The sequence below is a fragment of the Megascapheus bottae genome, chromosome 21, assembly GCF_031878675.1.
Source record: "Megascapheus bottae isolate mThoBot1 chromosome 21, mThoBot2.hap1, whole genome shotgun sequence".
Lineage (NCBI taxonomy): Eukaryota > Metazoa > Chordata > Mammalia > Rodentia > Geomyidae > Megascapheus > Megascapheus bottae.
Window position 1 is genome coordinate 38,956,942 of NC_143529.1, and position 141,559 is coordinate 39,098,500.

The window sequence follows — 141,559 nt, forward strand, 5'->3', positions numbered from 1 at the left end:
CAACCAGGCCCTGGGAAAGAAAGACTGGCCCTGGAGGAGGAGGGGGAGGAGGAGGGAGAGGAGGAGAAGGAGGAGGAGGAGGAGGGGAGGAGGAGGGGAGGAGGAGGAGGAGGAGGAGGGGAAGAGGAGGAGGGGAGGAGAAGGAGGAGGAGAGGGAGGAGGAAGAGTTCCTGACTCAGGGAGAGCCTGCCCTGAAATCAGGCAGACGGGGACAGCCTTGCTGGCCTTGGTGGTCAACCATCAGCAGAGAAGCTGTGCAGGGCAGCCAGGACATCTGCCCAGCGCAGAGCCCGCCCTGTCCACTCACTCCAGGAGTGCAGAACAGCACAGAGGGCTGGGTGCTCTCGGAAAGTCCAGCCCGTGGGAAAGGCCTTGCACGGGGTGGGGGTGGGGTTAGGAAATGAGGAGCGCAAGTCCCAGCTCTGCCCTGCTCTGCCTGGCAGGGCCACGGAGCTCTGCACTGCCAGCCTCACCCCTGCACCGCCTGTTGCTGTTTTGCTAATCCCCACCTCTGCAGGGCAGGCTCTCCCTGAGTCAGGAAGAGGCGGCATGTGGAGCCACACCTCTGGAGAGGCCAGCCACGCTGTGCCATGTGCCTGTGCCTGTGGCCTGAGCCTGGAAACTTCTGGGAGGGTGAGGCCATGCTGAGGCCTGGGCTGGCACCTGAGCTGCGGCCTGGAGTCTGAAACGAGAGAAAAACTCTGAAGGCTGTGTGGGCAGCCACCTGGGGACTTTCTCCTCAGCTGTAAACTGGAACCAGAAGGTCTTCCTAAGTAGAAGCTGTGTTTGCCAAAGTTGAGTCTCCTAACTTTCTCCAAGGCTACACTGGGTTTCGGGAAGAAGCAGTTGTGCAGTGACAGGGACAAGGCTCTGGGAACACCTGTGCACGCCCCCAGCTCACTGGAGCCTCTGATGCAGTCGGTGCAAGTCTTCCTGGTGAGAGTGGACATTCTTAGAGAGAAGCAGTGCTGTAAATCGCAGGCGGCGCCTCACACGTCATGGTGAAGGGCAGCATGTTCCACAGACGTCGGCCATCCCACATGCAGTGAGTGGAGAAAACCCCTCGGGGAGAAGCACACATGCAGAGCTGCTCCCAGGCAGCTAAATGAAAGGATTTTTTGCCAGCAAAAGCTCTTAGCAAATCTCTAAAGGAAATTCCCCACCCTGGAAAGAAATGCTAACCAATTCCAAAAGGAGGCAGGACCAACGAGAACAGAAATGGGGGACAGGCCGGGCGTGGCGGCCTGCTGGTAGAGGGCTTGGCTAGCATGCTCCAAGACCCGGGTTCAATTCCTCCCCACCACATACGAAGAGAAAAGCCGGACCCTCCCCCACACCCCCGATCATCACCTCCACAACCCTCCCTCCTCTCCCCATCATCACCTCCAGGACCCTCCCTCCACTCCCCATCATCACCTCCGGGACCCTCCCTCCACTCCCCATCATCACTTCCAGAACCCTCCCTCCACTCCCCATCATCACCTCCAGGACCCTCCCCCACACCCCCGATCATCACCTCCCACAACCCTCCCTTCACTCCCCATCATCCTCTCCCAGAACCCTCCCTCCACTCCCCATCATCACCTCCAGGACCCTCCCTCCACTCCCCATCATCACCTCCAGGACCCTCCCTCCACTCCCCATCATCAGCTCCAGAACCCTCCCTCCACTCACGATCATCAGCTCCAGAACCCTCCCTCCACTCCCCATCATCACCTCCGGGATCCTCCCTCCACTCCCCATCATCAGCTCCAGAACCCTCCCTCCACTCCCCATCGTCACCTCCGGGACCCTCCCTCCACTCCCCATCGTCACCTCCGGGACCCTCCCTCCACTCCCCATCGTCACCTCCGGGACCCTCCCTCCACTCCCCATCGTCACCTCCGGGACCCTCCCTCCACTCCCCATCGTCACCTCCGGGACCCTCCCTCCACTCCCCATCGTCACCTCCGGGACCCTCCCTCCACTCCCCATCGTCACCTCCAGAACCCTCAGTCCAAATCCTCCCTCCCTCCCTCTGTCCCATCTGCACAGTTCTGTCACTGTGCAGGATTTGGCCTCTTTCTTGAACCCAGTCCTTCATGCAGTGCCCATCATTTTCTGAAGGACACACTAGCCAGGTCCCCCGACAATGGCTCCTGGCCCCGTGTTGTTTGTTGGGCACAGCCCCTCGGGGCTGATGTGTGTCGTGTGCTAATGGAAGGTTACCCTGGCTGCCACCCTCTGGGCCAGGTTGTCCCGGCCCCCATGGAAGGAGGGCGACCTGGCCTCTGCTCCTCCATGGCCAGCTGGCCCGGCCCTCACGTACTCAAGGGAGGGACCTCAGGACTTCTTCCTGGTAGATCCCCCTCCATCATCCACCACTTTTCTGGATCTGGGCCTGTGGAGCTCAGCACCGATAGCCTTCCTCCCCTGGGAGCTGTGTGCACGGCCCGTTCCCAGACGCCCGGGACTGGGCTCCCTCAAGACCCTCACCCCCGGGTCATGGTGATGGCCCCGCCTTCGGCGCAGCACTGCTCCCTGGCTTCCCTGTGCCTTCTGGAGCCCTGATGCAGAACTGTGCAAGAAGATGGAGGCCAGGTGTGCAAGGTCTGGGCATGGTAACACGATGGCCTGTGCACAGGGTAGTGTTTGGGCACCGTGACATGGGGGGAAATGTGCACAGGCATAGCATTGGCATGGCAACAGGACAGGACACGAGCACAAGGTGTGGTGTTGGCATGGCGACAGGACAGGCGTGTGCACAGGGCATGGTGACAGGACAGGGCTTGGGCTCAGGGCATGGTGACAGGACAGGGCTTGGGCACAGGGCATGGTGACAGGACAGGGCTTGGGCACAGGGCATGGTGACAGGACAGGGCTTGGGCACAGGGCATGGTGACAGGACAGGGCTTGGTGGCAGGACAAGGCTTGGTGGCAGGACAGGGCTTGGGCTCAGGGCATGGTGGCAGGACAGGGCGTGTGCTCAGGGCATGGTGACAGGACAGGGCTTGGGCACAGGGCATGGTGACAGGACAGGGCTTGGGCTCAGGGCATGGTGACAGGACAGGGCTTGGGCACAGGGCATGGTGACAGGACAGGGCTTGGGCTCAGGGCATGGTGACAGGACAGGGCTTGGGCACAGGGCATGGTGACAGGACAGGGCTTGGTGGCAGGACAAGGCTTGGTGGCAGGACAGGGCTTGGGCTCAGGGCATGGTGACAGGACAGGGCTTGTGCACAAGGCATGGTGGCAGGACAGGGCGTGTGCACAGGGCATGGTGACAGGACAGGGCTTGGGCACAGGGCATGGTGACAGGACAGGGCTTGGGCACAGGGCATGGTGACAGGACAGGGCTTGGGCACAGGGCATGGTGACAGGACAGGGCTTGGGCACAGGGCATGGTGACAGGACAGGGCGTGTGCACAGGGCATGGTGACAGGACAGGGCTTGGTGGCAGGACAAGGCTTGGTGGCAGGACAGGGCATGTGCACAGGGCATGGTGACAGGACAGGGCGTGTGCACAGGGTATGGTGGCAGGACAGGGCATGTGCACAGGGCATGGTGACAGGACAGGGCGTGTGCACAGGGTATGGTGACAGGACAGGGCGTGTGCACAGGGTATGGTGACAGGACAGGGTGTGAGCACAAGGCATGGTGCTGGCATGGTGGCCTTATGGAGACACAGAATTTCCAGAGAAGACTTTATTTCTTGAAGTTGGGAGAAAAGCACACACAGCCCTGTGACACAGCAGAATTCTCTTTTCCAGTAACACGTCTGGGAATTTTCCACAATAAAGCTATAGGGTTCTGCAGCCTTTCAAAGGGAAGCTGATTCTTTTCATTCCACCAGCTTCACCCAGGGCGGCTGGCTTCTGCCAGCTGGCTCCGGCTCCAGTTCTCCAGCATTTGCTCCCTCCTTGCAGTGAGGCTCGCTGGCCCTGGCGTCAGGAGAAGCACCGGTCACTTCAGCCAGATCCACTTGTCACCCACGTCGGCATTGTACCCAGGTGCGTACTTGTGGCCAGGCAGCTGCGGGAAGGATGGTGTTGGCACGCTGCTTAGGGAGGGAGGGCAGAGCTTCCACGTCCCCCCATCACCTGAGCAAGCACCTGCTCTGGGCAGGTCCTCTGCCAGAGAGCAGGAATCTCAGCAAGCCCAGATTCTCACCCCCAGCACTGCTCGGCCTGCAGCAGCACCTGGAGGACCTCGCGACCCTGGGAACAGCCAGCCAGCCAGGGTTCACTGAGGTCACAGCCAGACCCAGGAGGCAGGGGCTGTGCGGGGCAGAGCTGGAGGTGTAGACTCAGGGCCTGGGAGTTCACTGCCACACCCCAACCATGACCCTGGAGGGAGAAAGCCCCGAGGGAAGAGGCATCTGCCAGGGGAGCTGGGGACGGCCCCGGGGGAGCACTGGCCAGGGCTGATGGTGTCAGGACCAGGAGGAGGGGGCAGCGGCTGGGGGCACACGTCGTGAGAGCAAGGCTGCCAGCTTTCATCCCACCCACCCAGTCAAGATACCCTATCTGGGTCACAAAGACAAACGAGGAGGCCGGCAGCAGAGCTGCTTCTTGTAGGCCTACTGTGTGCAAGTCTCGCCCTGGATTTGATCTCCAGTACCACCACAAACACACACACAAAAGCCTCACGCCTTCAAACCCTCTACTTCCCAAACTCACCTCCTCACAAGAAACCCCTAAGGAGGCTTACAGGGGAGGCCATTACAGAGGAGCCTCTGCCCCAAGGGCATCGAGAGAGAAGTCTCTCTGCCACACTTGCCCCTCCCCGCCCAGGGCTTCAAGAGCAGAGACTCTTCCAGGGAGGGGAGGGAAGGGCCTGCCCCCCACCATGGGAGGAGCTTCTGTCCCAAGGGCATCACAGGAGGGGCCTCTGTCCCCAAGGGCATCAGAGGAGGAGCCTTGGCCCCAGAGGGCATCAGGGGAGGAGTCTCTGCCCCACCACAGGCAAGTGCTTGCAAGTGTGCAGTAGTAACACAGGGTGCTTCCCCCAAGAACTCAAAGCTCTTCAACTATGCCAGCCTAGAATGGAATTACAGACATAGAGCAGCCCCGGGGCTGGGGCTGCAGACCCCACTCCGCCTGACTCTGGAAAGCTGGAACTGGCCACTGTGGGCCCGGGAGCCCCGGCTGGAGGGCAGCCTGGTGGTGGGCCTGGGCAGGGCTGGCCTGCAGTCTTCCCTCTGGGCAAAACTAAGGAACTCCCTACCAGATGTGCACCCCTTTGCAGAAGAGCCCCAAACTTCCCTCAACTCAGTGGTGTGCAGATCTGAGAGTCAGAGCTACGTGTACGGTGGACACGGTCACAACGTGTGGGCAAGGGGCAGCCCTGCCTGCCCTCCCCCAGGAGACGTGGACGTGGGGGGAGCACAGGCCAGGCTGCCCAGGACAGGGGGCCCACGGACGGGACTGACTCTCATCTACCCACGCTCCTGCCGGTGCAGATACTTCTGTTGGCCAGACTCATGCCTCACCTAGTCTGTCACAGGTAGAGACCCTGAGTCCTTGTCCACCGCCTCGTTCATGTCACCTGCCTTATTTAGCCCACGGTGGGCCTCGTGGAGGAACACACACACGTGTGCACCATGCCACATGGAGAAAACTACCCACCACAGGAAGAAAACCACACACACACACACACAGAACCCCCCTCCACATCCACCCTGTGCCACACAGGGCAAACCACACACACCATACACACACCATGTCACACATCCCATGCTGCACGGAGGAAACCACACATATCCTGTGTTGCAGATAGAAAACCACACAAACACACCCCGTGCCCCATGGAGGAAACTACACACCCTGCGCAGTGGGGGAAACCATGCGCATGCACATGCACGCACGCGCGCGCACGCACACACACACACACACACGCACGCACGCACACACACAGACTCATCAAAGCGGAGCGTGAAGGTGGGGAGGAACACAAAAGATGAAGACTCGTAGCCCATCAACACGGATAGAGCCCTGGTGGACAGACGAATGCGGACACAGAGCAGCTCATGACCGCAGAGCAGCTGGGACACACCACCTTAACTCAGAGAAGCCCAGCCACGGAAAACACCCCTCACACACACCAGGCTGCGGTCGGCCTCCTCTATGTGGGCCCACTGACCACAGCACCAGAGCTAACTTCAAGAAAGAGTCCAGACTAACCAGTCAGGCAGCAGCTCCCTGCCCTGTCCTCTTTTCCTGACCAGGTGCAGTTAGATGCGAGACAGTCTGGTCCCACTTGACCCTGAATGGCCTAGGTGGCTAATGTCCAAGGGGTTCTGGCCAGGCAGAAACTTTGGCCGAGGGTCTATTCATACTGCACTGGCAAAGGCCTGTGGGGCTGGGCCCAGATGGCTTCTAGGAGCCAAAGAGGTGCAGCCGGGACTGTGGGAGAAAGGTTCTTATCAGACTCCCGGAGTCCCCTAGCTACAGCATCCCTGATACAGGTTACTCCAGACTCATTGAAAAGCAGGCTTCATGCTGATGTACAGAAGTGTCACTGCTGCCAGAAAAATCCCAACATTTGACACAGAAATACAACTCAATCCAGCACTCAAACACATAAAACTCACTCCCTCTGTACTGCAGCCAATGAAACGTTTCTACACATGTGAAAATGGCAATGTGACCTACGAGCAGAGGGAAAATCAGGCTGATTCAGAAATGACAGAGACGGATGAGTTAGGGAATTAGAACACTGAACGGCTGCTACAAACGCATGCAGTCTGCTCTAGAAACGAAGGGAGGATGAGTCATGAGAGAGCTGGAGAGCAGAGGCCCAGGAGAATGCCTGCAGCCGAGGAGCAGGACTCTTTTGGCGGGGTGTGCCCATACACAGGCGCATGTGCGCAGGGGCATAAAGGTCTGGCCCTGGGATTCAATGCCCTACTCAGCACAGGGACCCCTCCCAGCACACCTGTCCAGTGACCGCTGCAGCCCAGCTCCTGCGGGCACAGGCTCTGCCAAGAGGCGAGCACAGGACAAACACAGGACATGTCCTGCCTGTCTCCTGTCACAGACAGACAGAGGCAAGGCCTTCTGCCCAGACTCCTTCCCACTGAGCAGAACACACTCGGGCAGGAAGTGCCCCATACACACCCCTGCTTGATGACCCCAGCCAGGAAGTGCTCCATACACACCCCTGCCTGATGACCCCAGCCAGGAAGTGCCCTGATACACACCCCTGCCTGATGACCCCAGACAGGAAGTGCCCGATACACACCCCTGCCTGATGACCCCAGCCAGGAAGTGCCCTGATACACACCCCTGCCTGATGACCCAGCCAGGAAGTGCCCCATACACACCCCTGCCTGATGACCCCAGACAGGAAGTGCCCGATACACACCCCTGCCTGATGACCCCAGACAGGAAGTGCCCGATACACACCCCTGCCTGATGACCCCGGGCAGGAAATGCCCCATACACACCCCTGCCTGATGACCCCAGACAGGAAGTGCCCCATACACACCCCTGCCTGATGACCCCGGGCAGGAAGTGCCCCATACACACCCCTGCCTGATGACCCCAGACAGGAAGTGCCCGATACACACCCCTGCCTGATGACCCCGGGCAGGAAGTGCCCCATACACACCCCTGCCTGATGACCCCGGGCAGGAAGTGCCTGGAAGATCCAATGGATGAGAAATCTTCTGGTCCACTGGATTTGATGCTTTTAGAAGCCTGGTTCTGATTTGAGGTCCGATGAAAAGTGTAACTTAAAGGACAGAGCTGGAACGACCACTGCCCTTCCCCACTCATGAACGTGTCTGAGTGGTGGGCAGCCCTCCCATGTAGTCCTGCTCCTGGGAGGGCTCTGCGGAGCCCCACCTGGGCTCTTTTAATTCACCCCACACAGAGCCAAATACAAGTCACCAAGACTCCTGAGCAAGTGTGCCTGGGGCCCCAGACCAAAGCCCTTACCTGAACATGAAGTCTACCTTGTACAAAAAGCCACCCAATCTCTGAACCCCAGGGTCCAGGCCACCCCTGCCACTTGTGGTGACCTCAGCTGCCACCCAGCACATTGTCTGGGCCTCTGCCTCTCTTCCCAGCATATCACCACCTGAAAAGAGGAAAATGGGTCACCCTTTCCTCTGTGGCTTTCTACCAGTGGCTGGCTCTGAGGCAAGAACAAGCAAATAGGCCTTAGGAAGAGGGAAAATAGCTAATAGGGGACCATTGTCTCATCCAGGTATGGCCTCTGCCCTGGCCCTCCCCTCTACCCAGCAGGCTGGGACAACTGCCCTTTCAACACACCCCTCAGATGTGCCGCACTCAGGGCTCTCCAGTGTGCCACCCTGTGGAGAGCTCAGCAGAGGCTCCACCTCCAGTTCTGTCCACCTGCAGACCCCAGCCTGAAGGCCCACGAGCTCCCTGCCTGAGGTGAGGTGAGGCAAGCCCCTCCCCGACCCCGGGTGCTGCCTTCCTCCTGCACAGCAGCCTTGGCCTTATTCTGCTTGGTCTCCCTGCATTTCCTGCTGCAGGTCTGTTTACTGTCTGCCTCACAAGAAGCCAGCAGAACCCCGCCAGGCCTGCTGGCCTATTGATGTCACCACTGCTCAGAGCAGCACTGGGCACAAGTGACAACAGAGTCGATGCAAACCACTTTGGGGCTTGGCAGCAAGTATCAGAGAGAGAGCTGCCATTCCTAACACCTGTCCAGCTTCCCAGACAACAGGACAGTGACTCCACTACCAGCCAAAACTTACTGATGCAACTGCTCGGGTGGGAGTAGCCTGAGGCTGCTTCAGCAGGCTGTGGTTGTTTCTGTATGCTGTAAGTGGAGCTGTGCAAGTATGTAGTTTCTAGTCCCATCCATTTTCTGTTGGGAGGCGGGGGGCTTGTGAGTCCCCCACTCTGGGGCACTGCTCACTGGGAAAGCACCACTGAGCAAGTGAGACACGGAGTTTCCAGCACAAAAAGGTCTCTACGAAGACACTCAAGGACTTCTCAGCTCACAAAAGAAAGCGAGGCGCCTCCATTTCTAATGCACACATGGAGGCCTCTGCTGGGAGACCCAGGTAAGAATGAAGTGTGCACTAATGGGCCTGCCACAAGCGCTGGGAGGCAGGAGGGAAGCAGGGTGGGGAGGCAGAGCCCGCGCTCACAGAGACGTGACGCACACTGCCTGCCTGCAGGGCCGCAGAGCACGAGCAGCCAAGGGGTGCTATCCCCGCGCTGCAGCAGTTGGGCACAGCAGCCAGCATTAGCTGGTGACATGGGACCATCCATCATGCTGCAATCCTATGCATCCACTCACAACTGTGGGGCACTCTACGTTACACCTGGTGGCTCACACCTGAGGGGGCGTTCCACCTCACACTCAGCAGCTCTCCTTCACCCTGGGGTGACGTCCACAAAGCCAGAGAAATCGAGTCTCTAGTGGGGACAGTAAGCCTGCCAAGAATGAGAACAAGAAACAAAAAATGGCAAAGCCCAAGAGCCTCCAAACATAGGATGTGGAATGACCATGAAAGAGAAGCCATAAAAAACATCAGGAAGGAGTAAGATCTGCTAGCAACATTTACCAAGTGACGGCACCCCATATGCAGATTTGAACCCGGACCTAGTTCATTCAACTATGAAGCTCCACACATGGAAAAGATGGAATCATACTTAAAAACAAACAAAAACGAAATCAGAGCAGTGTTCCTTTTACTAAGAACTAAACAGAAACTATAATTCCCAGCCAGAGAGAGCTAACAAACTCAGTCCCCACTGTAAAGAAGGCCTGCCCAGGAAGGGTGCAGGACGATGCAGAAACGCTTCCTTTGTTTTTCAGGAACTATAGAAAAGCACAGGACACTACATTTTAAAATTTCTCATGAAATGATGAGCTATGTTTCTGATCTCTTCATTACCTTCTTAACATTTATTAGTACTATATCAACTTCTTGTATTGTTTTATGGTGAAATCTGACTAAAATACAAAAGTATTTTCAACTCACAAAAATATTCTGGCTGGGAGTTTGGCTTAGCGGTAGAGTGCTTGCTTAGCATGGAAGAGCCGAGTTAGATTCCTCGGTACCACATATACAGAAAAAGTCAGAAGTGGTGCTGTGGCTCAAGTGGTAGAGCTCTAGCCTTGAGAACCTAAGGATAGTGACTAGGCCCTGAATTCAAACCACAGGACTGGCAAAACAAAACAACAACAACAAAGATATTCTAGTCAGGTGCTAGTGCTGGTGGCGGTGGCTCAAATCCTATAATTTTACCTATTGAGGAGACTAAGATCTGAGTATCATGCATGGTTCAGTCAGCCCAGGTAAGAAAGTTTGTGAAAATTTTATCTCCAATTAAGCAACAAAAAAGCCAGAAGTGGAGCTGTGGCTAGACTGCTAGCCTTGGGCAAAAAAGCTCTGAGACAGCATCCATGTCCTGTGTTCCCAGGACTGGCACACAAAAAATGTGTATTCTATCCAGGAACTGGTGGCTTATGCCTGTAATTCTACTCAGGAGACGGAGACATGAAGGTCTTGTTTGAAGCCAGCCTGAAAAGGAAAGTCCATGAGACTCCTATCTCTTACTAATCACCATGAAGCCAGAAGTGGATCTGGGGTTCAAGTGGAAGAGTGCTGGCCTTGAGCAGATAATCTCAGGGACAGCTCCCAGGCCCCGAGTTTAAGCCCTGGGATCAGCACAAAAGAAAACTTAAAACAATTTAGAAACCTAGCAACCTCTTACCTGCTGCAGGCAACAGCCAGCCCAAAGAACATTTTTGTAGTAATTCTGAAACGCTTCCTCCCCTGAGCCCGCCTGCACGGGCTCCTGCTGGAGGCCCTCCAATGGGTCTACATGAACCACACAATGCGGCAGCCATCACACAGGGCTTCCTGTGCACACTGCCTTCTGGGCCGGGCTGGTGCAGAGGGGCCCTTGCCTTACCTGACCCTTATGAATAGCTTTACCTCTGATAAGTCATTGTTTTGTTTCTTTTATAGCGTAATAAAGCAAAATCTGAATTCTTTTTTTTTGAAAAGCTCTATGCTCTTCGGATCTTTATTTACTACTTCTTGTAACATGCAATTCTTAAAAACAGTATTTAACCTGGTTAGCAATTCAATTAGTACTTCTTACTAAACCTCAGAACCTCAAGCTGACCGAACACCACTTCAACAGCTGATTGTCCTGCCCTGTGGCCTTGAGTGAAGGATTCCAGAAATGTTTGGGCCTGCACTGTGCGTTCCCTGTCCATCCGAGGGACCCTGACTTACTGCCTCATTCAGGGGCTCAGTGTCCAGACCCTTCTCTCCTACCCACTCCTCTCTCTTCCCTATAGCCCTAGTGGGCCCAGCTGAGCTGCAGGCAGAGGATATGAATGCAATAGTAAGGACAGACGATAAAGCACCAACTATGTTCTCCTAACAACCACCATAGCCTTGGGACCTCAGGTGCATGGCTCCAGGGAGAGGCTGGCGCAGCTAGCCACCAATGCTCCCTAGGCAGGGCTCAGGAACCTGGCTCATTCTGCCCAGTCGGTGGTCCAATTGCTACCTTTTAACAAATTTGAGGCTTTTACTTTCTCACTTCAATGAAGCACATGGAAGATTAAGGACAGCAAATCACAGACAGTTCAACACAACTGACAATGAGGTGGGACTGACCAAGAGTCTCCATGTAACAGTTGTGCAACGGGCACGTGGAAGTTTACATTGTTTTTGAAATTGGTTTTAATTAAGTTATTCTTTTTTTAACCTCTTTTATTAAGTTATTCTTTTTTTTTAACCTCACTTGAGTCAAAACTGCATATAAAAAATTGTGAATGAGTTTACTGTATTTGGCTTTAAGTTGATTCCGGGGAAAGTAAGAAAAATGGGTTTGTTTTAGAGCTGGAGTATTATTTTCAATGTGTTTACAGCAGTGAGTGCTATTTCCCTCAGTATCTGACAGACACTGTTGCCGGCACAGCCTGTCTTTCCAGACGGCCACACAGAGAGATCTAGTGCCTGCTCTGACTCTGCCTTCCAGCACAGGGTAGGCTCTAGAGATCCTGTTCAGGGTCTCTCTCTGAGGCTGACTGGAGGAGAAATACAGACTCAGCACGAAAGCAGCTCACAGAAGTGCAGCTAGAAAATGCTTTGCAGCCTGTCCAGAGAACCTGCTTTGCAAAACCACAAATCTTCCCAGGCCTTAAATGGTAATGTGTCAAAGCGATAGAGGAACACCATTTCTTTATTCCTGCATCTCCTACAGTGGCACTTCCATAGGAAAGCTTGCTGGCAGCTGTTGCTAATTTAACCTTTAATGTCTAAAGGAAACTCTGCTAATGAATAGAGAGCCACCATTACTTCGGTAGTGTGTTTTACTTTCACCCTTCATTTTAATGTATCAAGCCACTGACTTTCCTTGAAAACACACAAAACAAAGCCAACGACATTCCCCTAAAGAGTCCCACAATCCTCTCTTAGCAGATGACAGGAGGCTGGCGTAGGCCAGGGGTTCTTCAGGGAGGAGAGCCTCCCCAGGTGGAGGCTGCAGACGGCACGGCAGCCAGGCGGTGGAGCTCGAGTCAAGCAGCAGCTGGGCTGACACCGATGAGAACAGAGCTGTGGCTGGTGTCTAGAGAGGACACCCAGACAGGCAGTCCCCAGCCTCGGTGGACAGGGAAGGTGGCTTGCAAACCCCACCCATGGGCTGCTGGCTGAGGCAGCAGGCCTGGCTTTCACACCTGCACATGCTTCCTGGTGCACACACTGACCCACTTCTGTGGGAGAGTCAGGGAGCACAGGCTTCACGCTGACAACCTGACAGCCTACTCTCCATGGCTCAGGACAAGCTGCACACTTACTACTCTTACCCTTTTGTAAAGTTCGAAGTTAAAAAAAAAATTAGCTAAACATCTAACAAAGACCATTTTAATTTGTTGCCTGCAAGGAAGTCTTCAGGTAGAAGACAATGATTCTAACCAGAAGCAGAGCTGCAGGAAGGCCCACACCAGGGGTCAGCTGTTGGAATGGCGCCTGACCACCACGCCGTAACGCCTGCGTCATCTACAACTGGAGGACCACCACTTGATGTAAGACTTCAGTGAGCTAAAGATGAGCATTCTCACTAGCAAGTTAATTCCTAAAGCCTACTACAAAGTGATAACTAGTAAGCAAAGAAAAGGCATCAAAAAAAACAAGGAAAAAAAAAGCAAGAAACAGATAAAAGACAAGATAGGTAGAAAACTGTAAGACAGGTTATTTTAATACAACATATCATGAACTACATTAAATGTGAAGAGTTATTCTAAATTTTCAGTCTGTTAATTTAAAAAAGCATCTGCAGGTTATAAGGAAAGCAATTTCCTTACACTGTAAAGTGATTTCCTTATAAATGCGAATATATAAAGGTTAAAGTATGTAGAAAAAGCAACCCTCATGCAAATACTATCTAAAGAAACTTAAACAGTGAGTGAGGTATGCTTTGAGGAACCATTACTTAAGAGAAACATTTCATAAAGCACAAACAATCCTAATTATACAGCCTCCAAACACAAAGAAAGCAAAATCTAACTGAGCTGAAAGGAGGGAGGGTGTTAGCCTCTCCTTCCAGCAGAAGGCAGAGGACAAAGGCCGGTGAGGGGCCTTCATTGCCCCTAGGAGACTGTCTACAAACAGCAGTGTCACCAATTTGGATGGCACAGGCCAAATAAGGGCTTCATGGTTTTACTCTCCAACATCTACACTGAACAAAACTCACATTTGGAACAACACAGATTTCCCTTCAACAGGGATGGATGCCAAGTGTCTGGAGCAGAGGAGAGAGCAATGTGCCTACAAGGCCTCTGGGCGCTCTCTGGCACTGTGCAGGCTCAGCTGGAACAGCAGGACTGCGAACACTGAGCCATCCCCGCACCCCCATCACGTGCCTCAAGCAAGCAGAGTCGGGAAAGGCCACAGGCCAGAACTCTCCTGCCTGCCACACTCCTGCTCCCTCACCTCAGTCTGGCTGGAGGTGATTCTCTAAACCAACAGAATAAATGACTCTGGCCAGAGTAGAAATGAGAGCAGAAGATCAGTGCCTGGATGACGCTGCCAGCTGCTGTGCTCACACTGCTGCACCCTTCTAAAGGCTCCCACTTGGTTAGAGGCTTCCTGTGGAAACCCAGGGCTCCTACTCAAAGGTCACTGCAGAGGGGGGACACCCCGCCTCCTATTCATACACAGCACTGCAGAGGAGGGGGCACCCAGCCCTATTCACACAGCACTGCAGAGGAGAGAACACCCAGCCCTATTCACACAGCACTGCAGAGGAGAGGACACCCAGCCCTATTCACACAGCACTGCAGAGGATCGGACACCAGAACTTCAATGTGCTGGTAGGGAAGTAAAGAATGCAAAGCACTGAGTGCCTCGTAGGTGGCGTGGCTGTGACTCAAGACATCTGGGAGCATATTCCCATCCGGAACCCTACCCCAACCACAGGACTTACCTCTCTGAATTTCTGCAAGATCCGGGCATTCTGGTATGGTCCAATGGTAATTTCTGGGAGATAAACAGGGATGGCTGTGTAGTGTATTATCTCATACTTATTCCGGAGCCTAAAAGATAAACAAACACCAATTGTACCAAGCCATAGACACAGGTATCACAAAATAAGCATCTACTTGCATAAATGCTGTTTGTTCCTACAGCAGGCACAACCTCCATCCCAAAGACCAAGGGGACAGTGCCAGCTGCTCTGCTGAATGGCTCCTGAGGCTGAGGGCATCCTCTGAAACCCGGGGTGCCTCGGTGAGGGGCTCCGGAGAGTGAGTGAGGAGCCAAGTGTGAATGCTTCACACCCAGAGACAGAGAGGTTACCAGCAATGGCTGTGTCTCTGCACTGTGCACGGACAAGCCCTCCACAGAAGTGTAACGTGACTGCACTGTGGGAAGGGACCTCGCTGGGCTACAAACAAGGACTCAAGTGCCCCGTGGGTGCCAACCTGCGAGAAGACAAGTGCCGGCGCCCCACGGAACTCACACAGGGCACGGGGCCCATAGAGGGTAGTCCACGACACCACCATTTCAGAAGGTCTACCTAGGTATTTCCTTCACACCAATAAACTAACACCACAGGATGGTCTCCTGGCTTTACCATTTTACGTTGTTCCTGAATGCTAAGGTATTTATATATACCGTCATAACCCTAAGATTTTAGACTTCATTCCTTTTGTATTACAATATTTTGTCTTAATTTAGTCTGAATATAATCTCTACATTTAAAGACAAAAAATCATTTTTTGGGCTTTAGAAAGAAGTATAAAAATAGTCTTTCTTCAGGCTCAAAACATAGACCATAGTTTCCGTAGCTACTATAGAGGAGGGCTAGTGTGGAAATCTATCAATAATCCTGGCTCTCAGGCCTGCCTTAGGAGGAGGAGCCCAGCCCACGCTGCAAACCCCAGGCCTGGGCTGACAGCAGGGGACAGACAATGCGATGGGAGTGAGCAAGCTCAGGGGTCCACAAGTCCAGCCAGGGACCCCGGGAGGCGAGAGCAGAGTGGCACACAGCAGGCAAAGCCTGTCCCAGGCCCGCCGCTACAAATGGCGGCCACCAGAGCCACGTGGAGAGCTGCTGTGGGGGCCCAGCCTGCTGCATGGCTAGACAAACGGCTGCACTGCACATACCCAGACAGCAGCCTGCTGCATGGCTAGACAAACAGCTGCACTGCACATACCCAGACAGCAGCCTGCTGCATGGCTAGACAAACGGCTGTACTGCACATACCCAGACAGCAGCCTGCCGCATGGCTAGACAAACGGCTGCACTGCACATACCCAGACAGCAGCCTGCTGCATGGCTAGACAAACGGCTGCACTGCACATACCCAGACAGCAGCCTGCCGCATGGCTAGACAAACGGCTGCACTGCACATACCCAGACAGCAGCCTGCTGCATGGCTAGACAAACGGCTGCACTGCACATACCCAGACAATGTTGTTTTCTTAGTTTCCACATCAAGGTAGTTCTACCCACCAAAAATTATTCAAATATTCTAAAAGACTGAGGCACATAGGAAAGTTTGTAAAGGGCACAAAGTGGCTGCATTGTGCAGGACCGTGGGGTGCAGTGATTAGAAATGCAGTCTGGCTCCGATGGACGAGCTGAGTGCTGGCAGCACTGCTCACGCTGGCACAGCACGCACACTGTGAGCTCATTCTATGCACACACACAGCTTCTTTGGTGAATAAACACCATCCTCTCAGCTGTTAGGAGTAATTCTTTGATATCTAAATTAAAATGTTCAACCAAAATTAAAGTTCATGCATTGTTAATAAATATAAAGGTGGTTGGGAGAAGCTCCCTCCCCCCAACCCCTACCTCAGGTTGAAAACCTGAAGAAAATACTGGAAAATCTGCTCTCTGTAGGAGCAGGGAACATACCCAGGGCAACATTGCCACCTATGGGTGTTTGGGCAGAATTACAACTCATATAAAGCCCTAGAAAAATCTTGGAAAAAACTCAACAGTATTTTTGAAGATTAAAAAACGAATCTGCCCCTATCCTACACTCTATTAATTTTAACTAAGTTCGGCCTCAGTGCATCAATCTTACAGTGTGTCACTATGAGGAAGTGTCTCTGATAAATCTCTATCTACTCCAGATTGGAGATACACAAGGGACAGAGACACTGAGAAGACACCTGTAGCTCAGGAAGCAAAGAGCAGTAAAAGAAAAACAGCCAGTCCACAGTCCACCTTGTTCGCAAATCTGAAAACATACATGTAATCCTATCTAATCAGGACTGGCATCTGAGGAATGTGATTCAAAGCCAGCCTAGAGCTGGAAGTCTGTGAAACTCTTATCTCCAGTTAGGAACCAAAAGCTGGAAGTGGAGCTGTGGCTCAAGAAATGGTAGAGTTCTAGCCTCAAGCAAAAAAGCTGAGGGACAGAGTCTAAGCCCTGGGTTCAAACACACACACACACACACTCTCTCTCTCTCTCTCTCTCTCTCTCTTTCTCTCTCTCTCTCTCTCTCTCTCTCCATGCGATTTAAAACAGAATTCTATCCTCAAGGCCAAAGAGTACAAGTAAGAAGAAAAAATACACTGAAGTCCAGCTTATGGTACCACCATGTATCTTAAACGAGAGTAAGGTGGGAAGACAGAAAATCAAATAGGAAATTAGGTTTTACAACAACTCAAACTGTTTCACAATGAACAGAATCTACACTTTCTCTTAGAATGCTCTTGTGGTCTGCTGTCCACTTCTTCCTAAAGTGTCACGCTCTGTGTGAGGCCCAGAGTAGATGGCAGGCTAGGGTCCGGGCCCCTGACCCTACACTGGAGAGGTGGGGTCTGGGCCCCTGACCTCAAGTCTGAGAGCTGCTCTCCACTGTCCAAGACACTCTGGGAGGAGGGAGGACAGGTTCTGGTGACCCATGACCCAGTCAGGTAGCAGCACCCAGTCATGGGCACAATGTTTGCCTGAGTGCAAGCATACACATGACTACACACCAACACAGGAACCTAAGGCAGCACATGGACGTCAAACCCCGTACAAAATGACTAGAAATGGTAAACCGCCTACCTACAATCATTATCTCAGAAAACTGGTCATAACCGTCATCTCAGAAATGTTACTAAAATGGAAATAAACAAAATTACACTCCATGTTATGAGACATGGGGGGAAGTTACAAATTAAGAGGAAAAGGACAGAGCCATAGGAAACTAAAGTAAAACAATGAATTGGATGCTGTAATTTGAAATCTGGGAAAAATTACAGGATCCTTCTCTATGCCATATAATCATATACCTAAGCAATTTACTGCAATTATGACTTTATATGAGTTTTGGACAGGGTGCAGAGTCAAATCAATGCACATTTCACATGTTTAGAAAATGCAGGGTGTTGGTGTTACTAGAGTGAGGTCAAGGGTCCAGCCTCACAAGTCCGGAGGACCTTGGGACCGCCGTCATCTCTCCTTACCTGACAGCTCACACCTCCTATGCCAGCTATAAATAACCTAACAAACAAGTCTCCCCTAAGAAACAGCTTGTGAGAGTTCACAAAGAGTTCAGAAATGGCGGGTCCCAGCAGGCCTAAAGAATGCCAGGTTCACAGTCACCAGGCAGACGAGCAGGGACCAGGCTTTGCAGACAATTGCTGGGTAGAGGGGCAAGGCGCAAGAGGGGGGGTAATGGCAGACACAGGGTGGAAGCTGAAATTCTGAGTTCAATCCAAGAAATGAAACTGGAATCTAAGACTAGACAACTAAGCCACTGAAGGGGTGTGCCTCCAGAGGAGACAAGCCCTGTGAGAGTGGCTGAGAGGCACTGGGGGTGGGGGGCTGGGTTGAAGCCATAGCCAACAGGAGGCAGAGATCCAGAATGAGTACATCAGGGTGCCACCATGGAAGCAGCAGAGAGAAAAGCACAAATGGAGCATGTCAACCTGCAAAGGTTGGCTCAAGGGACAGTGAGGGGTCAATGTGTGAGGAGATGAGAAGGGGAGAGCTTGAGCTAGGACTACTGCTGGTGGAAATCAGGGCTCCTACAGGACTCAAGCTTGAGCAGACGGCCAAGGAGGACAAGATGGCCCTGGCTGAGTGCCAGCAACTCCCCTTCCTGCAGCCCGAGACGCTGCCCTGCACACAACCCTACCTCCAGTGTGGGTCCCGAGCCACGGACTCCTCATTGTACAAGAGTGCAGCAGAGCAGAGAGAGCACTCGTGCAGGCTCAGACACAGACAGCTACTGGACAAGGGAGGACGTTGATCGCGGAGTGGGATAACAAAGTAGAGGAGGACCACTTAAAAAGTGGGGGCAGAGTTCCAGCATCAACAGTAAGGAGCGATAAGCTGTCACTCCATCCTCACAGTAAGAAAAAGCTGTGAGACATCTCTTGGTACCACAGAGGACGAGTTCCAGGACCCAGAGGAGTCCAGCTGACCGGGAGATCATTACAACCTAGAATGTCCCCTCATGTGCTTTAACAGTCCAGAACACCAGGAAAATGCCTCCTACAAGGCTGTGATGCGGCTTTAGGAGTAACAGCCAAAGTACACACATTAAGTGTAATTGCATTTTTAATTTTTTTTTTTTTTTTTTTTTGCCAGTCCTGGGCTTGAGCTCAGGGCCTGAGCACTGTCCTTGGACTTTCTCAAGGCTAGAGCTCTACCACTTGAGCCTCAGCACCACTTCTGGCTTTTGTCTATGTATGTGGCACCGAGGAATCGAACCCGGGTCTTCACGCATGCTAGGCAAACACTTTAACCACTAGGCCAAACTTCCGGCCCCTTAAATTTATTTATTTATTTCCCCAGTCTTGGGGCTGTACTCAGGGCCTGGGCACCGCATGGGTTTTCTCAAGGCTAGCTCTCTAACTTGAGCCACAGCACCCCTTCCAGCTTTTTCTGTGTATATAAACCCAGGGCTTCATGCATGCTAGGCAAGCACTCTACTACTAGGCCGCACTCCAGCCACTGCATTTTTTTTTTCTTTTTTTGCCAGTCCTGGGCTTGAGCTCAGGGCCTGGGCACTGTCCTTAGGCTTTCTCAAGGTTAGAGCTCTTCCACTTGAGCCACAGCACCACTTGTGGGTTTTTCTTTTTTTTTTTTTGGTGGGTCATGGGGCTTGAACTTTGGGCCTGGGTGCCATCCCTGAGCTCTTCAGCTCAAGGCTACCACCCTATCTTTGAGCCACAGCCCTACTACCCATTTTTCTAGTGATTAATTGGAGGTGAGCGTCTCACCATTTTGTAGTGCTCAGGCTGGCTTTGAACAGCAATCCTCAGATCTCAGCCTCCTGGGTAGCTAGGTTTACAGGCGTGAGCCACTGCACCCGGCCTTCTGGCTTTTTCTGTGTACGTGGCACTGAGGACTTGAACCCAGGACTTCATGCATGCTAGGCAAGCACTCTACCACTACACCACACTCTAAGCCCTAACTGCAATTTTTAATAGACTTTATCCAAGGCTGAAATCTATGAATGTGGAACCCTAGGTGTGATGAGTTAACTATGCTAAACACACACACACACACTGCACAGTAGCAATAAAGGAGTGATTCCAGCATGGGGGGAAGGGGACCCACACCAGTCGTGGATGTGTGTGACCAAGGGAGCAGTCAGGGGCAGGGCTGGCAGCACGGCAGGCCCAGGGCATAGCCTGGGCAGATATTAGAAGCTCCACAGCAACTGTAAAAACATGGAGGTCTGTCCATCCCCTTTGTAATAACAATAAAACACACACTGCTGAAGTTGGAGGTATGACATAAGCTAGAATCCCACGAAACACTCAACTAAGTGCAGAGGAGGTGGGAGAGAACAGACCAACAAGGAGAAAGTGGGAACCTCACTGTGCGTGCGTCCAGGCCAGCAGTGCTCCCTTCCACGTGAGTGCTCCGAGCAGTGAGAGGCAGGAAGGGCCAGAGTGCCTGCCTACCTGCCCTTCACAAGAAAACAGACTGCGGAGCAACACCGCCCTTCATCAAAAGCACAAGTCGCGGTACTAACCTCTGAGGGAGGACAAGGAAAGGATCAGCACGCACAGGGCAACACGTAAGGCCAAGGAAATGCCTCTCAGAAGTCACCCACCAACGCACAGAGAGCCCGGAACAGGCTGAGAGAATTCACAGGGGAATCTGTGGTTGAGACGCTGACCCTGTCTTTCAGAACCTGGCAGGTCCAGCCACCGGGTCAGCGAGGACAGAATCTCCCAGTCACCATGTCCACCGGCTCTGTCTCCAGAGCAGCACCGGTACCAGGCTCACATGCAGCTGACGCTCAGCTTGCTTGCTTGGCTGGTAACCTAGCACTTGAGCCACACCACCACCCTATCATTTTGCTTGTTAACTGGATATGAAGCCTCATGGACATTTTAAGCCAGACTGGCATCACACGGTGACCTTCCAGGTCTCAGCCTCCTGAGTATCTGGGATTCCAGGCATGAGTCCACGGAGCATTAATGGAGACAGAAGGCATGTGTGGTCTGGACACCTGACCATAGGTCAGAGAGAAAAACACGCAAGTCCAGCGGGCATGAGGCCTTGGATTCAAAAAACTAAATAAAATAAAAGGGAACTATGATTCTAAAAGAAATGCAAACGACTTTCTCCAGATCTCGCTCCTAGGCACACATGGGAAGCAAGGGTATCAGACAGCTGCACGTTCCCATGCAGGAGTCCACGCTCCTGCCCCACCCCACAGCTGCCCCACCATCAAACACCACCACCACCCCACCCCACAGCTGCACCACCATCAAACACCACCCCCCACCCCACAGCTCCCCCCTCCCCCCACCACTGTCAAAAACCATGACTCACCGCATCCGCAGAACATGGAAAAAGGTATCATCCACTTTCAGCCAAGGGCCTTTGTTGTAGGTGAGGTACTCAATGTCATTCACCACCTAGGAGAGAGAGAAGAAAATCCCAGCTGAAGGGCACTTAGGAGACTTAAATGAGGAAGCATTACACACGGCCAGCACCTGGCAGGAAGAAGCACACCGCCAAAGTACACAACAACGTGACAGTACTACCTCCTAATGAAAGGAGGAGCTGAGTGCTTCCTTCACATGGCTCTGCCTGGCCAACACTGGACTGCACGGTGCCAACCATACTAGCAGCTTGGGAGAACAAGAATCAAGGCTAGAGGGCCGGGAGTTTGGCCTAGTGGTTAAAGTGCTTGCCTAGCATGCATGAAGACCCGGGTTCGATTCCTCGGTACCACATACATAGAAAAAAGCCAGAAGTGGTGCTGAGGCTCAAGGGGTAGAGCTCTAGCCTTGAGAAAGTCCAAGGACAGTGCTCAGACCCTGAGCTCAAGCCCAGGACTGGCAAAAAAAAAAAAAAAAAAAAAAAAAAAAGAATCAAGGCTAGAGGGGAAAGCCAGCATTTACAGACTACTGACATTCTCCCAGTTTACCCTAAAAAGAAGACAGCCATGGAAACAGACTGGGGAACCCAATCAACAACTCCCAGAGAGACCCAGGACCCAGAGTGACCTCCCCAGAGAGACCCGGCACCCTGAGTGACCTCCCAGAAAGACCTGGCACCCTGAGTGTCCACCCTGAGTGACCTCCCAGAGAGACCCGGCACCCTGAGTGACCTCCCAGAGAGACCTGGCACCCTGAGTGTCCACCCTGAGTGCCCACCCTGAGTGACCTCCCAGAGAGACCCGGCACCCTGAGTGCCCACCCTGAGTGACCTCCCAGAGAGACCCGGCACCCTGAGTGCCCACCCTGAGTGACCTCCCAGAGCGACCTCCCAGTGAGCAGTCTTTTCAGTGCAACCTCATTCTCATGCTCTCTGAATAAGTCCTAGCTCCACCCTCTGAATACAGCTCAAGAATCTGAGTCTACTCAATGAATTGATAACAATCTGCCTTATGACTACTTACTATATAAGCCACATAAACATTCTGCCATAAACGTAAAACAAATAATCTAAAAATAAACCTATCAGCTCCATAGCAACCAAGTAGGTAAGGAGGTAAAATACAACCCACTGAACCAAGCAGAGCGAACCAGAATGGCAAAGGACTCATAGAGCCAGAGGCAGCAGAGCCGCCTGCCCCCTGCCCTTCACTCTGCTGGTCATGCGGTCAGCACTGGACAGGCCTGCGGCCAGCTCCGCCCACAACTAGCATGGACTGTGGGGCCCTGATGTCTTTCACCACTTTGTTAGTGGTTTATTCTAATTCATAATACACACGAGTTCTGCTTTTTATCAAGCAGGTAACTTCAACTTCTTCCAAGCCATTTTCTTCTTGAAGGAACCGATTTTGTCACATTGAGACACATACCTCCCTATTTCTGGACTCTGAGTGTTGAGAGGTTTTTGGTTTGGGGTAGTTTTTGTTTGTTTGTTTGTTTTTGTGGTACTGGTCCTAACAAGGTAATCATACCACAAGGTTGGACTTTGTCTTATTCAATTATGCTATTTGTTAATTCTTTTCTTTCTTTTCTTTTTGTTGCCAGTCCTGGGGCTTTCAACTCAGGGCCTGGGCACTGTTCTTGGACACTTTTTTCTCAAGTCTAGTGCTCTACCACTTGAGACACAGCACCACTTCTCGTTTTCTCTGTACATATGGTACCAAGGAATCGAAACCAGGACTTTGTGCGTGCTACGCAAACACTTTATCACTAGGCTATGCTCCTGGCCCTGCTATTTGTTAATTCTTATATTATTTTATGGTATGGGAAAGCATCACAACTTACTTATTTTTCCCCTTGGCTACTACATTTGAAGTTTCCTCAAAACTCCAGAGATGTACTAGAAATTTACAGTATGGACAGACATGGAAAAAGTGGCTATCTTTAAATGATGAATTTTTCCCACAAACTAATCAATTTTCAGTTTAACACAAATACTGAAGCAAAATATACAGCATTTTTTGCATCATTACCACCTATAATTTTAACATCATTGATACAATGTTACTTATTTTCAAAGAATCAGAACTTCATGGGAAAGTAATGGGTTGGGGACAGGAACAAAGTGATTTGCCTGGTTTCTGAGCATCCTGTACAGGAATCCAACATGAGAAGAACGATCACTGTCAACAAATGGTGCTGGGAAAACGGAGCATCCATCTGTAAAGACGGAAACTGGATCCCGGCTGTACCTTGCACAATGATTGACTGAAACTGGATCAAAGACCTCTATATCAGACCTGAAACCTTGAAATGAACACAAGGAGTAGTACCAGCATTAAAACTTCCTGCATAGGTAGAAACTTTCTGAAGAGAGTTTGAGGAGCTCCACACATGAGAGAGAGAAAGAGACTCAAAAATGGGATTGCATCAAACTAAAAAGTTTCTGTACAGCAAAGGACATAATTTCTAAGTAGAACGACAGCCAACAGACTGGGAGATCTTTACTAGCAACACATCTGACAAGGGTCTAGTATTAGAATAGAGCTCAAAAAAACTAAATCCCTCCCCCAATTAATAACCCAATTAATAAATCAGCAGAGGAGCTGAACAGAAGACTTCTCAGAACTAAAAGTGGTCAATAAACACATGAGGAAATGCTCCACATCCCTGGCCATAAAGCACATGCAAATCAAAACCACACTGAGATTCTAGTTCATCCCAGTAAGAATGGCCAGCATTGAGGAAAATTCCCACTGTTGGTGGCAACGTAAATGAGTACAATCACTCTGGAAGGTGGTTTGAAGATTTCTTAAGAAACTAAACAGAGAACTTCCTTATGACCAAGTGAACCACTCCTAGCATCTGCCTAGAACACAAGCTGGGATATAGTAACGACACCTGCACATCCATGTTCATTGCTCCACTATTACAGTGGCCAAGATATGGAAACAGCCCAGATAATAGTATTTTATTCAGTAGTAGCATTTTACTCATCCATTAGAAAGAATATTATGCCATTTGCAGGAAATACGGCCTGTTTTCTCTCCTACGTGAAAGCTAGCATACATGTTAACATGCAGGGCCTTATGAGCCTATGCACAGACAGACTGACAAAAGGGTAGCATACTTCGTATGCTCAGGGGAGGAGTCCGCAGGTGTAAACCCTCTGAACGAAGGAAGTGACTGAAACAATGTGTTTTGAAGGAAAGCCGAGGGACACAAAAGGAAGAAGAGTGAGCAGTCGTACACCGTTGTTCATCCGGTAGAACGTGAGCTACGTAGTGTGAGGGTGCGCATGGAAGTGGGAAAACGGGGACAAACGATGGAAGGGGTGACAGCAACAGAGATGCACAGTACTCACAACTGACAAACTGCACAACTACTTACTAAGAATGCCCACTCTCCCAACCACTTTCTTACCTTCTGTGAGATTTCAACTTCCCTTGGGCTGTACTGTAAAACCTCACATTGCCCACTGTAGGAAAAAGCAAGACAGGTTCAGTGTCAACATGAGAAACATGTAGCAATGAACAGATGTCGGAGTCACCTGCTCCCAGCCTGACGCAGCAGCCGGTGAGGGGAGCAGAGCACGGAGGCCAGGGTGCTGCTGAGCCTGGGGCGGGGCATGCCACAGCAGTGCCAGCAAGGACAACAGCAGGTCTGCTTCCTGGCTTGACTCTCCTGTCTTCACTACCTCCTGCTTCACAGTGAGCCGCCCTGGCCACCACTGTGGAGAGGTCCCTGGTGCTACACCTGTACTCCACTGCATCACAGGCAGAGCAGCTAGCTTCCCCAGACTCTGCAGTGGGCATGGCAGGTGCGGCAGCCATCGACTAGAACCAAACCTCTCCCCAGTAACCTGTCTCAACCCAACCATGCCACAGGGTAGCACTAGCTCAGTCCCCTGAGCCATTGGTCCTTTGTCTAGGCACTGGTAAATCACCATGAAGTCTCCAGAAGAAGGGGAGAGCAGTTCACTGTTTCCCGTTGTCCAACCAGGTGATGATTGAAAACCAGCAGGCTGGTAAGCGTGCACCTCCCGAGATAGAGGAGCCACCTCAGCCATCTCCCAGATACCACAGGACCTGCGCAGACGAGCCATCAAGAGGCCAGACCAGGAGCCTGCACAACCTGAAACCCAGAATTACCCCTTGCTAGAAAACACCTTCTGATGCTAAAACACCAATGACTTAGGTTACATTATAACTTATTTATAATGGCTATTATATATTTTCTGAAAGTTTTAAATGAATGAGTCAAGTTTCATAATGAATTTCTAGGAGAAAACTAAAGACCACAGAGTATAGTCAGGGGTCTATACAATTCACGTAAAACCCTGCATGAAATACTTCTGGCACTTGCTCTTCTAAATATAGCAAGTGACCCATAATTTGCATGGCTACTGTAAATCTAGACAGCTTGTGCTGTCAGAGTGCACTTCACAATGAAAAGAGACTTACTGAATCTACACTAACAAGAGGGGTCACAATGAGTATGCACCTGGAAAGCTAACCAACACAATATATGTGCCAGCACTCACAGGTACATCCATCAAATACCAACTTCCTGAGAATACAGCTCAGCGGTGAGCTAGGTACACACAAAACACTCTGCCCAAGGGCAGCCAGTGACACAGCACCCAACACAAGCAGGACCTTAAACTTTACAGTGACTACGCTGCGAGGATACCAGCAGACACTGGCTGAGCTTGGCCTGAGACACCATTACCTGGAAGTAGTCAGTGTGTAAACCAAGTGAAAGCACAGTGCACCAGACCAGGCATCCCTGGACATGGCTCCTAGCTCAGCGTGGACCTCACCCATTCCACAGACTAGCCAGAGGGTCTACTGTGTACTTTTCCCTCTGTGAGACTGAAGCAGGGGTAAATAGACTACACAGACCAAACCGACCAACCTAGACATTAGCTACCATTCAACAGTCTAACACTCCCTGGGCACAGACGACCTGAGCTCTTCTGTACTAGAAACCTCAGACTCAAGTTTACTCCGAGGAATCAGGGATGCCTCTCTCCCCAGGTCAAGTATGGTCCTCTCCTTCATGAGTGGATTATGGCACTGGACAACCAGAAAATTGGCAATGATCATGAAGGTCCCCTGAGAAAGGACTTTAAGTCACAGAGCACAGCACCCCTGGAGTGCTATGTATACAATGGCCAGCCTCTCTGCGCCACACAGCATGCACTCATCGTTCCAGGAAGCACACGTGGTGACGAGGAAGCTGTCCTAACTTCCTTGAGCCTCTGAGACATAGCTGGACTCCAGAATGAACTGGACTGACAAAATACTGATGCAGTTTGAGTGTGCCAAGCCCAGTGAAGCAAGATACTTAACCGGCTGCTAGACACACATCATCAGGAAGGCCTGACGGGCAGGCTCCTGAAAGCAACTGCCAGGAAAGAGGCAATCTTGCTATCTGTGGGCAGGGGAGACTCCACACTCCCGAGGCTGGGACCAAGCAGTCCATGGAAGACTGGGGAGGAAATACCTCTCAGCTGTATTTCTATACCTAAAAGACCCTTAGAGGGATTTCTGGAACTGGAATTCAAGGGTTAGCCACCTCTGCTTATGCTGTGCATTTACCTCTCTATATTAAGTCGGGCCTAGATTTTAGAGACAGCTTCTTCTCCTGTACTCAAGCACATCTTAACAATAGAGCAGAACAGGGGAGAGGAGCCCACAGGCCACCGTCTTCCCAGTGGAAAACAAGCTTACTATGGGAAGTGGCAACATCAGCTGCAGCGTTTATGGTGAAAAAGTAAAAATAAACACATGAATTAAGGGCGGCAGCAGCATGGCCTCATGGGAGAGTGCTTGCCTAGCATGCACCTACGCCCGAATTCGATTCCTCAGTACCACAAACACAGAACAAGTGGAAAGTGGAGCGCTAGCCTCGAGAAAGCCCAAGGTCGACTAGGGGCATGTACATAGACCAAGGCAGCAGCAAGAACTTCCCTGCACAGCACACACAGACCTGCAGAGGAACCAGCCAAAGCCTGGAGGAAAACGCACTTCCTCTGTGCTCCAACAAGGCAAGAAGTGCACAGGGAGGAAGACAAAGGGGTGGTGTCCTCTCTTCCTCTAGCCCACTCCAAGCACCTATGGAAACGAACTCTCATCCACATCACAGGCACTGAGGACTTCAAGGAATCCTGGGCTACTGACTCAAAATGACCCGTGTCCTCCAGTGCTGAAACACGATATGGACCAGCACCTGAGACGTCCAGGGACATAACAAATCAGGAAAAACACTGGGAAAATAAGCCAACCTAAACCCCACAAAATCAACCCAAACCGTCGGCTGCTATCCTGGTTCCCGGGACAGCACCTAGCCCAGGAGAGGAGAGACAACTGTGTGTGAGGGAGGCTCTGTCCCACAGCGCAGTAGGCGCTCGGCTCACCTCATCTCAGGCAGAAAGGTATTCTTATAGGCATCCTCGATGTCCTGGAGATACGAAGCAGTGACCTTCACTTCATGTGGCTAAACAAAAGCAGAAAATGCAGAGCAGGTAACAGACATCTTTTTTTTTTGGTTGGTTGTGGGGCTTAAACTCAGGGTTTGGGTGCCGTCTTGAGCCTCTTTTTGTTCAAGCTAGCACTCTATCACTTGAGCCACAGCACCATAGCCAGTTTTTGAGCGGTTAATTAGAGACGGGTCTCACGGGGACTTTTCTGCCCTGGCTGCTCTGAACTGTGATCCTCAGATCTCAGCCTCCTGAGTGACTAGGCTGACCGGTGTGAGCCACCAGCACAGAGCTAACCAGACATCTCTTTTATTTATCTGTACATACGTAAAATGCAAAGACAACCCACAGCACTGCTTTCTACCATCAAGCCAAGCACTACAGGAACTGTGGGGTGTCGGGAAGGGGTCTCAGCACAAGGAAAATTATTCTCAACAACAGTGAAGATGTACCCTGGCTCAGTGAGCGCAAAGACCCTCCATAAAGACCCACTACTTGCTTTCCACAGCACTTGGAGACCAATGCAGAGATGAGGACAGACCAAAGGCCTCTCCCAACTGTCCACAGCCATCTCCAGTCAGAATGTCTACTTCTCTGCCTCTTCCTCCCTGTCAATGCCTTCACTCTCTCTCTTACCTCCCTTGCTGTCTGACGTGTGCTAAGTCAAATTCCATTCTTAGTAGCAGGTTTTAGCATTTAAAACTTCCTAAAAGTTTAACAAAGCCAAGGCAGCTTTGCTTTCTCCCTTCACCCTGCTTCATTTCCATGGCCTTTACCGAGCTTACTTCCTTGTTGCCACAAGTCTGTCTCACAGAACACAAGCTCCTGCAGAGAGACAGTGGCCTCGCACAGCAGGGAGGGACAGGAAGAAAGACAGGGCAGCCTACAGGTTTGAGCCACAAAATAATGGAAATACTCTAAAAATGATTGTGGTGGCTACCTAGTTTGGTAAATATGCCAAAGATCGTTGAGTTATATACTTCAACTAGGTGAATTTAATGGAGTATAGATTATGCCTGATGAAGAGAAGAGGGGACAAGACCACCCGTTCAAGAGCATTTCCTGCTTGCCGTGAAGGAGGCCGGGGAAAACCTGGCAGGGCAGAGGCAACTGCATTCCCATGTCCACCACCAAAAGGGCCTCGTTTCCAGAGGAAAGCTGCTGGGGCTGGGCGCTGTCCTACCCTGAGCATCATAAACCAGGATAAGACAAGCACACCTGCTCAGCCATGTTCATCACTGCACTATTCACAATAGCCAAGGCAGATGCCCCACTGCAGATGAACGGGAACAAAAACTGTGGTACATATATGCAATGGAATTCCACATGGCCAACGGACAAGATAAAATAATGGCATTCGAGGGGAAGTGTATGAAACTAGAGAAAATCATGTTGAGTGAGGTAAATCAAGACCAAAGGAACAAAAGGCGCATGGTCTCCTTGATATGTGGATATTAGATCCAAACAGTGCAAGAGTGAGGACTCAATGGTCGGGTATCCAAGGTTATTGTCACAGTCCTGGAGATAAAAATTTAAGTACATAGACATAAAAAAATCTTTGATGGGATATATACTCTATTGACAATGTTATATAGATCGATATGAATCTATGACATACAAAGCCTCAGCTTAATTATGTTCTAAAATTTATGTGTCAGTGACTGTATACAGAGATTCCCTTCTTGAATACTTGTTAAACATGGCATCTGAAATATGATGTAAAATATCAATATTAGGGGCTGGGAGTACGGCCTAGTGGTAGAGTGCTTGCCTAGCATGCACGAAGACCCGGGTTTGATTCCTTGGTACCACATACATGGAAAAAAGAAGCCAGAAGTAGTGTTGTGGCTCAAGTGGAAGAGCTCTAGCCTTGAGAAAACCCAGGGACAGTGCCCAGGCTCTGAACCCAAGCCCAGGTCTGGCAAAGAAAAAAAAAAATCAGTGCTAATAAAAATCTTTTAATTAAATAAAAAAAAGGATATCTAAGAAAGCAAGGGAAGGCCTGACACTACCCAAAAAGAAATGTGCTCTTTATCTAACTTAAATGTCACCCCCTTGTACATCACCTTTATGATTAAGAAAAGCATGACATCTTATTTTTGCCACTCAGCTACAGTAGGGAGGAACAATTAAGATGCTGGTGACCAGCCCAGCCTGGCAAACAGCAAGCTCCCACGCTGAAAACGACTAGCAGTCAATACGGACCAGAGGCACGGCTCAAGTGGGAGGGGTCTGAGGACAAGCCCCCGCGAGGCGGACTCACATTCCCCTTCTCCTGGATTCGCCTCTGGATCTCGGGCACAGGCACGTCGATGTAGATCACCAGGTGGGGAGGGAGGAGCTTGTACGTGGTAAGGCGCTTTACCTCGTAGTAGTGGTCCACACCTGAAAGGAAAGGGGCCAATCCGCTTCAGACAGCCACACGCCAACCTGCTGCACATCATCTCACAGAGCAGAAACCGCCTGGCACCCATGGGAGGCAGGGGCCCTGGGGAGGGGCCTGGCGTTAGCCCTGCCTCACAACCGACAGTGTGAGCACCAGACAGCTTGCCAGAGGCCACAGGACCTGTTTCTGAGGACACCAGATGCATAGGGACAAGAGGGTCAGAAAGAGGCCCTTCTACAATGTCTCCCTGCCTGTCTTCTGCAGCACTTGGAGACCAGTGCAGACAGAGATGAAAGCCCAGGGCCTCTCCCCACTGCCCTCTGCCACCTCTTGTCAGAGGAGGATGACATTGGCAACACTGCAGAGCTGGCACAGAGGAAGTAAGACATCACAATTCCATCCTGCCAGACAACCCCAAGGCCTAGGGAGAGGGACTGGTTCCTAGGGAATGGCTGTAGGAGGGGTGGGTATCTGTGCTGTCCAGCACCTGGGTTTCTATCCACAGGGAGAGGGCAGACAAGAGCTCAGTCTTCCTTGCAGGAATGCGGTAAGTCATGGCGTTCAGTCTCCAGGTAACAATCCCGCCTACAACACTCAGAGAACAGTGCCCCCACCCCCACAACCCCTAGAGAAGCTGGTGCACATGCTCATGCGCCCATCAGGGAGAATGCCTGCATCAGGGAGCCCGTGTCTGCACATGGAGCTGTTCACACAACAGGGACAACAGGGAGCTGGTCTGCACAGAACTCACACTGCTTTCGGATGAAACCCTGCTTGTACATAGCCTCCAGGAAGACAAAGTCGCTGTAGATAGAGCGTTCCAAGACTACACCTTGTCCTATTGAAATCATGAAAACAAACATTAAAACCCAGAGAGATAAAAAGCAATATGAACTAGAAATTTCAATTTACAAACAGAAAAAGATCAGGGGCCAGGAGCTTGGCCTAGTGGTAGAGTGCTTGCCTAGCATGCACAAAGCCCTGGGTTCAATTCCTTAGTGGTGCTGTGGCTCAAGTGCAGAGTGCTAGCCTTGAGCAAAGAGAAGCTGAAAGACAGTGACTAGGCCCTGAGTTCAAGCCCCAGGACTGGTTTAAAAAAATCATTTACTCCATTACAAACCAAATACCTTAAAGCAAAACAAAACAAAAAAACCGAAGCTCTTTAGAAGTGAGAAACTGTTTCTGAAAACTATTACTGTTTTGGTTTTTGGTAGTCCTGTGTCTGTGTGTGCATACATGCCTGTGTTCACTAAGTACTGGCGATCAAAACCAAGGTGTAGCTTGTGTGTGTGCTACACCTCCAGGCCTTTTGTCTGTACTTCTGTTTTTGAGATAGATTTTTGCTGCTAACGTTGCTCAGGCTCGCTTCAAACTCAGGGTTCTCCTTTTTCTGCCTTCCAAGAGGACAGAATCACAGTCAAGTGCCAGCGCGCCTGTTTTAAAACAAGAGATTTCGCTTTCACTGCCCCATCTCAGTGCTGTTTCTGCCCGACCACCTGGGTCGGATTCCAGATCTTTGACTCCTTGTATACCACGTCCCACTCCTCGCAAACCATCTGTGTGTCGCTCCAAACAGCCCCACATCCCGTCTACCCCTTCCCTAGCTCTAGTTCCTTGAGGAGCACTTCCCTACGGAGCTGAGCACGGAAGCTGCTGTGCTCAAGCCTCCCAAAGACTTCCTCTGTTCCTCAGAGAAAAACCCACCTGTTAGGCTCTCCAGGCCAAGTCTCACCTGGCTTCTTCTCCACCTCCTTCCAGCCCTGCTCTTCCCCATACATCAAAGTACAAGTCACGACCATAAGCCCTGACAGGGCTAGGCAAGGTCTCCCCGCTCAGCCCACAGCTCTGCCACGGCCCAGTCCCAACTATCTCTTCTCAGACTTGAGTTCTGTCCTATACACCTCCTTCTTGCAGGCCCTCAAAAAGCCTGACACCAGAAGGGCACTCATTAAATAGCTAATGAATAGATTTGTGCAGCACAGAAGGAAACAAATTAGTGTGCATTTAACAAATTAAAGTGTGTGTGCATGCCCAGTATGTGGCTTGAACAGGAGGCCAGAACACTCTCCCTTAGCTTTTCTTGCTCAAGTCTGGTGCTCTACCACTTGAACCACAGCTCCAGTTCTGGCGTTTCTGGTGGTCAACTGAAGGTAAGAGTTTCATGGACTTTCCTGTCCAGGCTGGCTTTGAACTGCAAACCTCAGATCTCAGCCTCCTGAGTAGCTAGAATGACAGGTGTGAGCCGCTGACAGGTGTGGGCTGTGAGAAAATAAAGTCTGGAGTATGTTTCAAAAAGATATTTCAATGATCCAAAAGCCATTATGTTCATGCTACTAAATGGACCCCAAAGTTGGGGCCTGGTGCAAAAATCCAAAGCATATAACACATGTTGTCAGAGCACCACTAACCACAATCAGCACTACTCTCAGGAAGGAAGTCATTAAACCTACAAGATGAGGGGCTGGGGTGGCGGGAGGGAATGGGGACCAAGACATGAGAAAGGCTATCAATGTATGTGAAGTAAGGCACCTTCTATTAACTACAATAAAAAATATACATATAAAAAAGTCATTACACCTGTTGGAAAGGCAAGACAGCAGCTGGACTTGTACAACAGTCTCATACAGTGGCATGTCCACACTGCATGGACACGTACTCATGTGTCGGAAGTAAATGGAGGAGGCTGACAGCCTGCTCCTCTGTCATCCAGTTTCGACTCCATGAAACTGTTCTCAAAGGCTGCCAGCCATGAGTAACCACAAAGACACATGGCATCTCCCTCTAGTACACCACCGGCCAGCAGCACATGCACACCACAGCTCCTCACCATCCACCAGCAGCATATATACACCAGTTTCTACCTGTGACTCCACCACCACTGCTCAGCAGCTCTCATCCAGAACTAGCCACAGTCTTACCAGAGACAGAATTTACCTCCAGTAAAACTTACAGAAAAATTCTGCTTATTGGCTATCTGGAGGGGCTGAATTCTACAAGAGTTCAAGGACCTGCTCACTGACCTGTGCTCAGCACGTGTTCCAGAGCATATAAGTACTGCAGGAGGCGGTTGCTGTACAGCCAGGACTGCAGGCGGTAGCTGTTGCCATCAGTGCTTCTGGGGTCATCATAAAATTTCTCCAGGCTACAGCTGCCACTTATCTCCATTTCCAGGGGTCTTCCATCGCCCGTGATGCTGTCCACGTAATGTATCCCTGCTTCGGGAAAGTGCTTCATGCCTGACGTGAGAGATACTGGGATGAAACAGGAGCTATCCCTTGCTCCCACTCTTGAGCAGAACAGACTAACCAAAACACAAAGCCCACCTGGATGCCACTATGAGGGCTGAGAAACCATCCCCCCCCCCACCCACACTTCATCGCATGCATGGAAAGGGAGAACATGAGGCACCTAAAACATGGCTGAGGCACATGGACACTGCAGACCACACTGTGCTACAGTTTAACTGCTCCCAGACCTCTCCGGGAAGCTGCCGTGTAAGTGCACAGCTGCTATCAAATGCCAGGGAGAAGGCCTGGTGGGCAAACACTGGCACAGAAGTCAGAAGCAGCTCTAGGTTTACAGCTCTGCAGTGTGGCAGGGTGGAGGCCGCCACAAACCCCACCTCAGATGGTACTCACAAGGGGTCTCAGAAGAAGTCTGCTCTCACTGCCTACCAAACTGACAATGCGCAGAGATTTAAAAAAAACAGCTTTTAAGCATTTAAAAGATGTGAAATGTCTGTTTTAGACTTGTTCCACCTAGTCACTACTAAGTAAATTCAAAGCAGGACCAGCAAGCAAGCATGTGAAGAACGGGTGACTCTCTGCCTGACACGGATTCAGACCTAGAAGATCTGCGATGTCCTTTGCAAGCTTGCTTTTCCCCGAGCATATGTTGCCATCTACAGTGATCAGTTTGCTGTATTCTGTCAGTTTTTTGCTGGTCCTGTCACCAAGTAAGAAGGCCAAATGTCCATACTGAAGCTTGCACTGTACGCTGGTATGAATCTGCCTCTGAAAGACACAACACAGCACAACCATGCTGGTAAATGCAGATATTAGCAACTACAGGTAAAATACCAAGAGACCCCCCCCAAAATTAAAAAGAAAACAAAATCTTAAAAATACATCTTTTGGGGCCGGGAGTTTGGCCTAGTGGTAGAGTGCTTGCCTAGCATGCACGAAGACCCGCGTTGAACTCCTCAGTACCACATACATGGAAAAAAAAAAAAGCCAGAAATGGTGCTGAGGCTCAAGTGGTAGAGCTCTAACCTTGAGAAAGTCCAAGGACAGTGCTCAGGCTCTGAGCTCAAGCCCATGACTGGCAAAAAAAAAGGGGGGGGGGGAATACATCTTTTTTTGGGGGGGCACAAGGCTCTATCACTTGAGCCACAGCTACACTTCCAGCTTTTTTGGGGGGGGGTGCTTAACTGGAGGTAAGAGTCTCATGGCCTTTTTCTGCCATGGCTAGCTTTGAACTTCAACCTCTCAACTCAGGATTGCAGGCATGACCCATTGAGGCCTGGCTAAACTTCAATATCTTTTTACCTGCTAGTATGTTTATAATGAGCTGACTCCTTCCTACCCTATGCTAGCTCCCTACAAGCCAGCATGGCATCTCTCTTTATGCACTGCTAAATCCTCAGGGCTAAACAACTGTGCTATGTTCAATGAAAATTGGATGGATAGGCAGATACACAAGTGGGTTAAATGAATGGAAAGGGTGGATGGAGTGTGGTGCACAAATGAGTGGATAGATGGATAATGGATAGTGGATGGATGGATGGATGCCAGAAAAGAGAGGAAGACACATAGGGTGAACATAAGCATTTCTCTGGCCTCATCTCCTGAGCTAAGCCCCTGCTCTATACATCAGGTGGATGCTGTAAAGGCAGCTGAAAGCTAGAAGACCTACAACAAAAGTCTAACACTCCCATCCGCACATATGGAACACCTACTACCAACCAAACACTACAAACACAAGTACTACCTTTTCCTTCTTCCTCCTTCCTGAAACTTCACACTCACAGACTCTAACTTCCCACATCTCTGGACAGGGCATCTGTTCCCTCTCTGGTTCAATCACATCCTCACACCTCTCACCCACATGTGAGACACCTCCTCCTGGCCTGTCCTACCACCCCCATCTATTTTCCACACTGAAGCCAAAATCACCTCCTCCAAAATAAGAATTACCGAGAGAGGATAGAGGGACTTTTAAAAAGTTCAACATATTTGACTTTTTTATACAACCTGTACAGATTAATGACAGTAACCACATGAAAAGTGTTATCCACAGCTATAAAACACAAAAGACTATTCACATTCAAATTGAGAAACAGTTGACATTCAGTGTTATTACAAAACAGGTACTCACCCTTAGGAACTGCTAATGGGGATTAAAGCTAAGGGACACAGGGCCTAGCATCACAGACGAATCCTAAGAGAACAGATGGACATGCAACAACTTACTTACAAGGATGCTCAATGAAACACAATTTTTAGTATCAAGAAACTCTTCATTTAAAAACATGAGCCAGGCATGGTGGCTCATGTCTGCAATATCAGCTACATAGGTGGGAGGGACCAGGAAGATCATGGCTCTAGGCCTCTCTGGGGAAAAAGGTTATCAAGATTCAACAGAACATCATGCTTCACACCTCTAATCCCAGCGAGGCATAGGCAGGAGACTCACAGACTTAGGCTAGCCCTGAGCAAAAACTATAAAACCATATCTAAAATTTACCTGCCGGTAAAAAGGGCTGAGGGAATGATTCAAGTAGTAAACTACACCCTAGGAAGTTCTAGGCCTTGAGTTCAAACCTCAGGAAACCACAGACACACAGACAAAGGACCAACTTCTTGTTACGGAACAGTAAATGTTCATGAAAGTAATATTACGTGTGTGTACTCTACGCACCTAGAACAATTCACATGGTGCAACGAAATAAGTAGATAATACACCATGTGTAGAAAGTGTTGTGGAAAGTAAGCATGGCAGGGCACACAAACAGAGGTTTAATACCAAAAGAGGCAGTGACATCTAAACAACTGTGGAGATCATAAGGAACTGGCCAGGTGAGCAGCAGGGGAGGACTTTCAGGCAGCAGGAAGATAAGAACAAATGTCCTGGGGCAAGGGCATTACACTGGTCATCAAAACCAGCTGATTCCCGTGGGGGGGGGGTTGTTACACATGAGGAGTGTGTCTTACAGGTACTCATGCCCCAGAAGTTAACCACCATCTCTGCTGGGACACGCTGGGTGATGCACTGACTGCTTCCCCAACCTGCTCTGACCACATATTGGCACAAAGCAGGTGGGCAGGAAGGCTGACATCAGCAGCCAAGTGCTTCCTGACTTCCCCATTCATTAGCAAGCAATTCCTGAAAGTGAGAGTCTCAGGCCAGGTGCCAGTGTTCACATCTGTAATCCTAGCTACTCTGAGGGCTGTTGATTGAAACCAGCCAAGGCAGGAAGACCTGTGAGACACCTATCTATGTCCACTCTACCAAAAAAAAAAAAAAAACAAAACAAAACTGGAAGTGGAGCTGTGGCTCAAATGGTAGAGTGCTGGGATTCCTCCTGTAATTTCCTATCCTCCATGCTATCCTTTTGCTCTCTGAAATGTCCGTGAAATTGATCTTTCATGACGCATTTCCTTCAGGTGTTTCAAATCCCAGACCCGCTGAAGTGATTCTGTACTTCTGATAGTTGGCAGTGCCCGGGAGGGAATCCGTCAGTGCAAGGGTGTGCAGAGCCCAGACTGCATAACCATCTTCCTTCTCTTCTGCAGCTGAACCCCTAGATACATTCGTGTGTGTTCGGGTCCTGAGTGTTCGCCTGCCCAGCGCTAGCGCTCCACCACCTGAGTCACAGCAACACTTCTTTTTGCCAAGGCTAGGTTTTTTTTTTTTTCCCCCCAGTCCCGGGCTTGGGCTCAGGGCCCGAGCGCCGTCCTTGCACTTTCTCAAGGCCAGAGCTCCACACTTGGGCCTCAGCAGCTCTTCCGCTGTTGTCGGTGTACGCGGTCTTCGTGCTCCAGCGCTGGGCCCCGCCGCGGCTCCGCCATGTCCTTCAGTGCGGTTCTCCACGCTTCCCCGGCCGCAGGGCGAGCCCTCGGCGGCTGGACGGGTCGCTCGGCTCCAGCCCTCGGCGGCTGGACGGGTCTGCGTCCCCGCCGCCCGCTGCGGCCCCCAGGCCGTTCCGCCTCCTTCCGCCTGGGGTCTGCGCGTCCCCCGCGGCGGCCGCTCTGAGAACTCCCGGTCCACCACCCCGCGGCCCCGCCGCGACCTCCCCGGCGCCGCGGAGGGAAGGGCCGGGCGAAGCCGGGGCTCGGGGTCGGCCCGCCGCGCAGGCCCCGCCGCCGGGCAGCGGCGCTCTCCAGAGAGCGGACGCCGGGGGAGGAGGCCGCCCGCCCCCCGCCGCCCCCGCCGCCCCTCTCTCACCACGCACGGGCCGGGAGCGGCGGCCCCGCGTGCCGGCGCCCACGCCGGGACGAGCCTCAGGAGCCTCAAGGCCATGGCTGCGCGTCCGCTGGGCTCCGGCTCAAGGACCCGAGGGGACGCGGTCGCGTCGAGGTCCTAGCCTGCATCCGGCGCGCCGCGGTGACGTCACGGCCCGGGTGTCCGCGGCGCCTGTTCAGAACCTTCCGAGGTGAGGCTAGGCGGGCGGGGCGGGGCGGGTGAGGGCGGGGCGGGTGAGGGGCGGGGCGAGTGAGAGCGGGGCGAGCGAGGGGCGGGGCGGGCGAGGGGCGGGGCGAGCGGGGGCGGGCGAGGGGGCGGGGCGAGCGAGGGGCGGGGCGAGCGAGGGGCGGGGCGAGTGGGGGCGGGTGAGGGGCGGAGCGGGCGAGGGCGGAGCGGGTGAGGGGCGGGTTCTTGCGCGCTCCCCAGGACCATACTACTAGAGAACACCGGGACCCTGGACCCAGACAGCACCCCAGGCCCCAGACCCCCGACAGCACCCCAGACAGCACCCCAGACCCCAGACCCCAGACAGCACCCCAGACCCAGACCCCAGACCCCCGACAGCACCCCCAGACAGCACCCCAGACATCACCCCAGACAGCACCCCAGACCCCAGACCCCAGACAGCCCCTCAGACCCCAGACCCCCGACAGCACCCCCAGACAGCACCCCAGACATCACCCCAGACAGCACCCCCAGACAGCAACCCAGACCCCAGACCCCAGACAGCCCCTCAGACCCCAGACCCCCAACAGCCCCTCAGACCCCAGACCCCCGACAGCACCCCAGACAGCTCCCCAGACCCCAGACCCCAGACAGCACCCCAGACCCCAGACCCCAGACCCCCGACCCCAGACAGCACCCCAGACCCCAGACCCCAGACCCCAGACAGCACCCCAGACCCAGACCCCAGACCCCCGACAGCACCCTAGACCCCCGACAGCACCCCCAGACAGCACCCCAGACCCCAGACCCCAGACAGCCCCTCAGACCCCAGGCCCCCAACAGCCCCTCAGACCCCAGACCCCCGACAGCACCCCAGACAGCACCCCAGACCTCAGACAGCACCCCCGACAGCCCCTCAGACCCCCCAACAGCACCCCAGACAGAAGCCCAGACCCCAAACCCCAAACCCCAGACCCCCAACAGCCTATCAGACCCCAGACAGCCTCTCAGACCCCAGACCCCCGACAGCACCCCAGACAGCACCCCAGACCCCAGACCCCCGACAGCACCCCAGACATCACCCCAGACAGCACCCCAGACCCCCAACAGCACCCCCAGACAGCACCCCAGACCCCAGACCCCAGACAGCCCCTCAGACCCCAGACCCCCAACAGCCCCTCAGACCCCAGACCCCCGACAGCACCCCAGACAGCACCCCAGACCTCAGACAGCACCCCCGACAGCCCCTCAGACCCCCCAACAGCACCCCAGACAGAAGCCCAGACCCCAAACCCCAAACCCCAGACCCCCGACAGCCCCTCAGACCCCAGACAGCCCCTCAGACCCCAGACCCCCGACAGCACCCCAGACAGCACCCCAGACCCCAGACTCCCAACAGCACCCCAGACAGCACCCCAGACCCCAGACCCCAGATCCCCGAGAGCACTGGAGTAGACGGAGATGTTGTTCACAGACGCTTTTTACAAATCTCCCACGATGGGAAACGTCTCATATAACCCTCCAGTGAAGTCCCTGGTGTGGGTCCTTACCATGTCCAGTGTGGAAGTGGGGTGCACACAGCAAGAGGGGGTGCACCTGGGATTCTCATCCAAATGAGTCTCCAATTAGAAACTCCTGTCCCAACATGTGTCATCCTGTCCCATTTCAGCTTGAGCAGTCACTGGACCACAGTAATGAAAACAAATAAGAGATTTCAATCTAGTAAATAAAGGCAAAACGTGATAGTCATCAAAAGAAGCTGTCAGTAGGGACTTAAAAGCTGTCTTCACTAAGATGTGGTATTTACACACAATGGAATCCTATGCTGCCATCAGAAAGAATGACATCACCCCATTTGTAAGGAAATGGAAAGACTTGGAGAAAATCATATTAACTGAAGTAAGCCAGACCCAAAGGAGCATAGGCGCATTGTAATAATTAGTACCACCTAGGACTCTCCTAGCAGAGGATTACAACAGCTCAAAACCTAGGTACATAAGGTCACATAGGATGAGATTAAGTGAAAGGAACTCTGGGATATGGAAACAAGAGCTTTATGTTGTGTGATTGTTGTTCTTAATGTACTGTGTATCTGACTGTTACCTGGCATATTGTTCATATGTTTATGTGTTTATTTGAAATAGGAAAGGGAAGAGGGGAAGACAAGATGACTGGGAGGGGTAGAGGGAGGAAAACGGGCACAAAAACATGAGAAGGGGCATCAATGTGTGAGAAGTAATGCACCTACTACCTGGTGAATGTAACGGTAACCCCTCTATACAGTACCCCGACAATAAAAAAAAGCAGCTGTCTTTACTGGGCCTATGATCTAAGCTACCCCCCCACACACACACTTTAATTCTTGTCCTTTGATCTGAGCTATTTCTTCCAGAGGTCACTTTACAATTACCTTGTACTCCAGGAAAGACAGGATTTGCCAAGATGCCCTCTGACAATTCCATCTCCTGGGATTGTGGCAAAAGGCAAATCTGGAACAAAGCAGCCTAAAAGCTCAGGAAGCCACCTGCCCTCAGATGGAAGAGCTAACAACTGCTCAGGAGCTCTTCAAGGACAAAGACGGCTCAAGGTCAACTACGCCACGCCTGTGGCTTATGACGGCTCTAACTGTGCGTGCCATCTTCACCTCATACTCAGTTCTCTGGTTTAACCTGAGGACAATGCCTGAACCCCTGAAAATGGCCAAAGGTGTGCTGAAATGCTGTCTTCTTCCTCTGTCTGTCAGGTAATAAATAATTCTGTTTGTTTTTTGTGGGGCATGGGGCTTGAACTGTGGGCCTGGGCGCTGTCCCTGAGCTCTTCAGCTCCAGGCTACCACCCTACCCCTGCGCCACAACCCCACTTCTCATTTTCTAGTGATTAATTGGAGATAAGAGTCGCGGGTTCTTTAGTACCTGGGATGGCCTTGCACTGAGATCCTCAGATCTCGGCCTTCTGGGAAGCTGGGATGATAGGTGTAAGAGCACGCCCAGCTTGTAATAAGTATTTCTCTGTCCTTCATGTCTATTTATTTGGCCTGTGAGGCTGACTTACCAGCATGAGTCCCCTGGAGTTTCGGCCTGGATCTAAAAACACAGCCTCAACACCTCCTTAATTACAGTGACAGACCTTCTGGTTGCACATATAATCACTAGCACGCAGAATCACAGCATGTGAATCACAATTTACTAGTAGTATCCATTCTTATATAATGAACTTTCATAAAGCACTAAACCCACATCACATTCCTCTCACGTCTCCATTTGCGATACTTACTATATAATAGCTGAGGTGTGAGGCATGGTTAGCAAGGAAAAGGAAACAACACAAACCTCACCGTAACAGAAGTCGACTGGTAGAGCATGATCTACACGATCCACTCCTCACTTCTGGTCCCTTGAAACGCATGTCCTTTGTTCCCTTTGGCTGCATGCGGGCCCCACACGAGGGTGGCTGTGCCTCCTCAGTCAGTCCTCTCAGGAAGCTCCCAGGGGTGGATTTCACTGATGGATCTCCACAGGTCTCTATCCACTCTAGTTGACAAGATCATCCATCACAGGGCATCATTTGAGCAAGACGTTGAGGCAAGAGGATCACAGTTTCAAAACCACAAAAGAAAGAGCAACCATCACAACTAAGACTCGAGTTAAGATCAGTTGGTTAAGCCAGCTGCAATACATGCACAGGCCAGTGTGTCACCTGGCAGTTCAAAAGAACCCCGTCATCAACCCCGTGACGTCAATGGCTATGGCACGAGCAGAGCCATCCCCAAAAGGCAGCCCTGGCATTGCATGAGGTTTTGAAATGACCGTATTTTAGAGGTGGAGCTCAGTAGCTCATGATGGGAGTTGGGCTTGGAGGGGAGTGGGTGATTATGAAAGGAAAGGGATGCTTGCGTGGGGACTGCCCAGTCCTTCGTGTTGAGGGTCCCAGGACCTGCGCAGATGACAGATTTTGGTAAAACTAACATACACAGAGACACAAGTAAGACTTAGACTATCCAGTCACGGGCGATGATTTTGCGCATTATCATAGAAGTAGCTGGGCATGTAACCTTTGTGTTCTTTCTGACTACTGTATATGAGCCGGCAAAAACAGGTGGTTGTGTTTACGTGAAGCTTTTCTCCATTGACTTGTGTGTCTGCCATTCCAGAATAGCCCACAGCCATCATTTCTGTACCTATACAATAAGCTGTGAAGTTAAGCAGACTGAGGACCCCAACCTTATCCCTCTTGCTAAAAACTGTTTTAGTTGTCACATGCTATTTGCTATTTCATAGGAACTTTAGAATTATCTTCTATACAGAAGATACCTAAAAGAATTCTTGTGGGGCTTCGAGTTTGGCCAAGTGGTAAGAGTGCTTGCCTACCATGCACAAAGACCCGGATTCGATCTACACAGGAAAAGCCAGAAGTGGTGCTGTGATTCAAGTGGTAGAGCTCTAGCCTTGGAAAAAACCTATGACAGTGCTCAGGCCCTGAGTTCAAACCCCAGGACTGGCAAAAAAAAATCTCTTGTGATTTTGGGAGCAATTGCTTTAAATCTGTGTATCCATTTGGAGAGAATTAACCTCCACTTTGTTCTTGTTCAATCCAGGAGCATAGTATGTCTCTTCCATGTATTTAGATCTTTTCTAATTCCTTCCAGCTGCATCACCTGACTTTTAGCATAGAGGTCTGTCTACATTTGGTTAGATTCACAGCTAAGTATTTCAAAATTTCTGAGTGTTTTTAAGTGGGAGTATGTGTGCGTGCGTGTGTGTGTGTGTGTGTGTGTGTACATGTGTGCGTGTGTGAGCACATGCCCATTCTGGAGCCTGAACTCAGGACTTGGATACTGTCCCTGAGTTTTGCTTTTTGGGGTTGCCTCCATCCTGGTTTAGTCCTCTAGTTTAAGTGGCGTTTGAAATGCAGCTTCCTTGTGTTCTTCCAGTACGTAAAAACACAGTGACTTTTGTCCACCGAGTCTGTTTCCTGGGATCTCACTGAGCTTACTGTTTAGTTACAGGAGTTCCTGCATAGACGGCTGTCCCTGACCGCACGAGTGACCCAACTCCTTTAGTGGTCAAGGAAAATGGGCACATGAATGCAGAACCAACATGCACACAGGAAACCCTGAAGACAATCCTATTTAGAAAATGAGGAGTCAGCAGAGTGCTGGTGGCTCACGCCTATAACCCTAGCTACTCAGGAGGCTGAGATCGAGGATCATGACTCAAAACCAGCAGGGGCACTAACATCTGTGCGACTCTTATCTCCAATGAACCACCAGAAAACCAGAAGTGGCGCTGTGGTTCAAGTGGCAGAGCATTAGCCTTGAGCTGAAGAGCTCAGGGACAACCCCCAGGCCCAGAGTTCAAGCCCCATGACACACACACCCTAAAAAAGAAAATGAGGAATTAAAAAAAAACTGCGGTGAATGTGATATTTTATTCCAGCACCTGAAGACATGCCATAGCTGCAGAGTGGTTGTTCTGAATTTAATCTACATGTTGTGATAATGGCAGCTACCCAAACAATGAAAAAATTCATGATGGAATTCTAAAAAAAAAAAAAAAACAGCAGGGAGAGGCTGCGGTAGTGCTTGCCCAGCATGCACAAAGCCATAGGTTTGATTCCTCGGTACCACACACACAGAAAAAGCTGGAAGTGGTGCTGTAGTTCAAGTGGTTTTTACCGAATGTTAGCCTTGAGAAAGCTCAAGGATAATGCCCAAGCCCAGAGTTCAAGGCCCAGGACTGGCCCAACAATGGCAAAAAAAAGTACAAACCAACCATAACAAAGAAAGAGGAAAAAGCAGAGGAGACAGCAACAAGCAAAGCTGCAGATTTAAGCTTTTGTATATTAATTATACCTAATTATTCCAAACTGATCCATAGCCTTCAGGAAATTCCTATCAATCTCACCAATGTTTCCTTTTTCAGACATAGATCAAGTGTGTAAGATGGTGGTGGAAATGTAAAAACCATAGGGTAACTACAATCATTATAAAGACAATAACGTCCCAGGACTCATTCTTCCAAGGTGAGGGTTTATTAAGATGAAAGGAGCCCACGAGCAGTACGTGGTCAGCAGGAAAGACCGTGGCTCTCGTGAAGAGCAGCGCAGCGCTCTTCTCATGTCTGACGGCAGTGCCAGTGTGAAATAGTGAAGGCCCGGGAGCTACCGCTCAGCCCCAGGACACGGACCCAGTGAAACCGCACCCATAAAACGAACTCTCAGCTTACTGTAGACTTAAATTTAAAAGGCGAATAGGATGCAAACATTGGGCTTAGGGAAAACCTTGCTAGACCTGACATTGAGAGCCCAGTTCATTCATACAAGGAACTATTGGACCTCATTTTAAAAACAGCTGGGAGGGATCTTCACAGACACGCTACAAACAGTTGCCTCTAGAACCCATAATGCCTAAAGAACTTCAAAAACCCAGCACTAAGAAACAGTCCAAGCAGGAGATGGGTCAAATACATGTGCACACATTTCACTGAAGAAGTTCTATCTGCCTGTAAGAACACAGCCAGCTCCATTAGTTGCAAGAGAAATGAAATGAAATCCAAAATGAGATAGTGCTACACACTTGTGAGAAAGGCCAGATGGAATGAAAGGTAAGAGTCAAATGCAGAAAGGGACGACCAGAGGCCAGGTGATTTGCCGTGTCTAGTGAGAACCCAGAAGGGCACAGGCATTCTGATAAAGAATTCAGCAGTTCCCCTTAACACCGAACATGGACTTATCCTACAACTTGTCCTAGAGAAAGGAAAGCTTAGGCTCTCTAAGAAACGTGTACAGGATGGGTCCCGGACCCACCAGCAGCAGTTGGAGTGTGGATTCACCCACCTGACCTCTAGCAGGTGAAGAGCTCGGCAGCCCGTGGCAGCCCCAGGCCACTGGTGGTGGCAGAATGGCACTGGCACAGGAAGGGACAGCCAGGCCCCAGACTCAGATGACCTGTACCGACTCTGTCATTTGGCTTGTGGAAAGGGTGATGCAGCCAAGGGAAGTCTTGCTTTTAAATGACAGATGCTGTGCTGGGTCCAGTTCAGGTGACTTTAAAGAAGAACGAGTCATCCTATACCATACGTGAAAATCAATCAGATGGATTGCACATTCAGACAAGAGAGGTAAAACAATAAAGCCTACAAAATGAAGCAGGAACATCTAACCTAGGGGTGGTGAACATTCCCTAAGTGGAAAATTAACTGCAAGAGGGAGAAGCACAAACATTGGACTAAAAACATGAGCTTTTCTTTATCAAAACATTAATGGCTGGGCACTGGTAGCTCACACCTGTAATCCTAGCTACTCAGAGGGCTGAGAACTGAAGATCATGATTCACAGCACAGTAGTCCAGGAGACTCTTGTCTATCACTAACCAGCAATAAACCAGAAGTGGAGGCGTGGCTCAAGTGGTAAGCACCAGGCTTGAGCAAAAACGCCCTGAGTTCAAGCACCAGTACTGACACAAAAACAGAGACACCATTGATGACACAGAAGAAGACTTTGCAAACCTTCTTCTCTGGATCCAGACTGTAGAAGAAGCTGTGTATGTGAAAGGTATCCTCTGTGCAGACATGCATGAGCAGGCGCTGGAGAAAGGGTGTGTTTGGAATGACAGTGGGCCCACACTGTGAGAAGAGGCTGGACACTGCTTCTCTACATCCAGGAGAAGTGTGAAGCAGAGTCCCAACGGGCACCGTTAGCACCCCAGAAGAACGTCAGCCTTGAAATGTGCATGTCATAGATGTGCAACGAGGCTGTGCCACCCCTGGAATTCTCCTGTATGGCCGGTGGGAGGGACAGCTGGTGACTCCTTATGGGGAGAGCTAGGCAGGTCCTTCGAGACCTGACCACACACATTCCCAGTGCAGTGATTGCAGACACAACCTCCTATGGACCTGGATCTCATTTAGATAGAGTTCCAGATAGCCTAAAACAGACTAGATACTAATTTTAAAAATTAACCAGAATTCTTATAGCAGCATTGTACCCAGAGGCGTCAATTAACAGTCATGTGCAAGCATAATATATGTAGGTATGTGTTATGTAAGTATCTATGCATGTAAAATGTTGAACCACAGAAGCTGAACAGAAGAGTGTACATGTTTTATGATTCACTCAGAGCTCCCAAGCTTCTTTCCGGCATTGGATATCAGGTTGGGGTTCTTCTGGGGTGGAGAGGAGGGTGGGGTCAGGGCAGGAAGGGAGCCTCACATCCCAGCCCATCCTACAGCTGCTTCCCTGCAGGGTGCTGCTTTTCTGAAAAAGGCACCTCATTGCAAGTTCACTTTTGGGGAAGGCTCTATAGGCTTTGTTCAATTGCAGGTTTTGTCAACAACTGCAGTGTCAGGTGCTCTATGAGATGTTAGATATTACAAATGAGATCCTCCGGCCCTTACTGATCCTAGTGTGAAGAGGCACCCAAGCCCAGAACCTTGCGCAAGGCTTCCTTGAACTCTGCGTTCCTCAGGCAGTAGATCAGGGGGTTGAGGATGGGCGTGAGGACCGTGTACACCGCAGAGATGAGCTTGTTGGAGCTGCGTGAGTCGATGGCCTGGGGACGGACGTACATGAAGATCATGGCCGTGTAGAAGATGGTGACGACGGTGAGGTGGGAGGCGCAGGTGGAGAAGGCTCTCCAGCGGCCCGTGGCCGAGGGGATTCGCAGCACCGCCAGCGTGATGTGGCCATAGGACAGGACGGTGGCCACGAGCGGGAACACGAGGATCACGAAGGCCAGGACAAAGTCCACCAGCTCGGCCGTGGAGAAGGCCATGCAGGCCAGCTTAAGGATGGGGGAGATGTCACAGAAGAAGTGGTTCAGGACATTGGAGCCACAGAACGTGGCGCTGGAAATGAAGTAGACCTTGACCGCGGAGATGCTGAAGCCGCTGGCAAAGGAGAAGGCCACCAGCCGGACACACTGCCCCATGGTGATGATGATCTGGTAGCGCAGGGGGTGGCAGATGGCCACGTAGCGGTCATAGGCCATGGAGGCCAGGAGCACACACTCGGTGCACACCAGGGAGCTGAAGAAGTAGAGCTGGGTCATGCAGCCGACAAAAGAAATGTGTCTGTGCTGCAGGAGGAAGCCGTCCAGCATCTTGGGGAGGATGTCTGACACATACCAGACCTCCAGGAAGGACAGGGAGCCCAGGAAGCAGTACATGGGCCTGTGCAGGGAGGCGCTGCCCCACACAGTGAGGATGATGGTCAGGTTCTCCACCAGCACGAAGAGGTAGGCCAGCAGGAAGAGGAGGAAGAGCAGGAGCTGCAGCCCGGGGCCCGTGGGGAAGCCCAGCAGGACGAAGGCGCTGACCTGGGTGGCGTTCTCCCCCCTCATCCCTCCGTGCCTGCAGACGGCTCACAGGAAAGGGCAGAAAGCTGGAGGGCAGGCAACAAAGGGGACGGAAACACATTGCATAGAATTCTAGCAGAGAACTTTCCCATTATCCTAAAGTAAAGGCCTATTCAGGTGCAAGAAGCCTTCGGGACACCCAACAGACCACACCAGAAGAGAGCCCCCCCACTGCCACACCCTAACAGGCACGGAATCGTGGGAGACCAAGGAGAGGATTCGTAAAACCTTCCGAGAGAAAAGATTGGCTACTTCCAAAGGAAAATCAGTCAGAATAGCAACAGATTTTTCAGCTGAAATTCTAAAAGCACAATGTATTACAAGTACTAAAAGCAAGTAACTGTCAACCCAGAATACTGTATCTAGCCAAGCTCTCCTTCATAACCAAAGGACATTTCACAAAAAAAAACAATTAAAAAAATATCTCCATCAAATCAGTACCACAGAACATAGTCAAACATGTCTTACATAATAAAAATGAACAAGAATACGAAACCAACAGAGAAAGTGTTGCTCGCCGCAGCACGTCTGCCTCGATATGGTAAGTTCAGAGGAGGAATTGCCCCTGGGAAGACAGACAGCATGGCAGGAGCCAGCACATTCCTCTCAGCCCCTGCTGTCCACATCAACTTAAGGCGCCAATCAAACACACAGTGGCAGGCTGGGTCAGAAAGGAAGACCCACCAACAAGAACAAAACTCTACCCAGGTGAAAGGTTGGAGTAATGGTTCTTATAAAGAGGCCAGAGTAGCAATACTAAGATAAGATAGATTTCAAATTAAATTAGTGAGAAGAGACGGAGATGGGCGTTTCATTCCGACAGAGTCCAGGCCACCAGAAGGGTCTCACAATCCTAAAGGTCCCACATGGAGGGTAGTGCTCAGGGCACTCCCTGGTTCATCCCGCAGGAAATGACCTGAAACCACACAGAGACCCAGGAACAAGACATTAGATCAGACGTAAGTGAATTAAAGAGTAAAAAATATGCAGAATTAGCAAAATCAAAAGTTGGTTCTTTGAAATGATTGACAGGCCACTGGCAAACTTAACTAAGTGAAAAAGAGAAATAATATTTCAAGTAATGAAATAGAAATGGCGATAGGAGACCTCCCATCCCAGAAAAGCCCCAGGACCTGATAGATTCACAGCTGAACTCTATAAGGCCTTCAAAGAAGAGCTCACACCAATACTCCTGAAACTCTCAATGAAATTGAAAGTGAAGGCTCCTTGCCAAACTCATTCTATGAAGCCAGCAAAACCCTCATCCCAAAACCAGACAGAGATTCATCAAAGAAAGAGAACATTTCTTTGATGAACACTGATGCAAGACTTCTCAATAAAATACTGGCGAATCATCTTCAACAACTCATCAAAAAATTATACACTATGACCAAACAGGATTCGTTACAGTGATGCAAAGCTGGTTCAATATACACAAGTCAATTAATATAATTCATCACATCAACAGGAGCAAAACTAAGAATCACATGACTATCTCAATAGATGCAGAAAAAGCATTTCACAAGATTCAACACCCCTTTATGCTAAAAGCTCTGGAGAAACTAGGAATCCACAGAATATTCCTCAGTATAATAAAGGCTGTGTATGACAAACCCATAGCTAGCATTATACTTTAATGGTGAAAAGCTAAAGCCATTCCCTCTAAAATCAGGAATGGGACAAGGATGCCCACTCTCTCCACTCCTCTCTAACATAGTGTTAGAATTCCTAGCCAGAGCAATAAGGCAAGAAGCAAGCATAAAGGGGATCCACATAAGGAAAGAGGAAGTGAAACTTTCCCTCTTTGCAGATGACATGATTCTGTATTTAAAGAACCCTATAGACTCCACTTCCAAGCTCCTTGAGTTGATTCAAAACTTTGGCAAGGTAGCAGGGTATAAAATTAGCCCTCACAACCCAATGGCTTTCCTGTCAGCCAACAAGAAGAGTGAATCAGGAAATCAGAAAAGCACTTCCTTTCAAAATAGCCTCAAAGAAAATAAAATAGTTAGGAATTAACTTAACTAAGAATGCAAAGGACCTTTATGATAAAAACCTGAAAAAAGAAATTAAAGCAGAACTGAGGAAGTGGAAAAACCTCCCATGCTCCTGGATTGGAAGAATTAGCATTGTGAAAATAGCAATCCTGCCAAAGGCTGTCTACAAATTCAATGCAATACTCACCAATATCCCAATGTCATTCCTATTTTTTGTGGGTCATGGGCTTGAACTCAGCCTGGGCACTGTCCCTGAGCTCTTCAGCTCAAGCCTGCCACCCTACCCATGAGCCAGGCCCCACTTCCCATTTTCTAGAGGTTAATTGGAGATAAGAGTCTCAGGTCCTTTTGTGCCTGGGCTGGCTCTGAACCTTGATCCTCAGATCTCAGCCTCCTGAGTAGCTAGGATTACAGGAGTGAGCCACTGCACCCAGCCCTATGTCATTCTTTAAGGAAATAGAGGCAGCAATCCAAAAATTCATATGGAATAATAAAAGACCAAGTACAGCAAAAACAATTCTTAGCAGAAAGAACAGCGCAGGAGGAATATCAATACCAAACTTTCGACCTGTTACAGAGCTATAGTGACCAAAATGGCTTGGTACTGGCACAAGAACAAGCCTGAAGACCAATGAAACAGAACTGAAGACCCAGAAATCCACCCTCAGTCCTATGGCCACCTAATCTTTGATAAAGTAGCAACAAAACAGGATGGAAGAAAGACAGCCTCTTCAAAAAATGGTGCTGGCAGAATTGGTTAAGCACCTGAAGAAAGCTAGTTGGATCCTTCTATGTCACCCTGCACCAGAATTAATCCAAATAGACCAAAGATCTTGAAGTAAAAGCAGATACCCTGAAAACTTTACAAGAAGGATTAGGAGATACACTAGGTCTCCTTGGCACAGGTTGAAACTTTCTTAATAAAGACCCAGAAACACAACAAATTAAAGCAAGTTTGGACAAATGGGGCTGCATTAAACTGTAGAACTTCTGTATGGCAAAGGACATAGCTAGCAAGTTAAATAGAAAGGACACAGAATGGGAGGAGATCTTCACCAGCCATACAACAGACAAGGGGCTCATATCCAAAATATACCTACAGCTAAAAAAAAACGAATCTCTCAAAAAAATCCTCAAAGAAATAATCATCCTATTAAACGGTAGACTAAAGACTTAAAGAGAGGCTTCTCTGAAGAAGAAATAAGAATGGCCTATAGACACATGAAGAACTGCTCGACTGTAATAAATAAAATTAGAGATGAATGACACATCACCACAGACTCAAGAAAAATTCAAAATATGATAAGGGAATAGGTCATCAGTGCCAACAAATATGAGAATCTGGCTGAAAATGACACATTCCTAGACAAGATAAATATACCCAAATTGAGTCAGGAAGATATAAATCAAACAGACCCATCACAAGTAATCAGATCAATCTGGCAATAAAAGATCTCTCTTCTAGGAAAAGCCCAAGACTTGATGGCTTTACGGCCTGATTCTACATGACTTTTAAATTAGAGTTATCATCAGTACTCCTCAAACTCCTCTAACAGAAAGGGAGGGAATACCACAAAACCCAATCCGTGACGCCAGCATTACCTTCATCCCCAAAGCAGATAATAACATATCAAGAAAACAGAACTCATATCGATCTCCATGATGAACACCGATGCAAAATACTGACCACTGACCCCAAAAGCTGATCAAGAAATCATACACTATAATCAAATGGGATTTATTCCAGGGATACAAAGCAGGCTCAATATACATAAGTCAAATAATATAACTCATCAGCAGGTGCAAGGAGCAAGAATCAAATGATTATCTGTATAGATGCAGAAAAAAAGCCTTTGACAAGATCCAACACCCGTTTATGATAAAAGCTCTGGAGAAGCTAGGAATACATATGACATTCCTCAATAAAATAAGGGTTATATATGACAAATGTACAGCCAGCATTATACTTAATGGAGAAAAACTCAAGCCATTCCCCCCAAAATCTGGAACCAGACAAGAATGTCCAATCTCTCCACTCCTCTTAAACATAGTATTGGAATTCCTAGCAAGAGCAAGGCAAGAGAAAACATAAAGGGGATCCAAAGAGGAAATGAAGAACTAAAACTACCCCGCTTTTGCCGATGACATGATTCTGTACTTAAAGGAGCCCCCAAATCTTCCCTAAGCTCTACAGCTGATTCAAAACTTAGGCAAAACAGCAGGTATAAAATCAGCCCATAAAAATCAGTAGCTTTTCTGTATGCCAACAGTGAGAAGATCAAGACTGAAACCAGAAAAGCAACCCCACAAAAATATAGGCCTGGGGGCAAATAGAATAGAAGACCTAGAAATGACCCCACAGACCTATGGCTACCTAATATTCAATAAGAGAGCCAAAAGTATAGGTTGGAAGAAAGAATAAGAGAGCCAGAAGTATAGGTTGGAAGAAAGACAGTCTCTTACACAAATGGTGCTGCCACAACTGGATGCCCACATGCAGAAAACTGATACTAGATCCCTGCACCTGTATCCATTCAAAATGGATCAAAGACCTCCTTGTAAGGCTGGAAACCATGAAACTTTTACAGGAAAGGGTAAAGGATACTCGAGGCCTTCTGAGCCCAGGTCAAAACTTTCTCAGTAAAAATTCAGAAACACAAAAAAAATCAAAGAAAGAACTGATAACTGGGATTGCATCAAACTTGAAGTTTCTGTAAAGGATATAGTAAGCAGGATAAATAAAAAGATCACAGAATGGAAGGTTTTTTTATTAAAGAATTTATTAACATTGATTTTTATATCATATTTTAAATGACAAGTTTAACACACAAGTGATTTTTTAAAAATCAGCTATCTATCAGACAAGGGAGGGCCTAATATACAAAATATACTTAACAGTTCAAAAAATTGAACCCTCAAAAAATAAAGCCTCAAAGAAACAACCCAATTAATCAATGGGATAATGATTTAAAGAGAGACTTCTCAGAGGAAGTAATATGGCCAATAGAAACATGAAGAAATGGGGCTGGGAGTTTGGCCTAGTGGTAGAGTGCTTGCCTAGCATGCATGAAGACCCGGGTTCGATTCCTCGGTACCACATACATAGAAAAAAGCCAGAAGTGGTGCTGAGGCTCAAGGGGTAGAGCTCTAGCCTTGAGAAAGTCCAAGGACAGTGCTCAGGCCCTGAGCTCAAGCCCAGGACTGGCAAAAAAAAAAGGAAACATGAAGAAATGCTTACCACCTCTGGTCATAAAGGGAATGCGAGTCAAAACTACACTGGGATTGCACATCACCCCAACTAGGTTGACCAGTATCAAGCAAACTAACAATAACAAATGTGGACGGGAATGTGGCCAAAAGGGAGTGTTACTACGCTGGTAGAATGTAAACTTATTCAACAATGCTGGAAAGCAGTATGAAAGTTCCTCATGAAACTAAGCAGAGGACTACCTGCAACCCAGCAATTTCACTCCCACAGAGCGCAGACCAGGATACAGCAAAGCCACCACCACAGCCATGTCTATTGCTGCATTATGTAGCATAGCCACGATGTGGAATCAACCTAGATGTCCCTGAATGGATGGATGGATAAAGAAAATGTGGTGTATATACACAATGGAATTCTACTCATCCATCAGAAAGAATGACATGGTACTATTCATAAGGAAATGGAAAGACTGTGGAAAATCATATGAAGTGAACTAAGCAAGACCCCGAGAAACAGGTTGCATGGTGTCTCTATGAGACGCTTGTGAGAGCTAGAATGTGCCTGTAATTCCAGAAATAGACACACCATGTGGTACCCAAAGTGGTTATACAAACAAGTATTGAAATAAAACAGAACCTATGGAGAATGCATATGGTATAATTCATCAGAAGGACTAAGTTGAAGCCCCCAAAATAAGTACTGGGATATGGACATTTACAAGAGGAAAGGACCAGGGGGGAGGGGCCGCAGAATGGACTGGGAAATGAGTAGGATGTAGGCAAGAATGCATTGCATAGACCACAGACCTGAGGAGATAAGGGAAGGGGTGGGAGGGCAGAATGGACTGGGAAATGAGTAGGATGTAGGCAAGAATGCATTGCATAGACCACAGACCTGAGGAGACAAGGGAAGGGGTGGGAGGAGGGGTGAAGAGGTTGAAGGGAAAACCCAGCTCAAGATGCACTGTGTACATGAATTGCTTTGTTAAATGGCAAAAGATTGAATACATAACCTAAACATTAAGAAAAGTGAGGGAAGGACGGGGGGTGGGAGGGACGGGTGAGAGAGTTACAGGGGTGACCGGAATCAAGAGGCACTGTCTTCACAAGCTGCGCTGTTGAATGGTGGCTCCTCTGTACAATGATGTAAAGAAAATACAAATGTAGAGGGTTTTTTTTGCCAGTCTTGGACTTGAACTCAGGGACTGAGCACTGACCTTGGACTTTTCTCAAGGTTACAGCTCTACCACTTGAGCCTCAGCACCACTTCTGGCTTTTTTCTATGCATGTGGTACTGAGGGATTGAACCCGGGTCTTCATGCATGCTAGGCAAGCTCTCTACCAGTAGGCCAAACTCCCGGCCTTACAGATGTAGTTTTAACAAGCATTTGCACACCTGGCTGTCAAAGGTGAATGCTGAGACATCAACAAAAGGAAACTAAGGAAAGTCAGGGGTCCAGTACAGCCCAGGAAGGTCCAGTACAGCTGCCCAGTGAGGGTCCAGTATTGCCCTCCAGTAGAGCTGTCCACACAGGGTCCAGTACAGCCCAGGAGGGTCCTGTAGAGCTGTTCATGGAGGGTCCAGTCTAGCCCTGCAGTATAGCTGTCCATAGAGGGTCCAGGACAGCCACCCCGGAGGCTCCCACTCAGAGGAAGCACACAGGACAGGACCGGGCCACTGCTGGAAATGAGGCAGGATGCAGCACAAAGACCAGCTGTGAATTTAGGGACACATGCTGGTCCACAGCCAGCTGGGTGGACTTTGGGATCGCAGTGGGCACAGACGCAGAGGAGGCCACGAGTGCCCATAGCTCAAGCCTGTGGCTGCCTGCAAGTCAGGCAGCCAGCCTCTGCATGAGGTCAGGCTTCCAGCCAGCGGGAGGGGCAGTCCCCAGACCGAAGACTGAGGGGTGGAGAAGGCTGCAGGAAGCCACAGGATGAGAGAAGGGAGGAGCTGCTCCCTTGATCCAGGGCTGCTGGGCACTTTGCCCTGTGCAGTAAACAGCAGACATCTGCCAGCTCACAGCTGGAGGGGGTCCCTGCTGAATCCCGGGTTAGAGGAAGACTTGGGGCCTGTGAGGGCCCCGCCGGCCCTGGAGGACTGCAGGCAGGACAAAGCAGGGGCAGAAAATCTATATGAGTCCTATAAGCTGGCGCACTCTGGCACAGCGACAGAAATTGGCCAGGGGCTTGTCACATAGCCACAGCGGAGTGACACCCTGTGGACAGCCTGGTGGCTGTCCCGACACTGTGTTCAGGCCTCAGGTGCCAGCATCTCTGATCCTTCTCCCTTGCCCTCTGTGTGCCGCCCAGCTGGCTGCCCTCTGTTCAAGCCACACGCCTCTCTGCTTCAGCTGCACACCCTCGGGCCCTGCTCCTGGCCGGGCCTGGACTCGGGGCCCCTGCTGGCCTCCTGCCACTGCTGAGTGACTCCAGCATCTCACCCACTCTCGGGGCCTCTCCCCCACAGTGCAGGCCCCTTTGCCACATGCTGAGGAGGAGAGGGACACGAACGGCTTCCAGCAAGGCCTTCGTGGGTGCTTGCCACCTGAGTGTGTGGTGGCTGGCCAGGGGGAGGGGGAGCTCAGGCGAGAGCGCTGCCTAGAGTTCCACAGGCAGCAGTCTGCTCTGCACGGGGCAGGGACGTTACCCAGAGTGCAAGGGCCCAAGGGCCCGGCAGACAGCAGCAGTCAGGACCTCACTGGAAGGGAAGGATCTAGGGAGAGGCAACACTCTGACATGGGAGCCCCCAGACTCGGGATTTCAGAGCCTGTCCGGAAGGCCTCTCCTCTCCTTGCTGGCTGCCTCAGCCATGGAGCCTGACTTCCTGAGGCCCTCTCCAGTTCCACTAATTTCTATCCTCCTTGTTTGTGCACACCGAATCCAGCAATGGTGTTGTTAAGAAAGACAGTAAAGGTCAAGAGTTTGACCTAGTGGTAGACGCTTGCCTAGCATGCACTAAGCCCTGGGTTCGATTCCCCGGTACCACATACACAGAAAAAGCCAGAGGTGGTGCTGTGGCTCAAATGGTAGAGCACTGGCCTTGAGAAAACCCAAGGACAGTGTTCAGGCCCTGAGCTCAAGCCCAGGACTGGCAAAAAAAAGGCAAGGAAAAGCAGAAGGAAGGAAGGAAAGAAGGAAGGAGGGAGGGAGAGAGGAAGGAAAGACGGCAAAGAGTACAGAGACAGGGGAAGAGAGGCCGGGTCAGCCCCGGGAGAAGCTGGACAGGAGTGCCCCAGCCCCAGAGCCCTCCAGCCCCTGGAGGGTGTGAGCAAGCGGCTCAGCCACTTTGACCTGGAGCCGCTGGCCTCCAAACCATGCAGAGACATTGCTTGTCCTCAGCCCTGAACTGTGGGAACAGCCAAGGACATGGAAGGGGAGGTGGCGGAGAGAGGAGGGAGGCTGACAGCCGGGGGCTCAGGTGTGCGGTCCCTGCACAGTGAGGATCAGAACGGGGACAGTGCTGTGAGGGGCCTGTCCCCTGCCAGCCTGCCGCCATGAGCTCTGATGCCTGCTCTCTACCTGGACTCAGACCTGAGCCTCTCTGGGGAGGCAGCATGCTCTGCTCTGCTGTGTGCAGCGAGCATGCTGGGGGGGGGGGGGGGCGCCGTCAAACGTGCGTGCAGAACGCACCCAGAAGCCCACCCTCAGCGCAGCGCTGCTGGATGCGTGATCTACACAGTGCCACCAGCATGTCTGTGCTCGTACACTACACAAAGACGTGTGAAAGCGCGGCACGTCTAGCCGTGAGGGACGTGTGTGGAGGACCGGTGAGCCGCCCCGGGTCTCCCAGGGCTGTGGTCTCCCCAGCCCGCGGAGAGGCCTGTGGGGTGGGGTCCCTATTGTGACCCACGGACTTAACATGCAAGGTCACAGCAAGGGAAGTCCACTGCCTGGTGGACACTGCTGGCCCTACCTGGGGTCTCGAGGCCTTGCTTCCAGAGCTGCAGCCCCTGTAGACGCGGGGTGACGTGGTGCCTTCTGCCTGTCCGGTGACACCTGGCTGCAGGTTCTTGAGAGGTGGGTTCCCTTGGGCCCTGAAGGGGAAGGGCTGTGGTTCTGCTGCAGCACGGGGTCTCCAGGGCCCAATTACCCCTCCTGCTGCTGAAGCTGCCCATGCTGCAATGCCCAGGGTGAGTTCCTCCAGGGCCTGCTGCCCGCACACAGCTGCCCCAAACAGTAGCTGGCCTGTGGAGCCCGCGGCCCTTGCTGGGGGCTTCCCGCCTGCCTTGATGGCCAGCTGTGGAGATACCCACTGGAGGACAGCTGTCCTCAGTCACCTGGTGACCCCACTCTCAGCAAGGGTCACAGGAGCGCCGGTGCAGGGCCAGGTCAGGTGCCTGCAGGACATGGGAGGGAGGCGGCAGGAGGGGGTCAGGGAAGTACTGGAGTACCCCAGTGAGCCAGGCTGCACCAGTGGAATACTTACTGTGGTGACCCACGTGACACAGAGTCCCTGAGATGACCCACATGGCACAGACTCCCTGAGATGACACAGAGGACACAGAGTCCCTGAGATGACACAGAGGACACAGAGTCCCTGAGATGGCACACATGACACAGAATCCCTGAGATGACACAGAGTCTCTGAGATGACACACAGGACACAGACTCCCTGAGATGCCACAGAATCCCTGAGATGACACAGAGTCCCCATGATGACACACATGACACAGAATCCCTGAGATGACACAGAGTCCCTGAGATGACACAGAATCCCTGTAATGACACAGAGTCCCTGAGATGACACAGAGGACACAGAGTCCCTGCGATGACACAGAGGACACAGAGTCCCTGAGATGACACACATGACACAGAATCCCTGAGATGACACAGAGTCCCTGAGATGACACACATGACACAGAGTCCCTGAGATGACACACATGACACAGAGTCCCTGAGATGACACAGAGTCCCCGAGATGACACACATGACACAGAATCCCTGAGATGACACAGAGTCCCCGTGATGACACACATGACACAGACTCCCTGAGATGACACAGAGTCCCTGAGATGACACACATGACACAGACTCCCTGAGATGACACAGAGTCCCCGAGATGACACACATGACACAGACTCCCTGAGATGACACAGAGTCCCCGAGATGACACACATGACACAGACTCCCTGAGATGACACAGAGTCCCTGAGATGACACACAGGACACAAACTCCCTGAGATGACACAGAGTCCCCGTGATGACACACATGACACAGACTCCCTGAGATGACACGGAGTCCCTGAGATGACACAGAATCCCTGTAATGACACAGAGTCCCTGAGATGACACAGAGGACACAGAGTCCCTGCGATGACACAGAGGACACAGAGTCCCTGAGATGACACACATGACACAGAATCCCTGAGATGACACAGAGTCCCTGAGATGACACACATGACACAGAATCCCTGAGATGACACAGAGTCCCTGAGATGACACACATGACACAGAGTCCCTGAGATGACACACATGACACAGAGTCCCTGAGATGACACAGAGTCCCCGAGATGACACACATGACACAGAATCCCTGAGATGACACAGAGTCCCCGTGATGACACACATGACACAGACTCCCTGAGATGACACAGAGTCCCCGAGATGACACAGAGTCCCTGAGATGACACAGAGGACACAGAGTCCCTGCGATGACACAGAGGACACAGAGTCCCTGAGATGACACACATGACACAGACTCCCTGAGATGACACAGAGTCCCTGAGATGACACACATGACACAGACTCCCTGAGATGACACAGAGTCCCCGAGATGACACACATGACACAGACTCCCTGAGATGACACAGAGTCCCCGAGATGACACACATGACACAGACTCCCTGAGATGACACGGAGTCCCTGAGATGACACAGAATCCCTGTAATGACACAGAGTCCCTGAGATGACACAGAGGACACAGAGTCCCTGCGATGACACAGAGGACACAGAGTCCCTGCGATGACACAGAGGACACAGAGTCCCTGAGATGACACACATGACACAGAATCCCTGAGATGACACAGAGTCCCCGTGATGACACACATGACACAGACTCCCTGAGATGACACAGAGTCCCTGAGATGACACAGAGTCCCCGAGATGACACACATGACACAGAATCCCTGAGATGACACACATGACACAGACTCCCTGAGATGACACAGAGTCCCTGAGATGACACACATGACACAGAGTCCCTGAGATGACACAGAATCCCTGAGATGACACAGAGTCCCTGAGATGACACACATGACACAGAGTCCCTGAGATGACACACATGACACAGACTCCCTGAGATGACACAGAATCCCTGAGATGACACAGAGTCCCCGAGATGACACACATGACACAGAATCCCTGAGATGACACAGAGTCCCTGAGATGACACAGAATCCCTGTAATGACACAGAGTCCCTGAGATGACACAGAGTCCCTGAGATGACACAGAGTCCCCGAGATGACACACATGACACAGAATCCCTGAGATGACACAGAGTCCCTGAGATGACACAGAATCCCTGTAATGACACAGAATCCCTGAGATGACACAGAGTCCCTGAGATGACACAGAATCCCTGTAATGACACAGACTCCCTGAGATGACACAGAGTCCCTGAGATGACACACATGACACAGAGTCCCTGAGATGACACAGAATCCCTGAGATGACACAGAGTCCCCGTGATGACACACATGACACAGACTCCCTGAGATGACACAGAGTCCCCGAGATGACACACATGACACAGACTCCCTGAGATGACACAGAGTCCCTGAGATGACACACATGACACAAACTCCCTGAGATGACACAGAGTCCCCGTGATGACACACATGACACAGACTCCCTGAGATGACACAGAGTCCCTGAGATGACACAGAATCCCTGTAATGACACAGAGTCCCTGAGATGACCCACATGACACAGAGTCCCTGAGATGACACAGAATCCCTGAGATGACACAGAGTCCCTGAGATGACACACATGACACAGAGTCCCCGTGATGACACACATGACACAGACTCCCTGAGATGACACAGAGTCCCTGAGATGACACACATGACACAGACTCCCTGAGATGACACAGAGTCCCCGAGATGACACACATGACACAGACTCCCTGAGATGACACAGAGTCCCCGAGATGACACACATGACACAGACTCCCTGAGATGACACGGAGTCCCTGAGATGACACAGAATCCCTGTAATGACACAGAGTCCCTGAGATGACACAGAGGACACAGAGTCCCTGCGATGACACAGAGGACACAGAGTCCCTGCGATGACACAGAGGACACAGAGTCCCTGAGATGACACACATGACACAGAATCCCTGAGATGACACAGAGTCCCCGTGATGACACACATGACACAGACTCCCTGAGATGACACAGAGTCCCTGAGATGACACAGAGTCCCCGAGATGACACACATGACACAGAATCCCTGAGATGACACACATGACACAGACTCCCTGAGATGACACAGAGTCCCTGAGATGACACACATGACACAGAGTCCCTGAGATGACACAGAATCCCTGAGATGACACAGAGTCCCTGAGATGACACACATGACACAGAGTCCCTGAGATGACACACATGACACAGACTCCCTGAGATGACACAGAATCCCTGAGATGACACAGAGTCCCCGAGATGACACACATGACACAGAATCCCTGAGATGACACAGAGTCCCTGAGATGACACAGAATCCCTGTAATGACACAGAGTCCCTGAGATGACACAGAGTCCCTGAGATGACACAGAGTCCCCGAGATGACACATATGACACAGAATCCCTGAGATGACACAGAGTCCCTGAGATGACACAGAATCCCTGTAATGACACAGAATCCCTGAGATGACACAGAGTCCCTGAGATGACACAGAATCCCTGTAATGACACAGACTCCCTGAGATGACACAGAGTCCCTGAGATGACACACATGACACAGAGTCCCTGAGATGACACAGAATCCCTGAGATGACACAGAGTCCCCGTGATGACACACATGACACAGACTCCCTGAGATGACACAGAGTCCCCGAGATGACACACATGACACAGACTCCCTGAGATGACACAGAGTCCCTGAGATGACACACATGACACAAACTCCCTGAGATGACACAGAGTCCCCGTGATGACACACATGACACAGACTCCCTGAGATGACACAGAGTCCCTGAGATGACACAGAATCCCTGTAATGACACAGAGTCCCTGAGATGACCCACATGACACAGAGTCCCTGAGATGACACAGAATCCCTGAGATGACACAGAGTCCCTGAGATGACACACATGACACAGAGTCCCCGTGATGACACACATGACACAGACTCCCTGAGATGACACAGAGTCCCTGAGATGACACACATGACACAGAGTCCCTGAGATGACACAGAATCCCTGTAATGACACAGAGTCCCTGAGATGACACACATGACACAGAATCCCTGAGATGACACAGAGTCCCCGTGATGACACACATGACACAGACTCCCTGAGATGACACAGAGTCCCCGTGATGACACACATGACACAGACTCCCTGAGATGACACAGAGTCCCTGAGATGACACACATGACACAGAGCCCCTGAGATGACACAGAGTCCCTGAGATGACACACATGACACAGAATCCCTATAATGACACAGAGTCCCTGAGATGACACACATGACACAGACTCCCTGAGATGACACAGAGTCCCTGAGATGACACAGAGTCCCTGAGATGACACAGAGTCCCTGAGATGACACACATGACACAGATTCCCTGAGATGACACAGACTCCCTGCCTGAGATGACACAGAGTCCCTGAGATGACACACATGACACAGAGCCCCTGAGATGACACAGAGTCCCTGAGATGACACACATGACACAGAGTCCCTGAGATGACACACATGACACAAAGTCCCTGAGATGACACAGAGTCCCTGAGATGACACACATGACGCAAAGTCCCTGAGATGACACAGAGTCCCTGAGATGACACACATGACGCAAAGTCCCTGAGATGACACAGAATCCCTGAGATGACACAGAGTCCCTGAGATGACACACATGACGCAAAGTCCCTGAGATGACACACATGACACAGACTCCCTGAGATGACACAGAGTCCCTGAGATGACACACATGGCCAGAGGCCCGCTGGATACACTGGAACCAGTACTGACTATTAAGTAGGAAAGTGAAGACAGCTTCCACTGAGAAAAGACACCCGTACCCTTCTGTGGGGCTCACGGGGACGCGATGGGGATACCGGGGCTTGGAAATCAACTTGAAAATGGGAAGGACCGCTTGACTTTGCAGTCAGCCACATCTCCTCTAGGGACACTCAGACACGCGGAGGGTCCCTCTGAAAGGCGATGCCCGCACACGGCCACAGAATCACAGGATGGATTTCCTCTCTGCTTGTCTCCATCTTGAGTTGGGCACAGAGCAAGCCAAACGTTGCGTGTCTTTCTTCCCTGGTGTTGTTACCATGGGAAGCTCAGTTCGAAAGGTGACAGGTACCCCCAGCTCTCTAGACGGAGCACCAAATATGTGCAGAACACTTCTCACGAGAAAGGAGCCACTGCGTCCACAAGGGGCCAGTCACTGCTGATTTCCACCACCCTTAGTGGCGGCCGGCAAGCGTGGGTTTGGTGAGGGTTTCAAGTCTGTGTGCTGTCTCGTAGGCACCATGCTAACAGCATGGCAGGCTAGCTCGTTGGCCAGGCCCTTTGACAGGGACCTTGACGCCTAGTGGCTGACCCACGCGAGGGAGCCCTGCAGACAGCCAGTGGGCTCACATGCGCTCAACTGCCAGCATTACCAGAACTTGACGCCTCCCGAGTGGCACTGGTGCGGCTGTGTGGGCTCTGGTTAAGGAAGGCGCTCCAGCCCCTGGCCTTATCCTGCCCAGAGTCACCAGGTGCGCTGGCCAGCTTGGACCTAAATGCCGACGTGCGCCAGCGTCCGTCCAACTAGGGGACGGTCTCGGGATCAGAGCAGCAAGAACACAGTCATGCCACTGGCCTGGTATGCAGATGTCCAACTCCACACAGCCCAAATAAACACTGGGACATCACTGCTCAGGCTTCGGCCACTCTGTGAACACGAGAGGCTTGACCCGGGGACAGGGCATTGCTAAGATAAACGTGGCCCAAAGATGCCTCATGTTTGAATACTTGAATTTTCACCCAGTGAACAGAAGCTGAACTTGGTGACAAACTCACAGAAAGACTAACACAGAAGTATATATTGCAGCAACTAGCTGAGTCTCCACCCGTTCCGGCCAGTGCCACACAGCTGAGCATTCAAACCATGTCCAGATGAGGAAACTGTCAAACGGTTCCCAGGGCCTCACTCCCACCCTCTTCCACGGGTTCCACAGATGTCCTCCAATCACATTCTAACTGCAATTTCTCTGGACCTGTTCTGGACCCGAAGGCTACCTCATCTGTAAATGATTTTTTGCTCAATTAAACTCTGATCATCTCAGAGCTGGGTACATGGCCTAGAGGTAAAGTGCTTGCCTAGCATGCACCACACCCTGGGTTCAATTCCTTGGTACCACATACACAGAAAAAGTCAGAAGTGGTGCTGTGGTTCAAGTGGTACAGCGCTAGGTTTGAGAAAGCCCAAGGACAATGCCCAGGCCCTGAGTTCAAGCCCAGGACTAGGAAAATAAAACTGATCATTCTGATTTGTCACATGTGTCTTTTTAATCGATCTGAACCAGTCCTGCTTTTCTCTTCATTAATGCTAAGGCAGATACTAAATTTCTGATCACAGATGTTAATCCAGTGGTCTACATCAAACTCTCGAAACCCCATACTCGGAACCCTGCCCTTTCCCGCAGTGCCATGCAGCTTCCCTGGGGCCTCACTGCAGCTCTTGTGCTGGACAGCATTTCATGATGGGGGTCGTCTCCTGTGGACTTCTCTGTCAAGACCGCTCACTTGGGTCAGGCTGGCGTCTCCATTTTCAGGCCTGCCAGAAAACCATGCAGACCTCCAGGCACCAAGAAAAGCTTATTGCCGGCAAAGGAATGGGCAAGGCCCCTTCTCACAAAAGAGAAGAAGCCCCTGCTTCCTGCCCAGTCAGTGTCTGAGGTGACGTTTGTAGCCTAGAGGGTTTGGCGGGGGGGGAGGGGGGGGGGCTATGGAGGGGGCTATGGCGTGGACGTGCGGCCCAGGCCAGGTTAGGGTTTACAGCAGCCGCCCAGGTAGCAGATAAGGTGTTGCAGCTGCCAGCCTGAAGGTCACCTTCAGGGGTCCTGTTGCCTCACATGGCTGTGACTTCCCCAGTGCAGGGCCATCTTAAGGGGAAGGGGAAGGAGGCCGATTGTTTGGCAGCACCAAATGGGCCTACTGACAAGCTCTCTGGGAAAGGTGCCTGCCAGGTCCTGGGAGAGGACCAAAAGCTGTGGGAAGGAGGCCACTGGCCCCACAGTGGCCCAGACGCGTCAGCCTCCCTTCGCTGGGCTCTTGCTCTTGACAAGGGCTGCCCAGGGTTTGTCCCCATCCGCAGGTCTGGAAGCTCTCCCCAATCCCCTGTCTTCCTCGCCCTGCCCCTAGAGAGTCCTCGAATGGGTCCTAGCGACCCCATCCCATAGCCAGGTACACTGCTCCACCCAGGGCAGCCCGACAGCCTCTCCCGGCTCCCTGCTTCCTACTGGGCATCTGCCCTTCTCCACACACACACCTGTATACTGCGCTGTGGAAGTCAGGGATCCAAGCAGACTCCAGCCTCACCATTACACAGCCTGCCCACCACACTGTGACCTGGGGGCCTCTTCCTGCTGCAGCCAGCGGCCGCTCAGCCTCCAATCTCAGCTGCCCCTTGGAGTCTCCCCCTGGGTGAAACCAGGCTCCATCAGCAACAGCATCTCCAAGCTCTGAGGGATTCATGCTGCCCCTGTGTCTGAGTCAGGGCCTCTGGTTCGGGCCTCTAGTCAGGGACTGTGCAGAGCTTCCTTCTCCATCCTTTACATGAAGAACTCTGGTTTCTGTGTTATGGTGAGAATATCCAGGTATCTCCTCATTGGTATGATTGTTTACCTTCTTTGCCCTTGTCCACCAGCCAGACCTACGAGTTGGTCAGGTCACCACCTTCTAGGGTCCCACAGAGGACAGGACCAATGCGATCCCACCTGTCTGGGCATCTGCGTGCATTACAGGCAAGCAAGGCTACCAGCCCGAACAGTAATAACAGACTTTATTCCTTCTCAGTAGCTGACTGCCTGAGGGCAGGGTGTCATACAGGCTGTGGACCAGGGTGGAGGTACAAGCTGGCTTTCCCCAGGACTGTCACAGATCCTGACGTGTGGATTTAAAAACAAGTCCAGCCAAATGCCAGAGGCTCACGCCTGTCATCCTAGTTATTCAGAAGGCTGAGAGCTCGGGATCTTGGCCAAAGACCAGCCTGAGCGGGAAGGTCTGTAAGACTCATCTCCAGTTAACCTGCAAAAGGCTGGAGGTGGAGCTAGGGTCAAGTGGTGGGGCACTAGCCTTGAGCCGAAATAAAATCACACACTGTCCCAATTCCCAGCACAGCTCGCAGGGGGCCTCTCGGAGCTCATTTCTACCTGTTCTAGTCTTTGAACACACGGGAGCTCACTGCGAATGGTAAGACTCACATAACTGGCACATTACACTCTCCGTAAATGTGCTTGGTCATTACTTTGTTGTTGTTGGTTGTGGGGCTTGAGCTCTGGGCCTGGGCGCTGTCCCTGAGCTCTTCAGCTCAAGGCTACCACCCTACCCCTTGAACCACAGCACCACTTCCTGTGCTTGGTAGTTTTCTTTTGTTTGTTTGTTTGTTTGTTTGCCAGTCCTGGGCTTGAGCTCAGGGCCTGAGCTCTCTACCACTTGAGCCTCAGCACCACTTCCGGCTTTTTTCTATGTATGTGGTACCGAGGAATCGAACCCGGGTCTTCATGCATGCTAGGCAAGCATTTTAACCACTAGGCCAAACTCCTGGACTGTGCTTGGTAGTTTTAAGGGTGAGGAAAATGCAATACACTTTGAGAATCCCTGCTTTACCCAGATGAAAGCAATAAAACAATGTCATGATCAGACCAACCATGCCTGAGACGCCGACCTCCAGGACTGAAGGAGGAAAAGAGATGAGAAAGGAATTTTTTAGTTAAGTTCCACATGCTACAGCAGTGCAAAGAACTCCATGTCCAGCTGCAGGAGTGAAGCTGTGGAATCCCAGACACGTCCAGATGAAGTCGCAGGGCACGCTCCCTATGGCATGGGGTGACTCAGGCCTAGAAACTTCCGCAAGGCTTCCTTGAACTCTGCGTTCCTCAGGCAGTAGATCAGGGGGTTGAGGATGGGCGTGAGGACCGTGTACACCGCAGAGATGAGCTTGTTGGAGCTGCGTGAGTCGATGGCCTGGGGACGGACGTACATGAAGATCATGGCCGTGTAGAAGATGGTGACGACGGTGAGGTGGGAGGCGCAGGTGGAGAAGGCTCTCCAGCGGCCCGTGGCCGAGGGGATTCGCAGCACCGCCAGCGTGATGTGGCCGTAGGACAGGACGGTGGCCACGAGCGAGAACACGAGGATCACGAAGGCCAGGACAAAGTCCACCAGCTCGGCCGTGGAGAAGGCCGTGCAGGCCAGCTTGAGGATGGGGGACACGTCACAGAAGAAGTGGTTCAGGACATTGGAGCCACAGAACGTGGCGCTGGAGATGAAGTAGACCTTGACCGCGGAGATGCTGAAGCCGCTGGCAAAGGAGAAGGCCACCAGCCGGACACACTGCCCCATGGTAATGATGGTCTGGTAGCGCAGGGGGTGGCAGATGGCCACGTAGCGGTCATAGGCCATGGAGGCCAGGAGCACACACTCGGTGCACACCAGGGAGCTGAAGAAGTAGAGCTGGGTCATGCAGCCGACAAAAGAAATGTGTCTGTGCTGCAGGAGGAAGCCGTCCAGCATCTTGGGGAGGATGTCTGACACATACCAGACCTCCAGGAAGGACAGGGAGCCCAGGAAGCAGTACATGGGCCTGTGCAGGGAGGCGCTGCCCCACACAGTGAGGATGATGGTCAGGTTCTCCACCAGCACGAAGAGGTAGGCCAGCAGGAAGAGGAGGAAGAGCAGGAGCTGCAGCCCGGGGCCCGTGGGGAAGCCCAGCAGGACGAAGGCGCTGACCTGGGTGGCGTTCTCCCCCCTCATCCCTCCGTGCCTGCAGACGGCTCACAGGAAAGGGCCGCTGATGGGGAGCAGGCAGAGCCGGGGGCCTGCGGGAGCGCGACGCTCAGATGGCTCCCCTGGCTGTCTCCAAGAGGAGAGGGGAGGTCCCTCTCCACGGTGGCCTCAGGGCTTGGCGTTTGGCATCAGCTGGTGTAGGTTCCTGCTCACTCTGCGATTGGCATCTGTAAGAGGGTGTCCACAGTGAGGGTACGCTGGTTCCTTGTCCCCAGGGACTGCCAGGACGCCCAGGTCTCTGTACACCTGCTCCTCCTGGCGGCAGGACACCCTGGCTCTCTGCACCTCGCTCCTCCTCGCGGCAGGATGTCCGGGCTGGGTGCCTTTTATGCGACCATTCTTTCTACCTTGGTAGGTGACCCACCTCTGGCTTGGCTCCGGAGCTGACTCTCCACGGGAGCCGCAGGGCTCTCGGGAAGTGGGCCAGTTCACTCAGCACGGCAGCCCCAGGGCCAAGCGTTCCAAGCATTAGGAAGGTACCTGTGCTCTGTCTCTCCAGGGGAGAGGAAGCAGCAGTAAACTGGGGGGTCCATACCGTTCTAGATGACAGGATTCTGATGACCACCGTGGGTGAGGAAGCAGTATGGAGAGGATCTAGAACCTTCTCCAGGGTCTGTAGCTGGATGCAAAGCCCCTTCCCTGCTGCCCCCCAGGACGAGGGGTAGAGATGGGATGCAGATAGAAGCCAGGGTTGTTCCCAGCTGATGTCATGAGCTGTCTAGTGCCTGCCCCAGGAGAGCTCCAGGGCCAAGCTCAGCAGGACAGAGAACAGCCAGGCCTTTCTAGGCACCAGGAGTTGAACACCAGTGCCGACCTCACTGTAGCCCAGGGAGGCGGGCTCTCTTGCAGGTTCAGAGACTGATACAAAGGCTGTGCACTGACCTGAGTCCGCGGGTGCCCCGGACACAAGTCCAGGTCCTCTGACGTGGAGACTGGCCCGCCCTTGCCGACTTCCACAGCCTGGAATCATTCCAGTGGACGCTCCCGTGGCTGGTGCTGACCAGCAAGTCTCTTGTGGGCTGGAAAACCAGGGCCCCGAATCAGTATTCAGAAGCACAAGCCCGGAGATCCCACTGAGGGGACATTCGGGGTGGGGGCAGGATCTGACCTGAGGGCCAGCAGGTGCTGTGTCCTGACCTAGAGACACAAACGCTTACAGCGGCCGTAGAAAACCTAGCAGAACCATCTGTCACAGCACAACGACATTCACTGTATCTCCAGAGCAGAACACTGTCACACTCGAGGGCATTCGGAGTGGATATTAACATGTCCGGTGCCCACGCCCCTCAGTTACCAACTGAGGCCCTCTTGGGTGACACTGAAGAACACTGTAGAACCATTGCTGACTCCAAATCCACCTTGAAACTTAACTCCTCACACTCAAGTCGTTCTGTCATAACCATCCAGAAGTAGAGGCAGATGGAGATGGCCAAGAAAATGCAGGAAAAAGAAAGGGTAAGTGAAGATTTTCTATTTTAGACTGGAAAAAATACAATGAAAAGGAAAATGAGGGCTGGCATGGTGGTGTCCTCCTGTAACCCCACTGCAGAGGGGCTCATGGCTCTGATGCCGCAAGCCCAGGGGCAGGATGATGGGGGGGGGCTCAGGACTGGAGAGGGGCCGCTGGACTTGGGAGCAGATGACCCTGCCTCCCCCTGCGAGGAAGCAGCATTTCTGTGGCTAGCAATGGTCAGAATGTAATCAGCTGGGGCTGGCAGGCACAGAATTCTCTTAGGAGAGAGGGAAGCAGTTGTGAATTTGGAACCTTGACCCAATCCCCCCTTTCCAACACAGTGAATCCTTGTATTTTCTGTTATCATAAAGGGTAACTGGGAATCTTATCTGGAGGTTTCACAGGTTTCAGCTGTGCAGCATTCCCAATCACAGCAGAAGGTGCGGGGAGGAAGAACTCCTGAGCTTTACCAAAAGCAGCCACGAGTCTGTGCAGCTGCCCCTCGAGCTGGGAAAGGTCCATTTCCAGGTGAGGCCTGGGAGCCACACACAGCCCGGTCTGAGCTGGGGGACCGGGGCTGTCCAAAGGGGCCTCTACGAGGGAGGGGATGGGGGGTGCAGGGCAGACGAGCTGGCCGGAGCCCAGCCAGAGCCCAGCTTGGACAGTGGAGGAGGAGGAAGGAAGAAGAAGAGGAGGAAGATGAGGAGGAGCAGGCTCTGCCAGGGCTGCCTGGGGCTGGAGTTGGCCTTTGTCTTAGATTAGATCCACCACTGAATTTTCATCACAGGCCAAGCTCAGAGCTAGCTGTGGGGTTGGTACCAGTACTGAACAGGCGGGGTCCGGAGGGGTCAGGATGGGTCAGGACGGGTCAGGACGGGTCAGGACAGCTCAGGACGGGTCAGGACAGCTCAGGACTGGTCAGGACGGGTCAGGACGGGTCAGGACAGGTCAGGACGGGTCAGGACGGGTCAGGACGGGTCAGGACAGCTCAGGACAGCTCAGGACGGGTCAGGACAGCTCAGGACAGGTCAGGACAGCTCAGGACGGGTCAGGACAGCTCAGGACGGGTCAGGACAGCTCAGGACGGGTCAGGACGGGTCAGGACGGGTCAGGACGGGTCAGGACAGCTCAGGACGGGTCAGGACGGGTCAGGACGGGTCAGGACGGGTCAGGACGGGTCAGGACGGGTCAGGACAGCTCAGGACGGGTCAGGACGGGTCAGGACGGGTCAGGACGGGTCAGGACAGCTCAGGACGGGTCAGGACGGGTCAGGACGGGTATGTCCTGCTCCCTGCTGCACCTCTCCCTCCGCCCATATCCAGAACCGTGTTTACAGGACAATGTTCTCGGGGCTTCCTGAATCCTCAAGCTCCCAATTGCAAGGAAGAGGGGTCACCACGGCCTCACCAGGGAAGGCTGGACATGCTCACGGGTGGGGGTGAATGTCAGCCGGAGGAGGGCAGAGCATCCCCACACCGTGCTGGGCTGAGTCCCCAACAAGGCTCCTACAGTGTGTGTGGGGACAGGACTGGGTCACCTCGTAAGGGACAGGTAAACCAGAAGTGGCTCCTGGTGACGATGCCATACTGTGGGGGGAGAGCAGGGAGCCCTGCGGGTCCTGGGGGCAGTCAGAGACCACGGCGGTCAGGTCCAGGGCCAGCCATGACTTTCTCAGGAGGAGGGATACAGTGGGAAAACCTACCTTGGAGAGCCAGGGGTCTCGGTGGCCGTCCTCACCCCAGCCAGCCTCGGACCCAGCCTGGCCAGTCCTGAGCACTGCTGGCCCGGGTCTGAGGGACAACGGGTTTGAGCAGGCCTCGGAGGAGGGCCTCGTGACTGGAGACGGGCTCCAGAGTCCAATTAACCGCTGCGAGCGCAACTGCCCCAAACCACCAATTAGCCCAAGTCTCCCGGAGGGCGTCTGGAGGGCATCGTCTGGCTGAGGGGCGGGTGGGCACCAGACAGCCTGCTGAGCCCTCTGCTGACCATCCCAGCGCCTGTCCGGTGCTCAGGCCCACAGGGAGGCTTCTCACAGGGTCTACCCAGTCTCCCAGCCCACCGGCCTGGCCCGACCCCAACTCCTGTCTTCAGGGCAGGGAGGGCTGGGACGTTTCCAGGTGCAATGGCCGGGCCTAGCCCTGGGGGCAGGCCATGGTGGCCCACTGTGTGGGCCAGAGGGCAGGACTGCTGCCATTCAGAAGAGAGCGGGCACGTCTGGGCTCCAGGCACAGGACAACACCTTGTACCCATAGAGCAGTGCAGCAGCATGGTTTCAATGAAGAGGCTGCCACAGACGGCCCCAAAGTGGGTTCTGCCTGCGGGAGAGATGGAGCCACGGAAACGCTGCCCAGACAGGGGAGGGGAGGCGCGCAGGGGGAATAACATTCCTGGAGAGGAGTGCTCCCATTTCCCAGCGTCTTCCCCCTCTCAGCACGCAATGGCTGAGATGAGAGACAGCTCGGTGGAAGGGCTGGAAGAGCATCAGCTTAGGAAATAGGAGGTCCTGAGCTCAAACCCCTGGACTCTGCCTGTCCAGACAGCCTAGCTGAGACCACTAAGCAGTGTCTCAAAGCAGATAACACCAGCAGAAATGACAACCTTCATCCATCGGGGGCGGGGGCGGATGCACTCACACCTCTCAGCACAGCTAACCAGAGCATGGGGCACCGCGAGCTCTGGGGTGATGCAGTGGGCTGGGCTCTCAAACGCAGCTGGGGGAAAGCAGCCCAGCACTCCTAAGAACTGAGAAGAAAGCCTGCTGTGCCCCAGACCCCATCACGTTCACGCCCTCCATCTGGGAAGAGCCAGCAGAGCGAGTGGAGCTCCCTCTCCTGGTCAATGGCTGAGCAGATCGAAGTCCATCTGTCCAGCTGTTCAGCAGTAGACCTGAGTGAGCCGTCCGGTCACGTGGCTGTCCCGTCACGTGGCTGTCCTGTCACGTGGCTACATACCTGTGTGCATACGGCTCGTCCACTGGGACATCCCCTTAGGTTTTCAGTGAACATTCTCCATACTCCTAATAAAGTTGGTTCTCTGCCTGCACTCTTTTCCACCAAAGGGCTCTCCTCTTTGAGACATGTTCCTCCCCTTTTCATGGGGTTATCAGCACCTCTTTCTCATGTGTGGGAGTTTTGCATTTGTACCACAGATGGGCATTTAGGCATCTGTATGTCTAACAAGTCTCTCTCCCCCAAGACTCTTCATCGAACTCTTCTGAGGACCTGAAGCACCACTTGTCCTCTCAGACTCTGGGGGCACCAGCCGGTCACCTTTTAAAACTCCAGTCACCCCCGGCCATGGAAGGGGGCCTTATGCCGAATGTCACAATAGTTATTTTTTTTTTGCCTCTCCTGGGCTTGAGCTCAGGGCCTGAGCACTGTCCTTGGACTTTCTCAAGGCTAGAGCTCTACCACGTGAGCCTCGGCATCACTTCCAGCTTTTTTCTATGTATGTGGTACTGAGGAATCGAACCTGGGTCTTTGTGCATGTTAGGCAAGCCCTCTACCACTAGGCCACACTCCTGGCCCCCAGAATAGTTATTTACGAAGCACCCACTGGCCTCTCTCAGAGCACTCCCAGTTTCCCTAGCTGAACATCTGACACTGGGTAATGTGTCAAGAAAAGAGGTATCAAGTCATGGCCGGAAGAGCTCAGGTCCTGAGAAGCTGAGGTCCTGAAAACCCAGGCTCTGAGACCCCATGTCCTGAGATCCCCATGTCCTGAAAACCCAGGTGCTGAGAGGTCTGAAGAGCCCAGGTCTCTAGAGCCCAGATCTGAAGAGCCCAGGACCTGAGAACCCTAGGTTCCCAGAGCCCAGGTCCCAAGAGCCCAGTTCCTGACAGCCCAGTTCCTGACACCCAGGTCCTGAGAAGCCAGGTCTTGAGAACCCAGGTACTGAGAGCCCAGGACTTGAGAACCAGGGCCCAAAAGCCCAGGTCTAGAAAACCCAGGTCGAAAATTGCCCAGAACCCAAGAGTCCAGGTCCCGAGAGCCCAGGACATGAGAGTGTCAGGTCCTGAGATTGCCAGATCCTGAGAACCCAGGAACCGAAAGCCCAGGTTCTGAGAGACTCAGGTTCTGAGAGCCCAGGTCCCAAGAGCCTAGGTCCAGAGAGCCCAGGTCTGGAGAACCCAGGACCTGAGAGCCTCAAGTCCAAGATCACAGGTCCAGAGAGTCAGGGTCCTGGAGGCCAGGTCCTGAGAAGCCAAGTCTTCAGAGCCCAGGTCCCGAGAGCCCAGGTCCTGAGAGCCCAGGTCCCGAGAGCCCAGGTCCAGAGAGCCCAGGTCCCGAGAGACCAGGTCCTGAGAGCCCAGGTCTTGAGAGCCCAGGTCCAGAGAGCCCAGGTCCTGAGAGCCCAGGTCCCGAGAGACCAGGTCCAGAGAGCCCAGGTCCTGAGAGCCCAGGTCTTGAGAGCCCAGGTCCAGAGAGCCCAGGTCCTGAGAGCCCAGGTCCCGAGAGACCAGGTCCAGAGAGCCCAGGTCCCGAGAGACCAGGTCCTGAGAGCCCAGGTCCCGAGAGACCAGGTCCTGAGAGCCCAGGTCCTGAGAGCCCAGGTCTTGAGAGACCAGGTCCAGAGAGCCCAGGTCTTGAGAGTCCAGGTCCAGAGAGCCCAGGTCCCGAGAGCCCAGGTCCAGAGAGCCCAGGTCCTGAGAGCCCAGGTCCAGAGAGCCCAGGTCCAGAGAACCCAGGTCCAGAGAGCCCAGGTCCTGAGAGCCCAGATCTTGAGAGCCCAGGTCCCGAGAGACCAGGTCCAGAGAGCCCAGGTCCTGAGAGCCCAGGTCCAGAGAGCCCAGGTCCTGAGAGCCCAGGTCCCGAGAGACCAGGACTTGAGAGCCCAGGTCCAGAGAGCCCAGGTCCCGAGAGACCAGGTCCAGAGAGCCCAGGTCTTGAGAGCCCAGGTCCTGAGAGCCCAGGTCCCGAGAGACCAGGTCCCGAGAGCCCAGGTCCTGAGAGCCCAGGTCCTGAGAGCCCAGGTCCCGAGACACCAGGTCCTGAGAGCCCAGGTCCAGAGAGTCCAGGTCCTGAGAGCCCAGGTCCTGAGAGCCCAGGTCCCGAGACACCAGGTCTTGAGAGCCCAGGTCCAGAGAGTCCAGGTCCTGAGAGCCCAGGTCCTGAGAGACCAGGTCCAGAGAGCCCAGGTCTTGAGAGCCCAGGTCTTGAGAGCCCAGGTCTTGAGAGCCCAGGTCCAGAGAGCCCAGGTCTTGAGAGCCCAGGTCCAGAGAGCCCAGGTCTTGAGAGCCCAGGTCTTGAGAGCCCAGGTCTTGAGAGCCCAGGTCCAGAGAGCCCAGGTCTTGAGAGCCCAGGTCCAGAGAGCCCAGGTCTTGAGAGCCCAGGTCTTCAGAGCCCAGGTCCAGAGAGCCCAGGTCCAGAGAGCCCAGGTCCCGAGAGACCAGGTCCACAGAGTCCAGGTCCAGAGAGTCCAGGTCCTGAGAGCCCAGGTCTTGAGAGCCCAGGTCCAGAGAGCCCAGGTCCCGAGAGACCAGGTCCAGAGAGTCCAGGTCCCGAGAGCCCAGGTCCCGAGAGCCCAGGTCCCGAGAGACCAGGTCCCGAGAGCCCAGGTCCCGAGAGCCCAGGTCCAGAGAGCCCAGGTCCAGAGAGCCCAGGTCCTGAGAGCCCAGGTCCCGAGAGCCCAGGTCCAGAGAGCCCAGGTCCCGAGAGCCCAGGTCCCGAGAGCCCAGGTCCAGAGAGCCCAGGTCTTGTGAGACCAGGTCCCGAGAGCCCAGGTCTTGAGAGCCCAGGTCCTGAGAGCCCAGGTCCCGAGAGACCAGGTCCCGAGAGCCCAGGTCCAGAGAGCCCAGGTCCCGAGAGACCAGGTCCTGAGAGCCCAGGTCCTGAGAGCCCAGGTCTTGAGAGACCAGGTCCAGAGAGCCCAGGTCTTGAGAGTCCAGGTCCAGAGAGCCCAGGTCCCGAGAGCCCAGGTCCAGAGAGCCCAGGTCCTGAGAGCCCAGGTCCAGAGAGCCCAGGTCCAGAGAACCCAGGTCCAGAGAGCCCAGGTCCTGAGAGCCCAGGTCTTGAGAGCCCAGGTCCCGAGAGACCAGGTCCAGAGAGCCCAGGTCCTGAGAGCCCAGGTCCAGAGAGCCCAGGTCTTGAGAGCCCAGGTCCAGAGAGCCCAGGTCCCGAGAGACCAGGTCCAGAGAGCCCAGGTCCTGAGAGACCAGGTCCAGAGAGCCCAGGTCTTGAGAGCCCAGGTCCAGAGATCCCAGGTCCCGAGAGCCCAGGTCCAGAGAGCCCAGGTCCCGAGAGACCAGGTCCTGAGAGACCAGGTCCCGAGAGCCCAGGTCCTGAGAGCCCAGGTCCTGAGAGCCCAGGTCCAGAGACACCAGGTCCTGAGAGCCCAGGTCCAGAGAGCCCAGGTCCCGAGAGCCCAGGTCCCGAGAGACCAGGTCCCGAGAGCCCAGGTCCAGAGAGCCCAGGTCATGAGAGCCCAGGTCTTGAGAGACCAGGTCCAGAGAGCCCAGGTCTTGAGAGTCCAGGTCCAGAGAGCCCAGGTCCCGAGAGCCCAGGTCCAGAGAGCCCAGGTCCTGAGAGCCCAGGTCCAGAGAGCCCAGGTCCCGAGAGACCAGGTCCAGAGAGCCCAGGTCTTGAGAGCCCAGGTCCAGAGAACCCAGGTCCAGAGAGCCCAGGTCCTGAGAGCCCAGGTCTTGAGAGCCCAGGTCCAGAGAGACCAGATCCCGAGAGCCCAGGTCCAGAGAGCCCAGGTCCAGAGAGCCCAGGGCCAGAGAGCCCAGGTCCCGAGAGCCCAGGTCTTGAGAGCCCAGGTCCCGAGAGACCAGGTCCAGAGAGCCCAGGTCCTGAGAGCCCAGGTCCAGAGAGCCCAGGTCCTGAGAGCCCAGGTCCCGAGAGACCAGGACTTGAGAGCCCAGGTCCAGAGAGCCCAGGTCCCGAGAGACCAGGTCCTGAGAGCCCAGGTCCCGAGAGACCAGGTCCCGAGAGCCCAGGTCCTGAGAGCCCAGGTCCAGAGACACCAGGTCCTGAGAGCCCAGGTCCAGAGAGCCCAGGTCCTGAGAGCCCAGGTCCCGAGACACCAGGTCTTGAGAGCCCAAGTCCAGAGAGCCCAGGTCCAGAGAGCCCAGGTCCTGAGAGCCCAGGTCCCGAGAGCCCAGGTCCAGAGAGCCCAGGTCCCGAGAGCCCAGGTCCCGAGAGCCCAGGTCCAGAGAGCCCAGGTCTTGCGAGACCAGGTCCCGAGAGCCCAGGTCTTGAGAGCCCAGGTCCTGAGAGCCCAGGTCCCGAGAGCCCAGGTCCCGAGAGCCCAGGTCCAGAGAGCCCAGGTCCCGAGAGCCCAGGTCCCGAGAGCCCAGGTCCCGAGAGCCCAGGTCCTGAGAGCCCAGGTCCAGAGAGCCCAGGTCCCGAGAGACCAGGTCCAGAGAGCCCAGGTCCAGAGAGCCCAGGTCCTGAGAGCACAGGTCCAGAGAGCCCAGGTCCTGAGAGCCCAGGTCTTGGGAGACCAGGTCCCGAGAGCCCAGGTCCCGAGAGCCTAGGTCCAGAGAGCCCAGGTCCAGAGAGCCCAGGTCTTGAGAGCCCAGGTCCAGAGAGCCCAGGTCTTGAGAGCCCAGGTCTTGAGAGACCAGGTCTTGAGAGCCCAGGTCCTGAGAGCCCAGGTCTTGAGAGACCAGGTCCAGAGAGCCCAGGTCCAGAGAGCCCAGGTCCTGAGAGCCCAGGTCCTGAGAGCCCAGGTCTTGAGAGCCCAGGTCTTGAGAGACCAGGTCTTGAGAGCCCAGGTCCCGAGAGACCAGGTCCAGAGAGCCCAGGTCCAGAGAGCCCAGGTCCAGAGAGCCCAGGTCTTGAGAGACCAGGTCTTGAGAACCCAGGACCCGAGAGCCCAGGTCCAGAGAGCCCAGGTCCCGAGAGCCCAGGTCCCGTGAGCCCAGGTCCAGAGAGCCCAGGTCTTGAGAGACCAGGTCTTGAGAGCCCAGGTCCCGGAGACCAGGTCTTGAGAGCCCAGGTCCCAAGAGACCAGGTCCCGAGAGCCCAGGTCCAGAGAGCCCAGGTCCAGAGAGCCCAGGTCCCGAGAGCCCAGGTCCAGAGAGCCCAGGTCCAGAGAGCCCAGGTCCAGAGAGCCCAGGTCCTGAGAGCCCAGGTCCCGAGAGCCCAGGTCCTGAGAGCCCAGGTCTTGAGAGCCCAGGTCCAGAGAGCCCAGGTCCCGAGAGCCTAGGTCCCGAGAGCCCAGGTCCCGAGAGACCAGGTCCAGAGAGCCCAGGTCCCGAGAGCCCAGGTCCCGAGAGCCCAGGTCCCAAGAGCCCAGGTCCCGAGAGACCAGGTCCTGAGAGCCCAGGTCCAGAGAGCCCAGGTCCTGAGAGCCCAGGTCCCGAGAGCCCAGGTCCCGAGAGCCCAGGTCCCAAGAGCCCAGGTCCCGAGAGACCAGGTCCTGAGAGCCCAGGTCCAGAGAGCCCAGGTCCTGAGAGCCCAGGTCTTGAGAGCCCAGGTCCAGAGAGCCCAGGTCCTGAGAGCCCAGGTCCCGAGAGACCAGATCCCGAGAGCCCAGGTCCTGAGAGCCCAGGTCCTGAGAGCCCAGGTCCCGAGAGACCAGGTCTTGAGAGCCCAGGTCCAGAGAGCCCAGGTCTTGAGAGCCCAGGTCCCGAGAGACCAGGTCTTGAGAGCCCAGGTCCCGAGAGCCCAGGTCCAGGCAGCCCAGGTCCCGAGAGACCAGGTCTTGAGAGTCCAGGTCCAGAGAGCCCAGGTCCAGAGAGCCCAGGTCCTGAGAGCCCAGGTCCCGAGAGACCAGGTCTTGAGAGCCCAGGTCCCGAGAGCCCAGGTCCTGAGTGCCCAGGTCCCGAGAGCCCAGGTCCTGAGAGCCCAGGTCCCGAGAGACCAGGTCTTGAGAGTCCAGGTCCTGAGAGACCAGGTCCCGAGAGCCCAGGTCCCGAGAGCCCAGGTCTCGAGAGCCCAGGTCCAGAGAGCCCAGGTCCTGAGAGCCCAGGTCCCGAGAGCCCAGGTCCTGAGAGCCCAGGTCTTGAGAGCCCAGGTCCAGAGAGCCCAGGTCCAGAGAGCCCAGGTCCAGAGAGCCCAGGTCTTGAGAGCCCAGGTCCAGAGAGCCCAGGTCCAGAGAGCCCAGGTCCAGACAGCCCAGGTCCCGAGAGACCAGGTCTTGAGAGCCCAGGTCCAGAGAGCCCAGGTCCAGAGAGCCCAGGTCCCGAGAGCCCAGGTCTTGAGAGCCCAGGTCCTGAGAGCCCAGGTCCTGAGAGACCAGGTCCTGAGAGCCCAGGTCCAGAGAGCCCAGGTCCAGAGAGCCCAGGTCTTGAGAGCCCAGGTCCTGAGAGCCCAGGTCTTGAGAGACCAGGTCCAGAGAGCCCAGGTCCTGAGAGCCCAGGTCTTGAGAGACCAGGTCCTGAGAGCCCAGGTCCTGAGAGCCCAGGTCCCGAGAGCCCAGGTCCAGAGAGCCCAGGTCCTGAGAGCCCAGGTCCTGAGAGACCAGGTCCTGAGAGCCCAGGTCTTGAGAGCCCAGGTCCAGAGAGCCCAGGTCCAGAGAGCCCAGGTCCTGAGAGACCAGGTCCAGAGAGCCCAGGTCCAGAGAGCCCAGGTCCTGAGAGCCCAGGTCTTGAGAGACCAGGTCCTGAGAGCCCAGGTCCTGATAGCCCAGGTCCAGAGAGCCCAGGTCCAGAGAGCCCAGGTCCTGAGAGACCAGGTCCTGAGAGCCCAGGTCTTGAGAGCCCAGGTCCCGAGAGCCCAGGTCTTGAGAGCCCAGGTCCCGAGAGCCCAGGTCTTGAGAGCCCAGGTCCCGAGAGCCCAGGTCTTGAGAGTCCAGGTCCAGAGAGCCCAGGTCTTGAGAGCCCAGGTCTCGAGAGCCCAGGTCTTGAGAGCCCAGGTCCCGAGAGCCCAGGTCCCGAGAGCCCAGGTCTTGAGAGTCCAGGTCCAGAGAGCCCAGGTCCAGAGAGCCCAGGTCTTGAGAGCCCAGGTCCCGAGAGCCCAGGTCCTGAGAGACCAGGTCCCGAGAGCCCAGGTCCAGAGAGCCCAGGTCCTGAGAGCCCAGGTCCCGAGAGCCCAGGTCTTGAGAGCCCAGGTCCCGAGAGCCCAGGTCCCGAGAGCCCAGGTCTTGAGAGACCAGGTCCCGAGAGCCCAGGTCTTGAGAGCCCAGGTCCCGAGAGCCCAGGTCTTGAGAGGCCAGGTCACGAGAGCCCAGGTCCCGAGAGCCCAGGTCTTGAGAGACCAGGTCCAGAGAGCCCAGGTCCCGAGAGCCCAGGTCTTGAGAGCCCAGGTCCCGAGAGCCCAGGTCCTGAGAGCCCAGGTCCCGAGAGCCCAGGTCCAGAGAGACCAGGTCCTGAGAGCCCAGGTCCCGAGAGCCCAGGTCCCGAGAGCCCAGGTCTTGAGAGTCCAGGTCCAGAGAGCCCAGGTCCAGAGAGCCCAGGTCCCGAGAGCCCAGGTCCCGAGAGCCCAGGTCCCGAGAGCCCAGGTCCCGAGAGACCAGGTCCTGAGAGCCCAGGTCCCGAGAGCCCAGGTCCCGAGAGCCCAGGTCCCGAGAGCCCAGGTCCAGAGAGCCCAGGTCTTGAGAGCCCAGGTCCAGAGAGCCCAGGTCTTGAGAGACCAGGTCCCGAGAGCCCCGGTCCAGAGAGCCCAGGTCTTGAGAGTCCAGGTCCAGAGAGCCCAGGTCCAGAGAGCCCAGGTCTTGAGAGCCCAGGTCCCGAGAGCCCAGGTCCTGAGAGACCAGGTCCCGAGAGCCCAGGTCCAGAGAGCCCAGGTCCCGAGAGCCCAGGTCCCGAGAGACCAGGTCCTGAGAGCCCAGGTCCCGAGAGCCCAGGTCCCGAGAGCCCAGGTCTTGAGAGTCCAGGTCCAGAGAGCCCAGGTCCTGAGAGCCCAGGTCTTGAGAGACCAGGTCCCGAGAGCCCAGGTCCCGAGAGCCCAGGTCCAGAGAGCCCAGGTCCTGAGAGCCCAGGTCTTGAGAGTCCAGGTCCAGAGAGCCCAGGTCCAGAGAGCCCAGGTCCAGAGAGACCAGGTCCAGAGAGCCCAGGTCCAGAGAGCCCAGGTCCTGAGAGCCCAGGTTTTGAGAGACCAGGTCCCGAGAGCCCAGGTCCTGAGAGACCAGGTCCAGAGAGCCCAGGTCCAGAGAGCCCAGGTCCAGAGAGCCCAGGTCCCGAGAGCCCAGGTCCTGAGAGCCCAGGTCTTGAGAGACCAGGTCCAGAGAGCCCAGGTCCAGAGAGCCCAGGTCCAGAGAGCCCAGGTCCTGAGAGCCCAGGTCTTGAGAGCCCAGGTCTTGAGAGCCCAGGTCCCGAGAGCCCAGGTCCAGAGAGCCCAGGTCCCGAGAGCCCAGGTCCAGAGAGCCCAGGTCCAGAGAGCCCAGGTCCTGAGAGCCCAGGTCTTGAGAGACCAGGTCCCGAGAGCCCAGGTCCAGAGAGCCCAGGTCCCGAGAGCCCAGGTCCTGAGAGCCCAGGTCCAGAGAGCCCAGGTCTTGAGAGCCCAGGTCCCGAGAGCCCAGGTCCTGAGAGCCCAGGTCCCGAGAGCCCAGGTCCTGAGAGCCCAGGTCTAGAGAGCCCAGGTCCCGAGAGCCCAGGTCCCGAGAGCCCAGATCCAGAGAGCCCAGGTCCTGAGAGCCCAGGTCTTGAGAGCCCAGGTCTTGAGAGCCCAGGTCCCGAGAGCCCAGGTCCAGAGAGCCCAGGTCCCGAGAGCCCAGGTCCAGAGAGCCCAGGTCCAGAGAGCCCAGGTCCTGAGAGCCCAGGTCTTGAGAGACCAGGTCCTGAGAGCCCAGGTCTTGAGAGACCAGGTCCTGAGAGCCCAGGTCTTGAGAGCCCAGGTCTTGAGAGCCCAGGTCCCGAGAGCCCAGGTCCAGAGAGCCCAGGTCCCGAGAGCCCAGGTCCAGAGAGCCCAGGTCCAGAGAGCCCAGGTCCCGAGAGCCCAGGTCCTGAGAGCCCAGGTCCAGAGAGCCCAGGTCCTGAGAGCCCAGGTCCAGAGAGCCCAGGTCTTGAGAGCTCAGGTCCCGAGAGCCCAGGTCCAGAGAGCCCAGGTCCCGAGAGCCCAGGTACAGAGAGCCCAGGTCCAGAGAGCCCTGGTCCCGAGAGCCCAGGTCCAGAGAGCCCAGGTCCTGAGAGACCAGGTCCAGAGAGCCCAGGTCCAGAGAGCCCAGGTCCAGAGAGCCCAGGTCCCGAGACACCAGGTCCTGAGAGCCCAGGTCCTGAGAGCCCAGGTCCTGAGAGCCCAGGTCCAGAGAGCCCAGGTCCTGAGAGCCCAGGTCTTGAGAGCCCAGGTCCTGAGAGCCCAGGTCCAGAGAGCCCAGGTCCCGAGAGCCCAGGTCTTGAGAGACCAGGTCCAGAGAGCCCAGGTCTTGAGAGCCCAGGTCCTGAGAGCCCAGGTCCCGAGAGCCCAGGTCCAGAGAGCCCAGGTCCTGAGAGCCCAGGTCCCGAGAGACCAGGTCCAGAGAGCCCAGGTCCAGAGAGCCCAGGTCTTGAGAGCCCAGGTCCAGAGAGCCCAGGTCTTGAGAGTCCAGGTCCAGAGAGCCCAGGTCCCGAGAGCCCAGGTCCAGAGAGCCCAGGTCCTGAGAGCCCAGGTCCTGAGAGACCAGGTCCTGAGAGCCCAGGTCTTGAGAGCCCAGGTCCCGAGAGCCCAGGTCCCGAGAGCCCAGGTCCAGAGAGCCCAGGTCCTGAGAGCCCAGGTCCCGAGAGACCAGGTCCAGAGAGCCCAGGTCCAGAGAGCCCAGGTCTTGAGAGCCCAGGTCCAGAGAGCCCAGGTCCCGAGAGCCCAGGTCCAGAGATCCCAGGTCCAGAGAGCCCAGGTCCCGAGAGCCCAGGTCTAGAGATCCCAGGTCCAGAGAGCCCAGGTCCAGAGAGCCCAGGTCTTGAGAGCCCAGGTCCAGAGATCCCAGGTCCCGAGAGCCCAGGTCCAGAGAGCCCAGGTCCTGAGAGACCAGGTCCAGAGAGCCCAGGTCTTGAGAGCCCAGGTCCAGAGATCCCAGGTCCCGAGAGCCCAGGTCCAGAGAGCCCAGGTCCCGAGACACCAGGTCCTGAGAGCCCAGGTCCTGAGAGCCCAGGTCCAGAGAGCCCAGGTCCTGAGAGCCCAGGTCCTGAGAGCCCAGGTCCAGAGAGCCCAGGTCCAGAGAGCCCAGGTCCTGAGTGCCCAGGTCTTGAGAGCCCAGGTCCAGAGAGCCCAGGTCTTGAGAGACCAGGTCCCGAGAGCCCAGGTCCCGAGAGCCCAGGTCCCGAGAGCCCAGGTCCTGAGAGCCCAGGTCTTGAGAGCCCAGGTCCAGAGAGCCCAGGTCCCGAGAGCCCAGGTCCAGAGAGCCCAGGTCCAGAGAGCCCAGGTCCCGAGAGCCCAGGTCCTGAGAGCCCAGGTCTTGAGAGCCCAGGTCCAGAGAGCCCAGGTCCAGAGAGCCCAGGTCCCGAGAGCCCAGGTCCTGAGAGCCCAGGTCTTGAGAGACCAGGTCCCGAGAGCCCACGTCCTGAGAGACCAGGTCCTGAGAGCCCAGGTCTTGAGAGCCCAGGTCCCGAGAGCCCAGGTCCAGAGAGCCCAGGTCCCGAGAGCCCAGGTCCTGAGAGCCCAGGTCCAGAGAGCCCAGGTCTTGAGAGCCCAGGTCCCGAGAGCCCAGGTCCTGAGAGCCCAAGTCCAGAGAGCCCAGGTCTTGAGAGCCCAGGTCCCGAGAGCCCAGGTCCAGAGAGCCCAGGTCCCGAGAGCCCAGGTCCAGAGAGCCCAGGTCCAGAGAGCCCAGGTCCCGAGAGCCCAGGTCCAGAGAGCCCAGGTCCCGAGAGCCCAGGTCCAGAGAGCCCAGGTCCAGAGAGCCCAGGTCCCGAGAGCCCAGGTCCAGAGAGCCCAGGTCCAGAGAGCCCAGGTCTTGAGAGCCCAGGTCCAGAGAGCCCAGGTCCCGAGAGCCCAGGTCCAGAGAGCCCAGGTCCTGAGAGCCCAGGTCCCGAGACACCAGGTCCTGAGAGCCCAGGTCCTGAGAGCCCAGGTACTGAGAGCCCAGGTCCAGAGAGCCCAGGTCCTGAGAGCCCAGGTCTTGAGAGACCAGGTCCCGAGAGCCCAGGTCTTGAGAGCCCAGGTCCCGAGAGCCCAGGTCCTGAGAGACCAGGTCCAGAGAGCCCAGGTCCAGAGAGCCCAGGTCCTGAGAGCCCAGGTCCAGAGAACCCAGGTCCAGAGAGCCCAGGTCCAGAGAGCCCAGGTCCTGAGAGCCCAGGTCTTGAGAGCCCAGGTCCCGAGAGCCCAGGTCCAGATAGCCCAGGTCCCGAGAGCCCAGGTCCTGAGAGCCCAGGTCCCGAGAGCCCAGGTCCAGAGAGCCCAGGTCCCGAGAGACCAGGTCCCCAGAGCCCAGGTCCCGAGAGACCAGGTCCTGAGAGCCCAGGTCCAGAGAGCCCAGGTCCAGAGAGCCCAGGTCTTGAGAGCCCAGGTCCCGAGAGCCCAGGTCCTGAGAGACCAGGTCCCAAGAGCCCAGGTCCAGAGAGCCCAGGTCCCGAGAGCCCAGGTCCCGAGAGCCCAGGTCCAGAGAGCCCAGGTCCCGAGAGCCCAGGTCTTGAGAGCCCAGGTCCCGAGAGACCAGGTCCAGAGAGCCCAGGTCCAGAGAGCCCAGGTCCAGAGAGCCCAGGTCCCGAGAGACCAGGTCTTGAGAGCCCAGGTCCAGAGAGCCCAGGTCCAGAGAGCCCAGGTCCTGAGAGCCCAGGTCCAGAGAGCCCAGGTCCCCAGAGACCAGGTCTTGAGAGTCCAGGTCCAGAGAGCCCAGGTCCTGAGAGCCCAGGTCCAGAGAGACCAGGTCTTGAGAGCCCAGGTCCTGAGAGCCCAGGTCCCGAGAGACCAGGTCCCGAGAGCCCAGGTCCTGAGAGCCCAGGTCTCGAGAGTCCAGGTCCTGAGAGCCCAGGTCCTGAGAGCCCAGGTCCCGAGAGCCCAGGTCCAGAGAGCCCAGGTCCCGAGAGCCCAGGTCCAGAGAGCCCAGGTCTTCAGAGCTCAGGTCCTGAAAGCCCAGGTCATGGGACCCCAGGTCCTGAGAGCCTCAGGTCCTGAGAGCCCAGGTCTTGAGAGCCCAGGTCCTGAGAGCCTCAGGTCCTGAGAGCCCAGGTCCCGAGAGGCCAGGTCTTGAGAGCCCAGGTCCCGAGAGCCAAGGTCTTGAGATCCCAGGTCATGGGAGCCCTGGTCTTGAGAGCCCAGGTCATGGGAGCTCAGGTCCTGAGAGCCCAGGTCTCAAAACCCTTGGTCCTGAGAGCCTCAGTTCCTGAGAGTTCCTGGTCCCTAGAGCCCAGGTCCTGAGAGCCAAGGTCCTGGTGACATCTGCTTGCTTATATCAGGCAAATATTCAAAAGTTTCCAGATGGAAAAGGTGATCATTCATGTTTGGTTCCACTGGATGCTCATGCATGCTGCCTTCTAGGGTGGCTGAGCCTGCTCGGGGCACAAGCTCCTTTCTCCCCTCATCCTCACCAGCATCCGTTGGCTTGTGTTTGGTTTTCCTGTGAAGGGTTCGGACATCCTTGCCCTCCTGGTGTGGGTTCTGGTTCAAATCCCCCCCCCCCCTGCCCATCGGCCCCTTCATGGAGAGGAGGGAGAGGAGAAGATCCAGGGCTGACTGCCCCAGCCCTTGCCGGCCTCACCAGCGGCAGTCTCCTGTCTTTACTAACTGTCGTCTGGCTGCCCTAGCCTTGGTTTTGGACTCTGGCTACTGACTGGCAGTTTTCCAGCATAGTTGCCCTCTGTGAGGGTCACATTTGCAGAAACTCACTTCTGCACGTTGGTTGCCACAGTGGCACTTCTTACAAACTTTATCTCCCCAAACTGATGTGTTCAGTCCTCTAGCTTCTAAGATTTGTAACTTTCTTTTGCTTTTTGTTTTGTTTGATGATCGATTCATTATGCTTGAGTATCAGGGAAAGGAGAGTCTAAAGGCCTATTTTTTCTTGAGCATTTAGATATCGATCACATTTGATTAATTCAATCCCCTTACACAATCTGAACAGCAATTACAAATCTGTGATGACAGTCTTTTGAAAGACTTCAATGCCTTTAGGAACACACAAAACAAACAAAAGTACTATGACCACAAAACTATTTAAAACCACTTCACCAGAAAATGACTCTATAAACACTCACGTCATGCATTTAACCTTTTGAGAAGTGTTCATCATTCTTAGAGATTTCAATTTCAATCCCTCGGTTTCAGTAATTCTACCGGACACTGTTCGTAAACTTTAATTTGTTTATGCGTTTATATTTTCATTCTCAGTTTTGCTGAGGTAGGATTTTCAATGAAATTTATATATATATATATATATTTATTTAAGGTATATAATATGAGTTGATAGATATCCATACTGTGTGGCGATTCCTAAAATAGAGTTAACAGGAGATTTGTAACTTTTCTAGGAAAATACCTTAATTCAAGCTCAGAAAAGATATTCTCCTATTTATCCAAGATCTCTCCTCCCTGACATATGGACTGGGAACATGGCTGCCAGCTTAGCTGCAAGGGAAGCGAGGACTGCTGGGATCTGAAGTCAGCAGTTGCTGTCATGAGCCAGTGGCTCTGTGGCTCTCCAGGGCATTTCCAGGGAGAGGGGGGGAGGGAGGGATGGAGGGAGGGAGGGAGGGCGAGAAAGAATGTTGGTTGGTCTTCTAGAGAGCCAGCAGCTCCTTCCCCATATTATTATATAATAATGACCATCATAGAATATAATATAGGCTATAATAAAAGCTACTCTCTGGCTAAAATTAATCCCTCCGCTTTTTCAAAGTTTTTATTTGATTTCATATCTTTCCTCCTTAAGGTTGATACTGTGATTTTTGTTGTTGTTGTTGTTTTTTTTTTTTTTTGCCAGTCCTGGGCTTGAGCTCAGGGCCTGAGCACTGTCCTTGGACTTTCTCAAGGCTAGAGCTCTACCACTTGAGCCTCAGCACCATTTCTGGCTTTTTTCTATGTATGTGGTACCGAGGAATCGAACCCGGGTCTTCATGCATGCTAGGCAAGCACTTTAACCACTAGGCCACACTCCCGGCCCCATGATACTGTGACTTATATTGTATTAAATTCCTCTTGGTCTCGGATAGGGAAGGGGGGAAAACAAGATGAGGGGCTGGGGTGGGGTAAGGGAAATGGGGACCATGACATGAGAAGGGGTATCAATGTGTGTGAAGTAATGCACCCTCTATCTGGTGAATATAAAGTGACCCTTCTATTAATTACAATAAAAATATATGGAAAAATTCCTCTTTGACTAGATGAACTTCAGGGTGTGTCAGGTTCTGTGAATCCCGTCCCACACAGAGCCCCAGGCACAGAGGAGCCATTTGCCACTTGCAAACTGCGTAGGGCTGCAGGTTGCCAAGCAGGTGCGCAGGGACCGAGGTCGGTGCCCCAGCTCATTACGGTGCCCGTCGCGGGCGCGAGCGCGCCCCAGAGCTGGCCATCAGCCACGGCTCTCTCTCGTTAGGACCTCCACGACATCCCCCAGGCCCTGGAGGCCCCCCGGGAGGAGGGCCAGCTCATTAGGAACGGCAGGAGGCGGACTCTCAGGACGCTTGGCCGCCAGGCTGTGGCAGGCAGAGCCAGGGGAGCTGTTACTTCAGCACCGTGAAAACAAGCTTGGGAGTTTTCAGCCTGGACAAGGCGTGGGGAGGCTGAGCAGAGGGCTGCGCCCAGGGCAGCTCTGGGTGGAGGCCGACGGGACTGGGCCCTGGGCCACCCGCGGGGGCTCTTGGTGGAGAAGACAAGAAGCCTGGCCCTGGTGTGGCAGAGCCGCCTCCGCCCGCAATCAGCGTGGCCGCTGCTCCATGTCTGAAGTGTGAGTTTGACAAACACGCCAACAGGTGCATGGCTAGCAATTTAAACGTCTACGTGTCCTTTGAGTCCTTTAAATTTCAAATACAATGAACGGTGGTGGAAGTCCACACCACGAGGCTGACATGGCCGTCCTTCATGCTCGCTGCGCAGGCGGGAGCGAGGTCCAGCCTGGGCTGTGCCAGCTCGCCCTCAGTCTCACCCCAGACCCACTGGACAGGGCGGAAGGAGGGTGGCACACTGTCCCCAAGCACGGGGACAGAAGAATTCTTCAGGAAGGAAGATTGTGGAGAAATCGCACCTGCACAGGTCTGAGCTGATGTTCAGAGGGCGTCCCTGGAGGAGGCTGGGAGAAGGGGAGGGGGAGGATGGGGGGGGTCAGACGTGGCCAGCTGCATGTGGGCAGTGGGGGTGGATATGTCCCGTGTGGTGCACTCGGGCTCTGTGATCTTAGACCATAGTGCGATGTTTATTTTAAATTTGCTTTTGGCTAGCCTTGCAGCTGACATCCCTGAGCCAGAACGCTGCCACTTGAGCCAAGCCACACCCATTCTCCTTTACTCCTCAGCCAGCGTCTCGCTCTGGTCACTGTGCGCTGTCCAGCTGTATCCGAGGCCACATCTACTAATGATCCCATGGCAAGAGGAAAGGGCACAGATCTGGTGCAGTGGCCAAAGGTGGGCCTGGACCACCTGATCACCCAGTCCCTGACTCAGCCAAGCTGGGACCACAGCAGTGACGGAGGAAAGGAGTCTGAATCACCAGACTCCATCAGCAGAGGCCGGGGCAGCAGCTGGGAAGCCAGCTCATTTACCTAAACAGTACTTTGTTACTAACAACTAAGGACTTTTGTCATAAACTCCGTGTGTATGTACACGTGGATATATTGCTAAACTCAATTCTTTAAACTTGGGCTTTTATCAATTATGAAGTTATTTCATGATAAATATAAAATGTAATAAGTAAAATATACTGAATAAAATTAAATCTAAAAAAAAGAAAGCTTCACCATTTCCTCTCAAGGTAAAAATGCCATTAATTACAATGTTACATTGAAGAGTACTTTCCCATGCAATTTAGAAAGAACGAATTTGTAAATGTTATTGATGAGCAGAAGTGGAGCCTGGTATGTAGAATACACCATGGCTGTGGACAAGAAGGGACGACTTCTTCATTATTTAAGTTAATTTATCAAGCCAGTGCTATCCCACTCGAACAGAACTTTGTAAAACTCAACAAACTGAATCCACAATGAAGGGCACAATCTCAAGAAAACATACACAAAGACATTCTGAAAAAATAAGGACAAGAATAAAGAACACATCTTGAAAAGAAAAAAATCTGCTATGGTTCCTACTGAAAGGTACAATAGGAAGCATTACCATATAACTATAGAAAAGCAGGAGACAGCTCTCAAATGGCTAAAGATACTTTTTAACTCACTGGAACTCATCAGTAAGAAGTAGTGGCTCAAAAACTCCCCAAAATATATGAAGTTCAAATTTGCCAACCATCAAAGACTGAGAGTGAGTCTTGAAAGCAGCTAGAGAAAAGAGACTCCTCACACAGAACAGAATCTCCATAGCATTACCAGTGGATTTCTCAGAACAAACCTTACAGGCTGAAAGACAGTGGATGACATTATAATCTCAGTGCTGAAAGAAAACCTTCCAGCCAACAGTACTTAACCTGGCAGAGGAAGGCAGAAATTGTGGCACAAAACGAATGAAGGAGCTACAAACAACAACATGCAGAAAAACATAAATCAAATGCTGTGGAGTAGTTGGGTGGATAAGATAAACAAGGCCTCTCTATAGTCCATCCAGAGAGACTCACACCGGCTTTAAAGGCCCACACCAGGGAAGCATCAAGGAAGGGAAATGATATTGCATGCTATGGCAAGCAAACGAGATTAGGGATAGTTGGATTTAGGTAAAATAGAATTTGTGCGACAAAACTGGAAGAAGACATGAAGGACATTAAACCCAATGATGGAAGACTGGGTCGTCAAGAGAATGCCTTGGTTACACGTGGGCACATATCCAGGGTCACGCTCCTGTATATTAAGGCAAACACGGACAGCAATGGAGGAAGACACAGAACACAGTGGCTAAGAGCAGTGGTCTGCCTACCCCTCTGCCAACAGTTGACCCTCTCCACAGAAAGCTATTATGAAAGCACTGGTCTGGAAGTACCCTCTGGTTGAACTAGATCTACAAATAATGTGGATCCATCCCACAGCAGCGGACACATTACTTGAAACTCAGAGTGTCCTGCAGGAGAGAGATTGGTAATGTCCCGAAGCAGTGGTTTTACACTAGCAAACTGGGAAATTCACAACTATGGGGAAATTACCCAACACACTCCTGAACCATCGTCGGACCCAAAAAGAAATGCAAAGAAAATTTCAAAAATGCCTTAAGACAAAATGAAAACGAATTATATTGAAACTTGCAGGATGCTACAAAAAGTTACAAGGGACGTTTACAAAAATAAATGCATACATTAAGAAAAAATTCGAGAATCTCCAATAAACAATCTAGTTTGGTTCCACAAAGATCTAAAACAATAAAACCAGTTCAAGCTCAAAGTTCGTGTACAGAAGAAAATAGCAACCTGAAAAAGAAGAGAGAAATGACAGAAAAACATCAACCAAATGAAGGGTTGATTTTGAAAAGGTAAATGAAATAGAAATATCTTCAGCTACACCAAGCCAAAAGGGAAGACAAACAAACACAAAGAACATTAAGAGGACACTGCTTTCGTGTTTGGCCCCTTACGTCTTTTCTATCACAGGTACTTGCAGAGTAGGAACGAAGGCTTCACGGATGCCCCATGACAACAGATTTTACATGTGCATTCTTACTTCCACGTAAAGAGACAGCCTGAGAGACCGAATGCCCTCTCCAGTGCAGACCACAGGTGAGTGTGGGGTCTGGATCCCACACAAGACCTCCTGTCACACACCAGTGGGGAAAGCCGATGAACGTCTACGGACAGAAAGAATGCTGTATGTTAGGACAAACGACAATAACAGAGTCACTTCTTGCTTTAAAAAAATAACTAAAACTAAAGGGATATTTCAACTAACATCATAGAAACACAAGAGATCATTTTCAGAAGAATGTACTGAAAAAGACTGAAGCATGATAAGAAGGAAAATCACAGAACAATAATGAGCTTCGTGGCCAAAACATTTAAGTAGGAAGCTCTGATGGTCCTGCTAAGGAGGCCAGAATCAAATCAGCCACCTTTGTCCAGCCCCGGCCCAGAAAATGAATGAGTCTGGTATGTGATGCAGGAGGAAATGGCATCAATAAGAGCCTGGCCCCGGGCAGAGAGTATTGAGACTACTGCCACCTTACACAGAGACGCCTCCATTAGCCCTCCGACAAGCACCATCCTCGCTATTAATTCTCGTAGCCAAAGCTATGGCTTCAAAGCATCTTACTTAATACCTTTAGGTCACATTGAACAACTTTGTCCTCCAGGAACATACTCTCAGTTTTCTATGCAAACATATTCCAGTGGCAACAATTTTAAAACAAGTATCATTATCCTTTGGAGACTCCAAAGACCCCAAGAAAGCAAAGAGGCAAAGTGACAGTGTTTTTCTTCTGTAATCCTAGATACTCTGGAGGCAGACATCTGAATGGCTGCAGTTCAAAGCCAGGCGAGGCAGAAAAGTCTCCCGGCATCCACCTCCATTTAGCCACAAAAACACGGATCCACTCCATAACAGACAGACAGGAGACAAGAGGAGCACATCCACTCCATAACAGCCAGCAGTTGTCTGGCCATCAACTGAGGACGGAGAATGAGAACCGTTGGTGGTGGAATAAAGTTCACATTGTCACAGTCGTGGGGGAAAAATACTCTGCACGAATCAGAAACGAAGAATACGGTTTTCCACCAAGAAGTGTGCTGGTTCATGATAGTCTCCGGTGCTCCTCGGGACTCTGAGGTGCAGGCCTGCCAGCAGAGTCCCAGTGTCCCCGTGTACCCCAGCTCCACGCAAGCAAGAGTGCCTGGACTGGCAGGTGGCAGTGAGGCGTCGAGGACCTTCACCCGCAGAGGACTCGGTGCCACTGGGCTGGACACACGGCACGAAGCCGTCCTCAGAGTGCCTGCTGAGGCAGAACCGGAAGTCATGCCAGCCTCGGTACACTGTGAGACATCTCGAGAAAAGCACGATTAATCGGGATGTATTTAAGCATCACGTCGAGCAGGCATTCCCGTGAATCCACTCTTTGAGGTAGCCAAGTGAAAACTCCATGAACTACGGCTGCAACACCGTTAGGTGAAGGCCCTGTGAAAACCACGGCCACGCGGACCCGGTGGGAGAGAGCCCGGTACCAAGGCCATCAGGTGCCGTCGGGGAAGACGACACTGGCACCCTCTTGTGGGGACCACAGCTTATTTATCCAATTCTCCTAAGCAGGGATCACTTTGAACATTCAGGACCAAGGAGAAATTTACCTGCTGGAGAAACAGTGAGGAAACGGAGGGGGAGCTGAGGTCATCTGACCAGGCTTCCTCCCATACCCAGAGCCGTCGTGGCCTGTGTGGACAGTGGTGACCCTGGTAACGGCTCCTCCCCTTGGCCTCCCCCAGCATGGTCCCCACACCAACCAGGCTGGGTGGACCAGGAGGTCAGTCGAGCCCCCACCTCCAGAGGGAATTGCTCTAATGAGCAGCCTGGCCCAGGGGCCCCTGTGGGGTGCCGCCTTCCTGCGTGACCACCGGAGGGACGGTGAGGAGGAGCAGAGGGAGGAGCAGAGGGCCGCAGGACCGCAGCGTCTGGAGCCAACGAGGAAAACATCCCAGTGGATGCAGAGGCCCAGAGCCTTCCTAATTGGCCACTGGAGGCCAGGAGTCCCCGCCGCCAAGTGCGGAGAATTCTCCCAGCGCAGTGACCCCAGCGGCTGCCTGCTTGACGGAGCAGAAGAGGCAACAGGAGACACTGCCCTTCCTCTTTCAAACGCTCAGGGTCCACCAGCCACGGCTGCTCACTCCTGCTCACCGAGAGCCCGCGTTCTGCCCACGCTCGTCGCCCCTCTCCTTGGGAGCCCCTGCAGGCAGCGGGAGCCTCCGTGTCCAGAGCCCAGCAGCCTCAGCTGTGCCAGGACCGGGCCCATCACGTGCCGGCCGCATGGCCTGGGCAGTCCCGGCCATCACCTGGCCGAGGGAAGGTCAGTATGTTACCTTCAAGGCTGCCGAAATGGAGGGCGCTGTGTGCAGGCAGGGCAGGGGCGGCGGGCAGAGCAGACGGGGCTGCGTGGCCAGGCTCGCCACACCAGGGCGGCCCTGACGGGGACATTGTTATGCGCTCCGGCTGTGGAGGGAAAAGGCAGGGAAGAGAAAGGACGCTGGGACTGCAGGGGACACAGGACGGCCACCTAGTCTGGCATTTAGACGGGAACTTTTACATTCCCAAGCACTAAGTGGGCACCAGCTGGAAGCCCTGCCATCAGCGTGGAGACACCAGGCTGGGGTCTGGGCACTGCAGGGGAAGCAGAGGTGCTGGCTCCACTGGGCAGCCTTGCTCCTGCTCTGCGTCCAGCGTGGACGCGGCCCTGGGGTCAGGGAGTCCTCTCCCACTTCATCAGTCCTGAGTGGACCTGGCTTGGGAAGTATGGAAGACGACATGGGCAACAGATGTGTCCAGAGCAGCCATCAGGAGGGGAGCACGGGGGAGCACAGGAGGGGAGCATGGGGGGAGCACAGAGGGAGCACGGGGGAACACAGGAAGGGAGAATGGGGGGAGCACAGGAGGGGAGCACGGGGGAGCACAGGAGGGGAGCATGGGGGGAGCACAGAGGGAGCACAGGGGGAACACAGGAAGGGAGAATGGGGGGAGCACAGGAGGGGAGCACTGGGGGAGCACAGGAGGGGAGCACAAGAGGGGAGCACAGGAGAGGAGCACAGGGGGAGTACAGGGGGAACACAGGAGGGGAGCACGGGGGGAGCATGGGAGGGGAGCACAGGGGAGCACAAGAGGGGAGCACAGGAGGGGAGCACAGGAGGAGAGCACGGGGGGAGCATGGAAGGGAGCATGGGAGGGAGCATGGGAGGGAGCATGGGAGGGGAGCACAGGAGGGGAGCACAAGAGGGGAGCACAGAAAGGGAGCACGGGAGGGGAGCACATGGGGAATATGGGAGGGAGCACAGGGGGAGCACAAAAGGGGAGCATGGGAGGGGAGCACAGAAGGGAAACACAGGAGGGAGCATGGGAGGGGAGCACAGAAAGGGAGCATGGGAGGGAGCACGGGAGGGGAGCACAGGAGGGGAGCACGAGTGGGGAGCACAGGAGGGGAGCACGGGGCTTTGGAGGAGGCGTGGAGACCTCAGCGTGCTCTCACACAGCCGCACTCAGCACCGATGCCTCATTGCATTGCAGAACACAGCTCGGCTTCCTGCACAAGGAGAAGTTGACCAAGTGACTCAGGAAGGAACCCCTCCCGACCCCAGAGCCCGTCTGGAAGGCCAGCCAGCAGCATGTGAGCAGAGCCCTACGTGCCCCGGGGCCTGGGCCTTGAGCCTGTGACCTGCTCCGTCTCCCCTCCACCCTCCTCTCCAGCTGTCCCGGCACAGGGCCATGCCAGTCCAAGGGGACGGAAACCTCTCCACACTGCCCTCGGGGCCCTTTGTGCTGGAGGGCTTCCGGGGTGGTGTGGAGACCCAGGCCCTGCTCCTCACAGCCTTCCTGGCCCTGTACCTGGTGACGGTCGTGGGAAACGTCACCATGATTGTGGTCACCACGCTGGACGCCCGCCTGCGCTCCCCCATGTACTTCTTCCTCAAGAACCTGTCCTTCCTCGACCTCTGCTACTCATCCGTCATCGCCCCCAACGCCATCTCCAGCCTCTCCTCCTCCTCCAAGGCCATCAGCTCTGCCGGCTGTGCCACACAGCTGTTCTTCTTCTCTTTGCTGGGAACCACCGAGGCGTTACTGCTGGCGGTGATGGCCTACGACCGCTTCTCGGCCATCTGCAGCCCGCTGCAGTACCCTGCGGCCATGCGCCCTGCCGCCTGTGCCCGCCTGGTGCTGGGCGCCTACTGTGGGGGCTGCCTCAACGCCACGGTGCAGACCAGCCTGACCTTCCAGCTGCCCTTCTGCAGGTCCAGGCTCATCGACCACTTCTTCTGCGACGTGCCGCCCCTGCTCCGGCTGGCCTGTGCCAGCACAGCTCTCAATGAGCGCGTCATGTTCGCCCTCTGCGGCTGTATCCTCCTGGGGGCAGCATTGGTCATCGCCGTTTCCTACGGCTACATCACGGCCACCGTCCTCAGGATGGGCTCGGGGTCTGGGCGGCACAGGGCCTTCTCCACCTGCGGCTCCCACCTGGCTGCCGTGTCTCTCTTCTATGGAACTGGCTTTGCCGTGTACGGCCAGCCGGGGGCCATGGCCTCCACAGAGCAGGGCAAGGCGGTCTCCACCTTCTACACGCTGGTCATCCCCTCGCTCAACCCCCTGATCTACAGTCTGCGGAATCGGGATGTGAAGGACGCCCTGAGCAGGCTGCGACACAGACCCAGGGCGATGTGACCTCGGGCGGCCTGCAGGAGCCAGCGTCCGGAATCTGGAGGCGGGGGCTGCAACAGAGACAGTGTTTATCCTTAAGGCAACAGTCCTCCAGTCTTTCCCCCCCCCCGATAGCTTGCTCGTTAATTGCCATCTTGCCTCTTGAATCATTTCTGCCTTTCTTGTCTTCATCCATCCCTTGCCATACCTGCTTGGTTCTTCATGAAAGTGTGCCAAGGGAAGGCATTGACTTAATGTGAACAAGGCTCATTTTGGGCTCCAGAAAACTAATGGTGCCAAGAAAGCACAAACTCAAGTCTCCTATTTTCACCGTGCAGAAAGTTAGTAAAGTCGGAGTCAGGGTGTGGAACCAACGTCATATCTCCCACTGAAGACCATGTGTTAACTTTCTCCATGCCCTCTTTTCCTTCACGACTGGGTCCAACATCCACAGGACTGGAAAATTCTCCCTGAGCATTGTAGAGAGAGGTCTGAGACGCTGCAGTCATGGCCCATTCCTACGATGGTGGACTCCCCAGGTCCCTAAGCTGCTTCTTCCCGCGTTCACTGTGTCCCTGGCTTCTGCTGTCCGTGGTGCTGACCTCTTCCAGCAGGCGGCCCCAGTGTCCCCACTAAGGCCACTGTTGCCCCCAGGTGAAGGGATGGCCGGTTTTCTCAGAGCCTGGTCCCACTGGCTCCTTGTCGACCCAGGGTGACTGAGAGCCTGGGCCTGCAGCTGGGAATGGACTCCGTACAGCACACGCACAAGCTGGCCCGTCCTCACCCTGGAGTCCCCAGGCTTCCTTCACAGGACTCCTTTTACCAGAAATGTCCACTCCCAGGGGCCACACACAGGCCAGGGGCCCTGGGTCCCCGCTGAGCCCGGCAGAGATGCACCAGCCCCTGTGACTGATCTCAGCCCTGAGGATTTAAATCTTCACTGATGCCTTAACACACTCCCTCTCCCTCTCCCTCTTTCCCTCTCACTCTCTCCCTCCCTCTCCCTCCCTCTCTCCCTCTCTTTCTCCTTCTCCCTCTCTCTCCCTCTCTCCCTCTCCCTCTCTCCCTCTCACTCTCTCCCTCCCTCTCCCTCTCTCCCTCTCCCTCTCTTTCTCCTTCTCCCTCTCTCTCCCTCTCCCTCTCCCTCTTTTTCTCCTTCTCCCTCCCTCTCCCTCTCCCTCCCTCTCCCCCTCCCTCTCCCTCCCTCTCCCCCTCCCTCTCCCTCTCCCTCTATAGTTTTCTCTGTCATTCCACAGGTTTGGTAGAGGAATATATTACTGTGTCCCCTGCCATGTTGATCCAAAGTTATACACAGGATAAATTATAGTCAATCATTAACTTAATTCTGTAGAATGAATAGTACAAATCAGAATCAGCTAGTCCTGCTAGTGTGGAGAATCAATCCCGATGTATCAGGAAAATAGATGGAACAGAAACTCTTCAATACTCTAGAAGAAAGGTGTTTAAACCCCAGAAAACCCCAGGCCCCACAGTTCAGGTTCTTCAGTCTCCTGCTCCTGGATGGATGAGTGGCACAGTGGTGGCACAGTGGTGGCACAGTGGTGCCCGGTGTGGGCAAAGCCCAATGTCCCATCTCAAACACCACAATAAAAAAAAACTCTTCTCAGACAAAATCAAACTCTCAGTGCTCTGGCATGTAAGGCCTGCTGGGAGCACAGTTAGATCATATGGAAATTTCCACTGTGGCTATACCAAATACACGCCGCGCCACCAACAGGGCACCGAGGCCCCCACTTCCCCACAGCATGCTCTCTTTGCAGCAGCAGCACTGGTGAGGGAGATGGGGGCCTCTCCCTGGGGCTGTGGCCGGCAAGCCCCAAATGGGTTCAGAAATGACCAGTGATGCTGCACCCATGTCCTCACATTTGTCGACCGCGTGTGGATCGCGCAGAGAAGTCTTTCATCGACTCCTCCATATGGATTTTATTTGGCTGTTGGTCTTCTCTGATTGTGTGCTGGCTCGCTCTCTGGGTGTAAGACATACTGATGCCATCTGCGTCGTGACCCCATATCAAACATGGAGCACAGGCTGCATGCTTCATTTATCCTTTCTTGTCTAGGAGGTTTTGAGTCTAACTTAACACTTTCAGTTGCTTGTGTTCACTTTTGTTATCTGTGCTTTTGGTGTCATATCCCCAGATCTTTGCCAAATACTGCCATGAAGCCTTCCCAAGACATTGTCCTGGAAGTTTCACAGTTGTCAGTTTAGTAAGCCTAAAATTTTAATCCATTCGCGATGAATTTGGGGCCTCATGTCCAAAGGCCTAACCACATTTACTTGTGCTCAGACATCCAGTTTTCTCAGCATCACCTGCTGAAGAACTGTTCTTCCTCAGTTGGCAACCTTGTCAAAATCCATTTGACTGCATAGACAGATATTGCTTCTCCCTTTTAGCTATTTCATTGACCTACACTGCTTTGCCTGCTCTCCCTTTCTAGTATGATCTAGAATCACTGCCTGCTTAGCCCCAGTCTTATTCTTCCTTTTCAAGATTTTATGTCTGAGATTCTTTAAGATGTAATATAAACTTTAGGGTGGACTTTTCTTGTTGTTTGTTTTTTGTTTTGTTTTGTTTTTTTGCCAGTCCTGGGCTTGAGCTCAGGCCTGAGCCCTGTCCTTGGACTTTCTCAAGGCTAGAGCTCTACCACTTGAGCCTCAGCACCACTTCCGGCTTTTTTCTATGCATGTGATACCAAGGAATTGAACTCAGGTCTCCATGCATGCTAGGCAAGCACTCTACCACTAGGCCAAACTCCTGGCCTGTTTTTGTTTTGTTTTGTTTTGTTTTTTACAGAAGTATATCATGAGTAATTTTCAAGGGATTGCATTGATATTCTGGCTAGTATTGACTTCTGAAATGATACTACATCTTCTGATCCAAGAATGGTACATATTTCATTTATTTAGGTCTTCAGGTTCTCACAGCAATGCTTTGCAGTTCTTAGTGTGCAAGTATTTCCTCTTGCAGTACAAGTGTATTATAAAATGCCTTCTTCTTTTGAGTTGACTGAACTAGGAATTTATTTCCTAATAAATTTTCTGTTGTTCATCTTTGGTATTAATAGTGTAATGGGCAGTGTGTGTAGTTGTATCCTATTATTTGTTGAATGTGTATATTTGTGTTGCTAGTTTGTGTAGAATCTGCTACACGCAAGAGCACTTCCGCAACAAAGGATACTTGTACTTCTTCCTTTCCATTTTGGAGGCATCTCTTTCTTGATCCAATTGCTCCTTCTGGGACTTCAAGCACGAGTAAAATAGAAACGAAGCATCCTTGTCTTGCCTCTGATGTTTGAGGACTGTAGTCCCTGCTAATGCAGTGTGGGTTTCACAGGTGGTTTTTCCTGTGTTGTAGTGACTCCCTTTATTCATCGTATGTTGGGAGGTCATAACTTCTGGTCCTGGGGCTTGAGCCCAAGGCCTCGTGCTACCCTTGAGCTTTTGTGATCAAGACCAGCACTTACCACCGGAGCCTTTTGGTGGCTAATTGGGGATAAGATTCTCATGGATTTCCCTGCTTTGAACTGCAACTATCATATCCCAACATCCTGAGTTGCTAAGATTACAAGCATGAGCCACCAGTGCCTGGAAGTTGATTTTGTGAAATGTTTTTTATTGATGAAGATGATCAGTTTGTTTTCCTTTTTCCTTGTGCTCGTGTATTATACCACATTTCTTACTGTTGAAACAACAAATTAGTTTCAAAAATCTTACCCAGATTCTGGTTCTACCCGACTACTACAAACACAGTGTGTGTGTTCACACCCCTCACTCATCTAATATTTCTGTGTCTGCTTATAAATATATCATAAACACACACATATCTATCATCATGCTTTTGTTAAAATGGCTTCCTCTAGGACAGAAGGTATTTGGCTTCATAGATCGTCTTTTGCGAAAGTTCACAACAGACTGTTGACACTATAGAATTAACACACTGTTGACCCTACCTACAGGGAGAGCCTTCACAGCCCTGGCATCTCTTCATGGCTCCTCGCAGCCCGGGAGGTCCTCCTGCCTCCCATTTGTCTCTTGTGGCCCACATTCTGGCATTACCAAAGAGAATATGTAAAATGATCCTTAAGTCCACACTGGTTTTTGTGGGTTGATCTTATCATCTGAGATCTTGAGAACTTGCTGATTTTCTAATGTATTTGGGGGCAAGGAGGATTTTCTCTGTGGACAGACATTTTATTAAGAACTGTATTTTATTGTCAGGGTGATGTATAGAGGGGTTACAATTACATTCATTGGGTAGTGGGTGCATCATTTCTTGAACATTGATCCCCCTTCCCGTATTTTTCTCCCAATTTCCCTTCACCCATCCCCTCCCAATCATCTTGTTTTCCCCCTTCCTTCCCTATTTCCAATAAACAAATAAACATATATACAATATACCAAGTGCCAAAGTCATGTACAGTAACAATATGAGATAAACCATAAGGAGAAAAGAAAAAAAAAGAGAAAAGAAATTACTTCACATAGTACATTAAGAACAACAATCACAAAGATAAATCTCATTTCCATATCCTGGAGTTCATTTCACTTAGCCTCATCCTATATGGCCATATGTACATAGCTTTGAGATATTGTGGTCCTCTGTTGGGAGAGTCCTAGATCTGCACTATTTATTACAGATAAGGGAAACCATGGAGCCTATGTTCCTTGGGGTCTGGCTTACCTCATGTAATTTGATTGTTTCCAAGTCTTTCCATTTCCTTCCAAATGGGGCAATGTCATTTTTTCTGATAGCAGCATAGAATTCCATTGTGTAAGTGTTAGGTCCGCCTGGAAGAAATGACTTCTTCCCTTGGCTCTCTCCCCCTGCACCCTAGAAATTCCCATCCAGCATCTGTAACCCTGGCAGCTGGCATCCTGGGGGCAGTGGGAGGTCCCCCAGTCTGAGGTGTTTCCCCATCCTCTGAAAGGCACACCCCTCCCCCTACCTAATCTCTCACTCCCACCATAAGCTCTCTTGCTCCACCCGACTCCATCTTGGGCAGCAGGAGGTCTGCTCTTTCCTCACACAATAAGACCCTCTTCTGAACTGCGTGAGTTTCCTTTCAGCAGACCTTACAATAAGTACTACATCTTCTTGATCCACTCATCTACTGAGGGACATCTGGGTTGGTTCCATATCTTTGCTATGGTGAATAGTGCTGCAATGAACATCATTGTGCCAGTGGATTTAGTATGTCCTTGTTTCTGGACAAGTGGGTAAATGCCTAGTAGTGGAATTACTGAGTCATAGGGGAGTTCTATGTTTAGCCTTTTGAGGCACTGCCACACTGCTTTCCATAGTGGTTGAACGAGTTTGCACTCCCACCAACAGTGTAGTTTTGATCCCTCCTGGCCACATCCCCTCCAGCATCTGCTGTCATTCGTTTTCCTGATCCTGGCCATTCTAACTGGAATGACGTGGAATCTTAGAGTTGTTTTGATTTGCATTTCTTTTATGGCCAGAGATGTCGAGCATTTCTTCATGTGTCTATAGGCCATTTTTATTTCATCATTGGAGAAGTCTCTCTTTAAGTCTTCAGCCCACCTTTTAATAGGTTGTTTCTTTGAGGACTTGTTTTTGAAAGATTCAATTTTTGAGCTGTATGTATATTTTAGATGAGGCCCTTGTCTGTTGTATGTGGACAAACATTTTTCTGCACATGGAGTTTTTTTTCTAAAATGTATGCTAAATTTATTTTCTTTACTTATTGCAATGGCTACAGATTCCAGCACTGTCAAGATTGATGAGAGCAGACTGTTTCCAGTCTCAGAGAGAAGACATTCAGTCTTTCTCATTAAATGTGATGCTGGGCATAGGTTTGTGTAGGTGCTTTTTATGAAATCAGTAAAGTTTCTCCTCTGCTTCTGATTTACCAAGATAGTTTATTATCTAACAGAGAGGTGAGGTTGGTCACCAGCCCTTTGTAATATTAATGATAGGATTATTGACTTTGTAAGGTATTGACTTTTTGTGTTGAATTTGTGTTGCATACTTAGAATTAATTCCATTTAGTCAGAATGTATAATTACTTTTACATTGATGAATTTGATGTGTTAATGTTTCCTCATATATATATATAAATGTATATCTAAACATATATATATATATATTATACACTATATATTACATACTATGCATTGTGAGAGTACTAAATATTATGTGTGTATACATAGATAAATAATTTTCTACTATTACATTTCTGGGTTTGGTTAGAGCAATACTTGCTTTATAAAGGAATATACAGCAATACTTATTCCTTCATTTATAGGAACAATGATGTCAAAAAGAATCTGAGATATAAAGCAAGACAGATCATCATGCTTGTGCCTGTGGGCGTAAAGTAATAAAACCAACTCAAGTGTTTCCTTGAGGTCCAGGAGTTTGGCCTAGTGGTAGAGTGCTTGCCTAGCATGCATGAAGACCCGGGTTCAATTCCTGGGTACCACATACATAGAAAAAAAGCCGGAAGTGGTGCTGAGGCTCAAGTGGTAGAGCTCTTGCCTTGAGAAAGTCCAAGGACAGTGCTCAGGCCCTGAGCTCAAGCCCAGGATTGGCAAAAAAAAAAAAAAAAGTTTCCTCGTCATGTTGCCAGGTCTGTCTTTTCCAAATGGAGCCAGTGCTTAGCTCCCGATCAGTAACCATGCTCTAGATTTTACCATACCAACTTAAATCGCTTGTCCATACAGAACTCACAGACAGACCCCCAGCGCAGCTGCTCCCATGCCACTGTATGTTGGAAGCAGCTGACATGGCCCTCTGCTGAATGGACAAATGCTCTGCAGTCCACGCGGACATTAGACCGGTAGACATACACGGTCAGCCCTGAGGTGGCCGTGAGGAGCCTTGCATCCTACCTGTGGATGAAAGGAGCTGGAGGCAAGAGGTCACACGCGGACATTTTGAAAAAGGCACATCTGTCGAGAGGACAGGACTGGGGGACCCAGCGACAGAGGGGGATTTTCAGGGCGCGGAAGCGGTCTGCATTGTCCTGTTGTGGTGGGACGCCCTGGTGGGACTGGTGGGTGTGCAGCGCAGGTGCCTCTGCTGCCACAAGTCTGGTGGAGGCCACACTGACATCTGCTGACGGGGGATCCCGACGGAGCCGTCTCTGCTCCTGGGGAGAGCGGCTACCCTGCTGCCCGCCTCCCAGGGAAGGCTTCCTTACACCAGCATGGGAGGAGGGGCAGAGCTGGGCCAGGAGTTCACCGGCTCTAATGAGAAGCTCTGGGCACGGGATCCTGGCTGCCCCTTCAGCGTCCCTTACAGACGCAGGCTTCCTGCCGACCCAGTAGGAGAGGATTCGGCCACAGCACCGAATCTTCTACAGCCAGGGAGCTGGGGGCCCCACACCTCCCTAACTGGCCACAAGTCCCAGTCCTGCCAGGTGCAGAGAAGCTTCTTGTGTGGTGGCCCCAGGGCAGGCCCCGGCACACGGCCCAGCCGGCGGGGCCAGAGGAGACAGGAAGCGCCTTCCCTGCTCCCAAACACCTAGCAGCCACTGCAGGCAGGATCTCCCTCCACCACAGGTGCCCCAGAGGTGCCAGCCTCTGCCCTCCTCAAGCCACTGCTCAGGAGTCTGACCTAATCTGCAGCTGGGAAAGGAATTCTCCACACCCTCCTCGTCAACTTCCCCGCATGCCAGGCTCAGCAGCACTGAGCTTCTGGCGGGCAGACGCTGTCTGTGTGGCCTCGAGCATACGCTGGCCATCAAGGGAAAAGGTAAGGGGATCCGGGCAGATGCTGTCTGTGTGGCCTCGAGCATACACTGGCCATCAAGGGAAAAAGTAAGGGGATCGCGCCACCAGGCAGGGCCGCCAGGGGTAGAGAGGCCGTGCACACGGGGAAGCGGGCTGTGCATTCATGGAGTGGTCAGGTCTTGCCCTAGCACGCGAAGTGCTGGCCTGGCTCTGCTCTGGCCAGCCCTAGCCTCAGCTCAGATCGTCAAAGAGTGCCTGGTCCTCTGGCAGGAACCAAGAGGGCGGGCCTTCCAAAATGACTCCGTGGCTCTGGGCTCAGCTCTGCTGGTCTAAGCAGCTGGTGGGTGGTGGCCGTGCTCCTGGCTCAAGGCCACACTGTCCACGGGAGGGGCTGGGATCGGGGAGTGCACAGTCCCCTGGTTTCCCACAGTGGGGCTCCTAGCCAAGCCCAGGGCCAGCTGCGTGGCCACCGAGCGCCTGTGTGCAGCACTCTGTGGGGAAGGGGTGCCCGGGCTCTCTATGATCGGTACAGCAACCTTCCATGGCATCTCAACACGAACTGCCAGTACTGCAAGCCCAGCCCCACAGTGGGAGCGCAGACCCGAGGCCTCGCGGGGTCACCCACAGCACAGGGCATGCTGGGAGGACTGGGCTCCTAAGCCATCAGGGGACACCTGCTCCCCTGTGCAGAGAGGCGTGGCAGATGTCTATGGGGTGCCAGGGACCCCCGAGGCCCACAGGCAGAGGCACACCAGGCTGGCCTCAGCCCGGCACCCCAGCCCCCAGCCAGGGGCCCCCGAGGCCAGGGACCCCCAAGACCGGCAGATGGAGGCACACCAGGCCGGCCTCAGCCTGGCACCCCGGCCTCAGCCCGGCACCCCAGCCTCCTGGTGGCCAGCCGAGTCCCAAGGCCAGCCCTTCCATGCACCCACACACCACCATGAGCCTCCACAGCACATACACGCCTATTTTCCATGACGGAGGTAAAGGCTTAGCTGAGCAGACATGAGGTGTGGTGGGCGGTCTCCACAACAGTCTATCGCAGCTGGTCTGCAGGAAAACCCTCCCTTGTCCACGTGCCTCTGAGACTCCTTCCCACTCTCTCATGAGACCACCTCTAGGGCTTCTGTCCCCTGGGCCTGCCACTGTCCCCTGGACACCCCTCCAAGCTGTCATCTTGCACCTCACAGGCTGTTAACCTTCCCAACATATGGCCTGTTCACATGCACACACATATGGTCAGACTGTGTGATCACAGCCATGGGCTAGGGTGGAAGACTGTGTGTGTGTGGACCACAGATACACTTACCCCAGAGTGGACTGCAGACAGGTCTGCTCCCTGTGCTCCATGTGCACAGGTGGTACATCGGGCCACACATATCTTCCTCCCGGGCCAGCGGTCCACGCCACTGTCCAGTGGTCCAGGGTCCCACACAGACAAGTTTGGCTGCCAAATTCCATTTTTGATTTTGTAAAAATGCTCCCAACCACCCGTGTGTGGTCGTGTCCTTGTGGTTACTGACTGGACATCGAGAGGTGACAGCGCACGAGGACGACCGCCTGCGTGCAGTGATGACCACCTGCGTGTGGTGTGTACCTTTAAGAGCTCAGCGCCACCGAAGCTCAGGAATGCTCTCTGTCCGCCCCAAGGTGGAGAATATCGGCTGTGCTGCTATTAAAATGTCCCGGCTGGATATTTCCTGTGGTCAACACTAAGCAGGAATGCGTCAAGAAAAAAAAAAAGTGGCACTGTGGCTCAAGAGGTAGAGTGCTGGACTCCAGCAAAAGAAGCTGAGAGACTGAGCCCAGGCCCTGAGTTCAAGCCCCAGAACTGGCCAAAGAAAATTACTTTATTTGTAACAATTAGTACACATCTAGGATTCTCCTAGCAGAGAATCACAATAGCTCAAAAGCTATGGACATACGGCCATTTAGGATGCGGCTAAGTGACATGAACCCCAGAACACAGAAACAAGACGTTCACCTTTGTGACTGATGTTCTCAATGCGCTATGCGAAGTTATTTCTTTTCTCTTTTTTTTCCTTCTTATGGTTTACCTCATGTTGTTATTGCATGACTTTGTTAACTGGTATATGGTACAAATGTTTATTTATTTGAAATAGGGAAGAGGAAAAACAAGATGATTGGGAGGGGTTGGGGGCAGGAAGTGAGAGAAAAATATGAGAAGGGGTATCAATGTTCAAGAAGTAATGTACCCATTACCTGATGAATGCAAGTGTGACTCCTGTATACATCACCCCAACAATAAAATACAATAAAAAAAAAACCCTCCAGAGGTGAGTGTCTTGTGTTCTGTGAGGGCCAGCCAGAGACAGCCATATACCCAGACCTCCGGTGGTGGCGAGATGTCATCCCATCTGTTGGACCGACTGAAACAGGTTGGTACCAGTTACGACGTCTGGTGAGTGTTGGAAGTGCTGTGACCAAATGAACCCAAACTGAACCAGAACTGGACCTGGACAGGTGAGTGCTGGCTGTGGACGACCACCACGTTCAAGTCGCGCCTGCAGTTTGTCTCTGTGTGCAGCTGTTTCCATTTACCCACAGGACAACATGGGCCAGTCCACATGGCTCCCCACCCTGGGCGGAATTAATGCTTGACTGCTTTTCTGATTTCAGGAGTTCCGCAGTGGAATGGGCCTTCCCTGGGCAAGCTGTGAGCTTGATGGCAGGAGTCCAGTGTAAACTGGCCATCGGAGGGCGCCTTTAATCTGCCCCTTCTTTTCTTCTGGGAGCCTGGTCACCCAAACCAGATCTCCCAGCTTTTCGGAAACACAGGAACCTCAAGGATGATGTCCCTTCCCCTCCTTCTTCTGAAAACCCCCAGGCAGTTCTGGAGACGTAGATTTCACTGGGGTACAGCCTGGGAAATAGGCAAATAGGCACTTGCTTGTCTTTGTACGAAACTTCTCGGGTTGTTTGGAGGCTTACCCGATCAAGATGGAGGCCGCCCAGACGTTAGGGAGTGGCTGCGGGACATGGTGGCAGGGTAACTAGACCTGGCAATGGGCCAGCATTTGTGGCTCTCCTCACCAAATCTCCTAAAAATAAAATAAAATAAAATGAGCTCGACACTCAAAAAGGTAGATGGGTGAGTTTAAGCTCCAAAAAGACCATCAGGTCTTAGTGGTTAAAAGCCTTAAGGATCTTTTGATTTGCAAATTGAGATCTGATATTTTAAGGCATAAGCCTGCTTACACTGTAACCGGGCTATTCTGCTTAGAAAAGGCATCAGGGAATTTGGGGTTTATTTCCTGTGGCTAAACTCTGGTGTCAAGTATTGTTAGGAAAATGGAGGAAAAGGGAAGCAGGCTGGACTTAATCTTTCACAGATGGGGACTGTTTACTGAGATAGAGGGGTGAAGGGCACAACTTTCCCTCGGGCTTGTAGACTGTTAGAACTGGGACAGGAGCTAGGTTTCTGGAAGGTCCAAGCAAGCAGGGAGAAGTTAATGAAAAAGTCACCAGGCCAAGGAACACAAAGGGCTTTTCAGCTGGGCCCATGGTGAAGTGTTCACTCTAGGCTGGGGCCAGGCGTCTGCACTTACTCTGGTGGCACCTGGGAAGACAGTGTGGGGATCAACCCTTCAAGTTCAGAAATTAATTAGAACCAGAAATTTCGTTCTATCTGTCTGAAACAGCTTGGGTATTTAAGTGTGGAGAAAGGGACAGGCCCTACGAGAAGTCCACACATGGTGGACGAGAACAAGCTGGCATGAAGACAGTCAGAGGGGCCGAGTGAATCAACTTCATACTCTCTTCCTTGCGGTCTGACACAGGAAATCTGATGCGACTGACATAACATCCCGCCGTTTTGGGGGATCCCCCCAGTGGTGGAGGCACCAGCGCTCCCTGGACCGAGCGAGGAGTGAGGTTAAGAGCGGAGCAGCGGCTGCCGTCCACCTTGGGGCTTGAGTGGGCTGAGCTTCTAAAGGTGGCAGTGGCCGTGGCCGTCCCTTACGAGGCCCGCGGTCAATAACCACAAGGATGGAACTGCAGGCAGGCGCAGGCATTCGTACAAAAGCAGGATTTGGCTGGGACTCAGGGACAGCCCGCGGCTTCGCGGCACTGTTTGCAGTCATGCCCAGTCTAGGACTAGCTCGCCAGGCCCCACCGGCCCTGCCCCAGCACGCCACTGGTTCTCTGCAAGGCACTCGGCAGCGGTGGACACCCAGCCCCCCTTTGCCGTGGCTCTCTGTCCTCTGCCGGCCCAAAGCTCCTGCACACCAGAGAGACTGTCTTTTATTTGTACTCAACACGTTTGCTGAGCCTACTATCTGTCACCCTGATTGGCTCTGGGGACGAAGGGACAAGACCGCATCTCAAATGGGCAGTGCCCTGTAAACCAAGGTGACAGCAGAGCCCTACCCTCCTGGAGATCACTGGGCGCACAGAGCACCCCGTGTGAGGCTGCAGCGCTGTGCAGCTGGGCTCCTTGGAGACCACTGTGCACACAGCACTTGCGGTGAGGCTCTGATGAGCAGTGGGGTCCAGGCGTGTCCCGGGTTCACCCCAAGCTAAGCACAGGGAAGCTGGGCAGCTCATCAGAGCAGCGCCCTGGTGTGGGTGTGATGGCTCTCGGAGGCTTCAAGTCTTTACTGAAGCCTGAACCACAGGCCTGACAAGTTCCAACAGTCAGAGGACAGGCCTGCTCTGCCTGATGAGGGACAAAAGGACTTTGATTACAGCATGTTTTTCTTGGTATTTCTCATTCTGGCTCTAAGCAACAATCAAAGCAGAAGTTCTAAAATCAATAAAGGCCCTTTCAAAACAACATGTCTTCTTTTAGACAGAAGCTGGCTCAGACTCTCGGGACAGGAACACAGAGGCCTGTGTCTTCTCCCTAGTTTCCTGTGGCCTGGTAAAAGCCCTCATCTCCTTTCACTCACATGGTGGGTGCAAAGCTGCACAGCCCAGCAGGGGAGGAGATAAGGTAGGAGCAGGGGTTCAAGGACAGGGAAAAAAGCACTCCTTCAAAGGCCCAGATGGTGTCTTCCCCAACACAGACTGAACCCCAAAGCCAAATATCCCCAAACATGAAAGCTCTGCATGAAAAAGCACACTGCACAGCTGGCATCGCGCCACTCAGAAATAACTTCTGAAGACCACATGTCACAGGTAACACTCTCCAAACGAGTCATCCCTTCCACGGTGGCTCCTTCCTTCTGCAGGAAAAGCACATTCCAAGGAGAGAAGAGCCATGAGGATCAGCCAGGGTGTGGGATCAACACACTCCCTGGAGATACAAGCCCGAGGTTGTAAGGGGAAAGGAAACGTCACCACAAGGAACACCACATGGGAGTTACTTCTGCTGGAGAAGACCTACTGAATATCCAACTGGGAGGACAGGAGTGGACGTCCTGTACCCCACCATCACTGTACCACGGGAGATGTGAGGGTTAAAGGAGGTATCATGAGGCCTGGGAACACTGAAGCAATCCAGACCACTCCAGTCCTCCAGTCATGAGGTGTGTGTACACTGAAGCAATCCAGACCACTCCAGTCCTCCAGTCATGAGGTGTGTGTACACTGAAGTAGTCTAGACCACTGCAGTCCTCCAGTCATGAGGTGTGTGTACACTGAAGTAGTCTAGACCACTGCAGTCCTCCAGTCATGAGGTGTGTGTACACTGAAGTAGTCTAGACCACTGCAGTCCTCCAGTCATGAGGTGTGTGTACACTGAAGTAGTCTAGACCACTCCAGTCCTCCAGTCATGAGGTGTGTGTACACTGAAGTAGTCTAGACCACTGCAGTCCTCCAGTCATGAGGTGTGTGTACACTGAAGTAGTCTAGACCACTGCAGTCCTCCAGTCATGAGGTGTGTGCACACTGAAGTAGTCTAGACCACCGCAGTCCTCCAGTCATGAGGTGTGTGTACACTGAAGTAGTCTAGACCACCGCAGTCCTCCAGTCATGAGGTGTGTGTACACTGAAGTAGTCTAGACCACCGCAGTCCTCCAGTCATGAGGTGTGTGTACACTGAAGTAGTCTAGACCACCGCAGTCCTCCAGTCATGAGGTGTGTGTACACTGAAGTAGTCTAGACCACCGCAGTCCTCCAGTCATGAGGTGTGTGTACACTGAAGTAGTCTAGACCACCGCAGTCCTCCAGTCATGAGGTGTGTGTACACTGAAGTAGTCTAGACCACTCCAGTCCTCCAGTCATGAGGTGTGTGTACACTGAAGTAGTCTAGACCACCGCAGTCCTCCAGTCATAGGTGTGTGTACACTGAAGTAGTCTAGACCACTCCAGTCCTCCAGTCATGAGGTGTGTGTACACTGAAGTAGTCTAGACCACTGCAGTCCTCCAGTCATGAGGTGTGTGTACACTGAAGTAGTCTAGACCACTGCAGTCCTCCAGTCATGAGGTGTGTGTACACTGAAGTAGTCTAGACCACTGCAGTCCTCCAGTCATGAGGTGTGTGTACACTGAAGTAGTCTAGACCACTGCAGTCCTCCAGTCATGAGGTGTGTGTACACTGAAGTAGTCTAGACCACTCCAGTCCTCCAGTCATGAGGTGTGTGCACACTGAAGTAGTCTAGACCACTGCAGTCCTCCAGTCATGAGGTGTGTGTACACTGAAGTAGTCTAGACCACTGCAGTACTCCAGTCATGAGGTGTGTGTACACTGAAGTAGTCTAGACCACTCCAGTCCTCCAGTCATGAGGTGTGTGTACACTGAAGTAGTCTAGACCACTGCAGTCCTCCAGTCATGAGGTGTGTGTACACTGAAGTAGTCTAGACCACTGCAGTCCTCCAGTCATGAGGTGTGTGTACACTGAAGTAGTCTAGACCACTGCAGTCCTCCAGTCATGAGGTGTGTGTACACTGAAGTAGTCTAGACCACCGCAGTCCTCCAGTCATGAGGTGTGTGTACACTGAAGTAGTCTAGACCACCGCAGTCCTCCAGTCATGAGGTGTGTGTACACTGAAGTAGTCTAGACCACCGCAGTCCTCCAGTCATGAGGTGTGTGTACACTGAAGTAGTCTAGACCACCGCAGTCCTCCAGTCATGAGGTGTGTGTACACTGAAGTAGTCTAGACCACCGCAGTCCTCCAGTCATGAGGTGTGTGTACACTGAAGTAGTCTAGACCACTCCAGTCCTCCAGTCATGAGGTGTGTGTACACTGAAGTAGTCTAGACCACCGCAGTCCTCCAGTCATAGGTGTGTGTACACTGAAGTAGTCTAGACCACTCCAGTCCTCCAGTCATGAGGTGTGTGTACACTGAAGTAGTCTAGACCACTGCAGTCCTCCAGTCATGAGGTGTGTGTACACTGAAGTAGTCTAGACCACTGCAGTCCTCCAGTCATGAGGTGTGTGTACACTGAAGTAGTCTAGACCACTGCAGTCCTCCAGTCATGAGGTGTGTGTACACTGAAGTAGTCTAGACCACTGCAGTCCTCCAGTCATGAGGTGTGTGTACACTGAAGTAGTCTAGACCACTCCAGTCCTCCAGTCATGAGGTGTGTGCACACTGAAGTAGTCTAGACCACTGCAGTCCTCCAGTCATGAGGTGTGTGTACACTGAAGTAGTCTAGACCACTGCAGTCCTCCAGTCATGAGGTGTGTGTACACTGAAGTAGTCTAGACCACTGCAGTACTCCAGTCATGAGGTGTGTGTACACTGAAGTAGTCTAGACCACTCCAGTCCTCCAGTCATGAGGTGTGTGTACACTGAAGTAGTCTAGACCACTGCAGTCCTCCAGTCATGAGGTGTGTGTACACTGAAGTAGTCTAGACCACTGCAGTCCTCCAGTCATGAGGTGTGTGTACACTGAAGTAGTCTAGACCACTGCAGTCCTCCAGTCATGAGGTGTGTGTACACTGAAGTAGTCTAGACCACCGCAGTCCTCCAGTCATGAGGTGTGTGTACACTGAAGTAGTCTAGACCACCGCAGTCCTCCAGTCATGAGGTGTGTGTACACTGAAGTAGTCTAGACCACCGCAGTCCTCCAGTCATGAGGTGTGTGTACACTGAAGTAGTCTAGACCACCGCAGTCCTCCAGTCATGAGGTGTGTGTACACTGAAGTAGTCTAGACCACCGCAGTCCTCCAGTCATGAGGTGTGTGTACACTGAAGTAGTCTAGACCACTCCAGTCCTCCAGTCATGAGGTGTGTGTACACTGAAGTAGTCTAGACCACCGCAGTCCTCCAGTCATAGGTGTGTGTACACTGAAGTAGTCTAGACCACTCCAGTCCTCCAGTCATGAGGTGTGTGTACACTGAAGTAGTCTAGACCACTGCAGTCCTCCAGTCATGAGGTGTGTGTACACTGAAGTAGTCTAGACCACTGCAGTCCTCCAGTCATGAGGTGTGTGTACACTGAAGTAGTCTAGACCACTGCAGTCCTCCAGTCATGAGGTGTGTGTACACTGAAGTAGTCTAGACCACTGCAGTCCTCCAGTCATGAGGTGTGTGTACACTGAAGTAGTCTAGACCACTCCAGTCCTCCAGTCATGAGGTGTGTGCACACTGAAGTAGTCTAGACCACTGCAGTCCTCCAGTCATGAGGTGTGTGTACACTGAAGTAGTCTAGACCACTGCAGTACTCCAGTCATGAGGTGTGTGTACACTGAAGTAGTCTAGACCACTCCAGTCCTCCAGTCATGAGGTGTGTGTACACTGAAGTAGTCTAGACCACTGCAGTCCTCCAGTCATGAGGTGTGTGTACACTGAAGTAGTCTAGACCACTGCAGTCCTCCAGTCATGAGGTGTGTGTACACTGAAGTAGTCTAGACCACTCCAGTCCTCCAGTCATGAGGTGTGTGCACACTGAAGTAGTCTAGACCACTGCAGTCCTCCAGTCATGAGGTGTGTGTACACTGAAGTAGTCTAGACCACTCCAGTCCTCCAGTCATGAGGTGTGTGTACACTGAAGTAGTCTAGACCACTGCAGTCCTCCAGTCATGAGGTGTGTGTACACTGAAGTAGTCTAGACCACTGCAGTCCTCCAGTCATGAGGTGTGTGTACACTGAAGTAGTCTAGACCACTCCAGTCCTCCAGTCATGAGGTGTGTGCACACTGAAGTAGTCTAGACCACTGCAGTCCTCCAGTCATGAGGTGTGTGTACACTGAAGTAGTCTAGACCACTGCAGTACTCCAGTCATGAGGTGTGTGTACACTGAAGTAGTCTAGACCACTCCAGTCCTCCAGTCATGAGGTGTGTGTACACTGAAGTAGTCTAGACCACTGCAGTCCTCCAGTCATGAGGTGTGTGTACACTGAAGTAGTCTAGACCACTCCAGTCCTCCAGTCATGAGGTGTGTGTACACTGAAGTAGTCTAGACCACTGCAGTACTCCAGTCATGAGGTGTGTGTACACTGAAGTAGTCTAGACCACTGCAGTACTCCAGTCATGAGGTGTGTGTACACTGAAGTAGTCTAGACCACTGCAGTACTCCAGTCATGAGGTGTGTGTACACTGAAGTAGTCTAGACCACTGCAGTACTCCAGTCATGAGGTGTGTGTACACTGAAGTAGTCTAGACCACTGCAGTACTCCAGTCATGAGGTGTGTGTACACTGAAGTAGTCTAGACCACTCCAGTCCTCCAGTCATGAGGTGTGTGTACACTGAAGTAGTCTAGACCACCGCAGTCCTCCAGTCATGAGGTGTGTGTACACTGAAGTAGTCTAGACCACTGCAGTCCTCCGGTCATGTGTTGTGTGTACACTGAAGTAGTCTAGACCACCGCAGTCCTCCAGGGCAAGGGCTCACCAACCCTCCAGAGAGTAGCTCTGAGGAGGAGCCCGCCAGGCCCTCACTGTCTACCTTGGTCTATGGCTTCCTCTGGAGAACTGCCCTCCAGAGCTCGGCATCCCAGCACCCTTGTTTACCAGTGAGGAACCAGTGGCAGCTCCAGCCGGAAGGAAACGTAGACTTGGCCTGAAGTCGTAATCTTAGCGTGTTTTCAGCCATGTCCTCTACTGATGGGGGTTGAAGACACTGTCAGTCATCACTCTGTTTTCAGCCTCATGTCTGTAGCACAGCTGTGCTCTAAGGAGGCTGGAAGGGAATGGGTCCCATCCTCAGGGGCAGCAAGACTGCCCACAGTGGAATGGACAGGACCCCTGGCTGGGCTTCAGTGATGTGGCCAATGACCACTGCCCAGATGGCTACGGGAAACAGCAAAGTCTTTGCTTATGCGCTGAAAGCTGTGATTCTGTGTGCTGATATGCACACACACATGTGCACGCACACATAACACACACACATGTGTTCGTACACATAACACATACATACACACACACGTGCACGCACACATAACACATGGATACACACACACACACACACACACACACACACGCGCGCGCGCTTTTCAGGGAGTTCAACATCTGCCCAGCAGTGCAAGAATTAGAATAACCGTGTGTGCGATGGCACTGCTTTTTTTAATTGAGACAAGGACAAGTTGGCTCTGCAGACATGACTGGCCTGTCCAGGTGGTCAGCTTCCTCCAGCATTACCAGAGGTCTCTGAATTCACGCGACCCTGTCGCACGCCAGGGTCGCAGGGTCGGGGCCGAGGTGCAGCAGACAGTCTCACTGGATGTCATCGTCATCAAAGAGATCTTCAAAGTCTACAAACAAGATTGTCTATTAGAGGGCACGCAGGAGGTTGCTGAGGAAACCACTTCAACCTGAGCCATGTGCTAGTTCAGAGGCAGAGGAAACACCCATCAGGGATCCAGGTAAAGAGAGGCTCCCAGGGCAGACCCCCGGCCTCCCCACGCGGGCTCATAGGCGTCAGCAGCCGCTCAAGCCACGCTGCCTACACGGCACATCTTACACCGCATTTACTCACAAGCCAACCCTAAGGAAAAGCACCGAGGGGTGCTGTAGACACAGGGAAACATGGCACCTGGCCTACACCTGGAAGCGGAAGGGAACAGCAGGAGGTGGCGGGAGAACGGGAGAAGGGAGCCTGGAAACTCAGCCAAGCCTCACTCCTGTCCCTCTATGGAGGCCAGCACACCTTCCTATTCAAGATGGGAGGAGAAGGAGCCCACACAGCTGCGCCTGTGTGTGCGGAGGATGCGGGAAACATTTCCTAGCTCATCTCTAGCCATGTACTGCTGCTGCTCACTTCCCCACCGAGCCCGCCACAGCTGGGCCTGGACCTCCCGAGAAGCCTCCCGTCAGGTACCCAGCCCAGCTCTCATCCCCACCCACTCCACTGCTTTGAAGGAGGAAAGAAGGCAGTGAGGGACAGTCAGAGCGAGAACCACTCCCCACCAGGTCACCGCCACCAAAGCCCATTGGTTTGGACAAGCAGAAGTTCCTGAAAGCCCTGGAGATGCTCGTGCAGCCTCTCCTCGCGAGTGGCTTCCTGAGAGTCGGGCAGACACAGCCTGTGGGCAGACAGGGCTATGGCAGACCGGCCTCATTGTCCAGCAGGGCTCACGGGAGAGTAGTGCTGACTGGAGCTGCTGCTAGGTGCTCACCTGACAGGTAAGCTGGGTCTCCAGCCCCCTCTCATCACAGGAGCAGGGCTGTCTTGTCTCTAGAAACCACAGACATGGCTCATCTCACTAGTCCAATGGGTTGGTAAAGTTCAAATGTGGCTTTGAAGAAGCCTATCAACGAGTTTGAGCTACAGGACCAGAACCAACATCCCAGCCCGCTAAGGGACCTCCCAGGTGCCCTTGTGAGTAGTGCGCTCAGAAAGTGCCAGGATGGCGTCTCAGATCCCAGAGAACAGGGAGCACTATTTATCTGGCAGCTGGCCTCTGTGCTTGGACAACAATGTGCCAGACCAATGAGCCTGGGATGAGGACTTTGGGGGTTCTTAGTAAGTTAGAAATCGACACAGCAGGTGCAAGTAACTGGGTTCAATGCAGTTAAAGAAGAAAGGAAACACTCTCTTCTGAGTGGGACGCCTATCTTACACTCCCGCTTGTTGCTGAGTTACAATAACTGTACAAACAGTTCCTGAACAGGCCTTCAGAAATCAGGAAAGGAAATGAATATGTTTTAAGATATTTATAGAGGCTTCAGTGAGTTTCCTCTAAGTAAACACAAGATGGCAGTGCACCCTGCTACCTGACTTCAGGGCTGGGGAAGGGCTGAGGCATGGCTGTTCCTCTGCAAAGGCAGCTGCAGGCCCAGGAATCTAGGCCAGCAAGGAAGAGGAAAGAAAAGCAAATACCAGGAGGACATGGAGAGGAGAGCACCAGAAGAGGCCAGTGCACTGTCTGAAGTGTCGGACTGGACCCTGCCCCAAATCCAGGTGCCTGTGAGTAACTACTAACGGTAACTCAAGAACTCACACCAACCACGGGAGGTGGGGGGGGGGGGGGCAGCATGCCGTCTTCCTCCAGAAGTGCTGACAGCCAGTGAGCTTGCTGCAGACCAGGCCCTGCGCTGTGGAGACGGCCAGGGCCAGGCCTTCTCTCCCTCACGTCACACGCCATCCCACTGCATTAACTTGCAGAGGGCATTCAGACGCCCCAGCCTCTTACCATTGAAGAAGTCGGCGTGCACCGCCTTTTCATTGGCTGCCAAGTCCATCAGGAGCCCCGTGCTGCCTCCGGCCTAGGGAGGGGAAAAGAGCCAGGACAAGCTCACCAGCCTGTCCGCCCACCCCATGGAACAGGAGGCCCAGGGCAGGAAGAGGGCTGCAGACGAGAGTGCGTGCGACGGGGATTCCATGTTCTGAAGGTCTTTCAAGGGCTGGGGTTGCCGGAGTCCTCCATGCTTTTTAAAGGGAAGCCTGTCACCGCCCAGCGTCTCTCTTCTAGAAGTGTCTACACTCCCTCCCTGGTCACGGCCACAAAGGCTGGGAGCGATGCAGCCTGGGGCTGGCTGTCTGGACTGTCCTGGGTCTCTTCCCAGAGGCGGGGCGAGGGGGCGCTGCCCTCCAGGGACTTGACACAGTGCCGGGCTCCCCCCCAGTCCTCACCCTCCCCCGGGCTCCCCTTCCCCCTCCAGTCCTCCCCCTCCCCCTGGGGTCCTCCTCCCCCCCCCTGGGCTCCTCCTCCCCCTCCAGTCCTCCCCCTCCCCCGGGCTCTCCCTCCCCCTCCAGTCCTCCCCCTCCCCCGGGGCTGCCCCTCCCCCCCGGGCTTCTCCCCCTCCAGTCCTCCCCCTCCCCCTGGGCTCCTCCCCCTCCCCCAATCCTCCCCCTCCCCCGGGCTCCTCCTCCCTCTCCAGTCCTTCCCCTCCTCCAGTCCTTCCCCTCCCCCGGGCTCCTCCCCCTCCAGTCCTCCCCCTCCTCTACTCCTTCTCCTCCCCCCGGGCTTCTCCCCCTCCCCCAGTCCTCCCCCTCCCCAGGCTCCTCCTCCCCCTCCAGTCCTCCCCCTCCCCCGGTTCCTCCTCTCCCTCCTCCAGTCCTTCCCCTCCCCCCGGGCTCCTCCCCCTCCAGTCCTCCCCCTCCTCCAGTCCTCCCCCTCCCCCCGGGCTCCTCCCCCTCCAATCCTCCCCCTCCTCCAGTCCTTCCCCTCCCCCCGGGCTCCTCCCCCTCCAGTCCTCCCCCTCCCCCCGGGCTCCTCCTCCCCCTCCAGTCCTCCCCCTCCCCCCGGGCTCCTCCCCCTCCAGTCCTCCCCCTCCCCCCGGGCTCCTCCTCCCCCTCCAGTCCTCCCCCTCCTCCAGTCCTTCCCCTCCCCCGGGCTCCTCCCCCTCCAGTCCTCCCCTTCCCCCCGGGCTCCTCCTCCCCCTCCAGTCCTCCCCCTCCTCTAGTCCTTCTCCTCCCCCTGGGCTTCTCCCCCTCCCCCATTCCTCCCCCTCCCCGGGCTCCTCCTCCCCCTCCAGTCCTCCCCCTCCTCTAGTCCTTCTCCTCCCCCTGGGCTCCTCCCCCTCCAGTCCTCCCCTTCCCCGGGCTCCTCCTCCCCCTCCAGTCCTCCCCCTCCTCCAGTCCTCCCCCTCCCCCCGGGCTCCTCCTCCCTCTCCAATCCTCCCCCTCCCCCCGGGCTCCTCCTCCCCCTCCAGTCCTCCCCTTCCTCCAGTCCTCCCCCTCCAATCCTCCCCCTCCCCCCGGGCTCCTCCTCCCCCTCCAGTCCTCCCCCTCCTCCAGTCCTCCCCCTCCCCCCGGGCTCCTCCTCCCTCTCCAATCCTCCCCCTCCCCCCGGGCTCCTCCTCCCCCTCCAGTCCTCCCCCTCCTCCAGTCCTTCCCCTCCCCCCGGGCTCCTCCCCCGTCCCCCGGGCTCCTCCTCCCCAGTCCTCCCCCTCCCCCCAGTCCGCCCTCGCCCGGTCACCGCGGCCCCCCCGGCCTCCCCCGCCTCCTCGGGTCCTCCCTGTCCACGGCGCCCACCTCGTCCAGGTCCACGTAGGGCCCGGCGCCCTCGGGGAACATCTCGTCCACCGCGGGCTTCATGTCGGCCCGCGACGCCGCTCCACTTCCGGCCGCCGCGTCCACTTCCGGCGCGCGCGCGTCCGCTCCGCACGCCGGAGGACCGCGACTCGATGGTGCCGCGCCTGCGCGTCCGCTCCGCACGCCGGAGGACCGCGGCTCGATGGTGCCGCGCCTGCGCGTCCGCTTCGCACGCCGGAGGACCGCGACTCGATGGGGCCGCGCCTGCGCGTCCGCTCCGCACGCCGGAGGACCGCGACTCGATGGGGCCGCGCCTGCGCGTCCGCTCCGCACGCCGGAGGACCGCGGCTCGATGGGGCCGCGCCTGCGCGTCCGCTCCGCACGCCGGAGGACCGCGACTCGATGGGGCCGCGCCTGCGCGTCCGCTCCGCACGCCGGAGGACCGCGGCTCGATGGGGCCGCGCCTGCGCGTCCGCTCCGCACGCCGGAGGACCGCGGCTCGATGGGGCCGCGCCTGCGCGTCCGCTCCGCACGCCGGAGGACCGCGACTCGATGGGGCCGCGCCTGCGCGTCCGCTCCGCACGCCGGAGGACCGCGACTCGATGGGGCCGCGCCTGCGCGTCCGCTCCGCACGCCGGAGGACCGCGACTCGATGGGGCCGCGCCTGCGCGTCCGCTCCGCACGCCGGAGGACCGCGGCTCGATGGGGCCGCGCCTGCGCGTGGGCGCCGGGCCTGGCTGGCAGGGGTCGGGGCGGGGGTGGACGGGACCGGGGGGCCGGAGCGGGAACGGCGCTGGGGCGGCCGGCCTAGGCGGGCGAGGGCTGAGACGCTGCGCAGAGCACCGAGCCCTGACTAAGTATGCTCCTCCCCCTCCCCTCCTCCCCCTCCCCTTCCTCTTCCCTCCTCCTCCTCCCTCTCCTCCTCCTCCCTCCTCCTCCTCCCCCTCCTCCCCTCCCCTTCCTCTTCCTCCTCTTTCTCTCCTCCCCCTCCTCCCCCTCTCCCTCCTCCCCCTCCCCTCCCCTTCCCTTCCTCTTCCCTCCTCCTCCTCCCCCTCCCCCTCCCCTTCCTCTTCCCTCCTCCTCCTCCCTCTCCTCCTCCTCCCTCCTTCTCCTCCTCCCCCTCCTCCCCTCCCCTTCCTCTTCCTCCTCTTTCTCTCCTCCCCCTCCTCCCCCTCTCCCTCCTCCCCCTCCCCTCCCCTTCCCTTCCTCTTCCCTCCTCCTCCTCCCTCTCCCCCTCCTCCCCCTCCTCCTCCCCCTCCTCCTCCCCCTCCTCCCCTCCCTCTTCCCTCCCCTTCCTCTTCCCTCCTCTTCCTCCTCTTTCCCTCCTCCTCCTCCCTCTCCTCCTCTTTCCTCCTTCTCCTCCTCCTCCCCCTCCTCCTCCCCCTCCTCCCCCTCCTCCCCCTCCTCCCCCTCCTCCCCTCCACTTCCTCTTCCCTCTTCCTCCTCTTTCTCTCCTCCCCCTCCTCCCCCTCTCCCTCCTCCCCCTCCCCTCCCCTTCCCTTCCTCTTCCCTCCTCCTCCTCCCTCTCCCCCTCCTCCCCCTCCCCCTCCCCCTCCTCCCCTCCCTCTTCCCTCCCCTCCCTCTTCCCTCCTCTTCTTCCTCTTTCCCTCCTCCTCCTCCCCCCCTCCCCCTCCTCCTCTCCCGCTGCCCCTCCTCCTCCTCCCCCTCCTCCTCCTCCCCCTCCCCCATGTCGGTCACAGGCGTGACTCCAGCAGAAGTCCCTGAGGCCTCTGCACCCAGGCCCTGCTCAGTGATGAACCTCCAGCACCCGACTCTCACCTCACCATCAGAGCATGAAGAGATGAACACTCCAGAGACCCACCCTCACCTCCACCCACCCCTCACCTCCACCCACCCCTCACCTCCACCCACCCCTCACCTCCACCCACCCCTCACCCCCACACCACCACCCTGACCAGTGCTGCGTGCAGACCCTAGGCGTGGCATGGTGCCCGGGAAGACTCCATATGAGCAGCAGGCTGGTGGGTCCCCAGAGGGGTGCACCGGACGGGTGTCCAGGTGGAGGGCACGGAGCCCTGTGCAGGCCGTGGAGCTTCTGGGGGTCTGAGGTCTCCGTGGCCTCAGCTGTCAGGACGCCTCTCCTCCCGGTACCGTGCACCGGCGTGCTCAGCCAATGTTTGCTGTGTCTGTGGAGGCATTCTGCAGACACAGACCTTGAACCCTGCCTCGTGGAGGGCTGGACACCGTTCCTGGCGTTGGTGCTGAATAGCCTTCCTCGCCCTTTCGCGGCACCTGAGTCAGAGGACTTGGGACCTGGGCTGCTGGCTGGGGGGTGGGGGTTGAGGGAGATGAACTGCGCCTGAGCCCCCGGCCACCCCTCTCGATGGATAGGCACAGGAGAAGTGAGCCATCACGGACAGAAGTCAGTGTATGTCACTCAGAACCCACGGGACGCTCTGGCCACGGCAGGGGCCGGTGGTCAGCATCTCTTGGCTGTGGGGCGCGTGCTCGTCTCTGCGCTCCCTGTGTGTAGAGGTGGGTCCTGAGATGGATTCGCTCTCCCGCCCTGGCACCCTCCCACTCCCACCAGGCTTCCCTCGAAGCCAGGGATCTGATGTCTTCGCGTCCTGCCGGGAGGGAAGCCGGGCTGCTAACACAGGTGACTGCTGCCAGCCAGAGGCCCAGGGAGGGCCAGGCTGGGCTGGAATCCGTGGCTTTACATGCCGGGCCCTTCTGTGCCACTGCCTTGTCTCCTCCCTGGGTCGCTGTGAGAAGCAGACCTCGAGGTGGCACGGGGGAGGGGTGGCTGGAATAAAGCCATAGGACTGCACAGTAAAGGACGGGGCCCATGAGCAGCTTTTTATTGAAAGAAACCCACGCGATCTGTTGTGGATGGAGCCCCCCACCCCCCAGCTCCACCACTGTGCGTCTTGTGAGCGGGCAGGGAGGGCTGGTGCCGGGCTGGAGCTGCTCAGTCCTCCTGGCGGGGGACATGGAAACCCAGGGTGCTTCCCAGGGGGAAATGTGCGAAGAAGGTGCGGGCCAGGTCCTCCAGCTGCGGGTAGGCACCCATGGCCTGGAAGTGCTGCACGTAGTTCCAGAAGTCAGAGGTGGAGAAGGGCCAGTACGGCAGGGCCGGGGGCTGCATGTAGGGGTCTGAAAGACAGGAGACGCCTGGGGCTCCCCCGGCGCAGGTGTGGCTCACACCGCTGCCAGGGGCTTGGGGACAGAGGAGGAGGCAGAGAGGAAGGGAGGGAGCCCTGCCTGCCTCAGAGGAGGCGCCCAGCCAGCCTCTGCTCCGCAGCTGTGGGTGAGGTGGGGAGCCTGGGTTGCAGAGAGCCAAGCACCCCTGGATAGTGCCGCGGCTGAGGCAAGGGCCCGTGGGCAGACCCCAGGGTTTGCGCCCCGGTCTCAGCAGGGCCTTGACTCCTGCGTGTCTACCTGGAGTAAAAAGCCCTCCCTCCCTGCCCCACCGCGCCCAGCAGCTGCTGGTGTCGACTGCCTACCTGCCTCCTCCTGCACAGGCTTGGCTCCTGCAGAAGAAGAATGCGGCCACTAGCCCTGCAGAGCTGCAGGGCAGGGTGGGCAGGGGAGGGCAGGGAAAGCTGCTGGAGGTCCTCCCGCCATCCTACCCCCTCACCTGTCAGCGCAGCCAGCAGGAAGAGGGCCAGGCCCCGCACCACACGGACCCACATCATCCCCACACCCCTGTAGAAGGAGAAACAGAGGATGAGGCCCCCCAGCCCCCCACGCCCACAGCCCAACCGGGGACCCTCGGGGGCACAAGCGTTTTTATAGCCATTTCCCAGTCCGCAGTTTACAGCCGCTGCTCTGAGTGAGTTCTGAGCTGCGTTTCCCACGTCAGTGAGCCGGACTTCATTTTGACTAGACGTGGCGCCCGCACCCAGCCCATCTACCACGCACGGGCTTGCCGTGTCCTCTCCGCTTGGCCAGGCAGTTGTGTGGGGTCACTGCCAGCTCCGTCTGCCCTTTATACACATGCCGGAGACGGAGAAGGAAATGCCACCAGCTTGAACCATCACACCGAATATTTCATGAGCAGCTGAGGACTGTGGGGCTCTGTCCCCGCTGCTGGGAGTCACAGGCCTTGCAAGCATCTGGTCCCGAGATCAAACGGAGAAAAACATCCCTCCCTGGGCCCTTTTAAACTTCCAGGATGGAACTCAGCATCCACACTTGAAACGAAGCCAGTGCCCTCTCTGCAGGTTGGCCGCTGAGACCCCAGTCCCGAGGGAACTCAAGACTCTCATGACCCGAGAGTGCCCCAGCTGGACAAGCAGGCAGGTGTCCCCGGGCAGGGCCATGCCGGGACACCGTGAGCAAAAGCACAGGCTGGAAGCCTAGGCCACGTGTCCAGACCGGAGAGGTCCAGCATACACAAAGCCCTCTCCTCTCATGGCAAAGGGGCCTTTGTGCCAGGCACCCGCCGGCGCCACCACTGCCCTGCGCACAGCAGGCCTTGGTCTGCCGTCTCTCAGGAAAACGCAGGCTCACAGCCCAGCTGAGCCTGCCATGGGCAGGATGGGCCCCACTGTCCCAGCTCCTCCAGGGATCTTCAAGGGTGCCAGGAGGATAGCCCTGTGCCCTGGGGTTCTGACACAACCTCTCTCGAAAAACCAGCCTGGCACCTATAATCCTAGCTACTCGGGAGGCTGAGGTCTGAGGATCACAGTTTGAAGTCAGCCTGGACATGGAAGTCCACGAGACTCTTATCTCAAGCCCCCAAAAAGCCAGAAGTGAGTCTGTGGCTCACGTGACAGAGCTCAAGAGCAGCTCCCAGACTGTGAGTTCAAACCTCAGGCCTAGAACGCGCCCCCCTCCCCTGCAATAGCCCTAAATCTAACCAAAGAGACCTGGGCAGGTCACAAAATCAATTTGTGTCAAAATGTAGTCACCCACCAGGTCAGACTTCAGGCTCCATTTTCAGAAGCCTGAGCCCTGAGGTTAAAGGAGGTGTGTAAGGGGGGGTCCCCGGCCCCTCCCCCCACGTCCCCAGGTCACCAGCGAAGGCCCTGGGCTCTGCTCAGCTGTGCTACGATTCATTACACCATCAGAGCAGGGGAAATCACAAAGGGAACGGGCCTGGGGAGAGCCCGGAGGAAGCAGAGCCTTTGAGCTCCCAGGCAGACCACAAAGGGGCCCTCCAGAGGGCACTGGCTCTGTCCCTCGGCCACTGACCACACGTCTGATCTGAAGGTGATGTAGAGAGACAGCTGCAAAGTTAGAAATGAATGACATCGAATGACAGCTGCTTTGGCTTTGGAAACATTTTCCCAGCGAAGGACTATAAATCGGGGAGTCTGTGGGCAGTGGGCAGTCAGGCAGCGGTGGCCGCGGGCCCTGGGCGCACCCTTCCTTCTTTCTGGTGTTTGCATCTTCTTCCTGATCTTCATGTCTGTAAGAGAAGGAAACTTTAAAAACCCAACACCACAACTCCATTTCTGCTCTCTATGATCTCCCAGGGGGGTCCAGTGTCCCATCCCCCCCCCCCCAGCGCCCTGTCCTCTCCCTGAGCCTTGAGAGTGGACAGGGCCCTCTCCTGGTGCCACCCAGAGGGCAGCTCCTGGGGCCCTGCCCCCTGTGCCTGGTGGCTCTGTCCCCTGTGCTCTGCTCTAGCAGACCCCCCAGGCGTGCCTTGAAGGGAGGCTGACACCGTGGCGTGGGGCGTCCCAGAGCAGGGTCCCAAGCCTTTCCTAAGAGCCAGCGACCCTGGGAAGACACTCGGTCCAGCTCATAGGGAGCCGGTGCCCTGCAGTGCACAAGCTCTCGTGGAGAGTGGGAGCAGTGGACCAGAGGTGGACCAGAGGTGGACGGGAGGGTGGACAGGCAGGACTCAGCCTCAGTCGGGTAACAGCACCCCGAGGACCTGCTAACCCGTCCTGCTGAAAACCCTGTCGGCTCCCCCCTCAAAGCTGACTCAAGGTCTGGGGGCTGAGGGGAGGCTGCAGACCCGGAACCCCACGTTTCCCACATAGTTCCAGGTGAAGGCAGCTGAGCAGGTGAGGGAAGACCTCCAGGACTCCCTGGGAGCCTGTAAGTAACCAGGGGACCTGGTGCCCCTGGGCTGCAGGCCTGAGACTGGATGGCTCTGAAGGCCACTGCCCCAGCCCTCCGCCAGGACATTGTGCCTGAGGCATGGAAAGGTCTCAGCTCCAGGATGAGAAGATGCTCGGGGCAGCCTGGGAGGGCCAGGCGGTGCTCACTGAGGCACCAGGCCTTGCCCGCAGTGTAGGAAGGGCTGGGAAGTCTCTGGCGCCCCCTGCCATTCCACCCAAGGCCCCAGGCCTGAGGGTGGCCATTCCCAAGTCCCTCAGATGTCCAGGCTGTGTGCCACCCAGAGGCCCGCCCCACCCTCCGGGTTCCCCCAGAGACTGGATCCTGACACCGTCTTTGGGCTGTGCCCACACCATCACAGGTGCGTGCTGGCGTCTCCAGGCCCTGAGGCCACAGCTCCTCCCGTGTCCTCCTCTGCTGGCCGCGTGCTGTCAGATGCCCGCGTCTGGCATTCCCAGCTGAGGAGGATGGCTTCGCCAGGTCCCCCTGCCCCTTGGAACGGGGCAGTGTCAGCCCCGGCCTGGCTCTGGGCCTCCAGCACCAGTCTCTCCCAGTCAGGATTTTGCCCTCCTTCGGGCTCCATGGATCTCCAGCTGGTCTCTCCGCCCCGTGGCCCCAGATCTGGCAGATGACGTTGCCTCTGGCCCTGCCGTGTGCCCTCATGTCCAGCTCCTGGCTTGACCCGTGGAGCTGGGAAGCCTGCAGATAGGCCACACGGGCCATTGAGGAAGTGGGCTGTGTCACCTGTTGTGCAGCACTGGGCCTAGAGGCCCCGAGGCCCCGAGGCCGGCCACTCCGCTCTCCTTGCCAGGCCCCGGGTCAGCCCCCCCCATGTCAGCCACCGTCCTCCACCCCCTCCTCTGGGGACACAGCTCGTGTGAAGGGAAGCTTTTGAAATGGGGGCTCCCACGAAGGAGGGCTTCTAATGTGGCCCATGTCTCCTTCCAGCCACAGCTTCTCTTGTGGTCACTATTACAATGAAAGAACGCCATCGACGATCGTGACGTGTGAGGAACGTTGCAAGGCGGACTTCCAGATACGTGCTGGGCTGATGTGAGAACAGTGCCACGGAGAGGGGGATGCGACAGCGTTGAGGGTGAGGGTGGCCTGAGAGAGCGGTGGGGTGTGGGCATCTGGGCTGCACACTGCTGAGGGGGCTGCCGGCCCTGTGCTCACGGACGGCCTGCAGCTGGGCTCTGGGCATCGACGCCCCTCCTGGAAGGCAGGCTGCCCACAGATCCCAGAGCTAAAGTATTTAAGTGTGTGATGGCCCCACGACGCCCACACCCCTGGCACCAAAGTCCAGGTGTTTTTGTGGGAACATTCTCTGGCATGCCTGGCCCTGCACCTTGAGGAGGTAGATATGGGGTTCCAGGTCCCAGGTCAGGCAGGGGTGACCTGGCCTTAGGGGATGGGAGGAAAGAGTTAAAAAGACCTGAGGGGGCTTGTCAAGTGACAGAAGGTGTGGAAGATGAGTGTTCCCTCCCGCCTCTGTCCAGGGCCCAGGACCTCCCACAGGCCATGCGTGGCACTGCCGTCAGAGGGTCCCCAAGCGTGTGGGTGCATGGGGTGTGCAGGTCGGCGTGATGTGGAATGAAGCTGGAGCCCACCCCAGAGCCAGACCCTCCTCAGCCCTTCCTGGCCAGCTCTGCCACCTAGAAGCCTTCCCCATCCACCAGGAAGCCCTGGCCCCTGAGAAGAGAGCAGCCAGGGGAGTCCAAGAATGTGAGAAGACCCCGGCTCCTGCCCTCCTGAACCCTAGCCCAGCCCTTTCAATCCAACACCTTCCCCACCATGTTCCTGAGAGCACAGGGAACAGCGAGATGTGGGAAAGGGTGTACACGGGGGTGCGTGTGTGCGGACATGTGTGGGGGGGGGTGTCGTGTGTGTGTGTGTGCATGAGCCTGTGCACACGTGTGCGTGTGTGTGTGTGTGTTGGTCAGGCCGGATAGTGTCTGGGGTTCTCCTTGGAGTCCTGCAGGTGGGCTTGGAAGAGTCCTGGGAAGCAGTAAGCCCTGGGGATGGGCTCAGAGCTGGCCGGGGCTGGGAGAAGCTGGGCTGGTCCTGCTTCCTGTGAAGAGGTGTACTGGCTGCAGGACAGCCCTGGTTGGTTGATGGGGGAACCATGAGGCGGGGTTTGGGTGCCAGTCTCTCGGGTAACTTGCTGGACTCTCCTATGTACACTCTCGTGTGGATAGACACCTGTGTCAGTGGTCTGTGAATCTACCTGCAGAGAGGACACAGGCTGGACACACCCCGCCCTGCCTCCTTGCCTTCCCGGGGGCTGGCGGCCAGCCCTTCCTTGCTGAGGGCTTTCCAGGTTGAGGTCCTCTGGGTGTTGGGAACCAGAGTCCAGAAGGGGAATCCAGGCACGTTTCATCAGCAGAACCAGAAGAGGGCAGCACAGGGCAGCTCCCAGCCTGCCACCCCTCCGGTGCCCACCTGGGGATGGGGCCATGTCTGCAGGACAGGGCGGGAGTGGAGGGTTTTGTTTTTGTTTTTGTTTTTGTTTTTGTTTTTTTAGCCAGCCCTGGGGTTTGAACTCAGGGCCTGACCACTGTCCTTGGGCTTTCTCAAGGTTAGAGCTCTACCACTTGAGCCACAGCACCGCTTCTGGCTTTTTTTCAATGTATGCGGTGCCGAGGAATGGAACCCAGAGCGTCCTGCATGCTGGGCGAGCCCTCTACCACTGGACCATGCTCCCAGCCCCGGGGAGCGGATGGTTTTGCAGAGTGGTCCCCTTTCTTTGCACTGGGTGGACGAGGACAGGGACCAGACCCTGGCTTAAAACACGCTCCATGGGTGACGGAGCTGTGCCCACCTTGGACCCAGGGGCAACAGGGATGCCAACAGGGAGGGTCTGGGGCCCGGCCAGTGGCAGCCCCCAGAGGACGGATGGTGGCTCTCAGACCCACTCCTCAGCAGGGCCAGGCAGAACCACCATGCTGAGGACTTCAAGGCAGGGCCAGTCCCCTGCCATCTGCCACGGAGCCATTGTTCATCCTGTTCCTGGCACCTTAGAGCCCAGGCTCAGCGCGTCCCAGCTGGGTGCGTGGACAGCCAGGCCCGTACTGCTGCTCCAGGGCCTTGGGCCCTTGGCGTGTGCAGAGCTGTGCCGGGAGCCCCTGGAACCAGCCCTCAACTTCCCTGCAGACCACCCGCCGCCCTCCTCCCACGACTTTTTAGCTCTCCTGCCCTAGACGCTGGCAGAAGCTGGCAGGAGCAGGGAGATGAAAGAGCAGGTCTTCTGGCTCTCTTCTGGGTGCGCGTCCTAGATCCAGATCAGTTGATTCATCCAAGAAGCAGGTATAAAGAGCCCATGGCTGCGAAATCGGGAGACTCATGCTGGGCCAGAGCCAGGCTAAGCCAGGAACTCCATTTCCAAATGAAAGGCTGCATCGGCCTTTGAAGCCTGTGCTAAATGGGTCTCCATGGACGGCAGGAGGCTGCCTCCAGCCACAGCCCTGCGCGTGGGGCCCAGCGCCAGGCTTGCTCCTGCCCATGCCAGCCAGCACGCCCGAAAGCAGGCCAAGCCATGTGTGAATTAAGTCCGCCACTCCTCCCATCCTCTGTGGGCCCCTCTCTAAGCAAACAGCAGTGCTGTGGCCTGGCTGGACCAGCCTCTCCCCGGCTCCAGCCTGCCGAGGTTGGCTCTGCTCCATCAGCGGGCCCAGGCCAGACCATGCAGGACTGCGTTTTCCCACTGCAGGATACGTTCTGGGCCTCTGCCAGGTCACACGCCCCCGCTGGAGCAGTGGCAATAGTTTCAGACAGGTTCCGGCCACTGGACACCGTGGAGCTGGGGGCAGGAAGGGGCCTCATGGAAGGGCTGCTCTGTGCTCTGCAGAGCTTTGAACTTCTTTGGCCTTTCCCCTGGGATCTCCCCCCCCTCTCTCCTTTCTCTCTCTCTCTCTCTCTCTCTCTCTCTCTCTCTCTCTCTCTCTCTCTCTCTCTCTCTCTCTCTCTCTCTCTCTGCCCTCCCCCCCGCCCCCCCCCTGCAGTGTGTGGTCATCTCCTTGTCCACATGCCTGGGATACTCAGAGGTCTGGACATGTATCCTAAGGCGGATCAAGGCTCCTGAGGGGACAGCCAGGCAAGGCGTCTCACCCTGGCCTCTGACGTGGAAGCCTGTGGGCCCGTGGCTCTCTCCTGACCCCTGCAACTCTTGCCTGAAGCCTCCCTGGCCTAGTGTGCAATGGACCAGAGGGGAAGCAGCATGAGGGGTTCACAGCATCCAGTGTGGATGGGAAGTTTGCACAGAGATTCTTTCGTCTCCGACGTTGGCTGCACAGGAAGTGAGGGTCACTTGGGGAGGGCAGGTCAGAGCCCTCCTCGAGGAGAGGCGGCAGGCTCAGGCTGGAGCTGAGCTCCCTGTGCAGTGCAGACCCTGGCTGCCACCCGGAGCCGATGCCACGATGCCGTCTGGAGAAGTTCTGCGCAGAGGATGCTGGCAAGTGAGGACAGACATGGCCACAGAGCCCACCGGGGCCTGGGTCTTCAGAATCACTGCCCAGTGCTGCCCAAAGCACCAAGGAGCATGCCGACCCATGGGGTGGGCTTCATGGCATCCTCTGGTCATGTAGACAGGAAGTACCCGTCAGCTTCCTCACTCTGGGGCTCTGATGGCCGCAACATACCCACATTTATGTCCTGACTCTGGCTCCCATGGAGCAGAGACCACAGGCACAGGGCCCTTCTGACCTTCCATCCCCCCCACTGACAGGCACAGGGCCCTTCTGACCTTCCATCCCCCCACTGACAGGCACAGGGCCCTTCTGACCTTCCATCCCCCCCTCACTGACAGGCACAGGGCCCTTCTGACCTTCCATCCCCCCACCCCACTGACAGGCACAGGGCCCTTCTGACCTTCCATCCCCCCCACTGACAGGCACAGGGCCCTTCTGACCTTCCGTCCCCCCCACTGACAGGCACAGGGCCCTTCTGACCTTCCGTCCCCCCCTCAGTCCCCCCCTCACTGACAGGCACAGGGCCCTTCTGACCTTCCGTCCCCCCCACTGACAGGCACAGGGCCCTTCTGACCTTCCGTCCCCCCCACTGACAGGCACAGGGCCCTTCTGACCTTCCGTCCCCCCCACTGACAGGCACAGGGCCCTTCTGACCTTCCGTCCCCCCCACTGACAGGCACAGGGCCCTTCTGACCTTCCATCCCCCCCTCACTGAGAGGCACAGGGCCCTTCTGACCTTCCATCCCCCCCTCACTGAGAGGCACAGGGCCCTTCTGACCTTCCATCCCCCCCCCACTGAGAGGCACAGGGCCCTTCTGACCTTCCATCCCCCCACTGACAGGCACAGGGCCCTTCTGACCTTCCATCCCCCCCTCACTGAGAGGCACAGGGCCCTCCTGACCTTCCATCCCCCCCTCACTGAGAGGCACAGGGCCCTTCTGACCTTCCATCCCCCCCACTGACAGGCACAGGGCCCTTCTGACCTTCCATCCCCCCCTCACTGAGAGGCACAGGGCCCTTCTGACCTTCCATCCCCCCCTCACTGACAGGCACAGGGCCCTTCTGACCTACCGTCCCCCCCCACTGACAGGCACAGGGCCCTTCTGACCTTCCATCCCCCCCTCACTGAGAGGCACAGGGCCCTTCTGACCTTCGTCCCCCCTTCAGATGAGCTTCAGGACCAGATGGACTTCAGGGCACTCCTGGTTCCGAGGCAGAGCTGGCCTCCCTGGCCTCCATCACCCAGGCTGCCCCGGCCCTCCCACCATTAGAGAAGATTGTAGGCCAGCCCCTGTGCAGAGCCTGCTCTGGGCAGCTGTGAAGAAGCACAAAGGTCGTGGCACAGCTCTCCAGGCTGCCAGCAGCCTTGATGAGTGCTGTCAGGGTGACAGCGCTCTCGTGGCCCAGGGCCAGTGCAGGGCAGAAAGCTGTCAGTCCAAGCTGGGAGCTCCGTAAAGGGACAGACAGCTCTCTGCTAGGGCGCCCTGCCGCGTGGCATGGCTGCGCCAGCCATTGGTGATGGCGATTCAGAGGCTGGGGGCAAGAGATCAAGGGCAGAGCCAATGGGTACTTAAGACACAAAAGGCATCGACCCCCCGAGCACATCCTGCTTCACTCAGCTCTTGACCTTGTGTCCCCCAAACTGTGTCACCAGCGAGGACAGCCCGTGGAGGCCGGGACACCCACGAGCCGGTGGAAGCCGGCAGCCCAAGGCCCCCCAGGACCCCTGGGCCGTTCCCAGGGGAGTTTAAACACAGGGACCCAGGCACAGGCCAAGTAAGCGGGCAGGGCCCGGCATGGCTGAACAGGCGGCCTGCAGGCCGGGACCTGCAGGCGGGGCCCGGTATCTAGCCCAGGCAGACACGACTGGCCAGAGGATTTCAGAACAATGACGCCAGTCCTGAGAGGAAATCAGAGCTGGGAGCTGGCTGCCCAGATGTGCTTGATTGTTTTCACTTCCAAAGTCCACCAGACGGTGGCCTCCTCGCGGTCCTGAGCTGTGGTGAACTTTGGAACAGTCTGCCCCGCCCCCTCCAAGCACCTACTGTGTGCTGTGGCTTTAATCCCCCCAGTGAGCATGCGTGGGAGCTGCTGTCCTGTGTGCCACTCCCCGGGGCCCCCCTCCAAAGATGGCCTGGCCAGCCTCACCCTGTGTTCCGGGGAGCAGCAGGGGCCTGGTGTGCAGTCCCGGACCTATCAAAGGCGGGGACAGGGTCCACTGCCAAGCCCACAGCAGGGGCCCTGCAGCTCCCTCCTTCTCGGCGTGTTACGGGCCTACGAGACCCCACGCCACCACCCAAGCTCTATCTCTGTCCCTTTGCACAACGTTGTGGCCAGGCCGATAGAGAAGATACGGAACCAAACCAGATGCCCTGCGGTGGATGGATGGACCAAGAAGATGTGGTGTTTATCCATCAAAAAGAGCAGCACGGCCCCACGTGTGAGGACATGGGAAGATGGGAAAAATCACAAGTGAAGTAAGCCAGACCCAAAGGAGCATAGGCTCAAGGTTTCCCTCCTTTCTTACAATTAGGACACACCAAGGACTCTCCCAGCAGAGGATCACGATTGCTCAGAACCTAGGTGCATAAGGTCATGCAGGACGAGACGAAATGAAATGGAAGGATCCCTAGGTATGGAAACAAGAGCTTGATCTTTGTGACTGTTGTTCTTAATGCACTGTGTGAAGTCATTTCTTTCTCTTTCCTTCCCCTTATGGTTCATCTCGTGTGTTCACTCGATCTGACTTTGTTACCTGGCATATTATATATTTGTTTATTTGAAATAGGAAAGGGAAAGGGAGAAAACAAGATGATTGGAGGCGGTGAGGGAGGGAAATGGGGACAAAAACATGAAAAGAGGTATTGATGATGAGAAGTAATGCAGCTACAACCTGACAAATGCAGCTGTCACCCTCTAAACATTACCCACCAATAAAATAAAATGAGGCAGGACAGGAGGTCTCCATGTACAGTGCTTCTGTGTTGAGCAGAGTCACACACCGAGAGGTAGACTATCACGTCTCTCCACCATGACACCACACCTCCATCTACACCATCCACCCATAACTACCACAAACAACAGCTGTTTACACCATCTACCAACAACATCATCTACACCAAATACCTACACCATCCACCTACACCATCATCTACACCATCCACCAACAACATGATCTACACCATCATCTACACCATCCACCAACAACATCATCTACACCAAATACCTACACCATCCACCTACACCATCATCTACACCATCCACCTACACCATCATCTACACCATCATCTATACCATCCACCAACACCATCATCTACACCATCCACCAACAACATCATCTACACCATCCACCAACAACATCATCTACACCAAATACCTACACCATCCACCTACACCATCATCTACACCATCCACCTACACCATCATCTACACCATCATCTATACCATCCACCAACACCATCATCTACACCATCATATACACCATCCACCAACAACATCATCTACACCAAATACCTACACCATCCACCTACACCATCATCTACACCATCCACCTACACCATCATCTACACCATCATCTACACCATCCACCTACACCATCTCTAACCATCCACCAACAACATCATCTACACCATCCACCAACACCATCATCTACACCATCATCAACACCATCCACCAACAACATCATCTACACCATCCACCTACACCATCCACCTACACCATCATCTACACCATCATCTACACCATCCACCTACACCATCATCTACACTATCATCTACATCATTCATTTACACCAGCCATCCACACCATCATCTATACCATCATCTACACCATCATCTACACCATCACATACACCACCCACCTACACCATCATCTACACCACCCACCTACACCATCCACCTACACCATCTACCTACACCATCCACATACATCATCATCTACAGGATCCACCTACACCATCATCTACACCATCCACCTACACCATCATCTACACCATCATCTACACCATCATCTACACCATCATCTACACCATCATCTACACCATCATCTACACCATCCACCTACACCATCATCTACACCATCATCTACACCATCACCTACACCATCTTCTACACCATCATCTACACCATCCACCTACACCATCATCTACACCATCCACCTACACCATCATCTACACCATCCACCTACACCATCATCTACACCATCATCTACATCATCACCTACACCATCATCTACACCATCATCTACACCATCATCTACACCATCATCTACACCATCACCTACACCATCATCTACACCATCCACCTACACCATCCACCTACACCATCATCTACACCATCATCTACACCATCCACCTACACCATCACCTACACCATCACCTACACCATCACCTACACCATCACCTACACCATCATCTACACCATCATCTACACCATCATCTACACCATCCACCTACACCATCATCTACACCATCACCTACACCATCTTCTACACCATCATCTACACCATCCACCTACACCATCATCTACACCATCACCTACACCATCACCTACACCATCATCTACACCATCATCTACACCATCATCTACACCATCACCTACACCATCACCTACACCATCACCTACACCATCCACCTACACCATCTTCTACACCATCATCTACACCATCCACCTACACCATCACCTACACCATCACCTACACCATCACCTACACCATCATCTACACCATCATCTACACCATCACCTACACCATCACCTACACCATCACCTACACCATCACCTACACCATCTTCTACACCATCATCTACACCATCCACCTACACCATCATCTACACCATCACCTACACCATCACCTACACCATCATCTACACCATCATCTACACCATCATCTACACCATCATCTACACCATCCACCTACACCATCCACCTACACCATCCACCTACACCATCTTCTACACCATCCCCTACACCATCACCTACACCATCACCTACACCATCATCTACACCATCATCTACACCATCACCTACACCATCACCTACACCATCACCTACACCATCACCTACACCATCATCTACACCATCACCTACACCATCCACCTACACCATCATCTACACCATCACCTACACCATCACCTACACCATCACCTACACCATCACCTACACCATCACCTACACCATCATCTACACCATCCACCTACACCATCACCTACACCATCATCTACACCATCACCTACACCATCACCTACACCATCACCTACACCATCATCTACACCATCACCTACACCATCACCTACACCATCACCTACACCATCATCTACACCATCATCTACACCATCACCTACACCATCACCTACACCATCACCTACACCATCACCTACACCATCACCTACACCATCACCTACACCATCATCTACACCATCACCTACACCATCACCTACACCATCACCTACACCATCATCTACACCATCATCTACACCATCACCTACACCATCACCTACACCATCACCTACACCATCACGTACACCATCATCTACACCATCATCTACACCATCACCTACACCATCATCTACACCATCACCTACACCATCATCTACACCATCACCTACACCATCATCTACACCATCACCTACACCATCATCTACACCATCATCTACACCATCCACCTACACCATCATCTACACCATCACCTACACCATCACCTACACCATCACCTACACCATCACCTACACCATCACCTACACCATCATCTACACCATCACCTACACCATCACCTACACCATCACCTACACCATCATCTACACCATCATCTACACCATCATCTACACCATCACCTACACCATCCACCTACACCATCATCTACACCATCCACCTACACCATCATCTACACCATCACCTACACCATCACCTACACCATCATCTACACCATCATCTACACCATCATCTACACCATCATCTACACCATCCACCTACACCATCACCTACACCATCTTCTACACCATCATCTACACCATCCACCTACACCATCCACCTACACCATCATCTACACCATCCACCTACACCATCCACCTACACCATCTTCTACACCATCTTCTACACCATCATCTACACCATCCACCTACACCATCCACCTACACCATCCACCTACACCATCATCTACACCATCCACCTACACCATCCACCCCCAGGCAGGTGGTTGTGCTCCACCACAAAGCCCAGTCCCAGCATCTGCTGGAGAAAGGAGAAGTTGGACGAGGTGGAGAGAGGAGGTGAGTGTTGGAGAACCATGCCAAAGGGTCTTGGTGATCACAGTATGCACTCCTGGTAAGTATATCAATATTCAATTGCCATGAACTTGCCCAGATTTCAGCTCAGCACCATTTCCAGCTAAGAGCCAGTGGTCTCTTAATTAGCACAAGGACTCCCTCATCTTTGTCTGCCCTATTTCTAGCCCTCTGCGTTGCCTGCTGTGTCTCTGAGTCCTCACACCCCCATCTCATTTGCTCACCTGTAAAAGTGAACTTCCAGATGAATGGAAGACCTCAGAATGAAGGGGCCCAGAATCTGAGCTATGAAGAAAATGATGTACACATAGTTCTTCCCCCAGCTAGATGCAGCCCTGGAGATGACAGTGAGGGGACCCAGAGCACAGCTCTGATCTGGAGCTGGCGCCCCTCATGGCCTATCCCCAGGGGCCGCCTGGCCCTTCAGGGGCTCCCTGCTCTCCACTGCCTCGGTGGCAGAGCCATGTCACCAGCTGCTGGAGCAGCCGTCAGCAGTGAGCCTGAGCCTCGGCCACTGTCTGACTGGGCTCTGAGGCAAGGTCTGAGGATCCCACCTCCCTGCAGAGTCTGTTGGAGCCTCTGAGCCAGCCTCCTGCCTCCTACCCCTCATCTCCCATGTCTAGCTTCCCTGTGCTTCAGCCTCCAGGGCCCAGTGCAGAGTGACCACTTAGTGTCCATCTACATTAATAGAACATATACAAAAAAATCCAAACAACCAGATGGACCCATAAGCATCTCCTCAGTGTCAGTAGATCAAATAGGTTATAAACGTGTCAACATGTGTGACTGAGAATCAGTTATCGTGTACTAGGTATGTATCTTATGTTCAGAACACTGGACACACTGCGTTTCCAGACTTCTGTCATCCACTCCAGTATGTAATGGTGGTCTGTCTGTAAGGTGTCAGGCGCACTGCATGACATGAGCATAGAACGTGGCATGGCTGCCACACACATGTTGCAAAGCTGACATTCGAAGAGCTGTTCTGACAGCACCGGTGGGCCAGTGGTTGCAGACAGATGGGTCACCTGCCAGGTCACTTGGGCCTTGCACAAGTGGACGAGCCTCTTCCTCCTGAGCCAGCATCACCCACTACTAAGATCTGTCAACTGCACGGCACCACACAAAAGCTACGGGCTTTAGACAAAGCCTGAGAAGCGCAATGTCCGGCGATGCTGAAAGCAAAGTCCCCGAGGGAGTCAGCCAAAGAAAGCAGGGATGGTTCGATGCTGAGAGCAGGAACCAAAAAGAGGAAATCAGGGCGGTGCACTTGACACAACAGTGAGAAGCTGGACGTGAACCAAATGCTCAGCAGGAGGGGAACGGATGGTAAGTGTCGGTCCTCAGGGTGGCCTGCCACACAGCCATCCACAGGATTCACTAGCTCCATATGCCCAGCACCAGAGGATCCCAGCACTGATTATGGAGGGAAAATAGAAAGCACACAGGCAACATAAGCATATTGAGCTATAACTGCATGAGACATAAATATGGATGAGGCTTTATGTATTTCTATATAAATGCGATGCATCATTTATACGTCAATTATATATGTATGAGTCACGAACAATTGATACATAACACGAGATGTAATTCACATCCATAATTTATAGGTAGGAATGTGTGTTGATCTCACGTATATGTTCCAGCTCAAGAGCCTGGGAATGCAAAGAAGGGACAGTTACCGTGTGTCACAGTCATGGCTCATTCCGGCTGTGTGGCAGGAGCTTCCCCAGCCCCCACCCCAGGAAGGCAGGCTGCACCAAGGCCTGGCCTTGGGGTGCTGTGGATTAAGTACTCATCAGCGGAGCTCATGGCTGCCAGGCACAGCCTCTCTCCCCGCCCCCCCCCACCCCTCAGCCAGCGGACTGTCCTGTGGGGAGGCCGGTCAGGCCCACGTCCTGTTTGGAAGGCACCCTTGAGGCAGTGTCCGTGGGCTTTGGCTCACTGGGGAGGCCATAGTGTGTCTGCCCCCGTCTCCTGGAAGACTCCAGATTCAGACTTGTACAGCTTCACAGCTCCTCACGGCAGCCAGAGCCCCGTGCTCGGGCCCAGCCTCCCACCCTCATCACCACCATGAGACCTGGCTCCAGCCCACCAACCCCTAACTTCATTTCTGCACAGCTTCCACTCCATGCATTTGCCAAGACTGAGCAGCTGTCTCTCTTGTCCGTCTTCTCCACATCTCTTTGTTTGGAGAGGGGTGTCATTTTAGAACTAACTCAGCCCCAGGAGGCCCGGGGTCGCCTGCTCTGTCCACTTATAGATGGGGCTGGAGTGGAGGTGGGTGAGAGGGCAGGTGGCCAGTGGCCAGCAGCCTCCTCACTTCAAGGAAGAGGGACAGGAAAGGAGCCCTGCTGTCATTGTCCACCCGAATCTCTGCTGTGAAACATAGGGCAGGGGCTTCGCCACCAGATCAAATCCAGGGAGTGAAGCTCCCAGGACCCCAGGCTCCACTGCTGTATGACAGGAGGGGGGAAGGGGCTCCATCTCCTCAGAGTCCCCCACACCTGGCCAGCCCTCCCAGGGACAAGGGCGCTGCTCCAGGCTCTGGCTTCTGGGCCTGGGCCTTCCACTGCTGCAGGTGGAGTTCTGAGGGGGCCTAAGGCCAGGGGCTGGCAGTCCATGAAGTGCCAGTTCTCCAACAGACACGGAAAAGAGCCAGGAGAGCAGGTCCTGCTTCCCGGGTGGTGGCTGTACACGGCAGGCCTGGCCCACAGGAGGTCATGGCCCATGTCATCCGAGTGGCATACTGACAGATGGCAGAGAGGGAGTTGGAGTCCAAGTGTGAGATCTTTCCTCAGTGGAGGGACCACAGGGACAGGGGAGTGCAGAAGTGTCTAAGTCAGACATCAGTTCCCTCTTCCTCTGGCCCCGAGATGTGCCCTGAGCCACTGGCTCTCCAGTGCCCACGCTGTTGGAGCCATAGGCACCTTGTTCTGTTCCCCGGGTTTTCCCACAGCCACCTGCTTCTTACAGAGAGTCTGGTTTACTTTGATGGGTTACCACACCAGAAGTCACTCTCCAGAGACCCCAGGGCTGAGCTGGCGGGGGCGGGGGCTTGGGCATGCAAGTCCACAGCGCCTTCACTTTTTCTACCCATGACCAAAACCGCAAGCACACCTGGAAGACCACCTCGGAGAGCTGACTGGAGCCTTACCTTTCAGCACGAGGGTGGGCCTTGTCTGCCTGTCCATGTCGTAACCTGAGACATGAGGAAGCAAGCTCCTTATGCAGACAGCAAAGGGTCACAGCACCGTTGTTCATGGCCTAGGGGCCATCAGCCACAAGCTTGCACTCAGCCTCCAGTCTACCAGTCACGGGAGCACAGCCTCCACTCCACCAGTCACGGGAGCACAGCCTCCACTCCACCAGTCACGGGAGCACAGCCTCCACTCCACCAGTCACGGGAGCACAGCCTCCGGTCCGCCAGTCACAGGTGCACAGCCTCCACTCCACCAGTCACCGGAGCACAGCCTCCACTCCACCAGTCACGGGTGCACAGCCTCCAGCTACAGATCCCAAGCCTTGCATTCAGTCTCCAGTCCCCCCATCAGCGTCTGGTGGGTCACCACCCTGAGTGTGGCTGGCTGCAGGGTGAAAGGGGCCACCCTGATGGGGCAGCTCTGGCTCACTCTGTCTGCAGCAGTCGGGGTTGAACAGGCCCCCGAGGCAGACGTCGTGGCTTCCCGGGTGGACTTGGTCAGAGTAGCTGGAGTGCAGCTCAGGCAGGCCGCCAAAGTGACCATCAAGGCACTGACTCGGGGACCGTGCCGTTGACAGACTCCGGCTTGAGGCAGCTTGAGCCTCTGTCCTGCCCTGCCCACGAACACACATGCCGGACGTGCCGTCCAGAGCGCAGCCTCCTGGCAAGGCTGCTCCACACCACAGGGGCAGAATGGGGGGCCCAGGGGTCACTGCTCAGTGAGGGGAGCAGGGGGGGTCAGGGTCTGCTGGGGTGCAGACGGCCTGGATGGGGCGACTGATGGTGGGGCCTTGAGCTCACCTCGTCCACTCTTCTCACACGGAGTCCTCACCCCTGTCCATCCTCCTCACATGAAGACCTCACCCCTGTCCACCCTGTCCACCCTCCCCACATGAAGACCTCACCCCTGTCCACCCTCCTCACATGAAGACCTCACCCCTGTCCACCCTCCCCACATGAAGACCTCACCCCTGTCCACCCTCCCCACATGAAGACCTCACCCCTGTCCATCCTCCTCACATGAAGACCTCACCCCTGTCCACCCTGTCCACCCTCCTCACATGAAGACCTCACCCCTGTCCACCCTCCCCACATGAAGACCTCACCCCTGTCCACCCTCCCCACATGAAGACCTCACCCCTGTCCACCCTCCTCACATGAAGACCTCACCCCTGTCCACCCTGTCCACCCTCCTCACATGAAGACCTCACTCCTGTCCACTCTCCTCACATGAAGTTCTCATCCCATCTACTCTCCTCACACGGAGTCCTCACCCCTGTCCACTCTCCTCACACGGAGTCCTCACCCCTGTCCACTCTCCTCACATGAAGACCTCACCCCTGTCCACTCTCCTCACACGAAGACCTCACCCCTGTCCACTCTCCTTACACGCAGTCCTCACCCCTGTCCACTCTCCTCACATGACGACCTCACCCCTGTCCACTCTCCTCACATGACGACCTCACCCCTGTCCACTCTCCTCACACGAAGACCTCACCCCTGTCCACTCTCCTCACACGCAGTCCTCACCCCTGTCCACTCTCCTCACACGAAGACCTCACCCCTGTCCACTCTCCTCACATGGAGTCCTCACCCCTGTCTACTCATCACATGGAGCCCTCACCCCTGTCCACTCATCACATGGAGTCCTCACCCCTGTCCACTCTCCTCACACGAAGACCTTACCCCTGTCCACTCTCCTCACACGAAGACCTCACCCCTGTCCACTCTCCTCACATGGAGCCCTCACCCCTGTCTACTCATCACATGGAGCCCTCACCCCTGTCCACTCATCACATGGAGTCCTCACCCCTGTCCACTCTCCTCACACGAAGACCTCACCCCTGTCCACTCTCCTCACACGAAGACCTCACCCCTGTCCACTCTCCTCACACGGAGTCCTCACCCCTGTCCACTCTCCTCACATGACGACCTCACCCCTGTCCACTCTCCTCACACGCAGTCCTCACCCCTGTCCACTCTCCTCACACGGAGACCTCACCCCTGTCCACTCTCCTCACATGACGACCTCACCCCTGTCCACTCTCCTCACACGGAGCCCTCACCCCTGTCCACTCTCCTCACATGGAGTCCTCACCCCTGTCCACTCTCCTCACACGGAGCCCTCACCCCTGTCCACTCATCACATGGAGTCCTCACCCCCATTGATTTCAGCTTCCACAAACTATGGCCGGAAACACCAGCACCTGAGGGGGGCCATGTTGGGGCTGCCGTCCCCATCTGTGGGGAATGGCAGGCCTGACCTTCCTCTGGGTCGGCCTGGAATGTTCCTTCAGTGCAGGAGAGCCGAGTGTCCAGCCCCAGAGGAGACTCAGACTGGCCGCCACCCACTAGGGCTCCTGAGCCTGGGCTCTGGCTTCCAGGGAGAGACTGCTGAGGGATTTGAGCCCAGAGCCAGGGAGAGGAGCCTTGCGGCCAGCCCCGAGTCTGGTTCCAAGCCAGAGCAAACTCCTGGCTGCCCTTCCCACTCAAAAGGAGCTGACGGCTCAGGGGCCGGTTCTGCGGCTGCTCCCTCACTGGCTGGCCCCGATCCCCCGGGGAGCCCTCTGAGGGCCTCTTCACACGCCCTGGCTCCAGGCTCCCCTCTGGGTCAGGTGGAGAGGGGGCACACGCGGGACCAGTGAGGCTCTGGACACCAGGGGGCGCTGCAGGTCCATAAAGACGAGGGGGGCGCCCCGAACAAAGGTCCACGGAGAGCCCAGGGCCACCTCTGCAGAGTGCGGGGAGGGGAAAGGCTGTGCCCCCACGGACCCCGGACGGGGGACCCCAGCTCCCTGCTGTATCTTCCAACCATGCAAGAGGGCAGCCTGGCTCCAACACAGGGGCCATAGGACAGGGAGGACTGAGGACAGGGACGACTGAGGACAGGGAGGACTGAGGACAGAGAGGACTAAGGAGACAGAGAGGACTGAGGACAGAGAGGACTGAGGACAGAGAGGACTGAGGACAGGGAGGACTGAGGACAGAGAGGACTAAGGAGACAGAGAGGACTGAGGACAGAGAGGACTGAGGACAGAGAGGACTGAGGACAGGGAGGACTGAGGACAGAGAGGACTAAGGAGACAGAGAGGACTGAGGACAGAGAGGACTGAGGACAGGGAGGACTGAGGACAGAGAGGACTAAGGAGACAGAGAGGACTGAGGACAGAGAGGACTGAGGACAGGGAGGACTGAGGACAGGGAGGACTGAGGACAGAGAGGACTAAGGAGACAGAGAGGACTGAGGACAGGGAGGACTGAGGACAGAGAGGACTGAGGACAGGGAGGACTGAGGACAGAGAGGACTAAGGAGACAGAGAGGACTGAGGACAGAGAGGACTGAGGACAGAGAGGACTGAGGACAGGGAGGACTGAGGACAGAGAGGACTAAGGAGACAGAGAGGACTAAGGACAGAGAGGACTAAGGAGACAGAGAGGACTGAGGACAGAGAGGACTGAGGACAGGGAGGACTGAGGACAGGGAGGACTGAGGACAGAGAGGACTAAGGAGACAGAGAGGACTGAGGACAGAGAGGATTGAGGACAGAGAGGACTGAGGACAGGGAGGACTGAGGACAGGGAGGACTGAGGACAGAGAGGACTAAGGAGACAGAGAGGACTGAGGACAGAGAGGATTGAGGACAGAGAGGACTGAGGACAGGGAGGACTGAGGACAGGGAGGACTGAGGACAGAGAGGACTAAGGAGACAGAGAGGACTGAGGAAAGAGAGGACTGAGGACAGAGAGGACTGAGGACAGGGAGGACTGAGGACAGAGAGGACTAAGGAGACAGAGAGGACTGAGGACAGAGAGGACTGAGGACAGGGAGGACTGAGGACAGGGAGGACTGAGGACAGAGAGGACTAAGGAGACAGAGAGGACTGAGGACAGGGAGGACTGAGGACAGGGAGGACTGAGGACAGAGAGGACTGAGGACAGGGAAGACTGAGGACAGAGAGGACTAAGGAGACAGAGAGGACTGAGGACAGAGAGGACTGAGGACAGAGAGGACTGAGGACAGGGAGGACTGAGGACAGAGAGGACTAAGGAGACAGAGAGGACTGAGGACAGGGAGGACTGAGGACAGAAAGGACTGAGGACAGAGAGGACTAAGGAGACAGAGAGGACTGAGGACAGGGAGCACTGAGGACAGAGAGGACTGAGGACAGAGAGGACTAAGGAGACAGAGAGGACTGAGGACAGAGAGGACTGAGGACAGAGAGGACTGAGGACAGGGAGGACTGAGGACAGGGAGGACTGAGGACAGAGAGGACTAAGGAGACAGAGAGGACTGAGGACAGGGAGGACTGAGGACAGGGAGGACTGAGGACAGAGAGGACTAAGGAGACAGAGAGGACTGAGGACAGGGAGGACTGAGGACAGAGAGGACTGAGGACAGGGAGGACTGAGGACAGGGAGGACTGAGGACAGAGAGGACTGAGGACAGGGAGGACTGAGGACAGAGAGGACTGAGGACAGGGAGGACTGAGGACAGAGAGGACTAAGGAGACAGAGAGGACTGAGGACAGAGAGGACTGAGGACAGGGAGGACTGAGGACAGGGAGGACTGAGGACAGAGAGGACTAAGGAGACAGAGAGGACTGAGGACAGGGAGGACTGAGGACAGAGAGGACTGAGGACAGGGAGGACTGAGGACAGAGAGGACTAAGGAGACAGAGAGGACTGAGGACAGGGAGGACTGAGGACAGAGAAGACTGAGGACAGAGAGGACTGAGGATAGAGAGGACTGAGGAAAGAGAGGACTGAGGACAGGGAGGACTGAGGACAGAGAGGACTGAGGACAGAGAGGACTAAGGAGACAGAGAGGACTGAGGACAGGGAGGACTGAGGACAGAGAGGACTGAGGACAGAGAGGACTAAGGAGACAGAGAGGACTGAGGACAGGGAGCACTGAGGACAGAGAGGACTGAGGACAGGGAGGACTGAGGATAGAGAGGACTGAGGAAAGAGAGGACTGAGGACAGAGAGGACTGAGGACAGGGAGGACTGAGGACAGAGAGGACTAAGGAGACAGAGAGGACTGAGGACAGGGAGGACTGAGGACAGAGAGGACTAAGGAGACAGAGAGGACTGAGGACAGGGAGGACTGAGGACAGGGAGGACTGAGGACAGAGAGGACTGAGGACAGGGAGGACTGAGGACAGGGAGGACTGAGGACAGAGAGGACTAAGGACAGGGAGGACTGAGGACAGGGAGGACTAAGGACAGAGAGGACTGAGGCCAGAGAGGACTAAGGAGACAGAGAGGACTGAGGACAGGGAGGACTGAGGACAGAGAGGACTGAGGACAGAGAGGACTGAGGACAGAGAGGACTGAGGACAGGGAGGACTGCGGACAGAGAGGACTAAGGAGACAGAGAGGACTGAGGACAGAGAGGATTGAGGACAGAGAGGACTGAGGACAGGGAGGACTGAGGACAGGGAGGACTGAGGACAGAGAGGACTGAAGACAGAGAGGACTGAGGACAGGGAGGACTGAGGACAGAGATGACTGAGGACAGAGAGGACTGAGGACAGAGATGACTGAGGAGAGAGAGGACTGAGGACAGGGAGGACTGAGGACAGAGAGGACTGAGGACAGGGAGGACTGAGGACAGAGAGGACTGAGGACAGAGAGGACTAAGGAGACAGAGAGGACTGAGGACAGAGAGGACTAAGGACAGAGAGGACTGAGGACAGGGAGGACTGAGGACAGAGAGGACTGAGGACAGGGAGGACTGAGGACAGGGAGGACTGAGGACAGAGAGGACTAAGGAGACAGAGAGTACTGAGGACAGAGAGGACTAAGGACAGAGAGGACTGAGGACAGGGAGGACTGAGGACAGAGAGGACTGAGGACAGGGAGGACTGAGGACAGAGAGGACTGAGGACAGGGAGGACTGAGGACAGGGAGGACTGAGGACAGAGAGGACTAAGGAGACAGAGAGGACTGAGGACAGGGAGGACTGAGGACAGGGAGGACTGAGGACAGAGAGGACTAAGGAGACAGAGAGGACTGAGGACAGGGAGGACTGAGGACAGAGAGGACTGAGGACAGAGAGGACTGAGGACAGGGAGGACTGAGGACAGAGAGGACTAAGGAGACAGAGAGGACTGAGGACAGGGAGGACTGAGGACAGAGAGGATTGAGCACAGGGGCTGCTAAGGGGACTGTGGTACTGAGGAGATAGTGGGGTGTTTGGGCTCTGTGGAATGTGGTGCAGGAGGAAATGTCCCCTCTGTCACCATCCACACCTGTGGGAGTCACACTCCCCCAGCGCCCTTGGCCCAGTGCTCTCCGCTGGCTCTCACTCCGGAAGGCCTCCTCTGGCGAGCTCCTCATGAGGCTCCCTCTGTGAGCAGGG

General features: G+C 54.3%; 6 protein-coding genes across 6 annotated transcripts; 1 reads left to right on the forward strand and 5 right to left on the reverse strand.

Moving 5' to 3' along the window:
- Positions 1-3,669: 3,669 nt before the first annotated feature.
- Positions 3,670-37,727, reverse strand: Ndufa10 (NADH:ubiquinone oxidoreductase subunit A10). The gene is made up of 10 exons (XM_090355169.1): positions 37,601-37,727; positions 33,999-34,167; positions 33,175-33,390; positions 30,906-30,992; positions 30,032-30,153; positions 27,706-27,785; positions 24,708-24,762; positions 21,235-21,320; positions 14,415-14,523; positions 3,670-4,011 (listed from the first exon to the last, which is right to left on the reverse strand). The coding sequence occupies exons 1-10, from the start codon at positions 37,673-37,675 to the stop codon at positions 3,943-3,945; spliced, it is 1,068 nt and encodes a 355-aa protein (XP_090211295.1). The 5' UTR covers positions 37,676-37,727; the 3' UTR covers positions 3,670-3,942.
- An 8,454-nt stretch (positions 37,728-46,181) lies between these two features.
- LOC150048997 (olfactory receptor 6B2-like) lies at positions 46,182-47,120 on the reverse strand. The gene has a single exon (XM_090354433.1). It carries the CDS (start codon positions 47,118-47,120, stop codon positions 46,182-46,184), a length of 939 nt encoding a protein of 312 aa, XP_090210559.1.
- An 18,482-nt stretch (positions 47,121-65,602) lies between these two features.
- LOC150048998 (olfactory receptor 6B2-like) lies at positions 65,603-66,541 on the reverse strand. Its single transcript, XM_090354434.1, has one exon. It carries the CDS (start codon positions 66,539-66,541, stop codon positions 65,603-65,605), a length of 939 nt encoding a protein of 312 aa, XP_090210560.1.
- Positions 66,542-92,298: 25,757 nt separating this feature from the next.
- LOC150048999 (olfactory receptor 9S13-like) lies at positions 92,299-93,249 on the forward strand. The gene has a single exon (XM_090354435.1). It carries the CDS (start codon positions 92,299-92,301, stop codon positions 93,247-93,249), a length of 951 nt encoding a protein of 316 aa, XP_090210561.1.
- Positions 93,250-111,339: 18,090 nt separating this feature from the next.
- Cops9 (COP9 signalosome subunit 9) lies at positions 111,340-115,329 on the reverse strand. Its single transcript, XM_090354436.1, has 3 exons — positions 115,212-115,329; positions 113,428-113,500; positions 111,340-111,546 (listed from the first exon to the last, which is right to left on the reverse strand). The coding sequence occupies exons 1-3, from the start codon at positions 115,272-115,274 to the stop codon at positions 111,509-111,511; spliced, it is 174 nt and encodes a 57-aa protein (XP_090210562.1). The 5' UTR covers positions 115,275-115,329; the 3' UTR covers positions 111,340-111,508.
- Positions 115,330-118,033: 2,704 nt separating this feature from the next.
- Otos (otospiralin) lies at positions 118,034-118,870 on the reverse strand. Its single transcript, XM_090354437.1, has 3 exons — positions 118,813-118,870; positions 118,679-118,705; positions 118,034-118,328 (listed from the first exon to the last, which is right to left on the reverse strand). The coding sequence occupies exons 1-3, from the start codon at positions 118,868-118,870 to the stop codon at positions 118,144-118,146; spliced, it is 270 nt and encodes an 89-aa protein (XP_090210563.1). The 3' UTR covers positions 118,034-118,143.
- Positions 118,871-141,559: the final 22,689 nt, after the last annotated feature.

Coding starts and splice junctions, on each gene's coding strand:
- Ndufa10 (XM_090355169.1), bottom strand. CDS start 37,675: ATGGCCTTGAGGCTCCTGAGGCTCGTCCCGGCGTGGGCGCCGGCACGC. Junction 21,321..24,707: donor AAGTTGAAATCTCACAGAAG/GTAAGAAAGTGG, acceptor TCTCTCTCCTAG/GTGGTGAATGACATTGAGTA. Junction 14,524..21,234: donor TTCCATGTTCTGCGGATGCG/GTGAGTCATGGT, acceptor TTTATCTTTTAG/GCTCCGGAATAAGTATGAGA.
- LOC150048997 (XM_090354433.1), bottom strand. CDS start 47,120: ATGAGGGGGGAGAACGCCACCCAGGTCAGCGCCTTCGTCCTGCTGGGC.
- LOC150048998 (XM_090354434.1), bottom strand. CDS start 66,541: ATGAGGGGGGAGAACGCCACCCAGGTCAGCGCCTTCGTCCTGCTGGGC.
- LOC150048999 (XM_090354435.1), top strand. CDS start 92,299: ATGCCAGTCCAAGGGGACGGAAACCTCTCCACACTGCCCTCGGGGCCC.
- Cops9 (XM_090354436.1), bottom strand. CDS start 115,274: ATGAAGCCCGCGGTGGACGAGATGTTCCCCGAGGGCGCCGGGCCCTAC. Junction 113,501..115,211: donor CCTACGTGGACCTGGACGAG/GTGGGCGCCGTG, acceptor TCCCCTCCCTAG/GCCGGAGGCAGCACGGGGCT. Junction 111,547..113,427: donor GCACGCCGACTTCTTCAATG/GTAAGAGGCTGG, acceptor TCTTGTTTGTAG/ACTTTGAAGATCTCTTTGAT.
- Otos (XM_090354437.1), bottom strand. CDS start 118,870: ATGATGTGGGTCCGTGTGGTGCGGGGCCTGGCCCTCTTCCTGCTGGCT. Junction 118,706..118,812: donor CCTGCTGGCTGCGCTGACAG/GTGAGGGGGTAG, acceptor CTTCTTCTGCAG/GAGCCAAGCCTGTGCAGGAG. Junction 118,329..118,678: donor GCCTGTGCAGGAGGAGGCAG/GTAGGCAGTCGA, acceptor CCTGTCTTTCAG/ACCCCTACATGCAGCCCCCG.